Source organism: Dipodomys merriami, unplaced genomic scaffold (genome assembly GCF_024711535.1).
Source record: "Dipodomys merriami isolate MVZ:Mamm:240054 unplaced genomic scaffold, mDipMer1.0.p SCAF_114, whole genome shotgun sequence".
NCBI lineage: Eukaryota > Metazoa > Chordata > Mammalia > Rodentia > Heteromyidae > Dipodomys > Dipodomys merriami.
In genome coordinates, this window is record NW_027202427.1 from 1 (window position 1) to 142,313 (window position 142,313).

Consider the following 142,313-nt stretch of genomic DNA (forward strand, 5'->3'; position numbering starts at 1 on the left):
TCAAACTTGAGTACTACCTCCCCTGCTCCACCCCGCCCCCAAAACAAATCCTAATATTCTTTCTCCATCTCTACTTTTCACTGGGCACCAGTGGCTCTCACCTGTAATTTTAGCTACTCAGGAAGCTGAGATCCTAGGATTATGGTTCAAAGCCAGCCTTGGCAGGAAAGTCCATGGACTGTTATCTCCAGTTAGCCACCAAAAAGTAGAACTGTTACTTAGGTGGTGTAGGCCATTAGCCTTGACCACAAAAGCTCAGGGACGGCACCCTGGCCCTGAATTTAAGCCCTACAACCAACAGAGAAAAAAGAAAAGAAATAAAGGATTAGGGTAAATATATTGATTTTAGAATGTATTGCAGATGCTTGTATCTGTAGTGTATCCTAGTTTAAGTATTGTTGCTTTGAAAGGAAATTTTGGTTATTTGTGGTTTCTGGCTAGAGTTTAGTGAATTTTATAGAATGTAGAAAAACTTCATACCAAAAACCTTATATATAAGAAAAAAATACTAAAACTAAGAAAGAAAATGGATGTAGGATACAAGGGTTCTAGAGAGGATTATTAAAATTGTGGTGATCTTTTCAAGTTAAATTCTAAGTTATGGCTGTTAAGATGGAAATAATGATTGATGCTCAGATGAGGTCTCAATACTATAGTAATATTATTGCTGCGAGAAAAATGGTCATTGTAAATAACCTTTTGAGGTGAGACTACTTAATCTTCCTAAGCAAGAATATGTAATAGATTTTTCTCATTTTTTTTTCTATTGCATGGCATAGTTTCAGGAATACAAAATATACCTTTCACCTTGAATTAATGTGTTTGTCTTTACTGTGATATCTCATAATTGAGTGCTAAATTTCATGCAGTTTCTTCAGAGAAACCACTACCTCCCAAAAGCTTTACTGACAGTGAGGAAAATGAGTACTAATTTAAAATACAAAGACCTTAACTTTGTGGTACAGACTAATACAAGCACTTGGGAAGCTGAAGCAGGCAGATCTCCAGTTTAAGGCCAGCATAGCAAGACCTTATCTCAAATTAAGAAAAGCGGGGGGGGGGGGGGGGGGGGAGATGTGAATGTATATGTAGATACATATTCACTTAGGTTTCATTAGAGACCAAAATTGAAGATTTGACATTGTGGTAGTTTATAGAGAGTTGATCAGAGATTGTGTCTTGGCTGAGTTGCTGTCTGCTTAGGCTGTTAACAATTGTTTTTCTGGCAGCAGATCTTGTTCATCAGGATTGCATCATTTCTGGGAGAAGTGCCAAGGTCCACAGCCTCAGTACAAAGACTGTGTGAAGCATATGAAGCCTGTTCTCTTTCTGAAGCGGCACTCCTCTTCCTGCCAGTCCTCTTCACAGGATTACTGAAGCAGACTTGTTCTGAAATTCTTTTCTGGGATTGGCCATTTACTAGACTGTTATCTCCCACCTGCTTCCGGCTCACCTATCTGATGCAACTTCTGAAATCTCAGTTGGAGTTGTTCTTAAAACACTCTTCTGGGCTGGGAAGGTAGCTCAGCGGTAGAGTGCATGCCTTGCAAGCATGAGGCCCTGGGTTCGATTCCTCAGCACCACATAAACAGAAAAAAGAAAAGCCGGAAGTGGCGCTGTGGCTCCAGTGGTAGAGCTAGCCTTGAGCTGAAGAGCTGAGGGACAGCGCCCAGGCCCAGAGTTCAGGCCCCATGACTGGCAAAAAAAAAAAACAACACTCTCTTCTTAGAGTGACTAGATGGACTATATATAGTTTCAGGCTTTCAACAACTCACATAGAAAAGATACTGTCATAATGATAAGAGATTCATGGACTGGGAAGATGGCTCAGTGGTAGAGCGCTTGCCCTGCATACATGAGGCACTGGGTTCGATTCCTCAGCACCACATAAGCAAAAAGAAAAAAGCCAGAAGTGGCGCTGTGGCTCAAGTGGTAGGGTGCTAGCCTTGAGCTGAAGAGCTGAGGGACAGCGCCCAGGCCCAGAGTTCAGGCCCCACAACCAGACCCAAAAAAAGAAATGATAAGAGATTCTTGGGCTGGGAATGTGGCTTAGTGGTTCAGTTCCTCAGTACCACATAAGCAGAAAAGACCAGAAGTGGTGCTGTGGCTCAAGTGGTAGAGTGCTAAGTCTTGAACAGAAGAAGCAGCTCAGGCCCTGAGTTCAAGTGCCCATGCCTTGAGTTCAAGCCCCAGGACTGGCCAAAAAAAAAAAAATGATAGAGATTCTTGACCATTCCCAAGTCCAATTAAAAAGAAAAGACATATACCATTTGATACACTTTCCCCTAGAAACTAAAAAAAAAAAAAATTTAAGTACTCACTTTTAGGCTGATTCTTGTTTATGAATCTAGGAATTATTAATATCCTCTTGATCATTAAAAAGAAAATGAAATTCTGGTGCTTTCATTTTCCCCCTACTATATAAACTCATACTTCTTTTTTCTTCCAGTCCTTTCTCTTTATTTACTGTTCCTAAAGGATTCTGCTATTGCTTCCTTTATTTCTTTCCTTTACTGTGACCTTTATACCTTAAAAAAGTAAAACTTGTGGCTGGGAAGGTGGCTCAGTGGTAGAGTACATGCATTGCATGCATGAGGCCCTAGGTTTGATTTCTCAGCACCACATAAGCAGAAAAGGCCAGAAGTGCTGCTATGGCTTAAGTGGTAGAGCACTAGTTTTGAGCTGAAATGCTGAGGGACAGCGCCCAGGCCCAAAGTTCAGTACCCACGACCAACATACATACATACACACATACATACATACATACATACATACATACATACATACATACATACATACATATGTAAAACTTTGGATATAATTTTTCTAAGACTACCTTATTTTGGACTCTTTTTTCTTCCTTTCTTCCTTCTGTTCGTGTGTGTGTGTGTGTGTGTGTGTGTGTGTGTGTGTGTGTGTGTGTGTGTGTGTGTGTGGTGTGTATGTGTGGTGTGTGTGTGTGTGTCGGTCATAGGACTTGAACTCTGGGCTTGGGCTTGGGTGTTGTCCCTGAGCTCTTCAGCTCAAGGTGAGTGGTCTACCATTTGAGCCACAGCCCCACTTTTCAGAAGGTGGTTAATTGGAGATAAGAGACTCACAGACTTTCCTGCCAGTGCTAGCTTTGACCCGTGATCCTTTAGATCTCAGCCTCCTAAGAAGCTAGGGTTACAGGCATGAGCCACCAGCGCCTAGCTCGTTTTGCACTTTTTAAGAAATTCCATAAAACATCAAAATGAATGTTAATGTCCATTTATGTTTGCTAACTTGAGTTCCATTCCCAACTTTCATAACACAATGATATTTGAAGCATTAATATATCATTCTGTCTGATGTTAGACTTGACATTTTGGAGAAAACACTAAAAACTTAAGGCATGCTAATCATTTTCCTCCAAGAATAGTTCTTGATTACCTATTTTCATTTTTAGAGAATACAAAATTAATTAAAGCTCCCTTTTCAGTTATACATGTTGGGTTAAGACCTTGTCTGCTTAAAAACAAAATTTGATGTTTGCTTCATTTAAAAAAAAAGTACTCACACCTGTAATTCTAGCTACTCAGGAAGCTGAGATCTGAGGATCATGCTTCGAAGCAAACCTAAGCAGGAAAGTCGGAGAGACCCTTATCTCCAGTTAACTACTAAAAAGCCAGGCGTGGTACTGTAGCTCAAAGTGGTAGAGCATTAGCCTTGAGCAAATTGAGGTCCTGGACAGCCCCTTAGCCTTGAGTTCAAACCCCAGGACTGGCACCAAAAAAAATTCTGAAGAGATTCAGTAAAGAAGACCTTCCTAGAAGATAAAGGGGGAAAAACAACCCAGTACCCTTCCCCCCCCCAAAAAAAAGGAATAAACAAAGGAAACAAAAGGACCCCTTGAGAAATGGGAGGTTATTTTTATTTAAAAAGAGAGGCATTAGCCAATATGAGTATTTACCCTTCTTAAAAGTAATTTTCCTCCTCACCCTTTATAGAAAATGGAACTTGTAAAGCTATATTAAGGATTAAAATTGTAGAATTAAGTGGAGAATAAAGTAGTCAACCAAACAATGTAATAAATATAATTCAGAAATAAGATAAAGTATCATTCCATTATATGTTATTTCTTACTGTACTAATTTATGTCTCAACTTTTTCTAGGTCTTCAGAGCTACTGACATAACTTTGGGGCACTTCATATTCAGAGGTCTATGTAAAGGTGACTGACCCAAATCCTTTTAACATATTTTATTTTTTACATTTTAATGAATGCTGAAATCATATGGCTATAATTGTGATCACAATTCTCTTAGCAGTTCTTTCTTATACCATCTTTTAATTTTTAAGAAGTTTGGTACTGGCTACTGGAACTACAGAAGAGAATAAAACAGAAAAATAGCCCTGTCCCCATAGTGTTTATATTCTGGTAGTTTGAGATAGATAACAAATGTATCTTGAAATTACATTCTTTTCCAGAACACATCTCTAAAACTATGACTCAAGTGATAACTGCTATAAATCCTGACTTTGATAAACTGTAGTAGGTATTGTCCTGTTTTGTAAAATAGAACATTAAAATATTGCATATAGTTTATTTGTTAAAAGTTGTTCAGTTAATGTTGGAATGGCTATATTTTGCACAATTATTTGGGAAAGCACCTATTCTCAATTATGTATGAAAAGTTTGAATTTGTTATCAGAATTAAGAAACCTGGGCTAATGCCTATAATCCTAGCCGCTCTGGGGTCTAGTATCTGAGGATCATACTTTGAAGCCAGCCCTGACAGGAAAATCCATGAGACTCTTATCTCTAATTAACCATAAAAAGCCAGAAGTGGAGCTGTGGCTTAAGAGGGATATAGCCCTAGCCTGAGTACAGAAGCTCAGAGACAATATCTAGACCCAGAGTTCAAGCCCAGGACCAGCAAACAAAACAAAACAAAACAAAAGACAAAAGAAACCCTGTCATTATAAAAGCATTATTAAGAATAGTATGACTGAATTGACTTATCAGAAGAGTGGCAGGATTATCCAAAACTAGATAAAAATGGATATGAAAGAATTTATCAAACAGAAATTCTTAACTTTTTTATGTGTTTGTTTGAGTTAGGCAATAGAATGGAGGCTTTAGATTGCTGTGTTGGCAAATTGAGAATGCAGAATGCTGTTGCCTCTACTCTATCTCATGAGTTTTTCCTAATGTTTCTTTAAGATTATTTATGAACTTGTGCAAAACAGCTAGGTTTGTATATCTCTTCATTCCTGAGACTGGATTTCATTATGTAGTTCAGTTGGTCTCAAGCAGAGATCCTCCTGCCTCAGTATTTTAAGTACTGGGATTATAGGCAATGTGGCATTATGCCTAGCCCTTGAGTTTGAATTTTAAGAAATACAGAAATAATTTGCTTGTTTTTTTAAAAAGTTACTGTCGGAGAAATAAATTAGCTATCAAATTATATTTAAGCTTCTACATTTAAAAATGTAGATAGGAGCCAGGCCGCCAGTGGCTCACACCTGTAATCGTAGCTACTCAGTAGGGAGAGATCTGAGGATTGCAATTCAAAACCAGCCCAGGTCATACTTTGAAGCTAGCCCTGGCAGGAAAGCCCATGAGACTCTTAATCTCCAGTGAACCACCAGAAAAACCAAAAGTGACACTGTGGCTCAAGTGGTACAGTGCTTGTCTTGAGCTGAAGAGCTCAGGGACAGTGCCCAGGCCCAGCGTTGAAGCTCCATGACCAACAACAACAACAAATGTTGATGGCTTTGCATTTTAGTCCTCAGTCTAGCCTATGTTACCTCCAGATGGGTAGGAACAGGTATGAGAATCCTACATTCGTTGATACAGCTCATTCAAAGTGTGGGCACCATAGACACTAAGTTGTTTATAGATATTCAGCAAGCTAATGATTCATAAATATTAACTTTGTGTGATCTTAAAAATCTTTTAGTTTGCCATTCATAATTAGTTTTCTTATTCATATTAAACTTTATGTATCAAAGGCACACTTGAACATCTCAAAACAGCAGCTGTTTAAAATTTTCATTAATCCTTCAATCAGTATGATACACTTTTCATTCCATTAAGTTTTTTAGTACTAAAAATTGTTTGACTTTTCTACTCTTATCATAATTCAGAATATATCATAGATTAGGCTCATTGGCTCATGCCTATAATCCTAGATGCACAGTATGTGTAAATAAAAGAACAGTTGTCCAGGACAGCCTTGGAAAAATAACTAAGAGTGTGATTCAAGCAGTAGAGCACCTGCCTAACAAGCACAAATCCCTGAATTCAAACTGATGCCCCCTCAAAAGTTTGTCAGTTATGATTTTTTTTAAAGTCTCTTTTTGGAAAAAAAAAATAATTGTAAACCTGAATTTTTGACATTCACACTTCTTCCCTCTTACATAAAATACTTTTTATTTCACTCTTTTTTAAAAAGATGTACAATTATTAAGCATGTAAGTTTTCTTTTTAGTGCCTCCAAATCTCTTAATTTACTTCTGCTTTTTAATTCTTCAGCAGTTTTTGGGTCTCTTTTCCAAATTAGCAGTTTTGAGTATGTTTTTTTCCAAAATCACCTAGTGTAAGATCACCAAGTCAAGGTGTCAAGGTGTACTTAATTGCCTTTTTTCACAAAATTCTTTATAATATACTTCATCATGAAGTTATCCACATAGTTTAGTTCCGGTATTGTGTCTTATATACAGAAAGAGGCTCATACACACTAGTTTTAAAAGCAGTTTTAAGTTTTTGGCAGAAGTGAACAGACAGAGATTTCCATATTCTGTGCATACAAATTCATAGTCTCTGAAGGTATATGTTTTTATTTACATCTGACAGTATATATTAGTACACATACACAGTTGTTAAGATCATTGCAGCTTTGCTCAGAAATAAAGTTTTTAAAAGATTGCTTGAAAGAAAAAGTGATAAACGCTAATAAGAAATAATTATAAGCAGTCTAATACAAGTAGCAAGTTAATTGCTTCTACCAGATTTAATTTGGGAGAAATAACATTTATGACTGCTGGTAGGACTTGGTTTATCTGTGGCCTTGGCCAAAGAATTGTTGAGAAGTTTAGAGTATTTCTAATCCTCAGTCTTTAAATTTATTGGATAGGCCTAGATTAATAGGGGTTTTAGTGAGCTGGCAAGTCATTACTTTCCTTTTGACTGAAAGCAAGAATAATGTATAGCTATTGTATTTTGTGGAAAATTAATGATAGTGTATAGTGATCATAGAATTTATTATTTAGAAGAATTCAAAAGTACAGAAAACTACTCTCAGATTTCAAATAAATTTCAAGTATTATCTTGTTGCTAGCTGTTTTCCTTGTTTGTGACAGGATTCCTCATGTCCATATCATGTTGGCTGAGGCTGTACAGCTCACCCCCACTCTCAGAGTGGTCAGTCTCCATTAATTGGACCCCGTGATTTCCATTCTTGCTGTGTTGGACGTCATGAGCATTGCAGTCCCTCTGGGAGTAACTACACCAGATACATCCTATTCAGATATGGCTGCTGGATCAGAGTAAGTGGTAATTCCTAGGTACATTACCAATTTTGTGTGAAAAGTTTTCTTGTAGGTAGTAATAAGCTATAATTTTCTTGACCAAAGCCCACCCCATTATAAATGACATTAGACTTTGCCCTTTTTCTCCCAAAGAATATGGAGAGGAAAGAGAATTTTAAGTGGGGGGAAGAAGCTTTTAGGGAAGGATTTCTGGGTAAATTAGTAATAGAATCAAAGTTACAAAGTAGTGATTACGTTTTTCTTTTGTTTTCATGAATGGGAAAATTGAAATTAAGTAGGTGTCACTGCCTGCTTCTATAGAGTTAATGGTTATTCTGATAGAGGGAGATAAGGAGATTTTCTTTCCAACTGATTTTCTTCGAAGGCCTCTTCCTAAGTACTTCTTATTCTAAAATAAGGGGGCTAAAACTTTATGTGGGCAGATTGCTTAGTCTGACTTTTGGGATAGAAAACATTAAAGAGCAGTGCCAAACTGTTTTTTGTTATAATATTCATTGCCTAGAAAGAGGACCTTCAAAATCAGTGGTACCAAACTTGTTTTTCAGCTAAGAGCAGCATTAGGAGTTCAGTTTGTCAAAAAGCCCAATCCCTAAAATAGACTCTTCAGTTCTTGAAGAATGTAAATACCAAATGACAATGAAGGTAGGCCTTCATTATACAACTTTATATATTAATCAGTTTTTAAAATTTAGCCTTTTGTATCCCTTCTTTTTTAAGTTGTCCAAGATTCCCCCTGCTCACAGATTCCCCCTCTTGTCCTTTTACCTCCCTTGTACCCAATCTTCCTTGCTTACAGAAAGGAAGTGGAAGCCCCCTACCTTTCAAGACGAAGTGGCACTACACCAGGATGTGAAAGTCCAGCGAAAGAGACCCAAGGGGCCTAGGGGGCAGCACACCCCCAGAAGCCAAGTCTATTCCAGGCAGTACCAGGGATTAGGGTCTGGGCTGGAAAAATCCTGGTGTTTTGAATATGTTCAGGTCCAGTTCAGACTCTTGATCCCACAGCCACTTCTTGAGTGAGGTGGGTGTTGCTCTAATTCCCCTGTTTCTCTTGCCATTTTCATAGTCCCTGGGGGTTCTTCCCCTTCAGCAAAGCAAAGCAACTGTACCAGAATTCTGGGTTGAACGGCATCCTTTATTAATAGGGCTTCTTTCTTAAAACTGAGACTATGATTAAAGAGCATGTGTATTTCTTCATAAGGCCACCTATTTATCATTACTTGTTTATTGGGTTCCTTGAACAAGACTTAAAGCTACCCTAGGAAATAATATATAATATTCTGGGGTAGTATGAAACTGAGAATAGTTTTCAAGCTTATCCCATATTGAAATGAAGAGGGAGGGTGGGAAAATGGGAAAGGAAGAGTGACTTTCTATTTCGTTTAAGGCTATTTATTTTCTTTTATTATTAGTTTGCATGACAAAGATTCAGTTAAACCATTAGCTGAGATTTCCAAATATATAAATATTTCCCCAAATAGATCACTTAAAAATTTTCCTGCATTATTATATATCCCAGTTGTATAGTGTTTAGGTATTTATAAAATCAGCTATTTACCTGCTATGATCTGATAACAGGAAGACATTTTAACATTTGTAAGAAATTTCAGTAGAGATTAAACCAATAAATTTTAAATTGCTAAGAACAAGATCCAAATCAATTATTCTGAAAATTATTATCTTTCCCAATTAGTATAGTGATAATTGACTACAATTGTTGCTAGGGAATCTAGTAATGGCTACAGAAGTAAAAATACTTCTGGTATGCAAATTTGATTACATTGCCACATCTCAAAAGTTCCTGAACATTTTCTTCCATTATTTTCATAAGTTTATGATGCTGTAGTCATAACTAATTTCACAGTTATTCTTTTATTAGTTGTATAAAAGAAGAGACTATCAGTCATTGGCTTATATATTTCTACTTTTCAATGTTTCATCATGCCTATTCCCCTATTCTTAGTACATTTAAAATTAAACTGCTCTTAAAGAGCAACATATTGGACCAAGTGGAGACCTAAACCATACCTCATAATATTTTAAATCTGATAACAACAATATACAGTCTGCATTTTTTTGATACTTATACAAAAACTTATAATAAAAGAAACATGTTTCCGGACTTAAAACTCTGCCCTAAGAGTTTTGGTCATTTTAAGAGGTGGCATTATAGCAGATTATATACTGTACAAAATTGATGGAGTTTATCCGTTGTAAACCTGGTTTTTACTGTATGTGCCCAACTCACACAACTCATAGAAAAAAGGATACAATTATATGTATAAATTGATTGTCTAATAAAGACATGTAATCTTAGTACTCCTTTTGTTGTTTTGTTTTTGTAGTGCTGGGGATCCAACAAACACAGATCCTCATACCTGCTTAGGCAAACACTCAACTGTATCCCCAGTTTCTATTTTAACATACAGCTAAGAATTGATGTATATGTCAAGGACTGTTCTAGGGAGTCCTCTGGTTAGCTGCTAATATCTCTATCATTGGTAAACAATGAAAAAATGGTAGGGGTTATTTTTAATTAAAACATACAAACTTAAATTTTAGATTAGGCATGCATAGCAATGTATTAAATGCTGTGCTTGACTGGATAATTTTGAACAATAGGGTGGCCTGTTAACCTGCACAATATACATTTTATTTTTATTCCCTAGACTTGCACATGAAGTGCATATGTTCATATTTACCCAGTTTGGAGATGGGTAAGATATAATCAACATAGCTCCATCTCCATGGCCATCTTTTATTTCATAAAACTTTCCTTTTTCCCACTACCCCCAAGGGGTGGGGGTGGGGGGAACATTTGTAATGAACAGCTGTCATATTTCACCCCATGTGTTTAATGGTACAAAATCTCCTAAATAAAACATGTATAGCTGTTGAGAATATTTAGTAATGCACCCAGTAAATTGACTGTATAAATCCATTACTGTTTTTAGCTGTCCATCATAGAAGCTAAATTCTATCTTCATTTTAGAAGCCAAATTCTATCTTCATTTTATTAATGCTTGTCTACCTTTGATTTCATTTAGGAAACCCTGTTTCCTAAGACTCAGAGTTGATTGCCTCTCAGTGAGCCATGTTCAGATCATGTCTTTTTTCAAGAATACTGACCTGCATTCTTGATGTATCCCTTCCCCAACAGTTCCCATCATACAGACACTATCAAATAATAAATGCATGCACTTCACTAATAGAAAATACTTTCCTATGTCTAAAATTCTTCTTCACCTAGAAATTGCCTTTGCTGTTATTAATAAGATCCCTTCTCACAGTTTTGGAGCATAAAACTGGGTGAGTTGGATATGTACCTCAGAATTTTCTTTTACCCCACATTTGTCAGTTGATGTGCTACATTGACTTGCACACTTTATTCCTGCCAAGTGCTATGTGTTGTAAATTTTGAAGCAGGAAAAGTATTATTTGAAACAAACTATGTCTTATTTGATTCCCTAAAAGACCTAATGATCTTTAAGGTTGAATTATGCTAGTACTTGGAGTTTCACTGTTTTCATATAAATTAGAACTAATACATTTTTTGTTCTGCCAAGTCATACAATTAAAATTAATTATTTCTCAAAACATCCCCAAAATCAGTTGACAAAGTTAAATTTCTTTATTCATTTAAAAACACCTAAATTTTTATCTTTTCCATGTATACTTTTTTATTAGCAAGCAAAGGCTTATATTAAATGTACACATTTAAGTACATTTATATTTCTTTTATGTTAATACATTTGCCTGAATAGTTTATTTTCCACTAATAAAGATACAGAAAGATTCTATACTAAGGTTTTTATTAAATCTTGGTTAATAAAAGGTCTCAAAATAATTTTCACTAAGGGCAAAATATACTGGAAAGTATCCTGGCTTGAGAGTCAGACGTTTGAAACCTTGGCTCTGTTGATGTATCTCCTTGGGGGAAATCATGTAATCCTAACACCTCAATTTCCCCCTTTATAAAAATGGGGTACTGTTCACCATGTTTAATGGTTGCAGAAATTAAATGAATTATACATAAAGCAAATAACAGGTGATTTACACTAATAGCTGCTACTACCATTACTGTGTCGCTAAACTAAGGCAACTTCGAAGTTCAGTTTTTATTATTTGAAGTCCTGTGGTATTAACCATGCAGCTGTTAAATAATTGTATCCTTGATCTGCTTGCATGTCATTGGTAGATGAGAAATTATTACTCTAATATGTGAAGGTGTTTGGGGGTTCATCAAGATGAGAGGTGTGATAAATATAAGATGCCATTGTTTTTACCTGTACTTTCTTCAGGGTATCCTGTCTTGGTAGTGAATGGAAGAGGGCCTGGTCCCTGGGGCAGTGCAGAAGGCACTTTCATCATCTCACTCACTGCAAATGTCATGTGAGGTTTCATGGAAGTATTAAGAGATCCAATTAAGAAGAATAGTTCTGAGTCTAAACCAGCCCAGAGTGGCTTCTCTAGGGGAAACTCCCCGCTCAGCTGGTACGTTTGTGTTTGTCATTAGGGACACCTTGTATCCCAGGTGCCTGCCTTGAGACATCTGCCTGTACTGGCTTCATGTTACACACAAATCCACATCAGTAACACTCCTGTTATTTTTAGGCTTAGTTATGTTAATCAGATTGTTTCAGTGAGTTCTTACTCTAGTGGCTGGTGGTTGTGGAAAGGGATTAGATGGGAAGTGAACTGTTAAGTTTAAAGGAAAGATTAGGTGTTATGCTATCATGCATTGCTTTTCGCCTTTGTGCAGCCCTGAATCTGTGGAGGCTAGTCCAGCAGTTAATGAGAAGAGCGTGTATTCCACTCATAATTATGGGACCACTCAGAGGCTGGGGTGTCGAGGACTGCCTTATGCTGTGAGTATGCATTTGTTTCTCTCCAGAGCAGTGATCTTCTTGGAGTGTAATCCATTCTTATACATTGTGACTTTCTTGAAATGTTTATATGCAGCATGACGAAGTTGCCCCTTTTGCACTTCCCTGCCTCCAGCGGACGTCTAGCCCTGCATCATTGTTCTTGTTTTTATGTCCCAGTTGACCTTGGCATTTTGTTTTATCACTTTCCTGGTTGAAGCCAAAAAAACAAAGGGTACTACTTTCTTCTTTCTTTCCATATGTACCATACTTTAGGGGAGAGAGGGGCCAGTGTTTGGACACTGTTGATTTAAAAAATCTTATTTTCAGGATCATAATTACGGAGCCCCTCCTCCTCCGACACCTCCTGCTTCTCCCCCTGTCCAGACGATCATCCCTCGTTCTGACCTGAATGGCCTGCCGTCGCCCGTAGAGGAACGCTGTGGAGACAGCCCGAACTCTGAAGGAGAGACTGTTCCTACCTGGTGTCCTTGTGGTCTTTCTCAGGATGGCTTCCTTCTCAACTGTGACAAGTGCAGGTAAGATCCTGTTTCATCTAAATTCAAGCCTGGGTTGATGGGATTAGGGTTTCTTATTAGTAGGGAAAAGCTCAAAGTATTCTTTCTTGTGTTTGTTAATGTAGATGATTCCTTAGTGCTCCTTGGCTCGAATTCTCTGCACTAGGTGAGAATTGCTGACAACAAGGAATGAGAGATTGATGTTAAAGCTATTGAATTTGATATGAAATTTAATGTCCTGGAAACATTTGGTAGGTGGGAGGGAGGGGGTAGTATATGCAGAGATACTTCTCCCATGTGTGTTATAATGTGCTGCATGCTGTTGGAAGGACTACTTTAAGTTTATTTTCCCTCTTTAGGGGAATGAGCAGGGGGAAGGTTATTAGACTTCATCGGCGGAAGCAGGACAACATATCAGGTAAGCGTAAGATGGGTTAAGCATAGATTTTAACATGTAAATAGTTTGTGGTTGAATATTCTCTTAAGACTCCCTGTTATAAGTTCTTACGGTCTCCAGATTTTTTCATGGAGAGAGATGTCCTTTCAAGACTACTGTATAGTTCTGTCTTTGTGAGTTAAACAGATAGAAACAACATCTTAGTCCTGTAGCAAAGTGTTTTGTTTGTTTTGGGTTTTGTTTTTTTTTGTGAAATCCCTTTTCTTTGTATTATATATCTCAGATTGTTATATTTTAAGGCAGTAGAGCTTGGATACAAGGGAAGAAGTTGATGTAATGTAGAACACAGTTTATATGCTTAATCCCAATAGCAGAAGGAGTCTTGTTTTCCTAAGAAAGGTGGGTATATGTGTTGTTTCACAGTTGATAAGTTAATAGAAGTAATGATATCCTGAATATGGGATACATTTAAAAGAGTAAGCTGATGTTAGGACAGTTTGGGGACTGTTAGTCCCTAAACTATGAAATCACCCTTTTTTTAGGTGGGGATAGCAGTGCAACAGAAAGCTGGGATGAGGAGCTTTCTCCTTCCACTGTGTTGTATACAGCAACACAGCACACACCTACAAGCATCACCTTAACTGTTAGAAGAACCAAACCCAAGAAGCGGAAAAAGAGTCCAGAAAAGGGTCGTGCAGCACCAAAGACGAAGAAAATCAAGGTATGGGGAGTAAAAAATATCTAAAGTAGAAATATGTCTGAAATAGCTCAATTTTTGGAGTAAGAATGCCTTTCTCTGGAGGCATGACTCAGCAGTAGAACTCCTGTCTAGCAAGCATGAGTTCAAACCCCAGGACTGCCAAAAAGAAAGAATGAAGAGTGTGACTCAGATGTTTAAAGCTTGAAGGGTTTAGTTATAAAAATGAGTTAATGTGTTAACATTCACATAGACCTGTATCTCTTCTGCTGCACCATACCATTACCACTGGTTCTTTTAAGTGTCTTCTACTCCAACCCCCATCTCAGGTATGAAATTCCAGCCGTGTCTGGCACAATTCCATAAGTATGTGTTGTAGCCTTGACTCTAGGCTTTCTATTCTTACAGCAGCTCCCCACCACTCAGTTCAAAGCAGTATGATGATACTCTTCTAGTTACATGTCTACCTCGTTTCATTTGGGTCAGTAGTTTTTTCTTGTTTCTAAAAAGCAAAACAAAAATAAGGAAACATCTCTTGTGAATGGTCTCAGCTTCCATAGTGTCATGGTCACTTTTCTGTATTCTCAACTAAAGACTCTCCAGCAGAAACCTCTTCTTTTTGATGTTCTTTCTTCCCCATCACAGCAACTTCGTTGCTCTTAGGTGACTTGCCCACCCCTTCTAAAGGGGAGTGGTCTTTGTTTCCTTCTTCACTTCAAAACTGGTAAATCTGCAATTTAAGGTTTTAAATTACTTTTTCTCTTAATACCAGGGGTACCTGTAGCATTTCAGTTGTGCATGCTTTTCTCTGTTAGTTACCTAGCTCTATCATAGAACATATGAAGGTTAGAGTTCATTGGCCTTGATCTATCTGTATTCTTGGTAATAGTTTGGGGGAGTTCTATTGGATTTGTTATATAGAGAAAAGGGGACAGAATAGAACACTAGTTTATCACTTAGTTTTAATCTCAGATAGGTATAACTGTCATTCTTGGTACCAAGTTTTGTTTTGTTCTACTTGTTTTCCTCTTTGGGATAGGCATTTCGAGAGGGATCCCGGAAGTCCTTGCGGATGAAGGTAAGGGGTTAATCTTCCCTGATGCTGTGTTTTACTTCACTGTGATCTTGCATTTTGGTCAGCTTCTTTCCTGACATTGATGGTCTGGGAATCTTGAAGTCTGCTTCTCATTAGTTTGTGATTGTTGCCATTCAGTTTTCATAGAACTTTTTTCCAAAGTAGCTTTTCTGGACCATTTTCTGAAACGTTTTCCTTTTGTGTAATGAGACTTAATTTATTGGGTTTTTTGTTAGCTGCTTTTCGGTGAGTGGGTAAAGTGATATTTTATCACACAATGAGGTGGATGTGTTTTGTTACTGTCGTTGGGCTTAAGCTTAGGAGTGAAGGTTTTCTGGTAACAGTTCAGGATATCTTGTTCACCTCCATCCTAGCATCATGTGGGCTTTTAACAATCAGTTAAAAACTCATTTGCAGAAAGTTGTATTATTGATAAGAATTGGCCCTATTGGAATTGAACTGTTTTTTCCTGAAATAGCTTCTATTTGATGAATGCAATATTTGTATGTTTCTTCCATTATCAAATAAAAAGGCTTATGAGGCATGATTTTATAAAGAAGCTAGAGAATAGTGAAATTATGTACAGTATTTAAAAGGGACTTTATGTACTAGTTGAGAATGGTTTGCTAAAAGATTTGATTATACTGGGCTGGGAAGGCGGCTCAGTGGTAGAGCGCTTGCCTTGCATGCTCGAGGCCCTGGGTTCGATTCCTCAGCACCACATAAGCAAAAAGAAAAAAGCCGGGAGTGGCGCTGTGGCGCAAGTGATAGAGCGCTAGCCTTGAGCTGAAGAGCTGAGGGACAGCACCCAGGCCCAGAGTTCAGGCCCCACAACTGGACCCAAAAAAAAAAAAGATTTGATTATAGTATCTGATGTCTTACAGACAGAGAGAGAGAGAGAGAGAGAGAGAGAGAGAGAGAGAGAGAGAGAGAGAGAGAGAGCATACTTCACAAAGCATTACTTAAAGAGTTTTGAAGCTTTAGTTAGAATTAAGTTGTACTTTAATTCTGTAAGTACTCATGCAATAAAGGTAGGCTCTTTGCAGTTGGCAGTTATATGATATAAACATTAAAAGTCCTAAGTGTGGATTACCCTTATTAGGAGTACTTGTGTATTTATGACTGATGTAATCAAAGATTATAAATGACATTTTATCCATTCAGAAGGCTTCACCTGTGTAGATGGGAAACTTAAAGTCATAATGTATCAGAGGCCTGGGATATGTTTTAGAACACAACGTAAACATTTCTTTATTTAGACCTTGCAACTTGCAAGTATCCAAAAATGCTTTAAGCATCCCTTTCATTTTATCTAATTTGTTAAAGAGGGGCCCTTGTGTAGTTTATGGGGTAACTGTAGATTTGATCTCAGCCACAAAGCAAATACCTATAACTTACTTTCAGGAGTTTCAAAACCTTTTGAAAGCTATCACCTGTCTGTCCCAGAAAACTGTGCATAAAATTGACATTTTACTTACAGTTTGGGGACGTTGACAGACTGTTAACATTAAGATAGAATAAAAATAATCTATTATTTTATTTTTGATGCCATAATTCTAAGTTGGATTATAAATTTTGTGCTAATAAAACTTCAGCAAAGATCTAGGTAGGAGTTATAAGGGTAGGAAAGTTTGGTCATTTGCACTTCTATTTATTTATTTATTTATTTATTTATTTATTTATTTATTTATTTATTTATTTATTTATTTATTTATTTATTGTTGGTCGTGGGGCTTGAACTCTGGGCTTGGGTGCTATCCCTGCACTCTTCAGCTCAAGATGAGTGCTCTACCACTTGAGCCACAGCATCACTTCTGGTTTTCTTTTTTGTTTGTTTGTTTGTTTGTTTGGGTCCAGTCATGGGGCCTGAACTCTGGGCCTGGACACTGTCCCTCAGCTCTTCAGCTCAAGGCTAGCGCTCTACCACTTGAGCCACAGCGCCACTCCCGGCTTTTTTCTTTTTGCTTATGTGGTGCTGAGGAATTGAACTCAGGGCCTCAGGCATGCAAGGCAAGCACTCTACCACTGAGCCACCTTCCCAGCCCCCCACTTCTGGTTTTCTGATGGTTAATTGGAGATAAGAGTCCCTCAGACTTTTCTGCCCAGGCTAGCTTTGAACCGTGATCCTCAGATCTCAGCCTCCTCAGTAGCTAGGATTACCGGTGTGAGCCACTGGCACCCAGCTTCATTTGTATTTTTAATATCAAGTCAAGAGCTTTCCTACTAGAAACTTGACTCTAGTGATATGTTAGAAGAACTAATTCTGGGCTGGGAGCCTTGAGCTGAAGAGCTGAAGGACAGCGCCTAGGCCCAGAATTCAGGCCCCATGACCGGACCCCAAAAAAAAAAGAAGAAGAAGAAGAACTAATTCTATAGACTGTCCTTTGGGTCTCTGGCCATCAACTCACTAGGTATAATAAAACACACATGCACACTTGCAATTCAACTATGTCTCCAGAAGGCAAATTGACCCGTTTAGAAGCACCATTCTAAACCTAAGGAATAAGTCTCTAATGCCTATATGATGATGAAACAGCACAATATACAAAATCAGAGTAATGAACAATACCTACAACTGTATAAATGCTTCCAAAATAGAGTAGGTTTAACAAGTCTTGTGTTTAGTGATTCACACAATCCAGTGCTTAAAGCTAGAAGTACTGTTTGGGCACTCCTAATCCCCAGTCTTAAAAAGCAGTCCCTTAACTCAGGTTTTATACTATTCATTTGCTCAGCTGCTACTGAATACAGTAAGCTATTCATCATGTATTGGTTTTAGATGCTTCTTAGACTTCTTTGTTCATTGCTCGGTCTTTTTGTACTCTAATGAAAAGTGCAGGGATCATGGTGTTAACATTTTTCTGTTTCTGAGGGGAAAAATAGACAGCAGTAGATAGTGATGCAAAGGTGCTTAAAAAAAATACAAGGCAAATATTATAATAAGCCTGAGTGTTTTCTGTACTATTCATCAAAAGTATATTTCATTTTGTTATTCTTGTTTTTGGAAATTTAATGTGGACATAAATTTTCAGGGAGCTTTGGTTACTGTAATGTCTTCCTTCTATTCATCACTAGTATGTCATTCCTATCAGTGTGTTTGTTTTCTGACATGTATCGGGCTTAAGCTGTATCTCTAGCTCAAGCACAGGATGTTGTTCGTAATATTGTTACTATAGAAGACAATGGTTTTCCTATAGGGCTATAGGACCTCTCATAATTTCTACATTCCCTCTATATACTTCTTTCCTCTTATTTACCTCTTCAGATAATTTAGAAGATGGTGGAATAAATAATTAAAGATAAAATCCTGGAAGGATATAATCCCAAATAACTTTTTCTCTTGAGTAGTAAGATGATGAACAAATGTTAGTTTGTAATAAAAATAACAAGTGATACAAAAATAAAACCATTCCTGAGAAAAGTAAAACAAGCTAGACTCTCGCAAAAGTGAATGTTACTAAGTTGAAAATAAGTAAACAGATATTAAATTTTTAATATGGTAATTTGAGGTTTATGAATAGCTTTTTATGAAGATTTTCTTAGAAACCTGAATCAGTCTTTTAATTAAAAGCAAAATTTGATTTTTTTATTATGGCTATAAAATCAGTGATAGAATGAAATAATAGTCAAGGTTAAGTTTCCCTATTTAAGTTGTTCAGGTCCTCATAGTTCATTGGTGATGAAACTGTGATAGAAGCCACATCACCTAACTGCTAGCCCATTGCTCTTTTATGCTATACTAACTGCCATGTGGAAACATGTTTTCTCTGTGTCTTCCCCTCCTTGTTATACATGGATTCTACTAACCTACTTACTTTTGTTCTCTGCAGAATTCTCCCTCTGAAGCACAGAATTTAGATGAGAATACAACTGAGGGCTGGGAAAATCGAATAAGACTATGGACTGATCAGTATGAAGAAGCCTTCACTAATCAATACAGTGCAGATGTACAAAACGCCCTTGAACAACATCTGCATTCTAACAAGGAATTTGTGGGCAAACCTGCTATTTTAGACACTATTAATAAGACTGAATTGGCCTGTAATAATACAGTTATTGGTTCCCAAATGCAGGTAAGGACCAAAGGGTTAAATACTAAAACTAAGTGGTTGAGGTATATAACCTAGGAAGAGAGGGTATGGGTTTGAATTACTGTGTCTTTCAAATACATAGTATCTGAAAATAACAAATTTAGCAACTATTGATTATCTTCAGCCAAAAACAGGTTATAGTCACTTGAGAATGTTTAGATATGTATATTTTTAAACTGTGCTTTTATTAATCAAAAGTAGATGAATTACCTTGGAACGTAGCCTAGATAGGAATTATGAAAGATTTGTAGAAAGCTAAACTCATTCTTAGTTTTGTAGAGCTACAGAAATTTTTACAATGTGTTTTTATTTGATCTTTTCTTGTCTTTTCTGGGGTGGCAGGTTCAGTAGATGGAGTTCCTACAAAAATTGAGCTTCTATCAATTTCAAAATTTTCTGGTCGTCAAGCTAAATAACATAACTTATAAAAACCCGCAAATGTTGGTGCATTTTTGACAATTATGAAATATTTTAAATGTCTACTAAGCTGCTGTTGGTATCTAATGTTAACATGTTGGTTTATTCAGTTACAGCTGGGAAGAGTCACTCGTGTTCAAAAGCATCGCAAAATCCTGAGGGCTGCAAGAGATTTGGCTTTGGATACTCTTATAATAGAGTATCGTGGGAAAGTCATGTTACGGCAACAATTTGAGGTCAATGGGCATTTCTTCAAAAAGTAAGAGCATCATTCATTGAACACTGAGAGCTACTGAAGTTCTGAATAGTATTGCTGTAAATATCCTGGTTGATAAACTACTCTTGGAAAAAAGCTTATGTGTCTTCTCTATTTGTACAAAAATGCAAATAAATCTGCTAATTGTTCAGTGTATAAAGTAGTGATAACTCCTTTCCAAACACAACAGTCTTTGCTTTGTACACATTCTTTAATCAAAAGCAGAATAGCATGTGATGTTTTTCAAGTTAAAGCATTGCAAAAGATTGCTGCTGCTTCTGTCAGCATTTGCATCATATTTAGAGACATGGGGTGACCATTTTGTTTATCAAGATTTACAGGAATTTTAATTGTATCCCTAGACCATATCCCTTTGTGCTCTTCTACTCAAAATTCAATGGTGTAGAGATGTGTGTGGATGCCCGTACTTTCGGTAATGATGCTCGGTTCATCAGAAGATCATGTACACCAAATGCAGAGGTAAGATATCTGTAGTAACTTTTCTTTTAATGGAACCACCCAAGGACAAGTTTATGAAGAAACAATCTGAGAATTGTACTCAGATGAAGGTCTGTAGTTGATAGATGTGTTTCAATGCAAGAGATAGAACGCAAGGAATGAAATTTCTCTAGAGAAGGCAAAAATGGGAAAAAGCAGGAAAACATTTGCTGAGAAGTCAGAGCTAGACTCATTAAGAAGTCATGTGCAGGCTTTAGGGAAAAGTATTATAAGAGACATTCTCGACATTTCTAGAGTTTATTATTCAGTGCCATCACAACAAATGCTTTATCAAGAGCTTTATTTACAGGCTAGTGATTTTCAGTTCTCTTACAGAGCTAAAAATACTTCTAAGATGTAAAGCAAGGAGACTGAGATCTGAGGATCGTGGTTCAAAGCCAGCCTAGGCAAGAAAGTCTGTGAGACTCTTATCTCCAGTTAACCACAAAAAGCTGAAGTGGAGCTGTAGCTCAAATGGTAAAATACTAGCCTTGAACACAAAAGTTCAGGGACAGAGCCCAGCTCCTGTGTTCAAACCCTAGGACTATCCCAAAAAAAAGATGTAAAGCAGTGATTTTGCCCTGACTTCAAATATCTCAAAAGTTATTACAAGAAGTCTTATAAATTTAGAAGCTCTTGCTCTCATAATGTAATAATTTCACATGAAGAATAAAGTTAAAGAGTAGTGTATTGTAACTCTGAATCAGGAAAAAATTACTTGGATAAAGGAGTTCTTTTCCTTTTCATGGAAAATTGCCTTGTTTATACAGGTGAGACACATGATTGCAGATGGGATGATTCACCTGTGTATCTATGCTGTATCTGCCATCACCAAGGATGCTGAGGTCACCATTGCATTTGATTATGAGTATAGTAACTGGTAAGACTTCATAAATCTTTCCTAACATGAATACATTAAGCTTTCGACACTCCTTAAGATCTATGCCCATTCGTTATTATTCTTTTTTTTTCTCTGCTCAATCTTTTTATGCATGAGTGATTTTTTTTCCTCTAAGGATTGTGAAGGAGGAAAAAAAGACTTTTTTTAAAGAAGCTTAAGCGCATCAAGTCTCCTAATAAAGATATTGACTTATTATTCTTAATTATAAAAGATGTGTAAGAGACATACTCAGGTGTAACAATTCTTATGCACAGAGCATTTGTACTAGAATCTAAAAGGAATGAGATTTGTAATGATTTACACCATCTACTCAAACCACTAAATCATACAGTATGTGATAATACAGAAGAATAGAGGTAACAAGTCATAGGTAGTATGTAGTGGGATTTATAAAGTAGAAGCTTTTTCTCCCTTTGTGGTTTGGGAGAAAATAAAAGTCATGCAGTAAAATGAATTTATACTGCCTGGCTTACTGCCTACTCAATCAACATCATAAGAATAAATTGGAGAATTTAATTGTTTGGTCTGGCTTTATTTTTTATTATTTGGAGGCATAGACTTAGGGATATACAAAAAATATATACTATCAAAAAAAGTGCTCAAGCCGGGCGCTGGTGGCTCACGCCTGTAATCCTAGCTACTCAGGAGGCTGAGATCTGAGGATCTCGGTTCAAAGCCAGCCCGGGCAGGAGAGACCATGAGACTCCTATCTCCAATAAACCACCAGAAAACCGGAAGTGTCGCTGTAGCTCAAGTGGTAGAGGGCTCGCCTTGAGCTGAAGAGCTGAGGGACAGCGCCCAGGCCCAGAGTTCAAGCCCCACGACCGCCAAAAAAAAAAAAAAGTGCTCATAAGTACTCTATCATGCTTTGTTTAACTTATTCAAAGATAATATTGAAGGAAATTATGCTGATGTTTCATTTGGGTGAATGGTTAATATACCAGATTTTCAGTGATATTGAAACAGGCCTTGTGGTTGTTTCTTTGGAGCAGTAATTATAAAGTGGACTGTGCATGTCACAAGGGGAACCGGAATTGCCCTATTCAGAAAAGGAATCCTAATGCTGCCGAATTGCCACTCCCACCCCCTCCAACCCTACCCATCATTGGAGCAGAGACCAGACGTAGAAAAGCACGACGGAAAGAACTAGAGATGGAGCAGCAGAATGAAGCTCCAGAAGAAAATAATGACCAGCAACCACAAGAAGTTCCAGAAAAAGTAAATGTATCCAGTGATCATGAGGTAATCTTTCCTAGACATCAAAATGTTATGGTCTCAGTCCTCTCCAAATGAAGTAACTGCCAACTTTCCACATGTTTTAGGGAATCTGTAATAATACTTAGTGGTATTTATATCAATGAAACTGAGCGTTAATTTTCTTCATGTAATGCCAAGAACATCTTTCAATATCTCAGTATACATTGCTTGCCTAGTAGCATGACAAAGTACTGGGTTTTTCATTCATAGCATAGAAAAAAAAATTTTTTTAAATCAGGTAACTTGGGCTGGGAAGGTGGCTCAGTGGTAAAGCGCTTGCCTTGCAATGCATGAGGCCCTGGGTTCAATTCCTCAGCACCACATAAGCAAAAAGAAAAAAGCTGGAAGTGGCGCTGTGGCTCAAGTGGTAGAGCACTAGCCTTGAGCTGAAGAGCTGAGGGACAGCGCCCAGGCCCAGAGTTCAGTCCCCACAACCGGACCAAAAAAAAAAAAAAAATCAGGTAACTTTTCAGGATTCAGGCCAGTGAATGAAGTATCTGTGTTTACCTTGTAACCTTACATGAGTAACACTTCTAAGTACTGAAAGCAGTTTCTAGGAAGCCATAAGCTACCAGAATTAAGCAGATTGCTTTATCTCAGATTTTAAATGCACCATAATATTCTATCTATCTTAAAGGAAGTAGACAATCCAGAAGAAAAACCGGAAGAAGAGAAAGAAGAAGTTATTGATGACCAGGAGAACCCAGCTCATAGCAGGAGGGTGAGTGTCATCCAACATCCCTTTGCTTCTTTTGATTCCTTCTACCTACATTATGTGAACCCTTCTCTTTTAACTTTCCATCATCTCTTTGATCTAATTTGGAGGTCACAGTTAAGGCTTATTCCCTAAGCTAGATTTTATTAATTTCCTTGATTTGAGTTTTAAAAAATAAAAGTCAGCTTTACATTGCTCTGAAAAAATACCTAAGAAAACAACTTAAATACAAAGGTTTACTATGGCTCACTAGTTGAGAAGTTTGAATCCATGGTGTACAGGCTCAAACTCAATGGAACAGAGACAAAACCCTGTTTTAGATATAATCTTCAAACTCAAGCCTACAACTTACTGCCTCCAAGCAGGTCCTCCTTCCTATTGAAATCCTCCAGCTCCCAATACTGCTTCCATTGGGGGGGGGGGGGGTGGCGGCGGGGGGAGGGTAATTTCAAGCTTTCACCGCTTGAGTGAACCTTTAGAGTATATTGCAGATCCTAATCAAAGCACCCTCCCAGTTATTTCGATTAAAAAATTAGTTTTAACCAAGCACATACCTGTAATCCTAGCTGTGGAGACCAAGAACTGAAATCACAATTTGAAGCCAGCACAGGCTATAAAGTCCATGAAACTCTGTATCTCCAATAATAACCAAAAATCCACAAGTGGAGCTATGGCTCAAGTGGTAGAGCACTAGCCTTGATCAAAAATCCTCAGGGACAGTTCCCAGGCCCTGAGTTCAAGCCCCAGAACTGGCTTTTTTAAAAAGCTTATTTTTATGCCCAATACCAGTGTTACTTATTTGTGCTCATGAAAAGTTCAAAATTTTTACTTAAGGAGCTGGTAAGGTGGCTCAGTGGTAGAGCGCTTGCCTTGCATGCATGAGGCCCTGGGTTCAATTCCTCAGCACCACATAAGCAAAAAGAAAAAAGCTGGAAGTGGCGCTATGGCTCAAGTGGTAGAGCCGCTAGCCTTGAGCTGAAGAGCTGAGGGCCAGTGTCCAGGCCCAGAGTTCAGGCCCCACAACCGACCCAAAAAAAAAAAAAAAAAGTTTGTTTTTTTTTTTTACTTAAGTTACTAAACTGAAATACAAAAGGAAATTGATTTTGTTGTCTACCTAAAGTTTTTTAAATAGCTGGCCTAACTTTTAAAAGCTCAAGTTTGACCTTTGTTTTACAACTGTTTTCAGTATTTAAAATATTTATTTTTTAATCTTTCTTTCTCAACAATGTATATATCATTTTACTTGTAGTTAGATGAGTTTCTATGAATGTCCATCAATAATACTTCTGAAATGACAGCTTCTGCTTTTTTTCTAGACCCGGGAGGATAGAAAGGTTGAAGCCATCATGCATGCTTTCGAAAATTTAGAAAAAAGAAAGAAACGGCGGGATCAGCCCTTGGAGCAGAGCAGTTCTGACATCGAGATTACTACTACCACCTCAGAGACTCCTACTGGAGAAGAGACAAAAACTGAGGCCCCAGAATCTGAAATTAGCAACCCTGCTTCAAACATTGCCATCCCTAGCACCCCACAAACTATTGGTGTGAACACCCGGAGGTCTTCTCAAGCAGGGGTAAGAAATAAAAAGATTCTAGAATCTAGGCATCCTTGTCTTTGATAATGTCATTTACTTACCTTTTGAAATCAGGGAAATGTTGTCTTTGCTCTGTTGAAAAGAAAAGAAACCTTAAAGACATTTAAGGTTTTTATCAACTAATTTGTGGGGTTCAGGGAGACAAGTTGTCATATTTGAATGATAGGCGCTTCAGACTAGAATAGAACTTTAGTATTGTTTCTGCCTAATAAACTATTGGTGGAATTATAGAAATCATTTACTTTTTGACTTTGTGGAGTAACTCATGGGTTCAGTCCATACCACCAACAAACAAAATAAATATCTTTTTCCCTCACATTGGTCTTTGTATAACCCTGTTATGTACTTTACCTTTATTAGGATAGGCCATCTTTTTCCTCCCTACCCAGACCATGAATCTAAGCCTTAAGCTAAAATAACTCACTGTCTAGAAAAGAAACACAGAGAATTTTGTTCCCTGCTAATAATCCTAACATTAGGAAGCTATCTTTAGCCTATTTTGCAGATACTTACTAGAAGTAGAAATAAGGGCCGGGAAGGTGACTTCAGTGGTAGAGCGCTTGCCTTGCATGCATGAGGCCCTGGGTTCCAGCACCATATAAGCAGAAAAAAACTGAAGTGGCACTGTGGCTCAAGTGATAGAGCGCTAGCCTTGAGCTGAAGAGCTGAGGGACAGCACTCAGGCCTAGAGTTCAGGCTCCACAACCAACAAAAAAAAAAAAAAAAGTAGAAATAACCCATATATTAATCTATATCCTCATCGGCTGACTTAAATTTGTACTTTTTTCATCTTCATTCATTTTAAATGACTGGTTCTAAATTCTTACCTTTTTTACCACTAGGCATTGAGAATGCTTAATAAAGATAAGAAACTGGATTGTAAGAATTTAACCCTGGTATTGTTACAGGATATTGCAGCAGAAAAAACAGTCCCCAAACCACCTCCAGCAAAGCCTTCTAGGCCCCGACCGAAGAGTCGAATTTCTCGGTACCGGAGCAGTTCAGCCCAAAGACTAAAGCGCCAGAAGCAGGCCAGTGCACAACAGGCAGAATTGTCACAAGCTGCCTTGGAAGAAGGAGGAAATAATAGCTCAGTAACTCCTACTGAAGCTGGAAGTATAGAGAGTTCAGGAGAAAACAGACAGTTACCAGGCACTGACCCAACTGTGCTATCAGTTACCGGATCCCATGTCAACCGTGCTGTAACTAAGTACCCAAAAACCAAAAAGGTAAGTCACAAATATATTTTTGTGAGTCTAGTCTGGCAAGGGTTGTTTTAGCTAAAACAAAAGGACCTCTAGAAAAAGTAATCTCTGTGTGTGTGGATTGAAAGTTTTAGATTAAAATGTACTGATTAAGGCTGAAGCCATTCTGCTACTTTTTGCCATTATTGTTAGGCAGAGCCTAAAGCACAGATAGCAAAAATTATTCATCTTAGCGGGCATGGGGAGGGGACAGGAGGATATGCTTGCGTTCTGAATGCTCAATTCATCCTCACTGCAGCTGCTTGTATCTGTCCTAGTTTCTAAATGAGGTTTGTCTTTGTGGTCTTCAGTCCTGCCTCTGGCTGTTATATCTTCAGCATTAACTAACAGTCTCTTCTTTTTTTCTTTTAACCATAGTATCTAGTTACAGAATGGTTGAATGACAAAGCAGAGAAGCAAGAGTGCCCTGTGGAATGTCCCTTACGTATCACCACAGATCCAACTGTACTGGCCACAACCCTGAACATGTTACCGGGTCTTATTCATTCCCCATTAATTTGCACCACCCCAAAACACTACATTCGCTTTGGCTCACCTTTTATGCCTGAGAGGCGTCGAAGGCCCCTTCTGCCTGATGGCACATTCAGCTCCTGTAAGAAGGTATGTCTGTGAATATGTGTGGGTATTTGGGGTATTTTTTGTTTTGTTTTGGGATGGGTTTTTTTTTTTTGTATTGTTTGTTCATTTGTTTTAACCTAGGATGCCTATAGTTGTGACATTTAACATATTCTCTAGATACCTGTGTGAGTTTATAATGAGTTAATTGCTCAACATGAACACTGGTGCATCAGTAACCAGTATGACCATGGGGATGGTAAACTGAAATTTTGGTGTTAAAATTTGTGATTACTCTGTCATCTCTTCTGAGAACCCTTGAGGTTACTGGCTAAGAGCACACAGCAGTTGATGATTGAGTAGGAAGGGATATGTTTTGTGTATGCTCTTGTGATATTGGTTAGCATGTCCATTGGTGATTATTGTGAGATTGGGCCCCTAGGTATTCTACCACTGTTGGATAGTAAACTTTATAAAATTGTGTTTTGAATTAATTCAGTCACTATTATTACTTGAAGGAGATTAGAGGAAAGACCCTACTGTAATTGACATGTTTCCTGTTTCTTGATCAGATGACAACATGTTAGACTATTTATTCCCTAGAGAATATAGAAACTACTATTTTAAAAAAATTCTGTCTCTCTCGCTCTCTCCGTCTCATTATAACCTCTTTTTAGCTATTTAGTGGTTTTGAATCCAGTGGCATTGTTTGTTGATGGTTTTTGGAATGTACTTTCTTAATTCCCAGAAGTCCTCAATATTTTCCATAAATGTCCCACAGGAGTAGATCACTTCCTTAGGTCTATAATGTCCTTTCAGTGATTTTAGAGTTTAGGACACCCTTTCATTTGGTCTTCCTTTGAGGTAGAGTTCTGTTCCCTGGAACATCCTTTTCTCTTATCCTCAGATCTGGATTCAGGCTGCCTTCCTCAGTGTCTGCCATTGCCCTCCTCCACTGGCATCACGTACATGAGGATGCTGCATGTAGATTATTTGATGTGATGAAGTCTCCAACTCCAGGCAGGTCTTCCCTGACTCCAACAAACTTAAAGCTTTTCTCTTTCCCCAAAGAACAGAAATCATTTCTTGGGGGTTTGGGAGGCATGAAAGGTGAGCCAAAGTGATATGGGCTATGGATGGGAGGAGGGCAACAGCAATATCTGTGTAAATGAAAGAAACTGCTGCTGAATTAGCAGCATACATAACAGAAAGTCTTCTCTTACCTAAGTATTTGAGTTACTTGTTGGGTTTATTTGGGAAAACTCCCATTTGTTCAGACCTTTAAAGAAAGGGTTTGCCAGGCGCCGGTGGCTCACACCTGTAATCCTAGCTACTCAGGAGGCTGAGATATGAGGATCAAGGTTCAAAGCCAGCCCGGGCAAGAAAGTCAGTGAGACTCTTATCTCCAATAAACCACTAGAAAAACGGAAGTGGCATTGTAGCTCAAGTGGTAGAGCGCTCGCCTTGAGCTGAAGAGCTGAGGGACAGCGCCCAGGCCCTGAGTTCAAGTGCCACAACCGACCAAAAAAAAAAAGGGTTTGTAGATAATGCAGAAACATGAGTTACTTTCAAGTGTTAGAATTAAAACAATGAAAACTATATTTAAAAACAAAATAGAGTCAGGCATTGGTGGCTCACTGAGATCTGAAGGTCACAGTTTGAAGCCAGCCCAGGCAGAAAAATCCTGAGACTCTTATCTCCAATTAACCACCAAAAAGCTGAAAGTGGAGTTGAGACTCATGGTAGAGCATTAGCCTTGAGCAAAAATGCTCAGGGATAGTGCTCAGGCCCTGAGTTCAAACCCCAGTAGTGGCACCAAAAAAAACAAGAAAGAAAGAAAATTTCAGCCTGGCACTAATGGTTCATGCCTATAATCCTAGCTAATCAGGAGACTGAGATATGAGGATCCTGGTTACAAGCCAGCTAGGGGAGTAAAGTCTATAAGACTCTTACAATCACAGAAAAAGCTGGAAGTGGCCCTGTGGCTCAAGTGTTAGAGTGCTAGCCTTGAGCAAAAGAACTCAAGAACAGCCCACTGGCCCAGAGTTCAAGCCCCAGGACTGGCAAAAAGAGAAAGAAAATTTCTGCAAAGCCATTTTCTTAAGGAAATTTGTTTCAGGGATGAAGGAAAATCACTTCCCTGGGAAACTATCCTGTACCAAGTCACTTAGATTAACTAGATCTGATTTTTTAAAAATAATAATCATAACTTGCTATGTAAAAAAAATTGTATTAGATTTTAAAAAAATAAGTGAGGGCTGGGATGTAGCTCAGTGGCAAAGCGCTTGCCTAGCAAGTGCAACGTCCTGGTTTCGATCCCCAGTACCAAAAAAGAAAAGACAAAAAAAATACAGTTAAAAAAAAAAAACCCAAACAAAAAAAAAAAATAAGTGAAGGTGGTATCACTAGTATAGTGGTTCACATCTATAATCCCATCACTTAGGGTTTGAAGTAAGAGGATCAAGTGTTCATAACAAACCTGAACTACCTGGTCCCTTTCTTAAAAAAAAAAAAATAATTAGAGAGCTCTTATCTCTACTATGGCATGTGAAACTGAGAATCTCTCTTCCTGCTATGTTTTTTACATTGCTCAGTCCTCATTAAGAATCAGCCAGGTGCCAGTGGTTCATGCCTGTAATCTTAAGATTGCGGTTTAAAGCCAGCCCCGCCCAGGCAGGAAAGTTCCTGAGACTCTTGTCTCCAATTAATCATCAGAAAATTGAAATGGTGCTGTGACTCAAGTGGTAGAGCACTCACCATGAGCTGAAGAGCTCAGGACAGCACCCAGGCCCAGAGTTCAAGCACACGACCAACCTAAAAAAAAAAAAAAAAAAAGAATCATCTTAAATACATGTTGAAAATTAGAAAGGACATGGAGCCTTGAGTCTAAAGGAAGAACAAGTTGAGAGATGGCAGAATGTACATGAAAGAGCTTTTTCTTTTGTGTTTGGCTGCTCATAGCCATAGATTGTGAAGGATGTTGACCACTTAAGCGTTTTATTAAGCCAGATAGTAGAATTTTAGTCTTTGAGAAAGGGTGTCAGTAATTTAGTACTGTTCTTGTTGTAACTATGAACTAACTTCTTAAAATGTTTTCTCAGTAATTCTGATGCATAGTTATGAGTTTCTTGTTCTCATCTTGCTTTTCCAACTAGTGGATATCTAGGAAAACCAAAAACATGTTTAGGATTGTCACTTCAAATTCCACACAAAATCCATTCTTTGAGCTCTTTTTACCTGGTTTTGGTTTAGGACTTAACATCTGTAGCTCTCTTTGTTACCTCCATTGGCAACAGCTAGAAATCCCATTTTTTTATCTGAACACTTTCATTAGTCTGTTTCAGTACTAGATTTTGCAAGTAGTAGGCAAGCACTTTTACTACTGAACTATATATGTATCCTATACATATCCTCAACCCTCATCCTTAGGCATAAATATTTTTATATAGTTATGGTTGGACTTAATACATTGAACTTTCTTAAGACTATATTATTTCAATTAAAATTTAATATTCTTAAGTTTAGATCTTTTTTTCTTTGTCAGTACTAGGTTTTAAATTCAGGCTCTCCTGCTTGCTAGGCAAGTGCTCTACCACTTAAGTTGTGTCCCTAGCACTTGATTTCAGTTGTTTATACTTTAATCTCTGTTTTAGTATTTGTTGAAAACGAATCCAGGATGTACTGTATAACAGTAAGCTTCATATGGGCAAAATAAATGAATTACATATTTCAGCTAGAAACTAACATCAGTTTTATCCTGGGTGGAGGTGGGGAACAGTTAATTTTAGGTTAATTTGAAAAGACTTACCTGCTTCAGTATGTAAGGATATTTCCATTACTAAATCAAACTGTAATAAAATTCTGAAAATCCCTCAGAGTATATGTTAAACAAATAAATAGAGGAGGATAAACTATTCTCCATAGGACCAAACAGTATCTATTCCTTCTACTAATAGGTCCATTAGTCTGTCTCTGATTAAAGGATATAGGCCTGCTAAATTAAAATCAGTATAAAAGCTGGGCGCTGGTGGCTCATGCCTGTAATCCTAGCTACTCAGGAGGCTGAGATCTGAGCATCACGGTTCAAACCCAGCCTGGGCAGGAAAGTCCTGAGATTCTTATCTCCAATAAACCACTAGAAAATCAGAAGTGGCGCTGTGGCTCCAGTGGTAGAGTGCTCTCCTTGAGCTGAAGAACACAGGGAGTTCAAGCCCACAACCAACCGAAAAAAAAAAAATCAATATAAGACATTTAAGTTTTGTCGCTACATTTGTTACAACAAAAGTATATGTAAACAGCCATGAAGCCTATCAGTCACGTCTTCCTGTGTTTTATATGCATAATGCATTTAGTCTCCCAGGCCCATTCCTTAGAACCACTGGGCTTTACACCAATATTTAGGTTTGTACACTGAGGGTTATTAATCTGTGAGTCTTAAAACCTACCACTGATAATTAGCTAAAAATAAATTGCAGCTTTGCTATGCTTCTAGTAAGTACTATGCTGTCAGCTTCCTTTACTATCTCCATGACAGCTTCATGCAGTTGAGATTATTGGCCATAGTTTTTAGGTTCAGGAGCTTTGTTTTAGAAAGGTTTTATAACTTGCCCAAACCACATACAACTTAGATAGTTAGGACAAGGGGGTTTCAAATTATTCTGTAGGGGTTATTGGAACTTGTTTGATGCAAAGATATTTTCATGTTACCTTTTTTAAAAAAAAAAAAAGAAATTCTGCAACCAGACAAAGAAGAAGGAATTTGATTATACTTGTTATATTTATAACCTTAAAACCAGCTGTGGCAATATCTTATTCCTCCATTGCCCCTTTTCTGGTTTTATATGTTCCTTTTTTGTAGTCATTACATCCCGAATGTAAATTCTTTTGTGGGTATATCTACTCAACAGTTTTGTGTGTGTGTGTGTGTGTGTGTGTGTGTGTGTGTGTGTGTGTGTGTGTGTGTGTGTGTGTGTGTGTGTGTGTGTGTGTGTGTGTGTGTGTGTGTGTGTGTGTGTGTGTGTGTGTGTGTGTGTGTGTGTGTGTGTGTGTGTGTGTGTGTTGTATATAATTAGTTTTTCTTGAGGAAATCTCGGCGACTTCAAATAAGTTGTCATCTGCTCTGAAGGAAAAATACTATGTCTGTTTAACATTTAACCTTTTCAACATTTTGTCTTTCTAGGCCTAATTTTTCCCATCTATGAAATTAGTGCTTTGGACAAGATGACCTCAGAGGTCTCTTCCTAGCTCTAAGGATCTGTGCTTCTGACACTTCATCTTTATATCAGTGTTCTGTATTGAAGAAAGTTTCTTCTCTATCTTGACTTTTCAGAGACTTGGTCATATACTAGAATATTATTATGATTCAAATGACCCTTGATACCTCTTTTTCTAATGTACTCATTCATTCTTACCTCTTCATGTTTGTTTGTTTTTTTTAATTTGACAGACCATAATGACATTAACATGATTTTTCTTAGTAAATTACCCTGAATTGCCTCCTAAGTTTCTAAGAGAGGAAAAAACGTCTCCTAGAATTGCTTTCTTTGGTGAAGATAATTACTTACCTGTAATACATGTTCTCTAGAGGTGTCAACTTATAATAATTCAGCTTTACTCTTCCTATTTTGGGGAGGGTTTAACTCAGAAATTGATGTTTATCAAAATTCGATCTGTCTTATGTCAGGGCAGGAGAGCCACAGAATGGTGAGCAACCTACAACTGTGTATCTTAAGAGAACACAATTACAGGTAAGAAATTTTCTCTTCCACAGGACGCATAATTTTACTATCCTAGTTTTTAAAGTAGACTTACTGATTTCTCATCAATTTAGATTTCAGTATTCACTACCAAAAATTATAACTGATTAGGAAGGTCTTTTTTTTATTTCTGCAAAGGGTCATTTCTTGTGATTAGCATTATTCATGCATAGTTTAATCAAGCTACTTCATAGGGGAGAGAAGTTCATATGATATTCCACTTGAGAGTAAATTAAAATCTTTTGGTACGTATAGTGAAGAGCTATTTTTTACTACCATCCAGTATCTTCTGTGAATCTTTTACTACTTTCAACATCCCTAGCAGAGGGCAGATCTTAAAGAGGTCTTTATCTTTCTTGTTACGGACATTTACTTACTAGTTTTGTTGTATATGACCAGTCTCTCAAATAAATGCTAAAATTTCTTCTTTATCTCTTGTTTATCTTTTCCTAACCAGTATGAAAGTTGAACAATAATCTGTTTTTTGTTTGTTTGGTTCCTGTTTTTGTTTTTTTTTTTTTAGTGTTGGTTTTTTTTAATTGAAATCTCAATATGTGTATTCCTGACTTTTTCAGGATTTTGCCTGGTAGAAGGAATTGATGAGGCAATGTTTTAGTATGTTGAAGTACAACACTTGACTGTGGCCCTGAATGAATGTGTTGGATTGAATTTCTCACTCGTTGTTGTATATTGAATTGACCTGGTTAGTGCTTTTTAAAGTAGGTGTACTAAATAGTTTGAAATGGTCGTTGATAATTCTCTGGGGTTTTTTTCCCCCATTATAGCGCTGGATAAAGCAAGCCTTGGAAGAAGGGATGACTCAAACATCATCTGTACCCCAAGAGAGTAGAACTCCGCACCTATACCAAAGTAATGAGAATAGTAATTCTTCTAGTATCTGTAAAGACAATGCAGGTATGTATCTAAACCCCTTCTAATACATGAGTAATCATTGTTTGAGGACCTCATTTTAAAAATCAGTCTTGGTACTCTTATATGAAAAAGCAATAGTATGTTCTCTAAATAGTTACTTTCCATCTGTCTTTACAGAGGAAGAGAAAGATCTCAAGTCAGGGATCAGTTTTCCCAGGACGACAAGAAGGAACTAGACAGTGTACAGATAACAACAGAAATGGTTATTTAAAAGGTTAGATATGTTTAAAATAGTAAGTTTAGGAAATCTATATTCACATTTATAAGTGGGGGTAAGAAAGTGGTGGACTATTAATGTTCAGTAAAATATTAAGATTTCTAAGTGGTTTTTTAGGGTGGCTCCTGATCACAGGGACTGAAAATAAATAAATGATAAATCATAACTAATTGGTTGTTTTCTAGATAGACTTGTCCCAGCTTTCACTCTAATTTAAAATCCTCACTTGTGGCTCACACCTATAATTTTAGCTAATCAGAAGGCTGAGATAGAATGATCACAATTCAAAGCCAGTCAAGGAAGAAAAGTCTGAAAGATCTTACCTCCAAAATCACCTGTAAAAAGCTGGTATGGAGACATGACACAGGTGATAAAGTACTAGCCAGATATGTGCCAGCTCTGCAAATGTAAGGTCCTCAGTTTAAGCCCAAGATTCAGCCAAAAAAAAAAAACCCTTTAAGGTCCTCATGAATTTTTAAACCAGATGGCTATGAAAAATCTTGTGATCTATTCACTTTCACAATGACTCGAAGGGCTTCTAATTGTTGCCATCTCTTTGAGAACATGGGTCTCTAGTCAAGGTTTGCCTGGATCATGATACTTCTGCCTCAGCCTCTTGAATGCTGGGATTTGCAAATGTGCTCTACCACACTTCTGATACCATCTTAATTTATTTGGGGAAAGTATTTTTTTTTACCAAAGTTTTCCTTTTCAATATTAGCTTAAAAAATCACTTGCTTTTTAGCCTCTCTGATGGTCCTTAGTTCACTCCCTAACACCAGAGTAAGTTTGGGAGGCCGGTCCTCTCTGATTTCTATATGTTTATCTCTAAATCAGTTTTCTGAATACTAAAACAAAACACCAAAATTAAAATAAGATGCTACAGTTCATATATGAGTACAGTTACCATGCCAGTATCTCGGATTTTCATAAAAACCACTTCATGGGGCTGGGAAGGTGGCTCAGTGGTAGAGCACTTGCCTTGCATGCATGAGGCCCTGGGTTCAATTCCTCAGCACCAAATAAGCAGAAAAGGCTGGTAGTGGTGCTGTGGCTCCAGTGGTAGAGCGCTAGCCTTGAGCTGAGGGACAGCGCCCAGGCCCAGAGTTCAGGCCCCATGACTGGCAAAAGAAAAAAAACCACTTCATTTTTTTCTGTTAACTTGCTGAGTAATTATTGTAAACTTTAGGAAGCTTTACTAGTAACATCTGCTTTATATGAAGATTCTGCTTTTGTTGATTTTTCTTCTCTTTTTTGAAGATTTTATTTGGTAAAATAGTATGCTACCATTTTTTATTTTATTTTATTTTTTTGGGTCCGTTCGTGGGGCCTAAACTCTGGGCCTGAGCACTGTCTCTCAGCTCTTCAGCTCAAAGCTAGCGCTCTACCACTTGAGCCACAGCGCCACTTCAGGCTTTTTTCTTTTTTGCTTATGTGGTGCTGAGGAATTGAACCCAGGGCCTCATGCATGCAAGGCAAGTGCTCTATCACTGAGCCACCTTCCCAGCCCACCACTTTTTAAATTATTAACTTAGTTTCTTTTTCTAGATTGGATTATATTCTATAAGTTAATGAATCTACACTCCCAGTTCAATAAATCCAGTGATACCATTTGTTTAAAATATTCTGTTCATCAAAAGTAAGGGAGATATAGTCAGTCAAGATTAACATAGGCCATGGCTCACGCCTGTAATCCTAGGGTACACAGGAAGCTGAGATCTGAGGTTTATGTTTCACAGTCAGCACAGGCAGGAAAGTCCATGACACTCTTATCTCCAGTTAATCACCAGGAGTCCAGAAGTGGTCCTGTGGCTCAAAGTATTAGAGTGCAAGCCTTGAGTGAAAAGAGCTCAGGGACAACTCCCAGGCCCTGAGTTCAAGCCCCATGACTGACAAAATTGAGCTTCTGCTCTAGTCTGTCAAGCAGTGAGAAACACAGGATACACCTTGCCCTTAAGTATCAACATAAATAAGCAGTAATAGATGAGTGATTTATATTGGTGAAAGGTAGTGGTCCTGAGGAAATATTTTTGATAATTTTCTGTTACTGTTTTTTTTTCTTCAAGAATACCAAGGAGATAATAATGTCCAACAGTTGCTACACTACAAAAAAAAAAAATCAAAGCAGCCTTAATTGGTATACCAACTACCATTTACCAGCTATATGACATTACTGAATGTCTGAATTTCATTCATAAAATGAGTTATATTTGCTTTATTATTCAAATAAGACTGAACAATGTGTATAGAGTGCTTAATAAAATGTCAGACCCATAATAGAGTATCCTGTCATGTATGACTACTAAGTTGGTCATAACTACACAGAAGCTGAAATCTGAGGAAAATGATTCTAAGCCAACCTGAGCAGGCAAATCCAATTATCTCCAATTAACCAGCAAAAAGATGGACATGGAGGTGTGATTCAAGTGATAGAGTGCTAGCCTTGAATAAAAATCTAAGGGACAACATGTAGGCCCTGAGTTTAAGCCCTACCTGCACACATACAAAAAAAAAAGTATGAGTATTATCTATATTAAAGAGTAAATTTATAGCCAGGGATAGTGCAACATACATCTATAGATTCATTTTCATTATGTGTAAATTATGCTGACCTATCCCTAGGAGCCCCTAAATAAAAAACTGGTGGGGCTGGGAAGGTGGCTCAGTGGTAGAGCACTTGCCTTGCATGCCTGAGGTCCTGGGTTCGATTCCTCAGCACCACATAAGCAAAAAGAAAAAAGCTGGAAGTGGCGCTATGGCTCAAGTTGTAAAGCGCTAGCCTTGAGCTGAGGAGCTGAGGGACAGCGCCCAGGCCCAGAGTTCAGGCCCCATGACTGGACCCCCAAAAAATAAATAAAAAACTGGTGTACTTAGAATTATTATTAACAATAGTTAAATGACATCACTAGATGGCAGGTGAATTATACAAAATTATGTCCTAAGAAAGTGAATGAAGGTCGCAGTATCAGCTCCCGAGCCTGTGCTGCGGCCCTGGCTGATCAGTGTAGGAACCTTCTCAATAAAATTGCTCCTTTATTAACCAAAAAAAAAAAAGTGAATGAAGCAGAAATTTTTTATTTCAAAACGTAACAAAATAAATAACCAACTTAATTGGATGTATGAAGCAAACTTACTGAGAGTTTTGTTTGGAGCTTTTGTTTCTTTACTTGTTTTGCATTGCTGTGTTTTGAACTTGAGGCCTTGTACTTGCTAGGCAACTACTCTACTACTTTAGACATTCCCCTAACCCCTTTTGCTTTGTTATTGTACAGTCTTGCTTTTTACCCAGGCAAGCCTGGGCCACAATCTAATTTACACTTCTCACATAGGAAGTAGAATAGACACATGCTACCATGCTCAGTTTTTAATTTGTTGAATTGAGATCTTAGGAGTATTTTGCCTGGGCTGGCATTGAGCCATAGTCTTCCCCAATCTTAGCTTCCCAAATACTAGTATTATAGGTTGGAGCCATTGCCTAGCTTAAGGAAAAGTATTTTTAAAATCTAAACAAAAATGGAAGGTTGATCATCCAATTCAGAGCAAGTAATTCTTGCACATTGGTATAAGAATGAATTATAAATAAGAAACAGAATAGCTAGAAATGTGTAAACATTTGGTAAGTCTTCAAGAGTTTTCACTTGGGAAATTGAAAAGGATTTAGATCCTTGCTCGTTGGTGATGGTTCATGTTGTGATCCCGCCTTCTCAAGAGGCTGAAATAGGATCCAGATTCAAAGCCAGGAAATCTATGAGACTTTTATGTCCATTAACCATCAGAAAACCGGAAGTGGCTCTGTGGCTCATAGTGGTAGAGTGCTAACCTTAAGCAAAAAAGCTCAGAGACAGCGCCCAGGCCTTGTCCGACCTGTCAAGCCCCATGATGAACCAAAAGAAAAAACAGATTTGAAGCTAGCCTAGGCAGAAAGGTCCAAGAGACTATATCTCCAATTTATTACCCAAAAAAAAAAAAAGGAAAGACTGAATTAAATTCTTTGCCAAAGCAAATTGTAGGTCTATTGAATTTATTTGTCTACTTCATTTTTTTTTTTCAGTTATGGGAATTAAATTCAGTGCCTCAAGCAAGTACGCTGGCTTATGACTATAATACTATCTACTCAGACAATTGAGATCTGTTTCTCAGTTCAAAGTCAGCCTGGGAAGGAAAGTCTACGAGACTCTTATATCTCCAGGTAACCACCAGAAAACCATAAGTGAATGTGTAGCTCAAGTGGTAGAGCACTAACTTTGAACAAAAAAATCTCAGGGACAGTGCCCAGGTGCTGAGTTGAAGCCACAGACCAGTACCAAAAAAGTTTATCTGATTCAATTTTTTTGTTGGTGGTGGTAGTGGTGGTGGTCGTGGTCGTAGGGCTTGAATTCTGGGCGTAGGTGCTGTCCCTCAGCTCTTCAGCTCAAGGTGAGCACTCTACTACTTGAGCCACAGCATCATTTCTGGTTTTCTGGTGGTTAATTAGAGATAAGAGTCTCATGGACTTTCCTGCCCAAACTGGCTCTGAACCCCAATCCTCAGATCTCAGCCTACTGAGTAGCTAGGATTGCAGGTGTGAGCCACCAGCGCCCAGCTTCAGATTTTTTTTTTGGAGGGGGGGTCCAGTCGTGGGGCCTGAACTCTGGGGCCTGGGCGCTGTCCCTCAGCTCTTCAGCTCAAGGCTAGCGCTCTACCACTTGAGCCACAATGCCATTTCTAGCTTTTTTCTTTTTGCTTATGTGGTGCTGAGGAATTGAACCCAGAGCCTCAGGCATGCAAGACAAGCGCTCTACTACTGAGCCACCTTCCCAGCCCCAGATTTCTTTTTTTAATGTACAGGTTTAAAAAAAAAATCCCTGAATCATTCAGAATGTCAATGAGTGATAAAATTTGTAACTTAAGCCACAATGTCCACATATTTTTTTATAAATATAATTTTATTGTTACTAAGGTATTGTACAGAGAGGTTACAATTTCTTAAGCATTGAATTTTTTTTTTTTTGTCAGTCATGGGACTTGAACTAAGGGCCTACATGCTGTCCCTGAGCTCTTTTGTACAAGGCTAGCACTGTACCACTTTGAGCCACAGCTCTACTTATGGTTCTTAGGTAGTTCATTGGAGATAAGAGACTCAAGCACTTTCCTGCCCAGGCTTGCTTTGAACTGCTATTCTCAGATCTTAGCCTCCTTCATAGCTAGGGTTACAGGTGTGAGCCACTACCTCCCAGCGAGTACCTTTCTTTTTTTTCGAGTGTTGCCCCTCCCTTCACTTTTTCTCAGTTTTCCCCTCCTATTTCTGCCCACTATGTAACCATAGTGCATTTTCCACATAGTGTATCTGAATAGCATGATAGCATCACCCTTCCTCCCTCCTTTTCTATGCCTCTTTTCCCTCCCCAACCCCTCCAAGAAAAATTCAGTAACAACAAAAAGACATGTCTCCATTTCCTGGAATTCATTGAAATGAATGAAAGGAACCTTTGCGTTCCTTCCCTGAGAGTAGCCTCCTTTGGTTGACTGTGCAAATGCCTAGAGTGTGTGTAAGTATGTCCAGATATATTTACAGACTGTCTGTCTGTCTGTCTAAACTGGCTTACCTCTCTTAGCATGGTTTGTTCTAGGTCCATCCATTTCCCAGCAAATGACATAATCTTATTCTTTCTAATGGATATGTAAAATTCCATTTTAAAATAGCACATTTTATTGATCCACTCATCTGTTATAGGGCATCTGGGCTGTTTCCATAACCTCACTATTGTGAATGAACATGGCTCTGCAAGTGTCTTTATGGCTTCCTGGCTTGTAACATTCTAGGTAACACCCAAGAGTGCTGTGACTGGTTCATAGGGAAGTTCTGTGTTTATTTTTTTGAGACCCTTCTAGACCACCTGCCAGAGTGGTTATACTAGTTTACATCCCCACCAACAGTGCAGTATTACTCCTTTTTCCCCACATTCCTACCAACATTTGTTGTTGGTCAAATTCCTGAAATTAAGCTAATCCAGCTGGAGTGATATGGAATCTCAAAGTTGTTTTGAGCATTTCCACTGTGTCTATCTGCCATTCTTTTTCTGAATAGTCTCTCTTTGGCTCCTTTGCTCATTTGTTGATTAGTTTCTTAGTTTGGGTGGAGATGGGAGTTAACTTTTTGAGCTCCTTGTTTGGGTATTAGGTCTATTGGCTGTCTTTCTAGTTTAGTAGCTATTCCTTTTGCTATCCAGAAACTTTTTGTTTTGATCTAATCCCATTTATCAAGTCTCTGCCCCATTTGCTGTGTCCCTGGAACTCTTCAAAAAGTTCCTACCTATGCCTGTAAGTTCTAATGTTGAAAGGGAAAAGGGTCTCTTTTTTTTTTTTTTTTTTTTGCAGTGGGGGGGAGGGGGCGGTGTTCTATCACAGGGCTTGAACTCAGGGTCTGGACCCTGTCCCTGAGATTTTTTACTCAAAGGCTAGTGCTTTACCACTTAGAGCCACAGCTCTACTTCCAGTTTTCTGGTGGCTAATTAAAGATACCTTTCACAGACTTTCCTACCCAGGCTGTCTGGCTTCAAACCAGTAATCCTCAGATTTCAACATCCTAAGTGGCTAGAATTACAGGAATGAGCCACTGGTGCCCAGTTGAAAGGGTCTTCTTTAAAACATGTTTTGACACTGCTGGAAATTGAAATTCATAATAGATGCTTGCTTTGCAAGTCCTTATATTTGTCAACTTTTCAGGTAGGTGTCCTGCCTTTGCCCTGAAGGCCTCAGATTAAGATTCTCCTATTTCTGCCTCCAGAGTAGATGGGATTACAGATACACACCACCATACCTGGTCCTGTAAAAGATGGCCTGCTCTAAACATTTTTATACTGCCCTGGTGTTTTGTATACGTTACACAATTTGAGCAGTGTGTTATCATCATCTTAAAAGTGGAAAAAAAAAAAAAAAGGTACAGTGGATGTTAGAAGAATCCATGTGAAAGGCTGATGTAAACGGCAGGGGCAGCCAGCCGCCATGCACCCAGGCCTCTGGAAACACCATTCAGAGATGCTTGGCATGGGTTGCAGCCTGTCTGCCTCCTCACAACCATCTGACCTTTGTCCCAATAGGTCTTTTTCATTCTCTGTGGCCTTATCTGTGAGTCAGTCCCTGACACGTCTTTAGATAAAAGTAGGTTAAAATGGAGCCATCCAGCTGATCTTTTGGAACCTGAGATGCCTGTTCCATAAGACAGAGCTACTCAGTCTTCCTGATTCCCCCCCCGTATTGGGCTGGGAAATGAGTGAAGCCGTTGGAGACAAATGCCTGCAGACTCATAATGTCATTTGCATTTCCTGGGCTGGGAAGGTGGCTCAGTGGTAGAGTGCTTGCCTTGCATGCTCGAGGCCCTGGGTTCGATTCCTCAGCACCACATAAGAAAAAAGCTGGAAGTGGTGCTGTGGCTCAAGTAGTAGAGCACTAGCCTTGAGCTGAAGAGCTAAGGGACAGTGCCCAGGCCCAGAGTTCAGGCCCCACGACCGGACCCCCCCAAAAAAAAATGTCATTTGCATTTCCTGAACCTTTACAGCCCTGTGCTCCTAGCAGATGGTCATCATGCCTTATAGATGCTCATCATGCAAAGAAGAAAGCTTTGAGATGATAGCTTTGCCAAAAAAGAAAAAATCTAGGGAAGCAAATTCATTTTCATTTGTAGAAACTTTCTGATTTCTTCCTCTATTTCTTCATTGACCCACCTGTTATTCAACAGTGTGTTGTTTAGTCTCCATGTGTTTGAGTGTTTTCTATAGAATTTTTTGCTATTGAGAGCTAATTGAATTCTGTTGTTTTCAGATAGGATGTGGGGAGTTATCTCAGTCCTTTTTTATTTGCTCAGACTTGTTGGATGTCCTAGGATATGATCTGTTTTAGAGAAGATTCCCATGAGCTGCTGAGAAGAATGTGCATTGTGTGGTTGCTGAGTGTCTGTTAAATCCATTTGGTTGGTTATAGTGTCATTTAATGCAGATGCATCTTTGCTGATCCTTTGTTGGGTGAACCTGTCCTTTGGTGAGAGTGGGATGTTAGTCTCCCACTGTTGTGTTGGGGTCTGTCAGTTTTTGTAAATCTTAAGAGTGTTTACTTAATGTCTTTTTTTTTGGGGGGGGGGGTCCGGTCATGGGGCCTGAACTCTGGGCCTGGGCGCTGTCCCTCAGCTCTTCAGCTCAAGGCTAGCACTCTATCACTTGAGCCACAGCGCCACTTCTGGCTTTTTTCTTTTTGTTTATGTGGTGCTGAGGAATCAAACCCAGGGCCTCAGGCATGCAAGGCAAGCACTCTACCACTGAGCCACCTTCCCAGCCCTTTATTTAATGTCTTAATGAGGTACTACATGTTTGGTTTATTTATATTGACCACTGTAATTTCTTCTTTGTGTATCATTTTATTAATATGTAGTGACTTTTGTCTCTTCTTAAACTGCTTTAAATGAGAAGTCTATTTTGTCAGGTAACAGTGTAGCTACTCCTACCTTTTTGCAGAGTATATGTGCACAGATCTTTTTCCATCCCTGAACTCAGAATTTGTGCTTATCTTTGACTGTGAGAAGTGTTCTTGGTTTTTGATCAAGTCTGTTGTCTGTTGATATTGAGCCCACTATTGTTTAACATTACTATGGAGAAATACTTTGTGTTGGCTGCCATTGCATTGTTATCCTGTAGTTTGCTGCTTCCTCCTTCTTCTTGTGTTGCTAGTCTTCTAGTGATTTTTATTCATTACTGTGCTTCTTTGACTTTTTTTTGTGGGGGGGGGGGGAGGTCCAGTCGTGGGGCCTGAACTCTGGGCCTGGGTGCTGTCCCTCAGCTCTTCAGCTCAAGGCTAGCGCTCTACCACTGGAGCCACAGTGCCACTTCCAGCTTTTTTCTTTTTGCTTATGTGGTGCTGAGGAATCGAACCCAGGGCCTCAGGCATGCAAGGCAAGCACTCTACCACTGAGCCACCTTCCCAGCCCCTTACAGTACTTTTTTAAAGTTCATGAACACGGGGCTAGGAAGGTGGCTCAGTGGTAGAGCACTTGCCTTGCATGCTCGAGGCCCTGGGTTCAATTCCTCAGCACCACATAAGAAAAAAGCCGGAAGTGGCGCTGTGGCTCAAGTGGTAGAGCGCTAGCCTTAAGCTGAAGAGCTGAGGGACAGCGCCCAGGCCCAGAGTTCAGGCCCCACGACCGGACCCAAAAAAAAAAAAAAAAAAAAAGTTCATGAACGCTAATGTTTGTTTCTCGACCGATTGTGAATGATGGTTTTGCTGAATACAATAGTTTGGGTTAGCAATTGTAGTTCAAAGCTTGAATTACACTACCACAGGCCTTGCTTGCATTCATAGTTTTTGAAGAAATCTGCAGGTATTCTAATCTTTCCATTGCAATAAATTCCCTGTTTGATTTTGCTGCCTTAATATTAGTTGTTTTTTTTAAGCCCGGAAATTCCATAGTAATATGTCCAGAAGTATTTTCTAGTTCTGTCTATGAGGAGTTCTATATACCTCTGTCAGATAGATCTTCTCTTTCTTGAAGTTGGGAAGTGTTCTGTTACTATTTTGGTGAATAGGGCACTTGATGCCTTTAGTTTTTAATTCTTCTCCTTCATCTACCCCAAGTATGCATAAATCTGATCTTTTGGCCAAATCTGCTAATTCTTGAATGTCCCTTTGCTATTTCTTAGTATTTTTTTCCATGCCTTTGACTTTTCTCTGCTGTATCTTCTGTTTCTGATGCCCTTTCAACTTTTGTGCTATTGTCTATGCTTTCAGCTGTGCTTTGTAATAGGGACATAGAGCTTTTGTACGTCCAAGCTTTTGTTGTTTTTTCTTGTGTCCTTTGTTGAAGTTTTTATGGTGTCGATCTCCTTGTCAGTGTCAACTTTCATCTCCTTTTGAAATAGTCTCTATCCTGTTAACATGGTCTTGGATGGTCCTCATTTTCTTCATCACTTCTCTGTGTAGTCCAGTTGTTCTTAGATCTGCTCTTTCATTTCATTGACCAATTTTCTCATTGCTTTAATTATTTTGTTTTTCCTCTCTTCTATTTCTCTCCTGACTTGTTAGTTTTTGAGAGGCATCGCAATTGTTCATGAATGTCCTGACCTTTCCTGGTGATTTAATGCATCTGCGTTCAGGGTTTGTAGAAGCCATTCTGTTTAGATACTAAGTTTAATCATGATGGGATGCAGTTTACTGGGTAACTGCTGAGCACCATACCCACTGGTATCTCATGGAACTAGGTATGGGGAGCTTATTAAGTCCCTGATGGTCACAGTGTCCCATCAAGTCCCGTGCAAGAAGAAGGGGGGCAGTATATTGATTCCCTGCCAGGTGCTATGCCCATTGGTGTCCTGTGTAGTGATGCACAAGAGGTTTACTGGGTTGCTGCCATTTGCTGTGCCCACCAGTGTCTTACACAGAGGGGCATAGACATTTTGATGAGTCCCTGCCATTCTCTATGACTGGCAGTATCCTACCCAGAGAGACACAGACAGTTCAGTGGGTCCCTACTAGGTGTTGCAGCTGTAGCAAGCTCAAGAGGAGTTTCAGACCAGACACTCTCCACTCCCAGCATTACAAATCCTGTAGCAACCTTGTAGTGATGCTTTGTTTCTGGCTATGGAAGTCATCCCATGTGGCTGTGGCAGAGGGTAAGGGGTTTCAAGCTAAACACTCACTGCTACCCGTCATTGTGAGTCCTGCCCAGTCCTTTCCAGGCTGGTCGTGTAGCAACCACTTCTCCCCCACTTTTTTTTTTTTTTTTTTTTTTTTTTGTCGGTCATGGGGCTTGAACTCTGGGCCTGGGCGCTGTCCCTCAGCTCTTCAGCTCAAGGCGAGCGCTCTACCACTTGAGCTACAGCGCCACTTCCGGTTTTCTGGTGGTTTATTGGAGATAGGAGTCTCACGGTCTCTCCTGCCCGGGCTGGCTTTGAACCGCGATGCTCAGATCTCAGCCTCCTGAGTAGCTAGGATTACAGGCGTGAGCCACCAGCGCCCGGCCCTCCCCCACATTTTGATAGAATAGTGTATAGTATTTTTATTCTTTGGGGATTTAGCTGAAGCATGCCTAGTATTCATGAAGCCCTGGGTTCATTTTCCATCATCACAAAACAGTAAATTATTGATTATTTTATCAAATTGGTTTAAGCCTCTTAGAACATTGTAGCACAAAGATGACTAATTCTCTTAGAAATGTCTAAATAATGTTAATGTTGGAAAATGAATTAATGTAATTTCTTAGCATGTCAAATGAGGAAGAGAATGTAATAGCTTGATGACTATTGAAAATTTAATAGAATAGCATATTTTGAACATTAAAATTGTTCAAAAAAAAGTAGCAGTTACCTTCCTTGTAAAATTCACTAACCCTTAAAATAGATTATTAAGTAAATCTACTGTTGATATCATTAGTTATTTTAACTTGTTAGCCAAAGGAACTTTCCCCCCATCTCTTTCCCCACCACCACAAAAGTATAAATACTAATATAAAGGGTTATGTAAAGCTAAGCATGGTGGTTACACACCTGTATTTCCAGCACTCAGGAGAAAGGTAGGAGGACCATGAGTTCTGCACAATCCTGAGCTACACAGAGAAACTCGTGTGTGTGTGTGTGTGTGTGTGTGTGTGTGTGTGTGTGTGTGTGTGTGTGTGTGTGTGTGTGTGTGTGTGTGTGTGTGTGTGATATACAACTAATTTGATCCTTCTAGAAAAGACAAGAGAAATAACTACAAAACCAATGAAGACCTATAGTGTGGTTGTTACACAAAATAAAACATTTTCTCAAGTTAATAACATCAGTAGAGAACTGTGTCCTGTTATCAGCAGAGAGAGACAGGGAGAGTGAGAGGTTAGAAAGACTAAAATAGGGGCTGGGAAGGTGGCTCAGTGGTAGAGCACTTGCCTTGCATGCCTGAGGACCTGGGTTCGATTTCTCAGCACCACATAAGCAAAAAAGAAAAAAACTGGGAGTGGCGCTGTGGCTCAAGTGGTATAGCGCTAGCCTTGAGCTGAAGAGCTAAGGGACAGCGCCCAGGCCCAGAGTTCAGGCCCCACAACTGGACCAAAAGCAAAAAAAAAAAAAAAAGAATATGAAAAAGTTCAGGGACAGCCGGGCGCTGGTGGCTCACGCCTGTAATCCTAGCTACTCAGGAGGCTGAGATCTGAGGATCGCGGTTCAAAGCCAGCCCGGGCAGGAAAGACCATGAGACTCCTATCTCCAATAAACCACCAGAAAACTAGAAGTGGCGCTGTAGCTCAAGTGGTAGAGTGCTCACCTTGAGCTGAAGAGCTGAGGGACAGCGCCCAGGCCCAGAGTTCAAGCCCCACAGCCGACAAAAAAAAAAAAAAAAAAAAAGTTCAGGGACAGTGCCTAGGCTCTGAGTTCAAGTCCCAGGACTAGCCAAAAAAAAAAAAAAAGAAAGACTAAAATAGTGAAAAGTAAATCTAATTAGCAGTATAGCATATTTCAGTAAAGAAAGATGTAAGCCGGGCGCTGGTGGCTCACGCCTGTAATCCTAGCTACTCAGGAGGCTGAGATCTGAGGATAGTGGTTCAAAGCCAGCCCGGAAAGGAGAGACCGTGAGACTCCTATCTCCAATAAACCATCAGAAAAACCGGAAGTGGCGCTGTAGCTCAAGTGGTAGAGCGTTTGCCTTGAGCTGAAGAGCTGAGGGACAGCACCCAGGCCCAGAGTTCAAGCCCCACGACCGACAAAAAAAAAAAAAAAAGAAAGAAAGATGTAAATCAAGGCTTGTAATGAGATAAGGCCAACTTTCTAATCCCCAGATTACTGGGCACTGTCCCTCAGCTCTTCAGCTCAAGGCGAGTGCTTTACCCCTTGAGCCACAGTGCCACTTCGGTTTTCTGAATGGTTTGTTAGAGATAAGAGTCTCACAGAGTTTCCTGTCCTGGCTGGCTTTGAACCACGATCCTCAGAGCTCAGCCTCCTGAGTAGTTAAGATTACAGGCATGAGCCACCGAGGCCCAGCTTGAATTTCTTAAAACATCAAAATCACAAGGGTTTTGTTGGTGTGCACATAACTAATGGTTACTACACTTCATCAACATGAAAGTATATATTTAGAATCACCAAAATATTTTGGAGCAATTAATATAACTAACTAGAAGAGCCCTAACAATTTCATAAAATGTGTCGATACTGCCTGGCATTTTGGTACCTCCCTATTACCTAGCCTTAAGCTACACAGTGAGAACCCTTTCTCAAACTTAAAATATGTCCTTATTGATACCATATTTTATGGTAAGCTGACAGGCCAATATTCACACATAAATCCAATATATTTAAGAATCTAATAAAATAACTGAAATTTTAAATAATTAGTGATAGGATAATCTTATAACAACTAAAGATTTGCAAAGAAGGTACTAGTTATTTGGCATGTGAATAGCAAAAAATAATCATTTTCATATGCTTAAAATGTCAATACTTCAAACTTTGGGGCTAGATATTGTGACAAACACCTATAATCCCAGCTACTCCATAGATGGAAGATGGAGGGTCGTGCTTCAAGGCCAGTTTAAAGAAAAACACAAAATACTTGTGCAAAAGGACTGGGATAGAGGCAGAAAGTACCAGGCCCTAAGTTCACTCCCCTGTACTATGTTCCTAGAAAGAACTACATGTTAACTTTTGAGTTAAAATCTAAATTAGTGTTAGTAGTTAGTGGTAGGGTGAGTAGAGCAGAGCAGAGTGAATTAGAGTGCTTGCTCTGGTTTTAAGGTAAGGTGTAAGTCCCCTGGTTTCAATCCCTAGCACTCTAAAAATAAAAATTATAAATAATATTTAAGGTGAAAATTTAAACACCTACTAGAATAAGAATAGGCTGGTATTTTTGTAGTCTTTTGTAAAGTGGTTCAGTTAAATATAAAATTTAAAGGCAAAGAGCAAATTGGGGAAGTTTATTTGCAATTTTTTTACCTTGGGCGGGGGGGGGGGGGGGGTTGGTTGTGGTGTTTGTTTTAATGCCAGGCCTGTAGCTTGAGCTAAGGGTGTGGGTATTGTCCCTGAGCTTATCACTTGAGCCATAGCTCAGCTTCTGGCTTTTTGGTGGTTAACTGAAGAGTCTCACAGACTGCTGACATGGCTTGGAACCACAATCAAATCTCAGCCTCCTGGGTAGTTAAGATTACAGAAATGAGTCACTGGCACCCAGCATATTTGTAATATTGTGTGTTCGTGATAGATTGGGGCTTGAACTCTGGTGCTTTTGTACTCTAGCTCTGCTTACTGCTGTCACTCTGCTTCAAGCCAACCTCCTCTTCCCCCACCCCCTTTTTTTTTTAATCCTGGGCCTTGAACTCAGGGCCTCATGCTCTTGCTTAGCTTTTTTAAATCAAAGCTAGCATTCTACCACTGGAGCCACACCTCCACTTTCAGTTTTTTGCTGGTTAATTGAGATCAAAGTCATGGAGATTTTTCTGCCCAGGCTAGCTTAGAATGTATAGCCTCAGATTTCAGGTTCCTGAATCGCTGTGGTTACAAGCCTAAGCCACTGCACCTGCCTAATGTTTGCTTGCTAATTGTATTATAGTTTTGCAAGCCAGGTGCTAGTGGCTCACAACTGTAATCCTAGCTATTCAGGAGGCTGAGATCTCAGTATCAGGGCTCAAGCCAGCCTGCGCAGAAAAGTCCCCATGAAAGTCTCCATTTAACCACCCAAAAAATGAAAGTGGGGCTATGGCTCAAAGTGGTAGAGTAGAGTACTAGCCCTAAGCAAAAGAGCTCAGGGACATCACATTACCCTGGCCCTGAGTTCAAGCCCCACAATCAACAACAACAAAAAAAAGTCTTACAGTTCTATCTGGGTTGATTCCAAACCAAAGATCCTCATATCTCAGCCTACTGATCAGCTAGGATTATAGGCATGAACCACCTGGGCCAGGCTGTTGTTAACATTGTTTAGCAACACTTAAGAGGTATCATTATTTAGATACTCCTTATAAATGAATAAAAAGATTAACATATTGGTAGAATGTACTCTTATGAACATAAGCAGACAGTTCACACAAGAATCAGTACATAGCTGGGTGCTGGCAGCGTGCTCCTGTAATCCTGTCAGGAGGCTGAGATCTAAGTATCAAAGGCTGCCCAGACAGAAGAGTCCATGAGATTTATCTCCAATTAATTTTTTACTGAAAAAGTTGGAAGCAGAGGTAAAACCAAGTAAGAGCATTAGACTCTTGAAGTTGAACCTCACTACCAGCATGTGCACACGCACACACACAAAGAGAATACATTTATAGTAAGTAGGTAAGCATTGTTTTTGTTAAAATTATCTATGTGTAGCCATTTGTCCTAAAGCAAGTACAGAAATATGTAGGAGCAACGTTTTTGGTCATCAGAATACATGTGTAATAGGAAAAGATTTGAACACTTATGCTGGTTAAACTTTGGTAATATTAATTCCATGCTTCCACTTAAAAAGTAAATGGTAAGTCAGGTGTTGTGGGATATACACTCAGGCAGCTAAGACAGGATTCCAAATTTGAAGCCAGCTTCTATATTGCTAGCTCAGGGTTATCTAAGGCTACCAAAGCAAGTCACTCCTTAAAAACCAGAACACACACACACACAAATATAGTGAATCATAGGCAATTGTGTGTGTGTGTGTGTGTGTGCATGTGCGCGTGCGCGCGTGTGCGCATGTATGTGCGCATGTGCCTGTCCTTAATTTGAAATCGGGGGGCCTTGTCATTGTCCCTGGGATTTCTGTTTTGTTTTGTTTGTATGGGTTTGTTTTATTTTGTTTTAGTTTTTTTGTTTTTTTTTTGGGGGGGGGGGTGGTCCTGGAGCCTGAACTCTGGGCCTGGGTGCTGTCCCTCAGCTCTTCAGCTCAAGGCTAGCATACTACTACTTAAGCCAGTGCCACTTCCAGATTTTTCTGATGAGAAATCGAATCCAGGGCCTCATGCATGCCACCTTCCCAGCCCCTGTCCCTAGGATTTCTTGCTCAAAACTGCCCCGGCTCCACTTCCAGGTTTTTGGTGGTTAATTGGAGATAAGAGTCTCATACCAGGACTGGATTTGAACCACAATCCTCAGATATCAGTCTCCAGAGTAATTAGGATTACAGGTGTGAGTCACCAATTCCCAGTTGTCAGCTATTCTTACAGGTATTTCTGAGAGAATGTTACTGAGCACTATAGATAAGACTAAGAGTCAATGAGATCAATGTAATGTTCCAGAAAGAAGTCTACATAAAAATACACCAAGATATGAAAATAGAATGAAATCCATTAAATCTGTTTTAAAAGGAGAGAAATGCAAGTATTATAAACAAGGTGAATTCAATCAAAATCCATGAAATATACAGAAGAAAAACTTGCTGACCCATAGAACTCTTATCAAGTTGAATAGATTATTATAAGAAGTCCTCAGCAGCCTCTGGTGCCAGTGGCTCATGCCTGTAATCCTAACTGTTCAGGAGGCTGAGATCTGAGGATCAAGGTTTAGAGTCAACCCAGGCAGGAAAGTAAAAGTCCTCAGCAAATCTGTGTGAAATATTGTCCACATACATTGCTTTGTAGGTCACGGTTTTCACTATGCTCTAGTGATGATGAGATTTATTATTTAATTGATGTTTTAAACTTAATAGCACAAAAGTACACTGGAGCTAGAGTACTTAAACTTTTTCTTTACACACTATAGATTGCTCTCTTTTAACATAGAAATGATGATAATTTGTTCAAATTAAATCGTATTAGTACAGTGTTTTTCTCTGAAAGTGTCATGGATATCTGCCCAGGCTGGTTTCCAATCTTAATCACCACATCTCAGCCTTCTGGGTAGCTAGGATTATAAGCATGAACCAGCAGTGCCTTGCTCAAAATTTATTTTTGGCTCTTGGATAGATTATATCTTCTCAGGCATTAGTTATTAGGACTGACAGATTCATTTGGAGTTTCTCTTAGACATAATGCTTTGAGAATTATTTTCAGTGTATTTCTTCAGTCTTTTAGTCTTATTTGAAGAGATAATGGTTTTAATGAAGCCTCCCATTAAGCTGTGATTCAACTCTCACTGAACATTTGTATTTCCCAGATTTGTTGAGCCCATTAAAGAAATGGAAGTCTCGCTATTTAATGGAGCAGAATGTCACCAAGTTACTTCGGCCTTTGTCTCCAGTCACACCACCTCCTCCCAGTTCAGGCTCTAAGAGCCCCCAACTGACTACCCCTGGCCAAACTCACCCAGGAGAAGAAGAGTGTCGAAATGGATACAGCCTCATGTTCTCGCCAATCACGTCTCTTACTACTGCTAGTCGCTGCAACACTCCTCTGCAGTTTGAGGTGATTTGGGTTTTGTTGTTGGGAGTGCCAGATATGAAAGTTATCATTTGTACCTCATTTCAAATACAATGCCATTTCAAATGTCTCTTTACTGTCTTCCTTTCCCATCTCACCACAAGAGTGGGAAACTCCAGAGTCAGTGTGGCCTCTTTACCTAGTAGCCTCTCATCTTGGCACCCCTGTACTTCCCAGATTAGGAAGTGTTAACAGCTCTCACTCATCTGTCTTTGGCATGCAGTCAGTCCCTACATGTCCTTAGCTTTGGGTAGTAAACATGCTGAATCTTTATCTTTACTGAATATCTTGGTCAAAGAGGCTTCTAGGTACCTGTAGGTACCCATTAGTGACACCAACCTGAGAGCTCAGAGTATACTTAAGATTATCTTTTCTGTGTCTAGGCCTTTAAATGAGTGCAGTATCTTTCCCAGGTTGTTTTGTATTTTTATTGTGGCCTCAGGGAGCAAAGATTTAGTGATTATTCAGGTACTTAGGATGAATGTGGGAGGGGGGTGTTTGCTTGTTTGTTTGTTTTCCCCACTGTATTAGGAATGAGAAATAGACAAGACTAGAAAGGCAAACTTACTATCATTGTTTGGATTGTTAGAAATTGTCACTATTAATGTTTTAATAGAATTCAATGTGTATTAATAAATCCATCCATTCAGATGCAGTTGCAGCTATAATCCAAGCTATTTTTGAGGTAGAAATTGCAATTCAAGTCCAGCGTAGGCCAAAATAACCAGGACTGTACAAAGTGTCCTGCACCTGTATCTCAGCAGTGCAACAAAGCTTAAATTGGAGGATCACAGTGCAGGCTGGCCCAAGCATAAAGCAAGACACTATCTTAGAGGGAAAAAAGCTAACAAGAAAAGGGCTAGTGGAGTAGCTGAAATGTTTAGGGCCACTTGCCTATCTAACCTAAGACTCATAAGTTCAGACCCATATATTGCCAAAAGAAAAACCTACTACAAGTTGCTTTTAAGTTGTAATTAATTAAATAGACAATCCTTCTCAGTAGAGTTTGTTCTGACCACTTAAAACACCCAGCATTTAGCTAGGTATGGATGGCTTATGCTTGTAATCCTACCTACTGAGGAGGCTGATACCCAGAGGATCATAACTTGAAGCCAGGCCTGGCTGAAAATTCAGTCTTTGAGTCGCTATCTCCATTATAATCAACAAAAACCAGGCTGAAGGTAAGGCTCAAGTGGTAGGGCCCCAGTCAAGAAAATATAAGGCACTGAGTTCAAATTCCAGTTCTAACATTAAAAATACCTTGATTTCTATCTAAGTAATAAAGAAGAAACTAGAAACAACACTGAGAGAGCTATATGTTTCGTATATATCACTAGACATATAAACTTGATTTGGAGACAGACTTCTCTCTATGTGGAAAAACAACCTTATGGTTACCTAGGGAAATAACTTTTGTCAAGTTCTTTATGGTATTCTTTTTTAAAGAACAACTTTATTGTTATTATAAAGATGTTATACAGAGAGGTTGCCAGCTTATAAGTCAGGTAATGAGTACATTTCTTTTTGGTCAGTGTCACCCCTTCCTTCACTTTCCCCATTTTCTCCTCCCATCCCTGTCTCCTGTGGTATTCTTTTTAGCCAAATATTATACCAACTAATTCAGACCTTTCTATCTTTGGCTTTTCAGTTATTAGTTAGAATATGGTAGTTTTTTGATTTTTTTTTTTTTTTTTTTTTTTGGGTCCGGTTGTGGGGCCTGAACTCTGGGCCTGGGCGCTGTCCCTCAGCTCTTCAGCTCAAGGCTAGCGCTCTACCACTTGAGCCACAGCGCCACTTCCGGCTTTTTTTCTTTTTGCTTATATGGTGCTGAGGAATCGAACCCAGGGCCTCAAGCTTGCAAGGCAAGCGCTCTACCACTGAGCCACCTTCCCAGCCCAGTTTTTTGATTTTTGTCAGTCATGGGGCTTGAACTCAGGACCTGGGCACTGTCCCATTCTTTTGCTCAAGGCTCAGCTCTACCGCTTTGGGCCACAGCTCCACTTCTGTTCTTTGCGTTGTTAATCAGAGATAAGAATCTCTCAGAGACGTTCCTATCCAGGCTAGCTTCAAACCATGATCCTCAGTTCTCAGCCTCTTGAATAGCTAGAATTACAGGTGTGAGCCATCAGCACCTTGCAGCAATTTGAGTTTTATATAAAGTAAGAAATCGTAAGACTAAATTTTCCCTAGAAATCAATCAAATTATAAGAATAGAATTACATACTTAATTAAAACAAGTTTTATTTTTGTAAAATTACTGAAACTAGTAGCTAAATCTTGTTCCAAAACAAGCAAGGTTAGGACTTGGCACATTTCCTGTTAGCTATAGCATTCAGATTAACTGTGAAACTACTATGCATGGTTTAAAAAAGAAAGAAAGAAAACTGTGATTGTAATGAAGCATTGTTCAAACACTTTAATAGAAGACAAATGGGGAAGATATGTATTATTCATTATTGTAAATTTGTGATTTAAGGAAATGTGGCCTTTTTCATCTAATAAACAACCTCACCTCATCACTGTTCTAATAGCAACACTTTTTGCTATAGTGCAGTGCAGAAAAGTAGATAGCAAGACTTTTTTCTATCAAATTCATGACTCAGAGAAATGTCCAAAGGATGTCAGAAGTAAATACCAGCTTTGTTTTGGGAAGAATATTTTTTTAATCAAAAAATATTTAGAGGGCTGGGAAGGTGGCTCAGTAGTAGAGCTCTTGCCTTGCATTCCTGAGGCCCTGGGTTCGATTCCTCAGCACCACATAAGCAAAAAGAAAAAAAGCCAGAAGTGGCGCTGTGACTCAAGTGGTAGAGCACTAGCCTTGAGCTGAAGAGCTGAGGGAGAGCACCCAGGCCCAGAGTTCAGGCCCCACGACCGGACCCAAAAAAAAAAAAAAAAAATATATATATATATATATATATATATATATATATATATATATATAATATTTAGAATATTGAGACATCTTCAGTGTTAAGGTAAGGAGATACACAAAGGAAAGCAAAACCTGCAGGGGAAAGTCTTTAGAAGAGGAGGTACAACATTAGTCAAGCAGATTCAGTTAATCTCCCCTTTTCACCAGCCTAACTCTTCCCTTCTCTTCCCGCCCTCAGTTCCATACTCACCTTTGTCTGACATATACAAAGCATGAAGCAAGCACCTTTCTCTTGCTTTGCTGAAGCAGCCCATTAATCCTACCACAGCATGGTCTGCCACCAGGCAACAGCTGCATGTTCTACACATTTGGAATCCTTCCCTTACCTTAGCCCTTTTCGCTTTGTTTGTCATTCCTATCTCCTCATTAAGAGCTTGCTATCCAGTCACTATTTGTTTGGGAAATGTTGCCTCAGATTAAAAATCTACTGTCTATAGGTCTGAAGGACTCTCAAATATACATACACATGCTTCCTTTTCCTCCTGTGTTCCCAAAAGTACAGTGTATGTTAATCAAAAGAACCATAATAGAAGTGCTCAGGTCTAATTACATTGTGCCAAAAATTACATCCAGCTTGTGAATATGGATTCTCTCATTCGCACTTTCTATAACTGATTCAAGAAGGTTCTGACCATCTCCTCTACTTTGTCAAGACAGTCACCCAGCATGCTGAGTAATCTTCCAGAATAACAGTAATGGGCTGAAGCATGTAAGAGTGAAACATGCTGACCAATAGAAGGGATGTGAGGTGAAGGAACAGGGTTCTTATGAAGAGGACTAAGGGGCAGAATAGCTGTCAATAATAAAGATTGTGGGGCAGGGAAGGTGGCTTAGTGGTAGAGCGCTTGCCTTGCATGCATAAGGCCCTGGGTTCAATTCCTCAGCACCACATAAGCAGAAAAAGCCGGAAGTGGTGCTGTGGCTCAAGTGGTAGAATGCTCGTCTTGAGCTGAAGAGCTCAGGGACAGCACCCAGGCCCAGAGTTCAAGCCCCCACGACCAAAAAAAAAAAGTAAAGATTGTAGGTTGCTAAATTTTTATCTAAAAATACAAGGAAATACGACACTTAAGTTTTTATCTAATTTTCCCTAGTTTATGCTTGAAATGTTTACTTACAGCATGAAATATTATAACCAGTTTAACCTAAAATGCTTTCAAGATAATCAGGAAGCATTTTAACAAGTCATTCTGTCCACTGAGATGAGTTCTGAAGTTAAACATTTCCCCTACGCATTCTTAATCCCACCCACCAACAAAAGTTGTGGCTAACATCTATGCTTGCTCTTATTTTTTGTTTGTTTTGTTTTGCTTCTTTTCTTGGAGTAGATGAATAACAAGATGCTTTTCCCTCCTCCAGAGCATATCCTCCCCTGAGAGTTCCCCTGCGCATAGGCCCGAGTCCCTGTCACCCGAGGTAGTTATCACACCATCTCAGTCACACTTGGAGGCTGAGTGTGCGTGAATGTGTGCATGAGTGTGTTCCTGAGTGTGTGGGAGGGTTGGGATTCTGAGTGAGTCGGGTAATGGGCTGGAGGGCGGCCAATTAGTCACTGAAAGTTGAACGAATCTTCCTGTGTAACACTGGAATTATGGACGTAGACAGAGGCGATAAGTAGCTGTGTGTATGTGATGGGGCTTGTTCTGTTGTTAACTGGGGAAGGGGTGGCTGAAGAGTTTTATGAAAGAAGGAATGGAATCTAGAAGTCAAGTTTAAAGGCTATTAATGTGTGACAGTCTTTAACAATTAAGGAAAGTTCAGTGTTTGGTAAGCATTATCTACTAGTATTAATTGGGCAGCTTACATTGGAAGAGTTGGACAGGGACTCATGCCTTGTTTCAGGGTTAATGTGACAACTCTGTAACAGATGTTTTGACTTTGGTTGATAGATTGACCAGCTTCTTCTTGAAAGCAAATCATTGTGCCTCACAGCTTTCCTGTATTTCCACTTCTTCATAGGTCTGACATACAGGGAAATTAAACCAGTTCATGGCTTTTGTGTCACACTTCTCTGTTCTGCCGTGACTTGGTTATTTATAGTTGTAAAATGAACGATACCTCTTAGAACATCAACTGAGAACTACTGCTATGGAAATGCTAAATTCACACTTTAGCCCTATGATTTGGGTGAATGTAGTAATTATTAACTCTTAGTCTACATGGAATTTTTTCCTCTTGCAGAGAATGTTTTAGTCTCCTTACCCTTCAAAAATTAACTCAACTTTAACCCCATCATTTTTAATTTAAATATATATATGTGTGTGTGTGTGTGTGTATGCATATTTTTATTTATTTGACTAAACTTCATGAGAATCAGATTCTCTGTCAGTAGGATTTTATAAACCATTGTGACATGAACTTTTAAGGGGTGAGTGCTATTCCTTCTAGTAGCTTACTAGAGATTTTCCAATCTTACTAGGAAAGTTCAGCTCATTTTCTTCTCAGCATCAGTTGATTGACATGGTGTGGTATTTGGGTTTCTGGTACCAGTTTTGTAGTCTGGCTACAGTTGACCTAGTGATGGAAAAAGCTCAAGTTATCTTGTAATGTTAACCAAATTGTAGGTGGAGTTCTAGTTTTGCAACATTTCACATGCTCTTCAGTGATGGGCATAGTAGTCTTGTGATATGTTGGTATATATGAGAGAATAAAGAGAATTGAATGGCCAGAAAGTTGTATGAGAAACACACCTATTTCACAGTGGAAGTGAGTGAAGAACTGGTTGGTTGGTGTCTTTAATACCATTTTCCTTTACTGAACCAGTAACTTAAGTACTTGCCTTTTCATCTACTTTCTGTTTTGTTTTTTTTTCCACCCTTTTTCTCTCCCACTTTCCATCAGTATTAATCTGAGAATGAATAATTTCAGAAGTCAGTTATCTTTTGACCCCTGTGTATAGTATGCATGGTGCTCAGGTAAATCCCTGATTATACCACCAGCCCCCTTAGTGTAGGTACAAAGTGACTGAGTAGCCTGGTGAAAGGCCAGGCAGGCAAAATAGGCACCTAATTCTGACTCCCCAATATTCTCATCCAAAAAGACTTCAAAGCATTTTGGGAAATCGGCCGGGATTCTTTAGTAAGCTGGCCTTATATACACTGTTGCTGCATGGGACTTCCACATATGTTAATGACTTTCTCTCCTCTGCCTCCATCCCTTTTACCTTTCCTTGTTTACCTTTGCCCCTCTTGCTCTTCCCTTTTTTCCTTCTGACTTTCCTTTCTCCCCTGCCCCTTGTCTCCATTGATTTTTTTTTTTTCTTCAGCTTTGTCACCGAAAAGACCTGGATTTAACAAAAGTAGGATATCATGACTCCAACACTAACAGCTGTGCTGACAGACCTTCCATGCTTAACTCAAGTCATTCTGACCTGGCTCCTCATCCCTCTCTTGGGCCCACCTCAGAGACTGGCTTCCCAAGTAGGAGTGGAGATGGACCTCAAAGTCTTGTGAGAAACTCGGACCAGGCATTTCGGACAGAGTTCAACTTGATGTATGCCTACTCCCCTTTGAACGCTATGCCTCGAGCAGATGGATTATATAGAGGGTCTCCCCTAGTAGGGGATAGGAAGCCTTTGCATTTGGACGGGGGATATTGTTCCCCTGCAGAAGGGTTTTCCAGCAGATATGAACATGGATTCATGAAAGACCTCTCTCGTGGATCCATGTCACCTGGTGGTGATCGCGCCTGTGACGGAGTTCCATCTGCCCCCCAGAACCCACCACAGAGGAAAAAGGTAAGTGTTTTATGTAACATGGACTCCCTCTTGAAGAACATTAACCAAACAAAAGTTCCAAATGTGTGCTCAACACTATTCTCAGATCAGACCTTTAGTCTCTGCCATGCGCAGTGAGAATCAGACTGTTTTAATGGCCATTAAGTCAGTCAGCTGCACTGGCCACTGATGAAAATGAACTTAGCAACTCAAGAGCAGCGATGGGAAGGAGGGAATGCGAGAACAGCTTACACTAAGCAAAAAGCAGGAAATGTACATATCACCCAATGTGGGAGAAATAGTTGTATTCTTAAAGCTCATAGAATTCACAGTCAAGCCGGGCGCTGGTGGCTCACGCCTGTAATCCTAGCTACTCAGGAGGCTGAGATCTGAGGATCGCGGTTCAAAGCCAGCCCGGGCAGGAAAGACCGTGAGACTCCTATCTCCAATAAAACCACCAGAAAACCGGAAGTGGCGCTGTAGCTCAAGTGGTAGAGCGCTCGCCTTGAGCTGAAGAGCTGAGGGACAGCGCCCAGGCCCAGAGTTCAAGCCCCACGACCGACCAAAAAAAAAAAAAAAAAGAATTCACAGTCATAGGCCATGATAATGACAATTTGCCTTGTGAAGGTTAAAATGTGTTTGTGACTTTAAGTATCACTATCCTACAATACTGTGAAATTTATGTAATCACTTAATCTCGATAAATACATTATTTTAAAAAAATAACCATCAGAGCAAAGATGTGTCTTGGTGTTAGACCTCTTATATAGCCTGCTTAAAGCATTCGGTTCAAGTCCTAGCATTGCAAAAAGAAAGAAAATGAGGGCTGGGAACGTGGCTCAGTGGTAGAGCGCTTGCCTTGCATGCCTGAGGCCCTGGGTTCAATTTCCCAGCACCACATAAGCAGGAAAAAAAAAAAGCCGGAAGTGGCGCTGTGGCTCAAGTGACAGAGTGCTAGCCTTGAGCTGAAGAGCTGAGGGACAGTGCCCAGGCCCAGAGTTCAGGCCCCACAACTGGACCAAAAGAAAGAAAGAAAGAAAGAAAGAAAATGAACACCTGTAATTCCAGCATTCAGGTGTTGAGGCAGGAAGATTACAAGACAAGCCTGAGCCATGTAGTTTAACTGTATCTTTTAAAAAATGGGGCAGAGGGGGCTGGGAAGGTGGCTCAGTGGTAGAGCGCTTGCCTTGCATGCTCGAGGCCCTGGGTTCGATTCCTCAGCACCACATAAGCAAAAAGAAAAAAGCCGGAAGTGGCACTGTGGCTCATAGTGGTAGAGCGTTAGCCTTGAGCTGAAGAGCTGAGGGACAGCGCCCAGGCCCAGAGTTCAGGCCCCACGACCGGACAAAAAAAAAAAAAAAAATGGGGCAGACAGGCCGGGCAGGAAAGTATGTGGTACTCTTATCTCCAGTGAACCACTAGAAAACTGGAAGTAGAGCTGTGGCTCAAGTGATAGACCACTCACCTTGAGCTGAAGAGCGCAGGGACAGTGCCCAAGCCCAGAGTTCAAGGCCCACAACTGACTAAAAAAAAAAAGGTGGGGCAGAGGTGGGCACCAGTGGCTCATGCATCTGAGGATCATGGTTTGAAGCCAACCTAAGCAGAAAAGTCCCCATGGGACTCAACTTCAATTAACTACTCAAAAAACTATAAGTAGAGCTGTGGCTCCAAGTGGTAGAGCGCTAGACTTAGCAAAAGAGCTTAGGGGCAGCATCCAGGCCCAGAGTTCAAGTACCAAAACCAACCCAAAAAAAAAAAAAATTGGGGGCAGCAGGGCACTGATGACTCAGGCCTGTAATCCTAACTTAGTTTCTCAGGAGGTTGAGATCTGAGGAACATGGTTTGAAACCAGCCCAGGCAGGAAAGTCCATGAAGTTCTCCAATTAGCCACCAAATTATCTCCCATTAGCCACCAAAAAGCCAGAAGCAGAGCTGTGGCTCAAGTGGTAGAGCACTAGTCTTCAGCACAAAAGCTCAGGGACAGCCTCAGGCCTTGAGTTAAAGGCTCAGGACTAGCATCCCAAAAAAATTGGGGGACAAGAAGGAAGCATTGTCTCCCCACAATCCTGTAATATAGGGAAGTAAGTCATTAATTATAGTGATAATGGATGCTCTGGAGGAGTAGTTTACACGTGCTAAGAACCTCTTAGCAGAGGATCCTGACCAGGAGAAGTCTAGCAGCCAGCAAATGAGGATGAGTATGTTATAATAGAGAATAAATCTGGGACACTTGAGTAATGATGCAGTGTGGTATGAACAGTTGGATATAATTATTGTGCCAGGCAAAAAGAGAGGGAGATACAGGAAGAAAGTACATTTTGAGATGGGCAGAGTCAGGCCATAGAGAGCTTGCTAACTGACAGGGTTCTAAGTTTGCCTGTCCTAGAAATCACAAAGTCCCAAACTGTGGGGTGAAGGTATGTTGGGGAGGGTTGTTGCAGTGGTGGTGGTTGTTTGAAACATATCTGTAGGGATTCCCAAATAGGAAGAAGAACCCGGGAGGGTCTACATGATGGTCTATACCTTTAATCCCAGCATCTGGGAGGCAGAGAAGAAAACCTTGATTTTGAGTCCAAACAAAGGGCTTCCTAAAAAAGAGCTTCTCTTCTTTCCCCATTACTAGGGACCCTCTGATGCTATCCAACTGGAGTACTGTTTCTTTTCCTTTCTAGGTATCCCTGCTGGAGTACCGAAAACGGAAACAAGAAGCCAAGGAGAATTCTGGTGGGGGCAGCGACTCAGCACAGAGCAAAAGCAAGTCTGCAGGAGCTGGGCAGGGCAGCAGTAACTCTGTTTCTGACACTGGTGCCCATGGTGTTCAGGGATCTTCAACTCGAGTCCCATCCTCCCCTCACAGAAAGTTCTCCCCATCTCATTCCTCTATGTCACATTCGGAGGCAGTAAGCCCATCAGATTCCAGGGGCACTTCTTCATCTCACTGCAGACCTCAAGAGAATATCAGCAGTAGATGGTACGTTTATATATTAAGTTCAAGAAGGAAATACATACCTAAGATGGTGCACCACTTCATCTGTGATGTATTAGAACTAGCCTGAGAGAGCTAGGCACCAGTGTAGGCTGTCCTCAACTGATTTAATAGCATCAGCCACATCCTCCAACCTTATAGAAGCAGAGGATTACCAGCAAGCTTGCAGTTCAGACAACATAGTTGTAGCTGCTCAAGGGCTATTACATTTGGTGGACACTGAACATGCCTCTCTGGGCTAGAGGCATGGCTCAGTGGTAGAGTGCCTGCCTAAAACTACCTCATCAGAAGCCTAACCAAGTTTTATTTGAATTAGCAACATTAACTCGCTGTTCCATGCAGCAAGCATAAACAGAGTTAAGACAATATTAAAGGATTTGCTCTGATTTAGGAGAGGCCGTAAATAATAGTGGCAAGTTCTGAATATCAAATGAGTAAAACACAGAAAGAATCAGAAGTACAGTGATCTTGAACTAAAACCAAGTCTTGGAAAGAATGAACTTGGCTCAAATTATATTCACTAATCTAGGAAACATTTATCAAGCTGCTGCTTAGGTATCAGGCACATTATTTCACAGACAAGATTTAGCATTTCAACATGGAAAGTAAAGTTAGCCTTGAGCAAAAAAGGTAATCATAGCACGTGATCCTGAGATCAAGCCCCAGTACTAGCACACACACACACACACACACACACACACACACACACAAAATTAACTTTGGGGCTGGGAAGGTGGCTCAGTGGTAGAGCGCTTGCCTTGCATGCCTGCGGCCCTGGGTTCGATTCCTCAGCACCACATAAGCAAAAAGAAAAAAGCTGGAAGTGGTGCTGTGGCTCAAGTGGTAGAGCGCTAGCCTTGAGCTGAAGAGCTGAGGGACAGCGCCCATGCCCAGAGTTCAGGCCCCACAACCGGACCCCCCAAAAAAAAATTAACTTTGAAGAAGGAAGGACTGGAGTTTTTACTCAGGATGAGGAGCTAGGCAGGCACCCTCACACTTAAGCTAGCTACATTTCTAGCCCAAAACTAACATCTTTTTGTGTGGGTGCCAGTTTAGGGCTTGAAATCAAAGTTTGGGTACTTGTCCCTGAGCTTTTGTGCTTAAGGCTAGCATTCTACCACCTGTGCCACAACCACACTTCCAGTTTTCTTTGCAGTTAATTGGGGATAAGAACCTCAGATTTTTCTGTCTGGGCGGCCTTTCAACCATGATCCTCAAGTCTCAGCCTCCTGAATAGCTAAGGTTGCAATGTGAGCACCAGGGCTTGGCAACAATGCCTTGCTCTAAAGGTCCTGAAGAAAATAATATTTGAGGGTGTCTTAAGAGAATATACTGTATAATCTTTGTCAAGTCCACCTTTGTTTCAGACTCTTGGCTCGTCAGTCCTGTGGTTTCAACTTGTAACCTGGTACCTTTGCAGGATGGTTCCCACATCAGTAGAACGACTCCGAGAAGGAGGAAGTATCCCTAAGGTCCTCCGAAGCAGTGTGAGAGTGGCCCAGAAGGGAGAGCCTTCTCCCACGTGGGAGAGTAACGTCACAGAGAAAGATTCAGGTGAGCCCATGGCCTTCTGACAAGCAGGTTTGGGTCACATGAGCTAGGGTCTACATAACTCGCATCAAATGCTGAGATAAGGTGAGTCCATTTCGGATGCACTTGAGCTTTGCTGTATGCTGGTTCCAGCTCAGTGTTGTTCTGTGAGGCCACAAAACAAGATACAGCAATGCTTGCTCTCTGTCTGCTCTTTTTTCCCAAGGGATACCTTTCTATAGCACTCGTCTGTCCAAAGTCCTGGAGCTCCACCTCGATGAAGGATGAAGAGAAAGAAGGAAAGGAAAATGAGATCAGGCATTTAAAACATAGTGCATTTTTAACCACTCCTTTTACCCTCGTGGCATGCTGCATTCGCTCAGTTTGTCACAGAGAGCAGCATGGGTTGGTGATGGCATTGGTCATTGGAATGAACAAGGGCTGTTTCTTGTTCTGAGAAACCAGATTGATTTTATAATACCTTCTAGACCCTGCAGATGGAGAAGGCTCAGAAACATTGAGCTCAGCGCTCTCAAAAGGAGCCACCGTTTACAGCCCTTCCAGATACAGCTACCAGGTGAGTCGAGGAGGCTTTTAGCCATAGGAATTTATCCTAAGTTCTAATGTTTGGTCATCCTACTCATCATGTGCATTTGAGATGCTGGCATTACCCATAGTTTGAGAAGACTTGGAATTAAGTCTTCAGCTGGTTGCTCTAAGATATATCATACTAGAAAAATAAATCACGGGGCTGGGAAGGTGGCTCAATGGTAGAGCGCTTGCCTTGCATGCATGAGGCCCTGGGTTCCATTCCTCAGCACCACATAAGCAAAAAATAAAAAAAGTGGAAGTGGCGCTGTGGCTCAAGTGGTAGAGTGCTCGCCTTGAGCTGAGGACCTGAGGGACAGCGCCCAGGCCCAGAGTTCAGGCCCCATGACCGTACCCAAAAAAGAAAGAAAGAAAGAAAGAAAGAAAAATAAAAGTAAATCACGAATAACCATTTCACTGCCCCAGTATTCCTTTAAAAAGAAAAGAAAATACAGAAGAAAGAAAATGGGATATTATAAAGACTTACAAGCTGTTAAAGAGACCTATTCATCTCCTTATGCTTTCCTCCCAACTCTTTCTAGCTCCTGCAGTGTGATAGTCCACGGACAGAATCACAAAGCCTCCTTCAACAGAGTTCCTCCCCCTTTAGAGGACATCCCACCCAATCTCCAGGATACAGTTATCGAACTACTGCACTGAGACCTGGGAATCCCCCCTCACAAGGCTCTTCAGAATCATCCCTCTCTTCCACCTCTTACCCCAGCCCAGCCCACCCTGTGTCTACAGACTCGATGGCTCCCCTTCCGGGGACACCAGGGTATTATAGCAGCCAGCCACATTCTGGAAACAGCACTGGCAGCAATCTTCCAAGGAGGAGCTGTCCTTCTAGTGCTGCTAGCCCTGCCCTACAGGGCCCCTCAGACTCACCAACCTCAGACTCAGTTTCTCAGTCCAGCACAGGAACTCTGAGTTCCACCTCCTTTCCTCAGAACTCTAGGTCGTCATTGCCATCTGACTTACGGACTATCAGTCTGCCCAGCGCTGGGCAGTCAGCTGCCTACCAGGCCTCCAGGGTATCTGCGGTTTCCAATTCACAGCACTACCCACACCGTGGGAGTGGGAGTGGGAGTGTGCACCAGTACCGACTCCAGCCACTGCAAGGGTCAGGAGTCAAGACTCAGACAGGACTTTCCTAGGGCTTCTGGATATGGGCAAACAGAACTGAACAAGCCCATAGCTGCTTCCTTCCAGCTGCCTCTGGAACCTAGGCCGAGCATATTGCTGGTGAAGGGGGTTGCAAGATGCCAGAGGATTGGGTCTGGTCTGCAAGAAACAAGACTTGTGGTCGCGGCTGGCCTCTGGCCTTGGGGAACGATGTAAATCTTGTCTGAAGCAGAGACTATAAAGAAGTTTCTCCCTGCTGTTAAGGGTACATTGTTGACAAGCAAATGGTGTTCCGGTTAGTAACGGTTCTAAGTGCAATGAGTTGTGTTGAGCCTCTGTCTCCCATCCTTGCCTGTAGCCCGTAGTCACTTGTGCAGTGAGGACATCTTTTTAAATAAATAATAAGAAAAAAAAGTTTTCCTTTCAAAAGAAAAAAAAATTGAAAAGAGCCAATCTCAAAGCCCCAAGCCATTTGAGTAGTGTTAGGGTTTTATGCACTTGAGAGAAAAAAAGGTAGGTATACAAATGTCACCGTAAGACGACCATTCCAGAAGCAAATGCGAGTCCAAGGTGTGTCCGGCAAGAGCACTCCCTACCTTTGTCATTAAATCACCAGGGAAGAGGCATGGAAAGTAAAGCTTGGAGCTTGCTCTGATAGAGGGGTGCTTGGCTCTCGGAAGATCTCATGGTCAGTTCTTGATTATCTGGGAGCAGATTGTCTGAGTAGATTGAGGCCCAGCTGTTACCATCCAAGTCCTTCTCAAGCCATTTCAGAGCTTAATAACCCAGGAAGTAAGAAGAGAAAAGTGAAATGAGAAACAAGGTGGGCCCATTGTGTTCATTGGGTTCCTACTTAGCAGCTTGGGAGAGAAGATTGAATTAGAGAGGTCGGAGTGGTCTGGGAATACTTTGAAGTTTTATTTTTTTACTCCCAACTAATCAGGACTGGACGATCTCATGAGTAGGACTGCCTCCCTGATCGGGAGCGTGCACTCGTGGCTGCAGGGTAAGAGTGGGAATATAGGTTTATAGAGTGGCACCGACAGGACTGTGATTGTGTGTGGGCCTGCCCCACGTTTCTTTGGGGGGATGCTTATGTGCGAGTGGGCCGGTGAGAGGTACCCAGCCCCACCCATACCCCCAACACTGCTCTGGATGAGAGATGAGAACAGACTGGCTTCTCCCCATCAGTGCATTGTGCCTGTTGTACACCCCTGGAGGAGCCCTGGAGCCAGCCCAGGTGGGGTACACAATCTTTTTAAATTCCATATGGTTGCCAGCTTCTTTCTTTCCCTTGTTTACTGTAATATCCGGCGTGTTTTTATTTATCTAATTTTGTATTCAGTTATAACCATGGTAGGGTAGTGAATATATGACAGGTGTAATCCCTGGTGCTGCAGTGGACCTTACTTCTTTTCTTTTGGACAAGATAATACTGTGAGTCTCCCTTCTACTTTCTCATTTGTGTTCTCCTTTTGCCCCACGCCTCTTGCATCCCCTTTTCTATGCTGTCCTACAAAGATCATATGCACAGCCTTCTCTCTTTGTGTGTGACTGTTACAAAATTTCACTTTTCAAAATTGAAATCAGGTGTTTGCTCAAATGAGGGGAGATTTTTATTATTTTATGCTGAGACCTCAGCAGAGTACCTTTCTTTTTGTTTCCCCCACAAACCCATCAGTCTGGGAGAGCGTTGGGAGTGGAAATCATGTTGCCTGGGATGCCGGTTTCTTTGTATATTATATAAAACGTATGTAAATGTCTCTCCATTTGGGCTGGGGTTTGCATTCTCCTCTTGGCTGTTGGCCAAGGGGAGAGGCCAGCGGGCAGGCGGCCCTCACCCTGCCTGGCACGTGCAGAGACCCCAGCCACTCTGTGTGGGCAGGGTGCTGTCAAGACCAGACCTCTGGGGGGGGTGGGGGCGGGGGGAAGGGGAACTCTTGGAAGGAAAGAAGTATCACTTCTTTCTCAAGTGGAGTGTTTACACCTTGCTGTAACATTTGAACTTTCACAAGAGATGTAATAATTTTGATAATAAAATTCTTAACCATAATAATCATAAAGTTGAGAACTTCTTTGTTCACTTTGTGGCCTTAACCTTGTTTGATTTTCCTAATACTATCCTTACCTGACCAATGGTAAGGTAGACCTACCTTCAAGAGAATATACATAATGAGATCACCAATACGGATCAGTCCTCCTTCGCCCTCACCTTTTGATTAAGTCACCCAAGTCCAACATTTGAAATCATTTGACCTTTGAAAACTGGCCTGAACTCCAGTAGTGATGTTCCTGACTAGCCTCATTCATTCAGCAACTCGTAATTGTACTTTTTCATTCAAAAAACATCAGACCAGATTGCCTGTAATCTTAGCTACTTGGAAGGCTGAGATAGAGGGGATCATGGCTCAGGACCACCCTGGGCAGAAGAGTTCTTAAGACCCATTTCTTAGTAGAAGAAATGACACCTGTCACCCCAGCTCCAACAGCAAGCCCAAAATCGGTTGCTGGCAGTCAAGGCATGCACTTCAGCAGGACATAGCAAGTCGTTTTTGCTCTCCCAAAAGTCGTCGTCGGAAGAGGCGCCTCAGCCAAAGAGAACCTGTCCTACCAAGCACAAGGACCTGAGTTCAAAACCCCAGTACCTCCAAAGCAAAGAAACATCAGGCATTATTTTGTGCATCGATTTAAAAGGTGTTAGGGGAGACAAAAGTCATGGAGCTTATGGTCTAGTCAAGGAGAGAACTAAGCTTGTGCATAATTTCAATAGTCAATAGCATGTTAATTTGGTCTCTTAAAAGAATGGCCTAGAAAGCCAACCAAGAAGTTTCTGCCCCTGCTGAAGCAAATGCTTTGAAGGCCAAGTAGTGCTAAGAGGCATCCACAGAAGAAAAAATATATGTGTGTGTGTGTGTGTGTGTGTGTGTGTGTATGTGTGTGTGTGTATGTGTGTGTGTGTATATGTGTGTGTGTATGTGTGTGTGTATGTGTGTGTGTATGTGTGTGTGTGTGTGTATATATGTGTGTGTGTATATGTGTGTGTGTATATGTGTGTGTGTGTATATGTGTGTGTGTGTATATGTGTGTGTGTGTATATATGTGTGTCTTTATGTCGCCTACTTTCCAGCAGCCCAGTGGCTCCAGAGGTGCCCCAAATATGCCACTATTCCATCAGGTACTCCCTGGGTTCAAGCTCTGGAATGGGGGAGGCGTGTTACTGTGAAAGGGCCGCGCAAGAGTGATTGGTCAGGAAGAAGCTTTGAGGCTTGAGACCTCAGTAGAACAGTCACAGTATGGCAGTTACTTCAAGAATAGACTGAAGCAGGAAGAGCTCACTTGAAACTTAGCTAGTAAAGGGGTGAGTGATCCAGTAAGCCAAGAGATCTAGGGGTCAGGTCAGAGAGAGGAGTTAAACTCAAGAAACCAGGTAGTAAATAGGCTTGGCATTCCATGTGATCTCTTTTAGAACTACTTAACTCTTCCATTGCAATGCAAAAGGCAGCATGTGACTGTTGGCTGCAGGCTGTCATTTGCTAGTCCTTAATATTAGAGCTGTGTCATAAAGAATACACACTGTGAGCTAGGAATGTGGCTTAGTGGTAGAGTGCTTACCTAGCATGCATGGAGCCCTGGGTTTAATTCCTCAGTACCACATAAACAGAAAAAGCTGGAAGTGCACATGACTACTGTGGCTCATGTGGTCGAGTGCTACCCTTAAGCAAAAGCAGCCCAGGGACAGTGCCTAGGGCCCTGAGTTCAATCCTCAGGACTGCCCCCCCCCCCAAAAAAAGAGAAAACAATACACGTGGTAAATAGTCTGGAATCCTCAGTATTCAGAAAAGTGATGTCTAATTTATGGTTAGTTGGTGCAGTTATTTTGTAATTTTTTTATTGTTCCTATTAGAAAGATTCTAGAAGCTGGGCAGTAGTTTGGGAAGTATAGCAGTTCTGGCAAGCAACAATACAGTGATGGTTTCAAAGATAACAATGGGATGAGTAGGAAGTAGATTCCTACAGCATTTTGGAGAGAATGCCCTAAGAATACCTAGATAACCTACCAGCAGCCACACCAAATTCTATCTAGAATAGGAAATGTGTATGGTTATCTTATTAAAGTATCTTTGTAAGCCCGGTGCCATTGGTTTACACCTGTAATCCTAGCAACTCAAAGCTGAGATCTGATGACCACAGAAGCCAGTCTGGGTAGAAAAATTCCCAAGATTTATCTCCAGTTAACCAGCAGCAAGCTGGAAATGGAGGTGTGGCTCACGCCAGAATGCCAGCCTTGAGCAAAAAGTAGCTTTGGATTCATTGTCGTATTTTGTCCAAATTCTATGGGGGAAAAAAAATCAAGCCAGATGCTAGAAGCTAAAAATGAGAATTGAAACAGTGCAGAGTTCATGTACTCAATAGTTTCTGATAATGAATAAACCTCTGTTTTCTGCCAGATTGGGGAGGATTTTTCTATAAACTTAATGGGATACCTCCTGCGAGGTAGGCCATATTCAGTGCCTTGGGAATACAGAGATAAGATACCAACTCCCTATTAGAAATTCTTGTGAAGTACCTGCACTGCTGAGTACTTTGCTTTTGGTGTAGCTTAAACTCAGGGCCTGGGCATTGTCCCTGAGCATCTTTGGCTCAAAGCTAACACTATACCACTTGAGCCACAGTGCCAGTTCTGGCTTGTTCTGTGTATGTGGTACTGAGGAATCAGACCCAGGGCTTCATGTATGGTAGGCAAACATGCTGCCACTAAGCCACATTCCCAGCCTGCATAGTCTAAATCTTTAACTTAAGGGCAAGCTACTATAAATGTGACACCTTATAGATTACTTCACAATTCCTGGGCACGCTCATTTGTGTCATCAGTTATCCTTTTCATATGCAACAGTATGTGAAGTAGGTTCTCTCTCTTTGTAAATTTTTCTACTGAACTAGATTTATTAGGGTCCTAATTTCCTTGTAAAGAACATAAACATGGATTTGTATACATTGTCTTGTGCATCTTATGTTTATAATCTTCAGTCAGCTGGACCTTTGGTTCTACTTCTCAGTAATTTATAGTTAGCTCAGTGAAAAAATGGCATACAGAATGTACATGAGCCTACTTGATACTCTTTCTTATAACCGTATCACAGCTCTCACTTAGGAAAAACCTTTAGTTTCAGAACAGGGCATTTAATTGGCATCACTGAGAAAAATTAAGATGATTTTGTGATTTCACATTTCAGCAAAGAATGGACAATTTTATGGCCAAAAGGTATACCCTAAGAATTGGAATCAATTATCTTTATGAACCCATTGAGCTTTGTTAAGCTGTGTTAATCTAATGTTGGACAGGGACAGTCACAGGCACAAATGTCCCTGCTCATGTCCCTGCCCATTTTGATGTTCAGTTCTCTGACTTACAAACATCTTCGTCATCAATGCTCGGCATATCTGTGCAGTCAGGACCGCTCACTACAGTGCCAACAGAAGACAGGCTGGTAATGGAGACATGCCCTCTGCATAAGTGTGCCAGTGATAAAGTAAGATAGCTTGTGATACTTCGGCTCCTCACTGCACTGGTCCACTTCAGTGGCTCTGTCCTGGTGCTTCTTGGAAGGCCTGTTGAAGATGATCATGATAAGAGGTGCCACCGCCAATGAGCTATAGATACCGCATGTGCTAGCGATCATCTTCCCACCCAAGGTGATAGAGTGTATCTCCATAGCCCACAAGACCAGCAGATAGGGAGGCTGAGATCTGAGAATCGCCGCTGATCAAAGCCAGCCTAGTCAGGAAAATCCATGAGACTCTTAACTCCAATTAGCCATCAGAAAACTGGAAGTAGAGCTGTGGCTCAAAGTGCTAGTCTTGGGCAAGAGCTCAGCGATAGCAGCACCCAGGCCCTGAGTTAAAGCCCCACAACTAACAACAAAAGGAGGAAGAGGAAGAGGAGGAGGAGGAAGAGGAAGAAGAAAAGAAAGGAATTGAAGAATAACTTTCATAATTAGTTTTGTCTGGCTAGAAAACCAGAACTTCACGACTTCCAGGTGAATCAAGATAAAAATGTATTGGAGTCTTGGGACCAGCTGGTCTCCCCTTATAGGACTTGTCCCATCAATAAAACAAATGAAGTACACAGGAAAAATAAACATCTTCAGATCTTTAACAGTGAATAAAAGTCACTATACTGTTGGTGGAAATATAAACTAGTAAAACCACTATGGAAAATCAGAATAGGATCCCCCAATATATTTTATGATCTTGCATGCCACTATTGAGCATACAACCAAAGGAATGTAAGTAAATATACAAGAAGGATACTTGCATATTCATGTTTATTGCCATGCTGTTTACAATAACCAAATGAATCAACCAAGGTGCCCAACAGCAGATGAATGGATGAAGATGATATGGTATATACGCACCATGGAAGGTTACACAGCCATAAAGAAAAATGAAGTCATTTGCAGGAAAATGGACGGAACTGGAGTCATCATGTTGAGTAAGATAAGCCAAAGTCAGAAAGTTAAATGTAGAATTGTTTGGTTAATATGCCAAAACTAAATGTAAAATATACACATATTCATAGGCATATACACATATATGCTTAATATACATAAGTATTATATCTATACACATACGTAAACATGGAACATGATTCTATGGGACACAGAGGGTAAGAGGAAGGTACAGGGGATAGATGGAGGTTGCTGGCTAACAGTGGCTCACACCTATATTCCTACTCAGATCTGAGGATCTCAGTTCAAAGCCAATTAACCACCCAAAACCAGAAGAGGTATGGATCAGGTGGTTGAGTGCCAGCCTTGAACAAAAAAGATAGATGGAGGGCTGGGAATGTGGCTTAGTGGTAGAGTGCTTGCCTAGCATGCCTGAAGCCCTGGGTTTAAGACCACATAAACAGGAAAAGCCGAAGTGCTAGCCTTCAGCAAAAGAAGTTCAAGGACAGTGCCCAGGCCCTGAGTTCAAGCCCAGACTGGCACACACACACACACACACACACACACACACACAAAAATAGATGGAGGGTAATTTTGAAATACATTTCAACCAATAGGGAAGAGGAGAGGAAAGAGAAAAAGCAAAGGAGTTATCCTGAGTTAAATGCATGCACATCTGAATTAATAGTGGTGAAACTCCCTGGGACAATGAATACATGCTAAAAAATACAATGTCAAGAAAGTGAAATAGGCTCTGTTAGGAAGCTGAGTGTGAGCAGGAAGGTCAAAGAGGGTGAATAGGGTCCAAGTAACTCCTTTACATGGATGAAAATAGAATGAGACCTGATGAAATTGCCCTAAGAGGGGAGAAGGGAAAGGGAGGGAGATGATTCAGGGGGTGAGGTTGATTGGGACACATATGGAAATGTCCCAATTACCTCCCCTCCATTGTGCAACTATGTATGCTAAGGATTGTGGTTCAAAGCCAATTCAGGCAAGAAAGGTAGTGAGATTTTCATCTCCAATAAATGACCTGGGGCTGGGGGTGGGGGGAGGTGGGAGCCAGAAGTGAAGCTGTGGCTCAAGTGGTAAAGTGCTAACCTTGAGCAAAAGAAGTTCAGGGACAGCACCCAAGTTCATGAGTTCAAGCCCCAGGACCAGCACAAACAGAAAGAGAGAGAGAGAGAGAGAGAGAGAGAGAGAGAAGAGAGAGAGAGAGAGAGAGAGAGAGAGAGAGAGAGAGAGGAAGAAAGAAAGAAAGAAAGAAAAAGAAAGAAAGAAAGAAAGAAAGAAAGAAAGAAAGAAAGAAAGAAAGAAAGAAAGAAAGAAAGAAAGAAAGAAAGAAAGAAAGAAAGAAAGAGGGCTGGGAAGGTGGCTCAGTGGTAGAGCACTTGCCTTGCATGCCTGAGGCCCTGGGTTCGATTCCTCAGCACCACATAAGCAGGAAAAAAAAAAAAGCTGGAAATAGTGCTGTAGCTCAAGTGGTAGAGCACTAGCCTTGAGCTGAAGAGCTGAGGGACAGCACCCAGGCCCAGAGTCCAGGCCCACGACCAGACCCAAAAAGAAAGAGAGAGAGAGAAAGGAAGAAAGGGGTTAGTGTGTGGAAGAAGTGGAGAAAGGGAATGAGGGAGGGAGGGAGGGAGGGAAAGAAAAGTTTGGGGAATTTTATTTTTAAATTTTTTTGCTGGCCCTGGGGCTTGAACTCAGGGCCTGGGCACTGTCCCTGAGCTTCTTTGTGCTCAAAGCTAGCACTCTACCACTTGAGTTACAACGTTACTTTTGGCTTTTTCTGAGTAGTTTATTGGAGATAAGAGTCTCATGGAAGCTGGGTGTCAGTGGCTCATGTCTGTAACCCTAGCTACTCAGGAGGCTGAGATCTGAGGATCACAGTTCAAAGCCAGTCTGGGCAGGAAAAGTCCATGAGACTCTTATCTCCAATAAACCACCAGAAAACCGGAAGTGGCACTGTGGCTCAAGAGGTAGAGAGCTCCCCTTGAACTGAAGAGTGCAGAGACAGCGCCCAGGCCCAGAGTTCAAGCCCCACGACCGACCAAAAAAAAAAAAAATCTCATGGATTTTACTGCCCAAACTGGCTTCAAATCATGATCCTCAGATCTCATCCACCTGAGTAGCTAAGATTACAGGCATGAGCCACCAATGTCTGGCTTGAGAATTTTGTTTTTAAGATCATTTAAGACGGGGCTGGGAAAGTGGCTCAGTGGTAGAGTGCTTGCCTTGCATGCATGAGGCCCTGGGTTCGATTCCTCAGTACCACATACACAGAAAAAGCTGGAAGTGGGTGCTATGGCTCAAGTGGTAAAATGCTAGCCTTGAGCTGAAGAGCTCAGAACAGTGCCCAGGCCCAGAGTTCAAGCTCCATGACCAGCAAAAAAAAAAAAAAAAAAAAGATCATTTAAGACTCTATTTGGTTTAGCTTCAGGTAAGCAGTCTTGAGAGACATCGAGGCAAGTAGTATAATTATATCTAGTTTCTTAAGGTAAAACACATTGAGCCAGGCACTGGTGGCTCACGCCTGTAATCCTAGGTACTCAGGAGGCTGAGATCTGAGGATGGAGGTTCAAAGCCAGTCCAGGCAGGAAAGTCCATGAGACAAACCACTAGAAAACCAGAAGTGGTACTGTGGCTCAAGCGGTAGAGCCTTACCTTGAGCTGAAGAACACAAGGACAGTGCCCAAGCCCAGAGTTCAAGCCCCATGACTGACCAAAAAAATAAATTGAGGAACATAAGACAATATAGCATAAGATGGTTTATAGGGCCGGGCACCAGTGGCTCATGCCTGTAATCCTAGCTACTCAGGAGGCTGAGATCTGAGAATCGCGGTTCAAAGCCAGCCCGGGCAGGAAAGATCGTGAGACTCCTATCTCCAATAAACCACTAGAAAACCGGAAGTGGCGCTGTAGCTCAAGTGGTAGAGTGCTCGCCTTGAGCTGAAGAGCTGAGGGACAGCGCCCAGGCCCAGAGTTCAAGCCCCCTGACCGACAAAAAAAAAAAAAAAAAAAGATGGTTTATAGGGCTGGGAAGATGGCTCAGTGGCGGAGTACTTGCCTTGCATTCATGAGGTCCTGGGTTCGATTCCTCAGCACCACATAAGCAGAAAAAGCCGGAAGAGGCGCTGTAGCTCAAATGGTAGAGCGTTAGCCTTGAGCTGAAGAGCTGAGGGACAGCGCCCAGGCCCAGAGTTCAGGCCCCACAGCTGACAAAATAATAATAATAATAGTAATACAAAGCAGAGGTAGTTTTACTAATTGTGCCAGTGGTGGCACATCTGTGGGCTTCAATGTGGGATGAAACTCATGAAGAGTCCTTGGGACTTTCAGTGCTGGGGAAAGGGAGATTGGAATGGTCACATAGAAAAGATTTAGCCAAAGCCCTGTGTCAATATTAACTCCTGGGTTATTCGATGATTGACAAGAGATCCCTTATCTGTCTGTAGTGTGTGGCTTAGTACTTTTGGAGGGTGTTAGGAAAACAACTTTCTGTTTGTAAAGTAGTAAGTGAGGGGAAACCTTTCAACATTCATCTTGCCTTTCCTATATAAATAGAGGCCACCAGATAACTCTGGCAAATATTTTTCCCTTTATTGAAGAAATAGATGGAGAATGATAGAATGGGAGCATCACTCTCTTCCAGCCTCTAATGAGTTAAACATCTAAGTACCTATCATCATCAGTTACTGGCAACACAAAAACAGAATTTATGTGTCTCTTGAACAACCAAAAGCTGTGAAGCAGTCATTGAAATGCGATTGTACAGTACACCAACTTGAATCTGATTAATCAACCAGATCCAATCATTGATTTGCTTGAAACACAGACCCAAGAAGTTTATTCAGCTATGCTATAACAGGGAAGTCAGCACGGCTCTGCACTGTGCAGCGCTACTTGAATTCCCAAGAACAGGATGCAAACAGAGAAAGTGGGGTAAGACGGTTTCTAAATGTCACATAAATAGTTGAGAAGTAATTACCATAATCATCAATATAGTGGAATTCTTAGGAATTAATGCACGTCATTGGCAGCCCTTGAAGGACATCTGGAGTGGCAGGCAAGGTTCTCCTTTACAATGTAAGGAAGGTCATTTACAATTAAGTGAGGGCTGGGAATGTGGCTTAGTGGTACAGTGCTTGCCTCAAATGCATGAGGCCCTGGATTTGATTCCTCAGTACCACATAAACAGAAAAAGCCAGAAGTGGCTCTTTGGCTCAAGTGGTAGTGTGTGAGCTTTGAACTGTGATTTTCAGGTCTCAGTCTCCAGAGTAGCTAAGATTACAGCCGTGTGCCACTAGCACCTGGCAACCCTGAGCTTTTTAGCTCAAGACTATTGCTCTACCACTTGAACCACAGATCCACTTGTAGCTTTTTGGTGGTTAATTGGAGATAAGGGTCTCACAGTACTTGCTGCTGGGGCTGGCTTCTAAGTGTGCTCCTCAGATCTCTGCCTCCTGAGTAGCAAGGGTGATAGGTGTGCGCCACCAGCATCTAGCTGTGCATTTGTTTTGTACTGTTCTCTATATTTGTGTTATATTTAAACAACAGCAAGATGAAAAATCTGCCTGGGTACTAGATCTAGGCCTGAGATGATTTATGATGTGCATGTGTGGTTTGTTTTTTGGTTTTGGTTTTGTTTTTTTTGTCAGTCATGAGGCCTGAACTCTGAGCCTGGGCACTGGCCCTCAGCTCTTCAGCTCAAGGCTAGCGCTCTACCACTTGAGTCACAGAACCACTTCTGGCTTTTTCTGCTTATGTGGTGCTAAGGAATCGAACCCAGGGCCTCATGCATGCAAGGCAAACACTCTGCCACTGAGCCACCTTCCCAGCCCGTGTGTGGCTTATTTTTGTACTCCTAGAGCCTTAGCAGTACCTGACCAGAGTGGACATTCAGTAAATGCTTTGTTGAGCGATTCAACGGCCTTTACGTCCAGCCCACCTGGCGGAACCCCCGGCTCTTCTGCTTCAGCACCTAGTGAGTGTCCCAGCCCTCCTGGGTGGAGGTGTACAGGCACCCACGGCCAGAAAGATGTCCCTCTGCTCTACCTAAGGAAACAAAGTGGAAGAGAGGTTCAAACCAGAGCCCCCGTGAAACAAACTTGGAGTCTGGTGAGTTCCATGAGCTTCCTGCTCCAGTCTGTCTCAACTCCTAAAATGAATGTTCTGCATCCTGGAGCCTGCCAGCACCCTAGCTTCATCTCACTGTCCCCCCTGCCCCGCCCCGTTCCCCACCCCACAGCTCTCTTCAACTCTGCCATGCTGCCTAGACACCACTCCTTGCTGGCCTTCCTGGAATACACCTCTCTTCTCCCCTCGGGCCCCCGCCTGTGCTGCATGCCATGTCACTGGCTGCTGAGTCTCTCATGTCCCATTCCATAGTGATGCTCCACAGAGACTCCCCATTGTACCTTGTTCCTCAGGTTACACCAATACCCACAACCTCCTGTTACTGCATCCTCAAGACCTGTCATGGAGGCTGGCCTCAGACTCTAACCCTCTTCTAATTTTGCCTCCCAAGTAGCTGGGATTACAGGGATCATCGCACCCATCTTATTATTTTTTGGGAGGGGGGTCCGGTCATGAGGCCTGAACTCTGGGCCTGGGCGCTGTCCCTCAGCTCTTCAGCTCAAGGCTAGCGCTCTACCACTTGAGCCACAGCGCCACCTCCGGCTTTTTTCTTTTTGCTTATGTGGTGCTGAGGAATGGAACCCAGGGCCTCAGGCATGCAAGGCAAGCGCTCTACCACTGAGCCACCTTCCCAGCCCCCCATCTTATTTTTGACATAAGGTCTTGCAGCTCTTTGTCTAGGTTGGTCTCAAACTTTGTTCCTCCTATCTCCGCCTGTTGAGGAGCTGGGACTATATGGATGTACCATTGCACCTGGCTAGAACATCTATTTTATTTTTACTTCCAACCTCTGTGCCCTGAGCTGGCTGACTCCTACCTCCTGCAGAACTTGTTCTTTAGTCATCTCTTCTGTTACTCTTGCTGGCCATAGCCTGTTAACATTTGGAACACTCCCACCTTTTTTCCTTGGTGATCAACTTTACTCTATTGAGAGACTCCTAGGAGATTAGTAAAGTATACCTCTGCTTTGTCTTTTCAGATGGCCGCTCCCGTGGCTGAGGGAGGAGGGCTGTGGAGCGTCTCGGTGCCGCATGCTCTTGCTGGGTCGCTGTGTTCTCTCAGTCCTTCCTGAAGGTGTTCCTGACCTTCGGGTCCTCAGTCACTCCCTGCTCTTTCCCTGAGCAGTCCTCCATCTGCTGACCCCACACACCTGGCCACGCACCACACAGGAGGTTCCTGTTCTAGCCCTATGGCTGTTGTCTCTGGCCTCAAACTTGAGATCCTCCTGCCTCAGCCTCCCAAGTACGGGGATCACAGGTGTGTACCATCACGCCCAGTTTTGTTTGTTTGTTGTTGTTGTTTTAACACCGTAGTAAAATAAACTTTCATTAGGACGCAGTAGTAGGGCCTTAAGATGCAGCTGAACTGACAGAAGTGCCCTTGGGTCCTAGGGCGAGACTCAGGCAGCAGCCAGCACGCGTGATACAAAGTGTTTCTTTATTTGAATGTCATTCCACCTGCACTGAAGCTCAAATCCAGCAGCAGCAGAAAGGGTCGGGACCAAAATAAATGATTCCAAATTGAACAGTGAACAGCAAGGACACATTCGGACTTACTAATGGGTACAGACAACACCAACTACCCTAACATCACAGCTCAGGCCCTCAGAGGTCTGTGGCTCGGAGCCCTGGGAAGTCCAGTCCCACCCAAAGCTAGCCCTGAGCCTGGCCGGGAAGACCCCACCTTTCCCCAACCACGGTTCCCTGCCTGTCATCCTCACTCCAGGCTCTGACCTTGTCCTGACCTCACCCCCTCGGGAAAGGGGCCCCCCAAGGCACCGGGGCGGTGCCAGGCCAGGGCAGCTCCCTCCCCACCCAGGGCAGGGCGGGGGCAGGGGGGGGAAGCGGGCAGCGCGGGGCTGCGGCCTCGGGAGGACTTCCCCTCGGGAGGACTTCCGGGGTAGAGCGAGCCGGCCTCCACGGCCACGGGTGAAGGCCCGGCCCGGCCCGGTCCCCCGGAGTTCGGGCCGCGCCAGGCCTCCCAGGGCCCGGCATCTGTCCCCTCTCTACCCCCTCAGCACAGGCTCCCCCTCCTCGCTCCCCCTCCTCTCTCCCCCTCCTCTCTCCCCCTCCTCGCTCCCCCTCCTCTCTCCCCCTCCTCGCTGCCCCTCCTCTCTCCCCCTCCTCTCTCCCCCTCCTCGCTCCCCCTCCTCTCTCCCCCTCCTCTCTCCCCCTCCTCGGCCCCCCTCCTCAGCCCCCTCCTCTCTTCCCCTCCTCGCTCCCCCTCCTCTCTCCCCCTCCTCTCTCCCCCTCCTCGGCCCCCCTCCTCAGCCCCCTCCTCTCTTCCCCTCCTCGCTCCCCCTCCTCTCTCCCCCTCCTCGCTCCCCCTCCTCTCTCCCCCTCCTCGCTCCCCCTCCTCTCTCCCCCTCCTCGCTCCCCCTCCTCTCTCCCCCTCCTCTCTCCCCCTCCTCTCTCCCCCTCCTCGCTCCCCCTCCTCAGCCCCCTCCTCTCTCCCCCTCCTCGCTCCCCCTCCTCTCTCCCCCTCCTCTCTCCCCCTCCTCTCTTCCCCTCCTCAGCCCCCTCCTCTCTCCCCCTCCTCTCTCCCCCTCCTCTCTCCCCCTCCTCGCTCCCCCTCCTCTCTCCCCCTCCTCGCTCCCCCTCCTCTCTCCCCCTCCTCGCTCCCCCTCCTCTCTCCCCCTCCTCTCTCCCCCTCCTCGCTCCCCCTCCTCGGCCCCCCTCCTCAGCCCCCTCCTCTCTCCCCCTCCTCGCTCCCCCTCCTCTCTCCCCCTCCTCTCTCCCCCTCCTCTCTTCCCCTCCTCAGCCCCCTCCTCTCTCCCCCTCCTCTCTCCCCCTCCTCGCTCCCCCTCCTCTCTCCCCCTCCTCGCTCCCCCTCCTCTCTCCCCCTCCTCTCTCCCCCTCCTCGGCCCCCCTCCTCGGCCCCCCTCCTCAGCCCCCTCCTCTCTCCCCCTCCTCTCTCCCCCTCCTCTCTCCCCCTCCTCGCTCCCCCTCCTCGCTCCCCCTCCTCGGCCCCCCTTCCTTGCGCCGCTCCCCCTCCTCGGCCCCCCTTCCTTGCGCCGCTCCCCCCTCCGCCATCTGCCTCCTACAGCCCCTCGGTCCCCACGGCTTCCTCGTCTCCCCGCAGCTCTCTGCTGCCCCCCCTCCTGCCCCCCTCCAGCCCTCCCCCTGCCCTCCCCCTGCAGCGCGCGGCTCCCTGCCCGTCCGCGGAGGCCGGGCGGGAGGTGAGGGAGAGGCGGCGGGCACTCCCCGGGCGCAGTCCCGTTTCCGTCCGGCCCGGTGGGAGGGCAAGGAGTGGCCGCCGCTGTCCCGCGGGCGGAGGCGGGCGGGGGGCACAAGCGCGGCCCGCCCCGAGCACCGCGGGCACCGGGCCTCCGCGGTGGCCTCCTCCGGGGCGAGGCGGGGCGGGGCGGGGCCTGCGGGGCGGGGCAGGGCCTGCGGGGCGGGGCGGGGCCTGCGGGGCGGGGCCTTGCCGGGAGGGGCGGGGCGGGGCGGGGCCTGGCAGGGCGGGGCCTGGCGGGGCGGGGCGGGGCCTGGCGGGGCGGGGCGGGGCCTGGCGGGCCGGGGCGGGGCCTGGCGGGCCGGGGCGGGGCCGGGGCGGGGAAATGAGGAAACCCGCTCCTGCCCCTCCAGGGCCTGACTCCGCAGGGGGGGAAGAGGCCGGGGTTTTCACCTCCCCTCCCCAGCACACACGCACGCGCACACACACACCTGTGCACACGCACACGCACGCACACACATACACACGTGCCTCAGCTCCAAGCACTGCTCATTGGGCTGCAGCCCTGGGCACACGGCAAGTGAGAGGCGGACGGGGGGCGGGGGGGGGGGGGACGAGGCGCGGGGCCGGGACAGGGTACCCTGTTCAGAGGCGACCTGCAAGTTCAAGTTATGCAGAAAAGTATCAAAGAGGCAAGACCGGCTCTGCCGCGGCAGAGGCCCGGGGGCGGGGAGCAGGGAGGGGCGGAGGCAGCCCCCATGGCCCCTTCTCCAGCCCCCAACCCCGGCCGCAGGACCGGGAAGTCTGTGCTGTACAAAACAGGCCAAGGCCGAGGGCGCAGTCACTGGCGATCGTCCGCCCGTCGGCAGAGGAAGCCGGGCTGGTCCCGAACCCGCCGCTCCGCTCTCGGCTGCCCGGCGGCCTCTTCTCTCAGACTCTGGCCGACCGGGGCCCAGTCCGCAGTCCGGGGGAAGAGCCCAGACTCTCCCCTCAGCCTCAGCCCAGCTCAGATTCCTTTGGAAAGGTCAAGAAAAGGCTGGAACGGGGCAGAAGAGGCCGGGGGCTCTGTGGCAGATGGGTGAACCCCATCGTCAGCAAAACCAAAGAAACAACAACCAAAACCAGTAGGAAAGAGTCTGGCCCACCCAGGGCCGTGTCTTGAGGAAGTTTCTGTGGGAGATGGGGTTGGGGGGGGCGGAGGGGCTCAGGGACACAGCAGGCCACAGCCCCCCCCATCCTGGGGGCCCCTGCAAAGGGGCCTCCAACCGGTCTAGACAGGATAGGAGGGACCCAAGGAATGGAGGGGACCTGGGCCCCCTTAGGTCAAACTGAGGCAGGATTAGCTCAGGCCTCCCGGGGTCTGGGGCCTTTCCCCTCCCCCCCAGGCTGCAGATGGCCCTGTGTTCTCTTGAAAGCCTGCAGGTCCTGGCCAGCCTTCCACAAGCGGTCAGTCAGAGATCAGGGTCCTCCCTCAAACCTGAGTGTGGGGACGAGAGGGCAGCAGACAGGACACACTGTGGTCAGGCCAATTCCTGGGCTGCGATCCTGGCTTCAGGGTCCCTGGGAGTGAGTGACAGGGCAGGGCAGGACTCCCCAGCCAGCGACGTCTGCTCCTGGTCGCAGCACAGAGCTTACTGTAGTGCCCACAAAATCTAATAGAGAGAGAGAGAGAGAGCTGGAGAGTCAGAGACAACCAGGGCACTGGCGCCCCTCAGTCCATCACCAGAGGAGAAGAGGGCTGGAAGTGAAGCCGGGTGAAAATGGGTGATTCCACAGGTCACCAGAGGTCATGCAGCTAGACTGACAGGAGAGCTGAAAATGGGTGGCATCGATTTCTTCTTTATTTTTAACTCTGGCTCAGAAGTGAGCTGCAAGGCTTATTTATCTTGAACTCTCAGTGAGGGATGGAGAGCCCAGATGCTGAAGTTTTAACATAGGGTCATGAGGGGGACCTTCCTTCCTTTCCCCTCCCTCCCTCCCTCCCTCCCTCCCTTCCTCCCTCTCCCTCCCTGTCTCTGTCTCTGTCTGTCTCTGTCTGTCTGTCTGTCTGTCTCTCTCTTTCTTTTTGCGGGGGGGGGGGGGGTCCGGTCGTGGGGCCTGAATTCTGGTCCCTCAGCTCTTCAGCTCAAGGCTAGCGCTCTACCACTTGAGCCACAATCCCACTTCCGGCTTTTTTCTGCTTATGTGGTGCTGAGGAATCGAACCCAGGGCCTCATGCATGCAAGGCAAACACTGAGCCACCTTCCCAGCCCCTTTCTCTCTCTTTCTCTTTTTCTTTCTTTCTTTCTCTCTCTCTCTCTTTCTTCCTTTCTTTCTTACCTTCCTTCCTCCTTTCTTCCTTCCTTCCCTCCTTCCTTCCTTCCTTCCTTCCTTCCTTCCTTCCTTCCTTCCTTCCTTCCTTTCTTCCGTCCTTCCTTCCTTGTGGCACTGGGGTGTGAAATTAGGGCCTTAATCTAGCTACACTGCTGTTCTACCACTTGAACCCATTTTGCTTTTGTCATTTTTCAAATAGTCTCACTTTTTGCCTAGGTCATATTCCTACTATTTATGCTTTTCACACAGGGGGATCACAGGTGTGCACCACCATGCCCAGATCTTTATTGGTCAAGATGGAGTCTTCATGACTTTTTGCTCTTGCAGAATTGAACCCACCTCCATAGTAGCTAGGATTACAGACATGAGCCACCACCCAGCGGGTCCATATGTCATAGTCTTGCACTTCTGGGAGCTACCACCAGAGGGCAGACCCCGACCTCCCACCAGGACCATAGAAAACCAGCAAGTTTGAGGGTCTCTTCCCAGAAGGAATCTCTATAGACAAGTTAGCAGACCAGCATCTAAGAAAGATCCTAAAAAGGGGACTCAAATTTTTTAGCCTCGCTGGGCTGAGGCAACTAGTGAGGACATTTGGGGCTGTGTCCAAATCCTTAGGTAAGCTTGGGCAAGTTACTGGGCTTCGCTGACCCTAGGATTTCATGCTCATTTCTAAAGCAGTGTCTATGATACAGAACATTCTCCACAAGCCAACCCGTGGCTGGCATTGTGCTCACATGACAGCCCCAAAATGTGGCGTTATTCTCATCACCCACACTTGATGAAGTGCAGAGAATTAAACACAAGGTTAAGTAATGTTTAAACTCAACCTGCTATCTGGGCACGAGTGGCTCACACCTGTAATCTTAGCTACTCACAAGGCTGAGATCTGAGGATCATGGTTTGAAGCTAGTCGGGGCAGGAAAGTCCATGAGACTCTTGTTTTTGTTTTTGTTTTTTTGTCAGTCATGGGCCTTGAACTCTGGGCTTGGGCGCTGTCCCTGTGCTCTTCAGCTCAAGGCGAGCACTCTACTGCTTGAGCCACAGCACCACTTCCGGTTTTCTAGTGGTTTATTGGAGATAAGAGTCTCAGAGTCTCACGGACTTTTCTGCCCGGGCTGGCTTTGAACCACAATCATCAGAGCCCAACCTCCTGAGTAGCTACGATTACAGGCATGAGCCACCGGCGCCAGGCTGGAAGGTATGATTTTGAAAGTCACTATTCCCATTCTCAGGAAAGAGGACACACTCCGACAGCCAGGGCCTGGACTGGAGTGTCTCCTGGCTCAGGGAAGGCTGGGCCTTGGGGTGAGCAGGCCTCGCTTGGAATCACCCCTTCCGCCAGCTACCTGGCTCAACTGGTACTGTTTTTAGCCTGTAATTCCAAGAAAACTTGGAGGGAATGGCACACACTGCATGTGTGAGTGTGTGTGACAGAGTGTGTGTGTGTGAGAGAGAGAAGGCAGAAGAAAGATGTCAGCAGCAGCAATGTCAGGAGTAGTAAAGACTTGGAAGGAGAAGAGATAAACTCATCCCTTCATCTTACATGCGAGTATGTGCACACGTGCAAGGAAAGTTCTGGTAGCAGCCGCTAGCCCAACACTCTGAAGTCATGCAGCAATTGGGTTTTGTTTTTGTATTGAGACAAGGTCTCATTATGTGGTTCAGACTAGCTTCAAATCCAAGATCCTCCTGCTTCAGCCTCCTGACTGCTGGGATTACACAGGGGTGCCACCACATCTGGCCTCAAATTGTTTATTGTATTTTACTAATACTAAACATATCCAAAGTTGAAACGGAAACACTGAGGACGGGCATACCATACTAAACACCTGTGAATGGTATCATGCCAGAACTATAACTCAACTGGACATAGGGGTACTCACCTATAATCCCAGCACTTGGGAGGCTAAAAGCAGGAGAAAGCTTTGATCCAGGGCCAGCCCGAGCTGCTTAGCAAGACCCATTCTCTTACCCTCTGCATTTCTATTCATTTCTTTGTTCTTAAAATCGAGTTTGCGATTGCATCGCTCAGGTTCACCTGGCCTTTAGCTTAGCAGAGATGATGGTGAGTGTCGCTTGAGTGGCAGAGGGACCAAAGGTTAAACTTCAGTACAAAAAAGAAAGGAAAGCCGGGCGCTGGTGGCTCACGTCTGTCATCCTAGCTACTCAGGAGGCTGAGATCTGAGGATCGAGGTTCAAAGCCAACCTGAGCAGGAAAGTCCATGAGACTCTTATCTTCAATAAACCACTAGAAAACCGGAAGTGGCGCTGTGGATCAAGTGGTAGAGCGCTGGCCTTGAACTGAAGAGCCCAGGGACAGCGCCCAGGTCCAGAGTTCAAGCCCCACGGCCGACCAAAAAAAAAAAAGAAGAAGAAAGAAAGAAAAAGAAAGGAAGAAAGGTGCAAAGTGTATTGAAGTGGAGCCCAGCTTGCGCGGCGGAGCCCCATGCGAGGCCTGGCACTCCACCGCCCCGTCCCCCACAGGCAAGAGGGGCTGGGAGAGACGGCGGCCCAGAGGAGCTCCATGTTTTGCTCTCAGTGTTGTTTCACAGACTCATGCACGCATGTGCACAACCGTGGAGAGGAATGGTGGGACCCCAGCATGGCCCCCGGGTTGTGATGCCCCAGCCCCCCAGACTCCTGGACACTGCTCAGGGGCTGTCATGTCTCTCCCTTACTAGCATGCAGATATCGGGGAGATAGTTCCCCACTGCTGTAAGCTTTCGGGTGTTTGCATCACTTGGGGCCTGAAGCTGCCCCCACCGGGGTCCCCCCAGCCCCGCCCCCCACTTGCCTTTGTTCTCCGGCTTGAGCTCCTCCTGCAGCAGGTCCGTTTGCCGGTTGCCCAGCACGAAGGCAAGGAAGGAGAGGATGAGCGCGTTGAGGATGCCGATGATGGCCAGGATGTACGCCCAGCGCACCGAACAGTCCCCCAGGGAGTACTTCCCTGTTTTGGCCCCGCACATGTCCCGGATCGTCTCGGCGTCCCAGCCGTCAGGGAAGATCATGCAGCCCAGAACAAGGCACAGAGCTGGGCAGAGTAGCGGGGCCACCACCGCAGTCAGGAAGGAAGAGAAGGGATCGTTACTCCAGGGGCCTGGGCACCCTGGAGCGGCCTGCCTCCTCCCCAGGTCCCAGCCCCTCCCACCTCCAGCCGTGTGGCCCCCACACCAGTCCTCCCCCGTGGCCCAGTGCCAGTCCTCCCTGTGGTCCAGCACCAGTCCTCCCCGTGGCCCAGCACCAGTCCTCCCTGTGGTCCAGCGCCAGTCCTCCCCTGTGGCCCAGTGCCAGTCCTCCCTGTGGTCCAGCACCAGTCCTCCCCGTGGTCCAGCGCCAGTCCTCCCCCGTGGTCCAGCGCCAGTCCTCCCCCATGGTCTAGTGCCAGTCCTCCCTGTGGTCCAGCACCAGTCCTCCCCCGTGGTCCAGCATCAGTCCTCCCCCATGGTCTAGTGCCAGTCCTCCCTGTGGTCCAGCATCAGTCCTCCCTGTGGTCCAGCGCCAGTCCTCCCCCATGGTCTAGTGCCAGTCCTCCCCCGTGGCCCAGTGCCAGTCCTCCCTGTGGTCCAGTGCCAGTCCTCCCTGTGGTCCAGTGCCAGTCCTCCCCCGTGGTCCAGCGCCAGTCCTCCCCGTGGTCCAGCGCCAGTCCTCCCCTGTGGCCCAGAGCTAGTCCTCCCTGTGGTCCAGCGCCAGTCCTCCCCCATGGTCTAGTGCCAGTCCTCCCCCGTGGCCCAGTGCCAGTCCTCCCTGTGGTCCAGCACCAGTCCTCCCCGTGGCCCAGCATCAGTCCTCCCCCGTGGTCCAGCGCCAGTCCTCCCCCGTGGCCCAGCATCAGTCCTCCCCCGTGGCCCAGCATCAGTCCTCCCCGTGGTCCAGCGCCAGTCCTCCCCCGTGGCCCAGCGCCAGTCCTCCCCCGTGGTCCAGCGCCAGTCCTCCCCTGTGGCCCAGAGCTAGTCCTCCCCCGTGGTCCAGTGCCAGCTCCTGCTCCTGATGCTGGACCCCCATGGCGCCATGACCTGGCCCATGTTCTGGTGTGGCTTCTTCCCCCCTCCAGTGCGCGCCTCTGCCAAGATAATTCTCTACTTTCGTGGGGCTCACCACCCCTGAGGATTGAGACATAGAGCTCCTGGGAAAGGGAACGGCAAGTGCAAAGCTCCGAGCGAAGGCCAGCCAGGTGAGCTACACTCCAAAGTCTGAGGATGCTTGCTGGACATCCAAATAGAGAGGCAAGTACAACGCTCAGCGGACAAGCAGGCTGCAGGTGCAAATTGGAAACTGCAGGCACCTATGGGTATTTAAATTCCTCTTTGCCCTGGAGAAGTCCAGGAGTAAGTCCTGTGCACTGTGCGCTGTCAATAAGAAAAGAGGAGGAGCCTGCAGAAAAATCTGGACCATCTGTGTCCCCACCAACCCCTGCAGACCCTCCAGTACCCAAGCAGAGAGGGTATAAGGGTCAATGGTGGGGGAAGGGAGGGGATCAAGCAGGCTCTGCCCCCTCCTCTAGCACCCCCAGGACCTTTCTGAAGAGCTTCCAATCTCCAGGGAGTGGCAGGGTAGTGGCTGGGTAGGGGACACACACACTGTCCCTCCCCCTCCTCTCCCTCTTTCTCTCCTGGGTGTCAGAGTGGCTGGCCCTGCTGTAATTTGTCTTCACTCATGCCTGGAGCATCCCTGTCTCCATGGAAACCACTCCTGTATCCCTGCGCTCCCAACCTCAAGGCTCTGCTACTGCAGGCGGTTTTCTCTGCAATCCCAGCACTGAGATCTCAATGAGCCCGGTTCCCTAGGCTCTGCGGCTTGTCTCTTCCTCACTGCCCCTTCCCCCTCCCTCTGGCCCTCCCCTCCCTCTCCCTGTCCTCTCCTCGCCTTCCTCTCCCTCAGTCCTTCCTCTCCCTCAGTCGGCTACACCATGCTCAGCTTAGACCCTCCAGTTTCCCATTTCCCTTTTCTGTTGGAATCTCTCAACAATTAGCATTCATTTTTGCAGGCCTCTTCTCCATGGCTTTTTTCTTCAATCTCCATGTCTATCCCTCCCCCCCCACCCCTGCTCTCTTCTCTCTCCTCTCTGCCTTTTCATTGGTACATTTCACAAGTGAACTTCTGAGGTCCTTTTATGTGCCCTGCATGGGGCAGTGTGCCACGTACACAGGCAAGCGTAGTGTCTGTCCTCGGGAGGAATAAAGTAGAGTGAACACACAAACACAATCAAATACACATGTCACCGTGTGTCCCAAGGGAGCAGACAAGGAGATGAGACCAGTGGGGACAGAGACCATGGAGACACTACTCTGCCTCTTTTGCAGGGCTCAGATGGTGGCACTGGGGCCCTACAGGCCACTCCGAAATCAAACAAATGCAGAAAAGCCAACCAGAGTTGCCTTTCCTAGGGTCAGGGGGAAGAGAAGAGATGATCAGAGATGCAATGCTCCGGACAAAGCAAGCTTCAGCTTTCCCATGTGCTGCATGAGGAGCCTGAGGCTGAGGGCTTTGCAGTCCTGCTCCAAGGTGTTCTGGAAATTCTAAATTGGACGAGGAAACAGATGACACTAGGCACACACGGGTGCTGCAAAGCGTAGCATACAACAAAGCTTCTCAGCCAAAGTGGGAGGGGCTGGGAGAGGGGCAACCTGAATATTCTGGGATGGTTAGCACCCTGGAAGACCTCCCCTCAACAAAAAAAACATGGGCCTCTGGGCACCAGTGGCTCACACCTGTCCCTTAGCCTCAGGAGGCTGAGATCTGAGGATCATGATTCAAAGCCAGCCCAGACAGGAAAGTTCATGAGACTCATATTCAGTTAACCACCAGAAAACTGGAAGTGGCACTGTGGCTCAAGTGGTAGAGCGCTTGCCTTGAGCTGAAGAGCTGAGGGACAGCGCCCAGGCCCAGAGTTTAAGCCCCATGACCAACAAAAACAAAAACAAAAAACAAAAAACATGGCCAGTCACTGGCAGGTGTCACCATCCTGGCTGAGAACCACGGGTGTAAGGGCTTCTCCGCCTGACACCTTCCCACTGTACTGACCGACCCTGTACCCAGCAGTGGAGATGCTGTGCAACAAAATTCAGATGAATTGTTTTAGCAGTGGCAGAGCACTTGCCAGCTGTGGACTGGGTTCCACCCCCAGTGCTGCACTGACCGTAATAAAACTGTGAGAAAGTTTGTATGTATATGTGTGTGTGTGTGTGTGTGTGTGTGTGTGTGTGTGTGTGTGTGTGTTAATAGCATTGAACCAGCATAGTCACACATGTCCCAGCACTAAAGAGGTTGAAACAGGAGGATCAAGAGGGAGGCCAGGCAGCGGTGGCTCACACCTGTCATCCTAGCTACTCAGGAGACTGACATCTGAAGATCACAGTTGAAAGCCAGCCTGGGCAGGAAAGTCTGTGAGATTCTTATCTCCAATGAACCACCAGAAAACCGGAAGTGGTGCTGTGGCTCAAGTGGTAGGGCACTCGCCTTGAGCTGAAAAGCTGAGGGACAGTGCCCACGCCCAGAGTTCAAGCCCCACAACTGACAAAAAAAAAAAAAAAGAGTGAGGCCTGGGTGGGAAGGAAAGATAGGAGGGGAAAAACTGGGAGAGAATGAGGGACTCGATGACTCTGTTCAAAAGGAAATGTACTCATTGCCCAATCTAATTAACTGTGACCCCTCTGTACATCAACTTTACAATTAAAAAAAAAAAAAAAAGCAAGTTTAAGGCCAGCATGGACTACACAGCAAAAATAGCAGTGAGTATTTTGTATTAGCAGCCAGCAACTGACATTGCTCATCTCACTTACTCCTATTGAAAATCTGTGAGACTGAACAGTGTCATTCCAGGTGAGGACACGGGCCTCAGGGATTTATCCTGTGCCTTGCCCAGTATCACACAGATGGTAAGTGCTGCATCTATATCCAAGCCACATAGATATTTATTTAATATTTAGGATCTCAACTATTAGAGTGCCTGCCTAGCAAGGGTGGGGCTCTGAATTCAAACCCCATTTTGGAAAAACCCACTTTGAAGGGAAAAAAAAGCAAAAGCAGATTCAAATCACTGTCAAAGAAAAGCAAAAAAAAAAAAAAAGAAAAAAAGAAAAAAAAGAAAAGCAAAAACAAGGATCATATGCCTTCAATAGTAAGACACCCCAAATGTAATTACAATAAAATTAAAACAATGTTCTTAGATTCCAGTGAAGATTCTTCACCTGCCAAGTGCGGGAGCCTACGGGCTATTTGAAAGATGCATGAGTAAGTGTGCAGAGCTGAGACCCGTGAGCACCAAGCTGACACTCTTCCCTGAAGTTATGAAGAAAATGGAAAGGGAGCTCACCGGCGGCTGCCTGATGCCTTCCTGCCTGGGTACCACCTTTGGGAAACATCTCACCGTGTCTGCCTCCACAGAGGCAAAGCCAGTTCACCTCTCCTGGCCTCAAGGCTAGTTGTTCTACCTCTTGAGCCACAGCTTCATTTTCACCTTTAATTGGTGGCTAATTGGAGATAAGAGTTTCAGGGACTTTCTTGCCCCAGGTTGGCTTTGAACCATGACCCTCATATCTCAGCTGCCGGAGTAGCTAGGATTTCAGGTGCAAGCCACCTGTGCCTAGCCTTTATTTTGTTTTTGAAACAGGGTCTCATTGACTTTGCCTGGGCTAACCTTAAACTCAAGATTGTTCTACCCTTACTCCAAAGTAACAAGGTGTGCACCACCATGTCTGGCTTCAAAATCCAACTTTCAAGGCCTTCCATAAGCCAAACCTAGTTAGTTTTCTAGGTTATCCCCAACTTTTCCCACTTCTCAGCCTTTCCTTTCTGTTCACCCAGACCATCAGAATTTGGAGCCAAAAACATTTGCTTCAGTTCATATAACAATGGTTAACATTTATTCAGAGAATTCTTAATGGCAGAGCACACACATATATTCACAAGCAGCCTTTAGCAGTCCCTGACATTGTTACTTATTTGCTATGGTTTGACAGTGCCCCACAAAGTTCATGAGTTGGAAACTTGATCCCCAATTTGGAAGTGTTAGGAGATGAGACCTTGTAGAGGTGTTTAGGTTACAACGGCTCTGCCTTCAGGAAAGGATTGGTGCTGTTATTGCATGAACATGCTCCTTTATTATTTTTGCAGGGCTAAAAACTAAATCCAGGACCTTATTCATGCTAGGCAAGCACTCTAACATTAAGCTACATCCTCACTGCAAGCAGGGTTCCTCATAAAGAAACTTTAAAGCCGGCATTGGGGGCTCATGCAGGAAAGTCCATGAGACTCTTATCTCCAATTAACCTCCAGAAAACCAGAAGTGGAGCTATGGCTCAAGTGGTAGAGTGCTGGACTTGACCTAAAGAGCTGAAGGACAGTGCCCAGGTCCAGAATTCAAGCCCCATGACAGACAGACAGACAAGACACACAAACACACACACACACACACACACACACACACACACACACACACACACACACACACACACACACACATTAGGCCAGATGCTGGTGGCTCATCCCTGTCATCCTAGCTAGTCAGCAAGTTTAAACCCAGAGGACTGTGGTTTGAAGCCAACCTCGGCAGAAAAGTTTGCCAGCAAAAGACTAAGCTAGAAGCATGGCTCAAGTCATAGAGCACCAGCAAAGCAAGCAAGCCAAGTGAGCTACAGACCCTAATTCAGATTCTAGCACCTCCAAAAAAATTTTAAAATGATAAACTGGGAATAGTATTTATAACTCCTGTCACAAAGGGCTCGATTTCTTAGTAGATAAAGAGACCTTACACATCAATGAGGAAAAATTACCATTGACAATATTCTTGAAATGACACTCTATAGAAAATTCTATATAAAAGCCACTCAACCTCATTCACAAGAAGAAAAGTTAAGTTACTAATATAGGACTGAGAGCTGAGCCTTCACCCATTAGATTGGGGGAAAAAAACCAAAATATTTGATAACACAATTGGCAGGGATGTGGAGAAAGGGGAACTATCACACTTGCTGGAGAGAAAGTAACTTTATATCATCTCCATGGGGGGCACTGATTACATATCTGTCCATTATACCATTTCATCCAAGCAATTCCATTATGGGGTTTTGTTCTAGCCTATACTTATATATGTACCAAATTAGATATGTTATTCACCAAATCCTTATAGCAACATATTATAAATAAAATTTATTTTTTCTTTTTTTAAATTTTTATTTTATTGTAAAGGTGATGTACAGAGGGGTTACAGTTACATATAAATAAATATTAACTAAGCTGTTATGCATTCATATAAAAGCTTATATATCTGTTAAGAAACAGGTAAAACTGAACAATCTCCAAGATATATTACTGAATAAAAGAACAAGAGACAGAAACAAGTGGCTAGGATGTTATCACTCACGGTAGCTTGAAAGTACACCCACAAATTCTTTGATACTGGATCCCAGTTGGATGTGGGCAGAATTTAATCACTCACTTTTCTGCGTATATGATAGTACTGGGGCTTGAACTCTGGGCCTCACACATTCACTTAATTTTTATTTTTGCAAGTCCTGGGGCTTGAACTCAGGGCCCAGGCACTGTCCCTGAGCTTCTTTTGCTCAAGGCTAGCGTTCTACCTCTTGAGCCACAGCACCACTTCCTGCTTTTGCATTTTATGTGGTACTGAGGATTCCAACCCAGGGCTTCATGCATGCTAGGCAAGTACTCTACCACTAAGCCACATTCCCAGCCCTATCACTTAATTTTGATGCTCAAGATTGGTGCTATACCACTTGAGCTATACCTCCACTTTGTCTTTTTGCTGATTAATTGGAGATGAGTCTCTCAGATTTATCTGCTCCAGCTGACTTCACACAAAGATCCTCAGATCTCAACCTGCTAAGTAGCTAGGGTCACAGGCTTGACCAAATTATGAATACCCTGGTTTAGGAATGCATATCTGATAACAGTGTGGCAAAAGTGGTGGTGAGTGGTGTCCCAGGGCCTGTGACAGCATTAGGGTTGATAGACAACAGAGTGGGAGGACTCACACTCCCAGACTTAAGAACTACTTGCAGTCTAACAATAACCAGGACAGTCTGGTACTGCCTGCCACAAATCCATATCACCGAAATAGAATGGAGTCCAGAAATGGATCCAGGTAACTAAATTCAACTGATTAAAAAATAATTGGGCTGGGAAGGTGGCTCAGAGGTAGAGCGCTTGCCTTGCATGCCTGAGGCTCTGGGTTCGATTCCTCAGTACCACATAAGTAAAAAGAAAAAGGCCGGCAGTGGTGCTGTAGCTCAAGTGGTAGAGCGCTAGCCTTGAGTTGAAGAGCTGAGGGACAGCACCCAGGCCCAGAATTCAGGCGCCTCCCCAAAAAATTGTCAGTCATGGGGCTAGAACTTTGGGCCTTGAGCTCTTCAGCTCAAGGCTTGTGCTCTACCACTTGAGCTACAGCACCACTTCTAGTTTTCTGGTGGTTAATTGGAGATGAGAGTCTTACAGACTTTCCTGTCCCAGATGGCTTTGAATCATGATCCTCAGATCTCAGCCTCCTGAATAGCTAGGACTACAAGCGTGAACCACCAACGCCCGGCTCAACTGATTTTTGACAAGGACAAACAATGATGTTTTCGATACATGGTGATTGGAGTCAGGCGTGATCATCATGCCTATAAATCCCAGTATTGAACTGTTGAGGTAGGAGGATCAAAAGTTCAAGGCTAGCCTAGACTACATTGCCAGATCCTGTCTCCAAGAAGCCAAAAGCAAAAACAAAAAACAAGTGGTGCTTAGACAAGTGGATAGTCACATGCGGAACAATAGCACATACTGCATTCAAAATTTAACTCAAGGGGCTGAAATGCCCCTTAGTGGTAGAGCAAATGTCTAGCATGTACTCCTTCCTTCCCAAAGAATTGACTCCAAGTGGACCAAAGACTTAGTTAAATATAGGACCCCAAATTACAAAAGCCTTAGAAGAAAACATACAAGTAAATCTTAGTGCTTTTGGATTTGGCAGTGGATTCTTAGGCCACACAAGGTATAGGCAACAAAGAAAAGAATAGGTAAACTGGACTTTGCATAAAGTTAAAAATTGGCCGGGCGCTGGTGGCTCACGCCTGTAATCCTAGCTACTCAGGAGGCTGAGATCTGAGGATCGCGGTTCAAAGCCAGCCCGGGCAGGAGAGACCGTGAGACTCCTATCTCCAATAAAACCACCAGAAAACCGGAAGTGGCGCTGTAGCTCAAGTGGTAGAGCGCTCGCCTTGAGCTGAAGAGCTGAGGGACAACGCCCAAGCCCAGAGTTCAAGCCCCACGACCGACAAAAAAAAAAAAAGAAAAAAGAAAAAAAAGAAAACCCAAAACCAAACCAAAAACAAACAAACAAACAAAAAAACATAAAGTTAAAAATTGTGCTTCAAGGACACTATCAAGAAAATTAAAAGACTTCATTGGATACAACGGTATTATTTGCAACCATATATTTGGCAAGCCAGAATATATTTTAAAAAATAAACACTTACAATAAGACAATCACAATGAATTCTCCCCCCCCCACTTTACAATTAGTGTTTGATCATTTTTTAAAAACCACATCTATTTGCCCCCCTAGAAAGTCTAAACTCCTTTCCATGTCTTAGAAGGTCGCATGGCCCAACTCCTACACAACCTCCTAGTCCCAGCTTCTGCCCTTCCTAGACTAGTTACTTATCATTCCCCACACACAGGGTACTTCACTTCTATGCCTTTTACCTTCATGGCCTTGACCTGGCTTGCATTTCTCTTTTCTACTCATCCTCTAAGAGTCAGCTCAAATGTTGTTGCTCTTTGTGGAAGACTTCCCCGGCTGTCTTTAGCTGTGTGTGAAGTTCACTTCACGCCTCAGAACACCCTGTGGGTAATTCAGTCATCTCGTGTGTCATACGGTAAAGATCTGGTTTCCTTCCTGACTCTTGTCAGACTGAGCACAGACTTAGGATTACCCGAGGCTAGCACAGGAGACCTTCTGTAAAGGATCACCACAAGAATGAAATGAAGGAAGCACATGGAGAAAGAGGGAGGAAAAAGTGGGGGAAGATGAAAAGGAGGGAAGGAGAAAGGGAGGGAAGAAAGGAGAGAGGGAGGGGGAAAAGGAAAGAAGGAAGGAAAGAAGGGAGGGAGGGAAAGGAGAAAGAAAAGCAACCAAGCAAGCAAGCTGGGTGTGGTGGTACCTGCCTGTCATCCTAGCTTTGTGGGACGCTGAGATTGGGAGGATTGTGATTTGAGGCCAGGCAGAAAAGTCTTCAAGAGTCCATCTCAACAGAAGAAGTTGGTCATGGTGGTACATATTTTAGCTACAGTGGGAAGCCCAAAATAGGTGGATCACAGTCCAAGTGCATCAGGTAATGAAAATCTATCTCTAGAATATTAATCAAGCCGGGAGGGTGGCTCAAGTGGTAGAGTGCCTGCCCAGAATGCAGGAAGCCCAGAGTTCCAACTTCAGTCCAAAAACAAAAATACCTTCAAGCCAGGTGCCAGTGCAGTAATCCTAACTACCCAGGAGGCTGAGATCTGAAGATTGCAGTTGAATTCAGTCCAGGCAGACAAATCTGAGAGACTCTTAACCAGTTAACCAGTAAAAAAACAGAAACGAGTTAATAGAGCACCAGCTGTGAGCAAAGCCAAGTGAGATCTCGAGACCCTGAGTTCAAGCCCCAGTACCAGCATAAGACAAAAATAATAATCAGCACAAAAAGTGTCTAGAGGTATGGCTCAGCAGTAGAGCACCTTCTAGTCCAAAACTGTTCTTCAGCTTACTTCTCTGCTGCTGTCAGGAACCTGTTCAAGGCAAATCTCACCCAGCCCACCAGTAACAGCTGGTACTTGGAGCTTTCAGCTCTCACTTGTCATCTGTGTTATTTACTTCTGGGGCTCTGCTTCAGAGATCCAGTTGGACTTTGAGTTTCAGCTTGATGTGTGACCTTGAGCAAGTCGGGTGAACAGATGAAAGTTAGGAGACAACGAGCGCGAGGACATCAAGAAGCCAGTGCACGGCACATTCTCGGGAACATGGGAGGACAGTGAAGCAGAGACATCCTGAGAAGCCCTCGAATGCGGCGCCCTCGCTCCGTGCAGCCCTCCCCGCAGCTCTCCAACATCCTGCCACATCCTCAACGTCCCCCCTCCTGATGGGCTTGGAGTCACAGGACCGAGTTACGACCCTGGCTCCACCACTTACACCTCTGTGACCTTGTACAAAGGATGTTTTCCTCTTCAAGACTCAGGTTTCTGGTCTCTATATTAAGAATAATGTTACTGGGGCCACAAGACCATTGTGAGGATTGAATTATAGGATACATCGATTAAAGCTCAGAATGTTAGCCATTTTTCTTGTGGAGTAGTACCAGAATAACTTTAAAGTTCGACTTCCTTGATGTGGCCCAAGACATACAGGGTTCCCCCTGAATCTCTTCTCCTGGCTCTATATGGATGTCACATTCGAATCAGACATGGCTTCACCTCTGCGTTTCCACCCATGATGCTCCTCTCCATTCAGAATGCTCTCCCTGCCCACCCAGCCTCCCACCTGTCACAGCCAACCACCTCTGTGCCTCTGGGTGTTCACAACACTAACAACCCAGCATGCATCGCTGCTCAGCCTGCCCAGGGGGAGGAGGTTTCCACCTGCAGGCAGCTCCCCCACAGCTCCCCTCTAACAGTCATCGTGCATGATCTGCTCTGCAGGATTTGACCTTTCTCCATGCTGAATTCACGTGCTGTTCCAGGGATGAGCACATGGCGCATGCAATAAAGTTCTCATGATTCATTAAGATGTGGACACTTGGCAAAAGCAGGGTCAGTAAAAATCAGTCCTAGAGAACTTTGGTTACAATCATACTTTTCCCCACAGCTGAAGTGATGTTAATTCAGGGCTGCCAGTGCCCTGATGTATCATCTTCAAGAAGGAAGTGGACTTAAAATGAGCCAGTAAAGAGGAACCAAGAAGTAGATAGCGAGTGTCTGTGGCTCACGCCTCTAATCCCAGCTACTCAGAAGACAGATCTGAGCATTGTGGTTGGAAGCCAGTCTGCACAGACAAATCTGAGAGACTCTTATCTCTAATCAACCAGTAAAAAGCCTGAAGGAGAGTTGTGGCTCAAATGGTATAATGCCAACCTTGAGTGAAAAAGCTGAGTGAGAATGAAAGGCCCTGAGTTCTAGCTCCAGTACTGGCACATACCCCCCCCCACACACACACACAAAGAAATAAGAGGTTTCAGGCATGGCTCAGGTGGTAGAGCATCAGCCAATGACCAAAAGCATCACATACTGTTTGAGTTCCAGTCTCAGACCAAAAAAAGGAAAGGAAAAGAACCATATTCTTCATAATATTATTGGAGCATCCGAATCCATCCATGACTGAAGCCAGACACTCCTGACTTGCAAATTATTATGAGCCAAGAAACCCTATGCTATGGAAGTGGCGCTGTGGCTCAAGTGGTAGAGCGCTAGCCTTGAGCTGAAGAGCTGAGGGACAGCGCCCAGGCCCAGAGTTCAAGCCCCACGACCGAGAAAGAAAAGAAAAGAAAAGAAAAGAGACCTTAGGCTCTTTATTTTAATATATTTAAGCTAGTGTGAGTTGAGTTTCTGTCACTTATCTCTGCAAAGACTGCTGACAAATATAGTGACCCAACTGGACAGCAAGCTTTGTCAGAATCCCACTTCATGCATGCCAGGCCCTCAGCATGTCTTAGGCAGCTCAATACTGTAACACCTAACATAGGGATGATCCAAGAGCAGGTAAGAAATAAAGACATATATAGGCTGGGAAGGTGGCTTAGTGGTAGAGTGCTTGCCTTGCATGCATGAAGCCCTAGGTTTGATTCCTCAGTACCACATACACAGAAAAAGCAGGAAGTGGTACTGTGGCTCAAGTGGTGCTAGCCTTGAGCAAAAGAAGTTCAGGGACAGTGCCCAGGCTCTGAGTTCAAGCTCCAGTACTGGCAAGAGGGCGTGGGGAAGACATATAAATATCTCTGTATTTTCCTAATGGTGCAATGTTCCTTAGAATCAAAGTTCACAAGAACAAGAATCATATGACAGGCCCCTTGGATTTCTGTATGAAACAAACAAAGCTCTTAGCTGCTCTGCAGTTCCTCTGGAGATGACTGATGGCTCACTTTTGGAATGAAACTATCTAGGGTCCCCACAGGGATGAAAGAGATATTTTGAGTCAAGTAATCTAACTGTTCTAGCATTCCCAGAGGAGGAAACAGATCTAACCCAAAAGGTCTTATTGAACACAGTGGAGAGACAAAGATAGAGTCAGGCAAGAACTTCCCACCCAGAACTCTGGCCTCTGGCATTCCATTTCCCAGAGAGCTCAAATATCTCTGAGCAAAATGCAGTAAACTTCTCAACTCTGCCAACTTCCCCCTGAGCCTCGGGGGTGAGGCAGGAACACCGGGGAGGGTGGATTCCGGAGTCAGGGGTGGCGGAACCTGGCATTAAACCTGATCACAGTGTGACTGAGTACACTCAGGGCCCCTCTTTCTAAGACATAGGGAGAGAAGTTGGAAGGTGAAGGAGTCATTGCTAAGATCCCTGAATTTTGCTGATTACATGGAGGTTACCGGACAGTTAATCAAATCCCAAGATTAAATAAACCCACAGGGATTACAGAGAATTTAAAGGCTAAGAGATCAGGATCCCATCTGCAGACATCAAATTACAGTTGATGAATTGGGGGTGAGGGTATCTAGCTAAGCATATATTCTTTCCAGCTTGCCTTTAGGAGAAAAAAAAACAATAGACTGGAAACACACAATATCATTTCTTTGGGTACAACTGAAAATGAGAGTAGTAACTCATATCCCACAGATCTCCTTCTGCGCTATCTTCAAAGATTCTACAAGACCCACATCTAAGTTGAGTGGAGGGTGAGATGGATTTGGAACAAGACATTATTATTATTTTTGCTTGGTTGTGGGGCTTAAACTCTAGGCCTGAACTCGGAGCTGTCCCTCACCTCTTCAGCTCAGGTGAGCGCTCTACCACTTGAGCCACAGCTCGACTTCCAGTTTTCTGAGTGGTTTATTGGAGATAAGAGGCTCTCAGGGGCTGGGAAGGTGGCTTACTGGTAGAGTGCTTGCCTTGCATGCACAGGCCCTGGGTTTGATTCCTCAGCACCACACAAGCAGGAAAAGCCAGAAGTGGCATTGTGGCTCAAGTGGTAGAGCGCTGGCCTTGAGCTGAAGAGCTGAGGCACAGTGCCCAGGCCCGGAGTTCAATTCCCACAACAGACAAAAAAAGAAAAAAAGAGTCTCATAGGCTTTCCTGCCAAAGCTGGCTTTGAACCACGATCCTCAGATCTCAGCCTCCTAGTATCTAGGATTATAGCCATGAGCCACCAGTGCCAGGCTGAAACAAGACAGGAGAATGCTCACATCTGGAGATATATTTCCTTCCTTAAAGTAATTCTCCTAGAATTTTGGAGAGTTCTTCCAGTAGGGCAGTAAATCTTCCCGTGTTTGTAAAGGCCCTCTGAGGCAGATCAGTCCTGTGACCTTGTCCTCCTCCTTGGCTTTCATCCCAAGTGGCAATTCCCAATATGATCACTTCTCATGTTCTCAACACGTGACCCTGAGCAATGTCAAGCCATTTCCAAAAATCACATTCCTCCTTGAAAAGATGGAGGCTTTCCCATCAGTGATGTTCAAATTCCCTGCAGTGCTCAAGTAGTGGAATCGCCAGGAAGTGATATAACACCTCCCTCTCTTTGGGAGGGTTAAACACTTGTTGAGTATTTGGAGGTGCTTAACATGAAAAGAAAAAACACTCTGATGCATGATCATCAGATATTGTCTCCTCTTCTCATCCCCGGAGAGCTCCACTGTTTCTTGGCCTCTACCAGTCTCCCTCCCACCTGGCCTCACTTCCCCCAGGCCTGCAATTAGGCAAATACCCAGGTTGCTGAGTCTTCAAAATCATTCTTCAATCGAAAAATGGGCGGGGGCAGGGGACTCTAATGGATCCTGGTAAACTGTCTCAGCATTTCTCATTCCCAAAAGGTCCTTCTCTGAATCTGAGGAAGAGATGACTAAGTCTGAGACAAATATTCCAGAGGATCTCAGAGACTCACTCCCATTGGGCCCGGCATGAGACCTTCCCTGCATGGACCAGGGCGTCCTTGGTCAGGTGGAGACCTCCCCTTCCTAGCCCCCCACAGCCTGGTACTGCCAGCCATGCACTGGATGGACACCAATACACAGCTTCCTCCACCCTTTCTAGGAGACTCAGCACAGATACTTTCCTCTGTCCTGTTGAGGTCATCCCTGATGGTTTACAGATGAGGAACTCAAGCTTCAAGAAAGTAATGTGAACACCCAACTCGATTATATTGGAGGTCCAAGCCAGACCTCTAGATTCTCCATCTCACAGTGAGCTCTGTGTGTGTGTGTGTGTGTGTGTGTGTGTGTGTGTGTGTGTGTTTCAGTATAACAGAAATTGATTATACCTAAGAACATCTATTACATTCAGAACAACGTCTCCACAAAGATGGCCAAGGGAGACCCTCAGGGACGCTGACAGAATGCTAACCCACCAACAAATGCGCACGGGCCCACGTGTCCAGGTCCCAGGCTCCCACCCTAAGGTGTCTCTCTGTCACTGAGTCTCAACGACAGCTTCCCCCAAGCGCTGCCCGGGGCTGGCCAAGGAGTGAGGCGACGCGGGGGAGCAGCGTCTTCCTCCGACTCCTCCAGGGAGTCTCCCCCGCTCCAGCGCCTTTCTCTGGGGGCTGCGCGCGCACCTTCCCTACCTGCCAGGAGCTGCATCCAGGCGCAGATCTTGTAGACCGTGGCGGTGTTGCAGAAGAAGAAGAGCGCGAAGCAGGTGATGCAGCCGAGGGTCAGGACCATGGACAGCAGCACGAAGAAGGCGGCCGCCTTGAAGGCGCCGGACGGGATGGTGCTGAAGTCGGTGAAGGAGCCCCGGCAGGTGAGCTCGCGGCCCGCCAGCCCGGTGCCCACGCAGTAGTGGAAGAGGCCGAAGTAGCCAGGCTTGGGGGTGCTCACGCTGTCGCCCACCCAGTAGGGCTGGATGAAGACCACCACGTTGATGATGGCGAAGCAGATGGTGAAGATGGCCCACAGCACGCCGATGGCTCGCGAGTTCCGCATGTAGTGCTCGTGGTAGAGCTTGGAGGCCTCCTGCGAGGGCAGCATGGTGCCCGGGGGCGGGGCGGGCGGCTGGCAGCGGGGGGGGGTCCGGCCCGGGACCCACCGACCACCGGGACCACCGACACCGACCTGGGGCCGCCGGGAGCTGGGGACGCACGCGAGAGGCCGCCCTGAGTCCCGGCACCGGCGAGGGCGGGGCCTGGGGCGGAGCTGGGGCGGGAGGGGGGCTGGCAGGGGGGCGCCCCCAGGGGGTCGTGAGTGTCCGGGCGGCGTCGGGAGGGGCACCGGCCACGACCTCCTGTTGGGGGGAGGGGCAAGGCAAGGGCCACGAGGGAGTTGGGGGCCAGGGGTGAGGATATGGGGGGGGTGTAGAAAGTGCTCCCGGGGAGTTGGAGGGGGCCGGCGCCCGGGCGCGGGCCGGGGTCCGGGCGGAGGCCGCGGGGCGCGGCGCGGGAGCCCGCGGGGCGGCGGGACGCCGGTGTTAGGGGTAGGGTCTGGAGGGGGCGGCGGCGGGCGGCGCGGGCACGGCGGGACCCGGCCGGGCTGCGCGGACCGAGGGCAAGGTGGCCGGGTTAGGGCGACGCCAGGCTGGGGTTGCAGGGTCCGGACCCGGGGCGGGGTGCGGGCGTCCCGCGCACCCTGGCCGGGTGCGGGCCGGGGAGGGGCCTTCCTGGGCCCGGGAGACACGCGGGGAGCGGGGCGGCCGGGGCCTCGGGCCGAGGTGGACAGAGGCGCCCCGGGGCGCCGGGAGCGGCCGGGGCCGGGTGGGGGTGCCCGCCCTGCGCCCAGGCCGGTGCGCGCGGAGGCTGCGGCCGGAGGGGCCCGGCACGGGGAGACAGACCCACCTGGGCCCGGTCCGGGGCAGCAGGTCCGGGGGCTGGCACGGCCTAGGCGCCGGGGCTCGGCGCTCCGAGCTGCGGCTGCCTGGGCCCAGGCGGCGGCGGCGGCCTCCGCGAGGCCTCCATCTTGCTCGGGTTCTCCCGGCGCGCGCTCCCGGGCCCAGGCGCGCGCTCGTGTCCGGCGCGCGCTCGTGCTCCGCGCGCTCCCGCGGGCCGGCAGGCACAGCCGGGCAGACCTGGGAAGGGGCGCCAGGGCCCTGCAGCCGGAGGGGGGCAGGGGGAGGGCTTCGTCCCCGGGACCCTCCCCAGCAGGACCCCTGGTTCCTGGGACTCACCCCTTCCGGCCCATGGGGATGGAGGGGGACCCGACCTGACGTCTGGACGGAACACCTGGTACAGCGCCTGAAGTCGGGCCATCACGCTTCTGGTCGGTTGGGTCATGGAGATGTTGAAGGTTCCCTGAGTCTCCCAGGAAACTGCCATATACCCCTGGGAGAGGGAACCCCCATTCCCACCGCCCCCCCCCCGAAACCGTTAGCAGCCAGCTTCCTGATCCTGGGAATCAGGAGCCAGGTGAGTACCAAGGGACCCGGAGACCAGGGGCTGAAGCTGTGGCTCCCCCTCTCCCCATGGTCCCCAGCATCCGCCCTGAGCCCGGCATGCAGTGGGCAACAGAGCAGCCGAGGGACGCTCCAGGGAAGCACTTGGAGTGCCTGCGTGGTGGCTGAGGATCTGTCAGGATGAGCTGTGACGACTGCCATCTCTGTGACCCTGCACTCGTGCTTTCTGAATCTGTTTCCTCGACATCTGCCATGTGAACAAGTGAAGCCCCTCACTTCACATGTGTGTGTGTAAAATAATCTGTTAGTGAGTCCCAAACCCTGGATGCACACAGGGGCAGGTCTGCCAAAATAGAGTCATGTAAGGTTGTCTAATTCTTTTTCTGAGATTATGACATTACTGGGGAAATCCACTTCTTTTAGGAAATAGTGGTGACAAGCCAGGCGCTGGTGGCTCACACCTGTAAGCCTAGTTACTCAGGAGGCTGAGATCTGAGGATCAAGATTTGAAGCCAGCCCTGGCAGGAAAAGTCCATGAGACTCTTATCTCCAATCAGCTACTCAAGAAAAATAACAAAAGTGGTACTGTGGCTCAAGTGGTGGAGCACTAGCTTTGAGCACAGAGAGTTCCTGAGTTCAAGACCCATGACTGGGAAAGAAGGAAAGAAAGAAGGAAAGAAAGAAGGAAAGAAAGAAAGAAAGAAAGAAAGAAAGAAAGAAAGAAAGAAAGGAAGGAAGGAAGGAAGGAAGGAAGGAAGGAAGGAAGGGAAGGAAAGGTGGTGATAGCTGATGGGAGCCATTTGTTTTAATGTCCTTAAAAGAATCAAGCACCTTAGTTTCAATCCTCTGTGGGGGAGGGGGAGGGAAAGGGGGGTTGTGAGGCTTGAACTCAGGGCCTGGGTGCTATCCCTGAGCCTCTGTGCTCAAGGCTAGTGCTCTACCATTGAGCCACAACACCACTTCTGTTTTTTTTTCTGAGTAGTTTATTGGAGATAAGGGTCTCATGGACTTTCCTGCCAGGGCTGACTTCAAAGTGTGATCTTCAGATCTCAGCCTCCTGAGTGGCTAGGGTTACAGATGTGAGCCCCCAGCATCCAGCTTCAATCCCAGTTTTCAAGAAAAGAAATTAGGGGTCCATGAAATTCCACATGTGGAGAACTCAAAGTCACATGAATTCAATTACATGGGGCCTGAGCGCAGGGTACTCAGCGGGTCTGGCTTTCAGATCCACTGTCTTTGGAGATCGTGTTCTGGTGTCTTCTGAAAGCTATGCCAGGATGCTGAGCTGGAAGCCCAGGAATGTCTTCTTCTACATTCTCTCCTACTTTACAGATGGGGAACAGGAGCCCGAGAAGAAAATGGACCAATCACAGTTCGAAGCCAGCACAGGCAGGAAAGTCTGTGAGGCTCTTTTCTTCAAAAATCTGGAAGTAGCGCTATAGCTCAAGTAGTAGAGCGCTATCCTTTCATTTCTTTTTCGTTTTTCTTTTCTTGTTGCTGTGAGACTGAGAGTCGAACTCAGTACCTGACACGTTGCTCACTGGCTGGTGCGCTACTAACTGAGCCAAGCCTCCAACCTCAAGAGCACTAATCTTGAGCAAAAAAGCTCAGGGACAGGCACTCAGGTTCTGAGTTCAAGTCCTTAGGACTGGCACAAAAAATAAATTAGGGCTGGGAATGTGGCTTAGTGGTAGAGTATTTGCCTACCATGCATGAAGCCCTGGGTTTGATTCCTCAGTACCACATACACAGAAAAAGCCAGAAGTGGCACTGTGGCTCACGTGGTAGAGTGCTTGCCTGGAGCAAAAGAAGCTCATTCAAGGCTAGCATTCTGCCACTCAAGCTACAGCTCCACTTCCAGCTCTTTTGGTGGTTAATTGGAGATGTGAGTCTTACGGATTTTCCTGCCTCGGCTGACTTCGAACCATAATCCTCAGCTTCTTGAGTAGTTAGGATGAGAGGTGTGAGCCACTGGCTCAGAGCATTGATTTCTAACATAGATTACTGGTGGTAAGCCGAAGTGCCTGAATTTTATTCCTATCATTTGTGTCTACCCTTGCATTTTAAAAACATGCATAATTAACAGAAGAGCTGAAATACATGGAGATCTCTACTCCTGCCCAGAAATGGATCTGAATACAATACTCTTCCATTTTCATTATCATCGTTGACTATTTTCAGTTGCAACTTCTATTTAAAGCCCCTTAATGTGTAATGTTTTAGTCAGGTTTATTGAGGTATAATTTAGCTACAGTAAAATACACCCTATTCAGCACTGAGCAACATACATGGTTGTGTAACCACTGTAATTAAGTTCGGAACAATTCCATCATCCCCAAATTCCCCACCGTCACTGCATTCCACTCGGGCCCTGGGCCACTATTTATTTCCTACCGTTTATATAATGTCACCTAAGTGGCATACATTAATATGCACCCTTTTGAGTCACTTGACTAATATGTTTGGAGTTCAGCCATGTTGTATTACTGGTTGGTCCCATTTTTTTTTAAGTGGTACTGGGGTTTGAACTCAGTATCTCTTCTCCTCCTCCTCCTCCTCCTCCTCCTCCTCCTCCTCCTCCTCCTCCTCCTCCTCCTCCTCTTCTTCTTCTTCTTCTTCTTCTTCTTCTTCTTCGTCTGGGGGGGTCCGGTCATGGGGCCTGAACTCTGGGCCTGGGCGCTGTCCCTCAGCTCTTCAGCTCAAGGCTAGCGCTCTACCACTTGAGCCACAGTGCCACTTCCGGTTTTTTTCTTTTTGCTTATGTGGTGCTGAGGAATCAAACCCAGGGCCTCAGGCATGCAAGGCAAGCGCTCTACCACTGAGCCACCTTCCCAGCCCCTCATTTATTCTTCTTGTTAAGTCATGCCTCCAGTCCTGTTCTTCACTGGTTATTTTTTTGTGTGTATGACAATCCTGGGGCTTGAACTCAGGGCCTGGCAGCTGTCCCTTATTTTTTTTGCTCAAGGCTGGTGCTCTACCACTTGAACTATAGCTCTACTTTGGCTTTTTTTTTTGGTGCTTAATTGGAGAAAAGCATCTTATGGACTTTTCTGAGTTACAAGCATAAGTCACTGAGGCCCAGCCTGGCTTATTTGTTGAGATGAGGTCTTGATAACTGTTTGCCCATTCTGGCCTGAAACGTCAATCTTCCCAAGCTCCACTTCCTAAATAACTGGGATTATAAGCATGAGCCACTGAGTCTGGCCTATTCCAACCATTGTAATAAGTCTTTTAGACTCTACCTCTAGCAAAAGCCAATTTCCTTTGTAAGTCTTTATTTTGTAATTATTTTATGCCACAAGAAAAGAACAAAGGAAGCTAAGCGGACATCTATAATCCTAGCTATTCAGGAGGTGGAGAGCAAGAGTATCACAGTCTCAGTGGGACAAAAAGTTCACAAGATCTCATCTCAGCCAAAAAAAAACATTGGGTCTGGGGGTACACACCTGTCATACCAGCTATGTGGGAATAGAAGATGTCAGGCCAGCCTAGGCAGACATGGAACATTTGAAACATAACTAAAGCAAAGACTGGAGGCATGGATCAAGTGGTAGAACGACTGCCTAGCTAGCCCAAGACCCAAGGAAACCTTAGTACTACTGGGAAGGAAGGAAGGAGGGAAAGAAGGAAGGAATAAGGAGGGAAAGAAGGAAGGAAGGAAGGGAGGGAGGGAGGGAAAAGGGGGAAGGAAGGAAGGAAGGAAGTAGGGAGGGAGGGAAGGAAGGAAGGAAGGAAAGAAGGAAGGAAAGGAGGGAGAGAGGAAGGGAGGGAGGGAAGAAAGGAAAACATTTGTTTTTGCCTGCCTTGCATTGGATCCTTAAACTACATTATTGCCACTGGACACTTGTGGCTCACACCTAGATACTCAGTCCTAGATACTCAGTAAGCTGAAATCTGAGGTTCATGGTTCAAAGCAAGCTCAGTCAAGAAAGTTCATGAGATTCATTTCCAATTAAACACCAAAAAGCCAAAAGTGAAGCTATGACTCTATTGGTGGAGTACTAGCCATGAACAAAAAATGATCAGGGACAGTGCCAGGCCTTGAGTTTAAGCCCCAGGGCCAGCATTAAAAAAAAAAAAAGTGCCAGGCACTGGTGGTTCATGCCTCTAATTCTAGCTACTCAGGAGGCTGAGATCTGAGGATCACAGTTCAAAGCCATCCTGGGCAGGAAAGTCCCCAGGGAACTTTTATATCCAATAAACCACTAAAAAAACCCAAGTGGAGCTGGGAAGGTGGCTCAGTGGTAGAGTGCTTGCCTTGCATGCATGAGGCCCTGGGTTCGATTCCTCAGCACCACATAAGCAGAAAAAGCTGGAAGTGGCGCTGTGGCTCAAGTTGTAGGGCGCTAGCCTTGAGCTGAAGAGCTGAGGGTGCTCAGGCCCAGGGTTCAGGCCCCATGACTGACAAAAAAAAACAAAAAGAACCCAAGTGGCACTGTGGCTCAAGTGGTAGAGTGCTAGCCTTGAGCTGAAGAGCTGAGGGATGGCACCAGGCCAGACCAGGAAAAAAAAAAAAGCCAACCATTACAGCCTTTAATCCCTTCAATGACACAGTGACACTAGATGCCAGCACCCCACTGAGGCTCAGCAAACAGAACTGTGGTCACAGCCACACAGCCTAGAAGCAAGCCCTGCTAGGTCTGTATGAGCCTGGGGTTTGGGCGCTTTGTAGGAGGCCATTCTGCTTCTCTTCTCTGCATCTCAGGGGTTTGGTAAGAATCACACTTAAGGATCAGGAAAGTCATCTGAACTGGGCCGGAAACCTGGTTAAGTAATCCAAAGGTAAGTCCTTGATTCGCAGCGATATGAGTGGAATCCCACTAGGCTGCCTTGGCTGTTGTTTGGCAATATGAAATTGAGGACACACATCAGGCTGGCCAGAGTTAGTTCCCACTTGGGTTGAGGCAAGTGTCCTGGGGGAAGATATCCTCTGGAGAGCTTGGCCTCCTGGCTTAGACTTTCTAGATGGGATTCCAGAAGAGTCACACATTGCCCCAGGACCTAGACTTCTCTTCCCCAGCCCTTCACCCCCTGGATGGGTTGTTCACCCTCTGCCTTCCCTTCAAAGCTCAAGGATCTTTCCAGCCTTGGCCAACACTGGCTTCCTGTCCCTGTGCCTGCCCAAAGAGGAACATTCCAACATGCTTGATTAATTAGTCGATGATTGATTTATTAACTGTTGACATGCCGGCATCCCCTTGCCGGAAAATTAAGTCTAGTTATGTGGGTTTGAGGGATTTAAAGTCTCCAACACTCAAGTTATACTAGTGAAGAAATACATTCATTTTTTTGTTATATATACATTAGGTGTTGTTTTGTTCTTTTGGTGGGAAGGCAATACTGGAGCCTGAGCTCAGAGGCTTGCATTCTTTTTATTTTTATAATTTTTAATTGAAATTAAGTGATTACATAAATTTAACAAATTTCACAATATTGTGGAATAGTGATACTTAAAGTCACAGACACATTTTAACCTTCATGAGGCAAATTGTCATCATTATGATCTATAAAATTTGTGAATTCTGGGCTGGGAAGGTGGCTCAGTGGTAGAGCACTTGCCTTGCATGCATGAGGCCCTGGGTTCGATTCCTCAGCACCACATAAGCAAAAAGAAAAAAGCCAGAAGTGGTGCTGTGGCTCAAGTGGTAGAGCGCTAGTCTTGAGCTGAAGAGCTGAGGGACAGCGCCCAGGCCCAGAGTTCAGGCCCCACGACCGAACCAAAAAAAAAAAAAAATTGTGAATTCTTGGAGCTCTGACAATACAACGATTTCTTCCAAATCGGGTGATATGTACATTCCTTTCCTTTTGCTTAGTGTGAGCTATTCCCTCTTTTCCTCTCATTTCCTCTCTCCCATCGCTTTCTTGAGTTGCTTAGTTCACTTTCATCAATGTCCAGTGCAGCTGATGGCCCTTCTGTTGTATGTTTTCCCCTGTTTCCCTTTGATTCTGTGTCCTCCGCCTAGCTTCCCTCAGATGTGAGGCTTGCATTCTTGCTAGGTCCTTTTGCTCAAGGCTGGTGCTCTAACCACTCGAGCCATACCTCTACACCCATATCTAATTAACTGGCAAAAAAAGCAGAGCTGGAAGTGTGACTCAAGTGGTAGAGTGCCAGCTGTGAGCAAGCAAGTCAAGTGAGCGAAAGGATCTGAATTTAAGCCTGGTACCAAGAGAAAACAAAGAACAACTAAAGAAAATGTGGCATGAGGAGAATTAAGGACCTAAAATGATTTTTCAGGAACCATCTGAGTGAAGAGCAGGGCTAGGAGGCAGAAAGCTGAACCCGAGTCCCTGGGCACAGTCCCTGGGGTGGCTACGTGTCCCAATTTGCTGTGGGTTAGATAAAGGTCCTCCAAGGGTCATAATTAAAGGTTTGGTCCTTAGTCCTTGGTCCTTAGTGGAAGGTCATGGAACCTTTAAGAGGTGGGGCCTATGGAAGGTTATAGGTCATTGTGAAGATTGTCGCATTCTGGTCTACTCTACCTTTTTTTCTTTTCTTTTTCTTTCTTTTTTTTTTTCTTCTTGACAGGAGGAATGTGCTTCTTCTGGAAAGTGCTCCCACCATGATGTGCTGTTTCTCAGCAGACCCACACATTATGAACCAACCAATCAAGGGCTAAAATTGCCAAAATTGTGAGCCAAGATGGACCTTTCCTCTTTTTAAGTTGATTATTTCAAGGTTGTCTTGTTGTTTTGCAATAATGGAGAACAGAGTTTAATACTGTAGGAGCTAAAATGATTGAGTTCATTTGGGAATGCCCACTAATCTCACCTTCCCTTCTTACTACCCCACTAGTATATTTAGCCCACCATTTATTTATTTATTTATGTCAGTCTATGAACTCAGGCCTGGGCACTGTCCCTCAGCTTCATTTTTCTCAAGGTTAGCACTCTACCACTTGAGCCACAGTACCTCTTCAGGCTTTTTCTGTTTATGTGGTATTGAGGAATAGAACCCAGGGCTTCATCCATGCTAGGCAAGCACTCTACCCCTAAGCCACATTCCCAGACCCTCACCAAATTTTATTTATTTATTTATTTATTTATTTATTTATTTATTTATTTATCTATTTATTATATATTTTTTGGGTCCAGTCATGGGGCCTGAACCCTGGGCTTGGGCGCTGTTCCTCAGCTCTTCAGCTCAAGGCTAGCGCTCTACCACTTGAACCACAGCGCCACTTCTGGCTTTTTTTCTTTTTTGCTTATGTGGTGCTGAGGAATCAAACCCAGGGCCTCATGCATTCAAGGCAAGCACTCTACCACTGAGCCACCTTCCCAGCCCCCCTTACCAAATTTTAATGAGTGAGTTTCTCTCTAGTGTGCATGTGCTTAAGCCATGTATCAAAATCCCCTGGGGAGCCCCATGAATGTGCAGGATCCTGACCTGAGGTGGGGATCAAGAATCTATCCTTGGGGGCATTGGTGGATCACCCCTGTAATCCTAGCTACTTAGGATGCTGAGATCTGAGGATCACGATTTAAAGCCAGCCCATGCAGGAAAGTCCATGAGACTCTTATCTCTAATTAACTACTAGAAAACCAGAAGTGGTGCTGTGGCTCAAGTGGTAGAGCACTGGCCTTGAGCTGAAGAGCTGAGGGACAGCGCCCAGGCCCAGAGTTCACGCCCCATGACAGACCCCCCCCCCAAAAATCTATCCTTGTAATTGGGTGCTATTGGCTCATGTAATCTTAGCTACTCAGAAGACTGAGGTGTGAGGATCACAGTTTAAAGTCAGCCCAGGCAGACAAATCCAAGACTCTTATCTGCAATTAACCAGAAAAAAAAAAAAAAGCTGGAAGTAGGGCTGTGGCTCAAATGGTAGGGTTAGACTTGAATGAAAAAATTAAGGGACAGCATCCAGGCTGAGTTCAAGCCCCAGTAAGTTAGCACGCACACACACACACACACACACACACACACACACACACACACACATACGCACAACACATACAAAATCTGTCCTTTAAACAAAGCTTGTATCAGATTGGGTGCTGGAACTCATGTCTGTAATTTTAGCTACTCAGGAGGCTGAGATCTGAGGATTGCAGTTCAAAGCCAGCCCAGGCAGGAAAAGCCATGAAACTCTTATCTCCAATAAATCACCAGAAAAAACTGGAAGCGGCGCTGTGGCTCAAGTGGTAGAGCCCTAGCTTTGAGCTGAAGAGCTAAGGAACAGCACTCAGGCCAAGTTAAAGCCCCATGACCCACAAAAAAGAAAAAAAAAGAAAAGAAAAGAAAAAAGAAGTCAGCTAGGACAGAAATGTCTCTGAGATTCTTATCTCCAATTAACCACTAACAAGCTGGAAGTGGAGGTGTGACTCAAGTGGCAGAGTATTATTAGCTTTGACTAAAAAAGACATATAAGGGCACAAAGCCCTGAGTTCAAGCCCCTGTACTGGCACACACACACACACACACACACACACACACACACACACACACACACACAAGCTTCTTTTTGTATCCATCATGCTGGATTTTTCCCATAATCAGGGTACTGAGAGGAGGGAGAGAGAGGAGGGCTCCAACCAAGATCCCCACCCACTTAGCACCTACACCATGGCAGTGTGGCATTGGAGAAGGAACATGGCTTCAGGCCTCAGCCTGCTTGGTGGCGGAGACTGCCCAGCTCCTGCCTGCCCTGTTCCTTCCTCCACCCCACTCCTTGCCTGATGTCCCTAAATGCAAACTAGAGTCGTTCAACTAAGGAGAAAATGAGTTTCCTTATGATCATGCTCCACAAGGTGCCTGGCGTCCGAGGACATTCTAGACACGTATGAGCAGTTAATATTGAGTCTTTCGTGGATAGTTTCACCAGTTGCCCATTACATTGCAAGCTAATTGATTTGCTGACATCACCGCCTCCACCACATGCCAGCCCTGGGAGGCCGGGATTATTGTCCTGCTCAGCAGGGACGAGGCAGACTCTGGAGACACAAATTGCCCATCATCCGATATTGATGAAGCCAAATAAGTGCCTCCGGGACTGTGTGTGGTAGCAGCAATTTTCAACCTGGAGTCTCAGAAATGCAGCCTCGGGCGCCCCCACCCCATCGGAATCAGAAACTCAGAGGGGAGGCCCAGCGTCGTCCATTTTAATCAGCCCTGTAGGTGTCTGAGTGAGATCTGATTCAAACCAGAAGATTAAGAAGCTGGGTGAATAGAGAAACAACAAGCTCCTCTTGCCCTCTTTCCACAATCCCGATCAACACGGAAGACTGCTCTGACCTCCAGTGAGGGGTGAGGAGGGAGGGGCTCCCTGCAGGCCTAGCAAGGACACGCACCAGCGGACTGACTTTCTGAGGCTATCTGGAGATCATGTCAGACTTCCCCCAAGTGGAGATTCAGTTCCTCAAAACTATACCCACCCCCGACCCCCACCCCCACCCCCGCCCATTTTCAAAGCTAATCACAAGGCCCTGGGGTGTTCCCTTGTGTTTAGGATCCAATGACTATGAGCCAAGAATCCCCTCCCTCAAAGAGTTGTAATGGGGCTGGGAAGGTGGCTCAGTGCTAGAGTGGTTGCCTCACATGCATGAGGCTCAACAGCACTTAAGCAGAAAAAGCCAGAAGTGGCGCTGTGGCTCTAGTGGTAGAGCACTCGCCTTGAGCTGAAGAGCTGAGGGGCAGCGCCCAGGCCCAGAGTTCAGACCCCATGATCGACAAGAAAAAAAAAAAAAAGAGGTGTAATCAAATCAATTCACAAGTACCATTTGTTGCCAAGGATACCGTGATGCGGGGGTGCCCAATGGGCCTGCCCTTGTTCAGGAAGCTTCTCCTCAGAAGCCTGTCCTTTGAGGGTTTTATGCAGGTATCATTTCATAGGCATGATGGATTAAGCTGTTAGCCATTGGTGACCAACTTATCCTTAACCTCTTCCCTCCCTGGAGGTTGGGAGATAAAGCTGCAAGGCCCAAACTTCTCATCCTGCTCCGATCTTCCTGGTAACCAGCCCCAGTCCTGAAGCTGCTACTTAAGAGCTGCACACCACAAGTCAGCTCATCAGTATACAAAGAGAGCATTAGGGTTTTAGCAATTTCAGGAATTTTAGTAGCTATGTGCCAGGAAACTGGGGCAAAGACCAAATATATATTTCACCATCTCTCTAGCCCTGGGTTGGAAGACTGGAGCAGTTCCAGTCAAAACTAATAATCTGTACTTCTAGAAAGATTGTCAGTCTCTGAATACAGTGTGTGTGTGTGTGTGTGAGGGGGGAGCAAATGAAATAAAAGAAGCCAGGTGTGGTGGCTCATGCCTGTAATCCTGGCAACTCAATAGAATCGTAGTAAGTATGACACTAGTTTGGACAAAGACAAGAGAAAAAATAATGAAAGCAAATGGGACTGGTGGTGTGATTCTTGTCACAGAATGCTTGGCTAGCACAAGGCTGAAATGCTAGAACTGCAAAAAAGAAGAGAAAAAGAAAATTCAACAAATGAACCTCACAGTGTATCAAGTTGGAGAATTATTCAAATAGACAACTTTTTTCCCCTAGAGAGTGTTACTATATAACCCAGGCTGGCCTCAAATCCAAGATCCTCCTACCTCAGTCTCCTGAGTATTGTGATTACAGGTTTCTATTACCATTCCTGGATGAATGAGACACTCAGTGGAATATACCTTAAGAAAGAAATACAAAGCAAACGAAAATGAATTTAACAATCATATTACTGATTAATAATATCTTTTTTTCTGTTTTGGTCCTGAGGCTTGAACTCAGGGCCTTGGCACTGTCCCTGAGCTCTTTTGCTCAAGGCTAGTGATCTACCACTTTGAACCACAGCACCACTTCTAGTTTTCTGGTGATTAGAGATGAGTCTCATTGACTTTCCTGCCTGGGCTGGCTATGAACTATGATCCTCAGATCTCAGCCTCCTGAGTAGCTAGGAGTACAGGTATAAGCCATTATGCCCAGCAATAATATGTTAATCTGGTAGCCATAGTATTATTACTCCAGAACTAATCTATATAATAAGATACACCAAGTAGGTAATTAGGTAATTATTTTAATGATATTAGGATATGAGATTTTCAGGATAAAATAAATGCGTATAAAATCATAGCTTACTGAAAATGTATTCTTGGAATATTGATGTTATGCTGTCAAAGGAAAGAAATTAGAGTAATTCAGTTAAAGATCTTGATTGACACACTCTCTCTCTCTCTCTCTCTCTCTCTCTTTCTCCTCTCTTTCTCTTCCTCCTTTGTGCCAATATGGAGCTTGAATTCAGGGCCTGGGCACTGTCCCTTAGCTTTTCTACCCAAGGCTGGTACTCTACCACTTGAGCCACACCACCACTTCCAGCTTTTTGCTAACTAGAAATGAGAGTCTCATAGACTTTCCTGGGCAGGCAGCCTTCAAACTTAAGATTCTTGGATCTCAGCCTACTCAGTAGCTAGGATTCCAGGCGTGAGCCGCCCACAAGCACCTGCCACAGGATCCCTGTGATGTCCAAGTATCACTTCTGAATGTGCTCTGTCCTTTAGCGGGAAGGATGCTGTCAGAACTCCACAGGGGATAGAGAAACAAGAGCAACACCATCAGAAGCAAAAGCCATGCAAAAAAGTAGAAATTCTACACAAAAATGATTCCGTTTTTTTTTTTTCTTCAGCAACAACAAAAGAGGGTGAAAAAAAATAGAGCCGGGCACTAGTGGCTCATACCTGTAATCCTAGCTACTCAGGAGGCTGAGAACTGTAGGACTGAGGTTGGGAAACAGCCCAGACAGAAAACCCCATGAGATTCTATCCACAGTTAACCAGCAAAAATGCAAGAAGTGGGAGGTGTGACTCAAGTGGTAGAGCGGCAGCCGTGAGTATAGGAGAAACAAAGCGAGAGTAGAAAGCCTTGAGTTTAAACTCCAGTTCTGGCACACACACACACACACACACACACACACACACACACACACACACACACAGAATAAGGAAAAATGTAAAGAAAAAGAAAAAACGGTGAGTGAATTGTGTTACATTAAAAGCAACTACTTTTCAAACAACAACAAATAAAACCTACTACTGTTTACCAAAAGGCACATGAGGAGACACTGTGTGAAGGTGCCAGGCACAGTGGAGGGGCTCATGCCTATTTTCCCAGCTACTCAGAAGGCAAAGCTCGGGAGGATTGTGAGTCCAGGCCAGCCCTGGAAAAATGTTTGCAAGACTCCATCTCAACCAATATCTGGGCATAGAGGAACATTCTTGCCACACCAGCTGCAGCAGGAAGTGAAATCAGGTGTTGATCCTGCCAGCCCAGACAAAAAGGGAGAGCCACCTCAGAAGAGCAAAAAGGGTTCAAGGACAAATGCAGCAGTGGTCTCACTAGACACTACAAGGAAATTGAAGCATACAATGTGTGGGTGAGGACAGGAGGGAAAAACTGGGGGACAGCAAGGGCAGGGGTGACATTGTCCAAAAAGAAATGTACTCACTACCTGGCTTATGTAATGTAACCCCTCTGTACATCACCTTTATTTTATTTTTTATTTTTTGGGTCCAGTAGTGGGGCCTGAACTCTGGGCCTGGGCGCTGTCCCTCAGCTCTTCAGCTCAAGGCTAACGCTCTACCACTTGAGCCACAGCGCCACTTCCGGCTTTTTTCTTTTTATTTATGTGGTGCTGAGGAATCGAACCCAGGGCCTCCGGCTTGCAAAGCAAGCGCTCTACCACTCAGCCACCTTCCCAGCCCTGTACATCACCTTTATAATAACAATAAAAATATTTAACAGGTTCAAATAAGCCAGGTGCCAGTGGCTCATGCCTGTAATCCCAGCTACTCAGGAGGCTGAGATCTAAGGATCACGATTTGAAGCCAGCCCAGGCAGGAAGAAAAGTCTATGAGACTCTTATTTCCAATAAACTACTCAGAAAAAGCTGGAAGTGGTGCTATGTCTCAAGTAGTAGAGTGCTAGCCTTGAGCACAAAGAGGCTCAGGGACAGCGCCCAGGCCCTGAGTTCAAGCACCAGGACTGTCAAACAAAATAATAATAATAGTGCCTGCCTGGAGTATGTACATCCTAAGTTCAAACCCCAATACCATCCCCACCTCCAAAAAAGGGTGAGAAGGCAGCCACAGAATGATTGGACAATTTTTTTTTGGGGGGGGGGGTCCGGTCGTGGGGCCTGAACTCTGGGCCTGGGCACTGTCCCTCAGCTCTTCAGCTCAAGGCTAGCGCTCTACCACTTGAGCCACAGTGCCACTTCCGGCTTTCTTTTTGCTCATGTGGGGCTGAGGAATGGAACCCAGGGCCTCATGCATGCAAGGCAAGCGCTCTACCACTGGGCCACCTTCCCAGCCCCGCTCTTTGCAATTTATGTATTTCAATTTGTATCTAGAATATCCAAATGTCTTCTACAAATCAGTAAAAAAGAAAAAAAACAACAAAAACTAACAAGTCAGTAGAAAAGTGGGCAAAAGGCATTCACATGAAAAGTTATATTCAAACTAGCAATAAATGTAGCAAAAGGTGATTAACTTCATTAATCAGGGATATGCAAATTAAAACCAAAATTAACTCTGCTGAACAAGCCAGATGCAGAAAGTACACATTGTATGATTCCGTTTATAGACATGTCTAGTGACAGAAAGCAAATCACTGGTTGCTGGGGACAGGGATGCGTGGTGTTGGCCGAGAGGAGACTTCAGGGAACATCCTGAGAGGGGTTGATACAAATGTTTGAAATCGTGATTATGGAGGTGATTTTATAATTTGGCTTCACTCGTCACATGGACCAAGTGAGTGCATTTTATTGCATGTACTCTATATAAACAAAACTGCTTTTGGCTGGGTGCAGTGGTACATGCCTGTAGTCCCAGCTACTTGGGAGGTTGAGGCAGGAGATTGTATAGTCTAGAAGTTCAAGGCCAGTCAAGGTAACAGTAAAAATATAAAAAAGAACAAAAGTTTAAAAGAGTAAAATTGGGGCTGGGAAAGTGACTCAGTGGTAGAGCGCTTACCTTGCATGCCTGAGGCCCTGGGTTCGATTCCTCACACCACATAAGCAAAAAGAAAAAAAGCCAGAAGTGGCGCTGTGGCGCAAGTGGTAGAGCGCTAGTCTTGAGCTGAAGAGCTGAGGGACAGTGCCCAGGCCCAGAGTTCAGGCCCCAGGACTGGACCCAAAAAAAAAAAGAGTAAAATTGATCAATAGCTTGGTTGATTGAGTGTGTGTGTGTGTGTGTGTGTGTGTGTGTGTGTGTGTGTGTGTGTGTGTGTGTGTGTGTGTGTGTGTGTGCTAGTCCTGGGACTTGAACTCAGGGCTTGAGCTCTCTCCCTGAGCTTTTAAACTCAAGGCTAGCATTTTGCCTACCATTTGAGCCACAGCTCCACTTCTAACTTTTGGGTGGATAATTGGAGATAAGGTTTTCAAGAACTTTGTTGCCCAGGTTGGCTTTGAACTGCGATCCTCAGATCTCAGTTTCCTGAGTAGCCAGGATGACACTTATAAGCTGCTGGCATGCTACTAAAATTGATTTTTAAAGCACACCACAGGGGATGGGAAGATGGCTTAGTGGTAGAGTGCTTGCCTAGCATGCACGAAGCCCTGGGTTCCATTCCTCAGTACCACATACACAGAAAGAGCTGGAAGTGACACTGGCTCAAGTAGTAGAGTGCTGCTCTTGAGCAAAAGTAGCTCAGGAACAGTGCCCAGGCCTTGAGTTCAAGCCCCAGAATTGGCAAAAAAAAAAAAAAAAGAGCACCATAAGGTATCATTACATTCCCACAGAGCTGCTTTAACTAAAACTTCCCACAATAGAAAGGACATAGAGCCCCTGGAATGCTCATAGTTGCAGAAAAATTATTTATTTATTAATTTGGCCAGTCATGGGGCTTGAACTCAGGTCTGGGTGCTGTCCCTGAGCTCTTTCGCTCAAGATTAGCCCTCTACCACTTGAGCCACAGTGCCATTTCAGATTTTTTCTGAGTAGCTAATTGAAGATAAGAGTCTCACAGCCAGAGTGGGTGGCTCTTGCTAGTAATCCTAGCTACTCTGGAGGCTGAGATCTGAGGATCATAGCTTGCAGCCAGCCTGGGCAGAAAAGTCTCTGTGAGACTCTTATCTACAATTAACCTCTCAAAAACTGGAAGTGATGCTGTGGCTCAAGTGGTAGAGCACAAGCCTTGAGCACAAAGAGGCTCAGGGACAAGCCCTGAGTTCAAACCTAACAACCACCACCACCAACAACGAAAGTCTCATGGATTTTCCTGCCCAGGCTACAAGTGTAAGCCACCAGTGCCTAGGCTGTAAAATTATATTTATATTGATCCTGTCAATTCTACCTAGATATATGCATATATGCCTGAGAAATGTCTGTATAGACTTGCCAAAAAATCTACTAAATAATTCAAAGTTGCACTATTTTAATAGCATAAAATGGAAATATATATACAATATATTTATTTCTGTATATATTATGGATATATATATATGATTTATTCAATGGAACAGCAACAAGAATGAAGAACTACTATTCAACTATGCAGAAACAGACAGTATAAGTTGAGAGGAAATGGCCAAACACAATAAAGCACATATTGTCATTCCATTTGACTGGAGTTTAAAACCAGGCAGAAGCTGGGGTCAGTGGCTCACTCCTGTAATCCTAGCTACTCAGGAGTCTGAGATCTGAGGATCATGATTCAAAGCCAGCCTGGGCAGGAAACTCTGTGAGACTCTTATCTCCAATAAACCACTCAGAAAACCAGAAGTGGCACTGTGGCTCTAGTAGTAGAGCGCTTGCCTTGAGCTGAAGAGCTGAGGGATAGAGCCAAGGCCCAGAGTTCAAGCCCCACAACTAAATAAATAAATAAATAAAATACCAGGCAGAGCTAACCTCTAGAGTTAAAAGTCAAGAGAGTACTCTCCTGGTTAGGAGGTGGTTAGTGACAGAATTGGCAGGTGTTTCCATTTGTATATTTTGGCCTCTTGTGAATCTTGTAAGAAAATGAGGTCTTGGGGTTAGGAAGGTGGCTCAGTGGTAGAGCGCTTGCCTTGCATGCCTGAGGCCCTGGGTTCGATTCCTCAGCACCACATGAAGCAAAATGAAAAAAGCCGGAAGTGGCGCTGTGGCTCAAGTGGTAGAGTGCTAGCCTTGAGCTGAAGAGCTGAGGGACAGCGCCCAGGCCCAGAGTTCAGGACCCACGACCGGACCCCCCCCCAAAAAAAAAAAGAAAAAAAAGAAAATGAGGTCTTAGTTTGGGTTTGTTGTTGTTTGGGTGTGCATTTTGTGTTGCTTCCTTAAAGATAGGGTTGCAGTGTGAAGCCCAGGCTGGCCTCAAACTCTCCATCTTCCTGTCTCATCCTCTGTGGTGTGAGATTATAGATGTGTAGATGTGTTACTATGCCTGCCAGTAGATGAGTATTTTAATTAGGATCAAAATGACTATGATTTGACAACACTACACTTTGAGCTTTACATTTCCTGTAACTTAGCCAACTGGTTGGCTGATAGTCATGATGTTTTTTGTTTGAGACCATGGTCTCACTACGTAGCCTAGCCTGGCCTCAGATTCCATATTCTCCTGCCTCTCAAATGCTAAGATTACAGGTATGAACACCATACCACTTTATTTATTTATGTTTGTCTTTTTCTATGCTAGTGGGATTTGAAGTTAGGGCCTGTGTGATGTCTCTTAGCTTTTTCTGCTTAAGGCTGGTTCTCTACCTCCACTTCCATATTTTCTTGGCTAATAAGAGTCTCAGGGACTTTTTTGCTTGGCCTGGCTTTGCACTGAAATCCTCAGATCTCAGTCTCTCTTTTTTTTGGGGGGGGGTCCAGTTGTGGGGCCTGAACTCTGGGCCTGGGCGCTGTCCCTCAGCTCTTCAGCTCAAGGCTAGCGCTCTACCACTTGAGCCACAGTGCCACTTCTGGCTTTTTTCTTTTTGCGTATGTGGTGCTGAGGAATCGAACCCAGGGCCTCAGGCATGCAAGGCAAGCACTCTACCACTGAGCCACCTTCCCAGCCCCTAGATCTCAGTCTCTTGAGTAGTTAGGATCACAGGTGTGAGCCATCAGCACCAGCCCATAGTGACCTCTGACAACCAACTGATAGCTAAATGGACCATGGCACCTCCTAGATCTTCATCTCCACAAACTAACATTTTTGAGACAGTACGCCTCATTGTACTGCAAATCCCAATGATGTCAGACTGCCAATGGAAACATCTCAACTCTGCAAGTAATATTTAGGAAAAGGCATTCAAGCACTCTTATGGTGTGGCCCCACCCCCTTCAGCAATGTTCAGGTTTTAGAGAAGTGATAGGATCTTCAGGGCTCTGACGGCCGTATCAATGGATGTACCAGTGATGGGTTCATCATTTGATGGGCATTTGGGAGGTGATGGTCTAGTTGAATGGAGTGGGTAATTTGGGACATTTCCCTTGGGAGCTATGTCTTGTCCTCTCCCTGGCTTCCATGAACAGTTTTGCTCTGCCACGAGTCCCTTATCATGATGTTCTGCCTCACCAACACCCCAAAACCACAGAGCCCAGTGACCATGGCCTGAAACCCTGCAACTGTGGGTCAGGATAAACATGTCCTCCTTTGACCTGACTTTCCCACAGCAATTAAAAGGTAACACAGACACCAGATGCCCTGCCCTAGTGAGGCAAAGCCATTAATGCATTGCTCTCAACTGATGACAACCCAGACCTTGAAGAGACAGGTGTCTGGACCCTTTGAGCAATTTCTTCTGCACACATAGTCTTTGGTTCTTCATTAGTACTGTTGGCTCAAGTAATTTTCTTTTGTCTGTCATGCAAGAAACAGGTTCATTCCAGAACTATCTTTGTCTCGTGGTTTATAATTTGATTAAAGAACTGGTATTGGGGAACTGAAACATTCTGGCTGGTCCAGTGTAACCAGCATGTGCTGGTTACAAGGGTGCTGATATATATATATATATATATATATATATATATATATATATATATATAATATAATATATATATATAGTACCTCAATAAAATGTTCATCAAAAGTACAAAGTAATTTCAACTGTCTGAGAAAAATGCAACACAGATTGGTTATGAGGATCATATGTGATGGACTGTCTCTTGCTTTATTCCCCTAGGTCAAGCAAAGCACCAGGTGCTTGCTCACCTGCTTGCCCTCAGACAAGCCATTTGGACATGGGCTCAGCTGAAATTCCCCTCACTCCAGGTGGAGCATTCCACTGTAGGCTTGGCCAAGGACACTGCCCTGAGCCCCCAAGAGACCATAGCCCATATTTTCTGCTTCCTTGTTAAGCCCTATATAGCCCACCCCAAAATCTATTCCCTTTCACAACCTCCACACCGCAGGAAGCTCTATGCCCCTCCCTGGCAATGAACAATCCTAGCCGTTGCTAAAGGGGTCTGGCCTATACCTTTTCTGTTCTCCTCCATTTTCCTAACACCATTAAGGAACAGTATCAATCTTGCTGTTAGGGTTGTTAAATGGCCTTGTGAACATGTACTCCCCTCCACCCCCCCGTTTTTCCTTTTCGCCCTGGTCCTGGAATTTGAACTCAGGACCTTGCCCTCTTACTTGTTTTTTTCTTCAAGGCTGGCACTCCACTATTTAAGGAACATTGAATATTTTGCTGGTTAACTGGAAAGAAGAGTGTCATAGGCATCTTCTACTCTTCTGGCTGTGAACCAGGATCTTCAGACCTCAGCCTCCTCAGTAGCTAGGATTAGAGGTGTGAGCCATCAGGCGCCTGGCTTTTTAAAATTTTTTATTTATTATTAGCTAATCTGTTAGAGGCAAATACTTAAGCATTCACAGATGATATAATGTGGCGGATGGGGTTTGATTTAAAATAATTCCTGGGCTGGGCAGGCTCGATTAAACAGGAGCGATGGGCCTGTGTTGCTTGAGCCCGTAAGTACATACACGAGGGACCATTAAACTATCATCTCCACTTCTGTAGATGTTTAACATAGTCTGCCAAAATGGAAAGCGAGTAAGGCTATTAAAAAGAAAAGGAGAGCAGAGTTGGTGGGGTGATGCGCTGCGTGGTCGGGAGCCCTGGAAAAGAGCTTTACGCAATGCTGTCTTAATATTATTTATTACGGTTAATTTGGCTGCTAGCCCTGTTGGTTCCCTCCTCTCTCCGTAATGGTTTATCCCACTCTCCCGGGTTCTTCGCCACGGTTCCGTTCCTACTAGCTCCCAGGCTGCCCTCTCCCGCCGGCAGCCCCACTGGAGCAGCCCGGCTTCCCCAGGGGAAACCCCGAAGGGCGGAGCGCGGGCCTCTGCCAGGGGCGGCGTTCCCCTCCGCGAGTCCACTCGGAACGCTCCGCGTCAGGGGAGGGCCGGTCTTCGTGGGCAGGGCGCGATTCCTGGGCTCTGATTGGCTACATCCGAAGTAAACATCCGGCGAGTTGGGGCGGGGCCGGAAGTGGGAGAAGAAGGCGGCGGCTGGGGCGGTTTTGGGAGCTTCCCGAGTCGGAGTCGGTGCCGCCGTGTGCCATGGGCTGGGCTGAGGCGCCTTGAGGGGCCGCGGGGGCTGGGCCATGGCCGGCGCTAGGGCCGCCGCCGCCGCCTCGGCGGGGACCTCTGCCTCCTCGGGCAGCCCGCCGCCGCCGGAGCCGGGGCTGGGGGAGCTGCTGGAGGAGTTCTCCCGGACGCCGTACCGGGCTAAGGACGGCGGCGGGACGAGCGGCTCCAAGGTGAGTCCCGAAGGGGGACCGCGGGCACCCCCGCCCGGCCGGGGTCCGGAGCACGGGAGCTGGCGGGAGCGCCCTGCGGAGGACGAGCGCGCAGGGGCTTTCTCCCGGGTCGGGGCCCCCAGAGGACGCGTGGGGCTCCGGACCCGTGCAAGGAGGCCGAGGGCCCGGGGCCCAGGAGGGAATTGCCCCTGGGGTTTGCCAGCAGGGTCCGAGCCGAGGGCTGAGGTGCCAAGGCCGGGGAGGAGAGCGGGAGGGAGATAGTATCCCGCCCAGCGTGCCGAGAGGTGGTGTCTGGACAAAACACCCCAAATCTTAAGTGAGAATAGGCTGGGGGTGCCCCCAGGTTAGAGGTCAGGTTGAGGGGGCCAAGGGTAGCGGGGCAGTTCGGAGTCGGACGAACCCGAGCGTGTCGCCTCCTTATAAGGGCCCAGCATGACTTCGGCCCAGCCCTCCCCTTCCTCCACCCCGCGGGAAGACAGTACCCACACGCGCGCGCGCACACACACACACAGTACACACACACACAGAGTACACACACAGTACACACACAGTACACACACACACACAGTACACACACGACAGTACACACACACACACAGTACACACACGACAGTACACACACACAGTACACACACACACAGAGTACACACACACAGTACACACACAGTACACACACGCGCGCACACACACACAGTACACACACACACGACAGTACACACACGACAGTACACACACACACGACAGTACACACACGACAGTACACACACACGACAGTACACACACAGTACACACACGCACGCACACACACACAGTACACACACAGAGTACACACACACGACAGTACACACACACACAGAGTACACACACACAGAGTACACACACACGACAGTACACACACACACACACACACACACACACGGCCTCCACGTTGCTTCATCCGAGGTTCTCAGTTCCTCTTTTCCCTTCCACTCCCTTGGGGTTTCCACGGGGCATCTATAATCACCAGACCTGGCCGGCTTCCGGCCTAAGAAAACCCACCTAAGCGCCGGCTGGTGGTGAAATGGGAATCTCACTGATCCTTTCACCTCTCCTTCCCACGTGGGTTTGGCAACTTCCATCAGATCAGCTTTCCCGTGCGACTCTCTTCCATCCTCCACCTCAAAGCGCTCGATTTGACTGGGACATACTGTAGGTGGCATCTGCAAGTCTTTGAAGTAACTCAGGGAAGTAACTCAGTAAGAAAGGGGCTCTTTCCAAATAACCAAGTGTTTTTCAGAGCATCAGCTGGGTTACTTGTTAAGAGTAACCTAGAATTGGCGCTTTTTTGGACTGTACTCTGGGATTTATTCTGAGGTTTTTAGTTTGCTAAGCAAGTACTCTTGCCTTATACTCCAGTCCTTTTGGCTTTAATATTTTTTATCTAGAAGGTAGTTGGGATTACAGACAGGTATGTACCAACTTGACTAGCTTTAGAATTTGCATTTTTCTTTAGCAGGCTTGATAATTACGTACCCTGAGGAAGGCATTATGAATTATTTCCTTCATGAGGGTTTTTTGTGGACCCCTTTTGCATCTTACCCCTGAAAATTACAGTTGTCATGTTATACTTGACAGTAACCCCAAGCTAGCCTAAGTGTCTCTTTGGGATTCTTGAGCTCATTCAAAGTTGTTTTTTGTTTGTTTGTCAGATATGGGGCTTGAACGCAGGGCCTGGCTGCTGTCCCTGAGTTCTTTTGCTCAAGGCTAGTGCTCTACCACTTTGAGCCACAGCTCCATTTCCAGTTTTCTGGTGGTTTATTGGAGAGAATAATCTCACTGTCTTTGAACCTCCATCCTCAGATTTCAGCCTCTTGAGTAGCTAGGATTACAATTCACCTGGCTGTTTTTTTCTTTTATTGGCAATAGTGGGGTTTTAGGGTCTCAAGCTTGCTAGACTGTGGTGATGCTGTGGAACCAGACCTCCAGCCCTGTTTTGACTGGTTATTTCCAGGATAGAGGTCTTGCCTCACACCTGGACCCATTCTGAGTTGCAGTCTGACTAACATTCCTATCATTGGTGGAACCACAGGCATGCCCCACTACATTCGCTGATAGGTTGAGATGGGGTTGTGCTGACTTCTATCTGGGCTGACCTTGAACCATAATCTTACCATCCTCAACCTAGCCAAGTAACTAGAGTTACATGTGTGAGCCATTGATACCCACTAGGTGGTTTGGTTTTGAGACAACAAGGTCTGTGCCCTGATGCCATAACTGATATCCTGATTCCAAGTTGATCTTGAACATGGGGTCCTTCTGCCTCAGCCTCCTGTACTGGGATTATAGGGGTATACCACCACTCCCGGCTTTCTTACAAAGTTCTTTTGATGTTAAGCAGATGCTGTGTAAGGAGGCAGTTTTTACTGATGACACTGACAAGAGTCTCAAGGTACTAGAGAGGTTCAGGGGGAGGTAAGGAAAGCCTGCTGTCCAAGGAACATGATGGATTATTGCCAGTTATACTAGCTTAGAGTAAGAGTAAGGGTTTGTTTTTGGTTTTGTTTTGAGACAGTGTCTCACTGATTAGCTCTGGCTGTCCTCAAACTCATGATGATCCTCCTGCCTCAGCCTCCCAAGTGCTGGGAGGACAGCAAGATTTCTTACATTTTATGGGTCATCCACTCATTTGAAGTTAATGAAAGCTGTACTCCAGCTGGGTGCCAGTGGGTCACACCTGTAATCCTTGCTACTTAGGAGGCTGAGATCTGAGTGTCACAGCAGACAAATCCAAGAGATTTTTTAAAAAAAATCTCCAATTAACCAGCAAAAAGCTGGAAGTGTAGGTGAGACTTGAGTGGTAGAGTGACAGCCTTGAGTGAAAATGCCCTGAGATGAAGCCAAAAAAAAAACAACAACAAACTGAACACAGCATGACATACAATATGGAGGCAATTCAGGATCCTTACTGAAGCATTTCACATGTGGTGTAATTAACACGAGGGGCCTGTGACCCAGATTCATGTCTCTTCACAGCATTGAGTAATAATAGTCAATCCCAGTGACCTCACTAGATCCGGGGCTGCTTAATTCTCAAATTCAGAACTCAGGAATCTTCCTGTTGTTGGTTGTGGAGCCTGAACTCTGTCCCCCATCTCTAGCTCAAGGCTAGCACTCCTACCACTGGAGCCACAGCGCCACTTCTGGCTTTTTCTGCTTATGTGGTGCTGAGGAATCAAACCTAGGGCCTCATGCACGCAAGGCAAGCACTCTACCACTGAGCCACCATCCCAGTCCTGAACTCAGGAATCTTTATATTCACTTCTCCTCTTTACAGGTTGAGCGCATTGAGAAAAGATGTCTAGAACTGTTTGGCCAAGACTACTGTTTCAGCGTGATTCCAAATGTGAATGGGGATATCTGCGGCCACTACCCCCGGCACATCGTATTCCTGGAGTACGAATGTTCTGAGAAGGAGAAAGACACGTGAGCATCATGTGACTGGGGCCTAGGCGCTCACCTGCAGCTGGGCAGGGTAGACTCACTTTCCCCGGGTGCTAACAGGGTTTGATGAGTTGGGATGGCAAGGTGGCATGACATAGAATGAGGGTTAGGAAGTCACAGCCTGGGATTATTTTACCCCTACTCTTCAGTTCATTGTTGTAAGCACCTTTCACCTCTCTGTACAGCCTCAGTGGCTTTTGGGTTTGTTTGTTTGTTTGTTTGTTTTGTGAATGTATGTGTCAAGACAGACAAGAGCATTTATCATATAGCCCTTAGCCCCCTAACCTCTAAAATTTGAGTTTACTTCCTGGCTGTCCCATTTTCTGGCTGAGCAAGTTATTTAACCTCTTTGTCCTCAGTTTTCTCATCTATAATTCCCTGCCTCATCTTAATTAATGCCTATAATGACTAGTTAAAACTCTAGAAAAGGGGGCTCTTTCAGTCCCTACTGATAAATGGTGCTAATACATGCTGACATGTTTGTTGTAAGAATTAGAAATAAGAGCTACCTTTTTATGCCTAGGTGACCTGAGTGTTTTATGTAGGTAACAGTTCTTACCAGAGCAGACACTTAAGTGCCTGATGCACGAGGTAGCCCGTAAGTAGTAAACGGACAACTGATCAAACACTGAGGCTCCAGAGTTGTTGTTGTTTTTTTTTCCTAGTGTATGTGTGTATTTGTTTTTGAGACAAGATCTTGGCTATGTAACCACCAGGCTAGCCTCAAAATATCTCAGCCTCTCTAGGAGGCTGGGATTTCAGGGTTGCATCAAGACATTTAGCAACAAGACCCCATCTCAAAACTTGGCAGTTCAAGCAATGTAGCAACAAGACTATCTCAAAAAGAAAAAGAGAAAAAGGAGAGGGGGATTAGAGGGAGAGGAAGGGAGAGGGAGGGGGAGAAAGAGGGAGAGAGAGAGAGAAAGGAAAGGAAGAAACAGCAAAAAGAGAAGAGAAGCTGGGTGTGGTGGTGTTGCATGCCTGTAATTCCAGCACTTAGGAGGTGGAAGCAGGATTGGAAGTTCCAGGCCAGTCTTGGCTACAGAGTGATTATAGACAAGTACCACCTCAATTTAGAGTACGGTCAGGATCATCAAGCCAAGTACTTGAGGATTGTGCGTGGGAGTTACTGGTTTTGAGCACTCATTAGGGTTATAGATTCTCTGGTATTTCTCCTGGGTCTTCAGAACCAGAATTTCCAGAATCTAATTTCTTAGATCTCCCTAGCTCGTCTAAGCAGCTGCATGTCACTGGGATCCAGAGAAGACTTATGACCAGAGGAACAACCTAACTCACTCAGAAGGATTAGAGGGAAAAGCCTTAGTTTCCTCATCTGAAGGGTGGACATGTCTGTAAAAATGCCTTGTGAGCTGGGCACCAGTGACTTACTCCTGTAAACTTAGCTACTGAAGAGGCTGAGATCCGAGGATCATGATTCAAAGCCAGTCTGGGCAGAAAAGTCCCCGTGAGACTCTTACCTCCAATTAACCACTCAAAAACCAAAAGTAGAGCTGTGGCTCAACGTGGTAGAGTTCTAGCCTTGAGCAAAAGAGCTCTCAGGGACCATGTGTAGGCCCTGAGTTCAAGCCCCATGACTAACTAAATAAAAATTCCTTGTGAGGTCATGCTGGGGTTCCCTAAAAAATGGATGAATTAAAGATTCTGTGGAGGGAGTGGAGGCACAGATTAGTTAATAGAGCACTAGCCAGTGAGCAAAATCGTCAGGTACCAAGTTCAAGCCCCTGTCTTGGTCCACCCAACTTAAAACAGATTCTATGAAGATCCTAGAAATTGTATCATATCCTGGGGGTTTCTAAGCTTCTCCTGCTAGAGTTTGGTAAATTTGCTTTCTCTAATCCTGTGACCTACAGGGCTTTGAGCAAGATTTGCTTTTGTTCCCCTTTTGCATTCTCATCAGTGCTGGCCAAGGGGTGGCTGGTGGTTTCATCTGTGTCCAGATGGCATTCTCAACTTTGTGATTGAATCATTGGGGGGAATCTCTTCTGCATGGTGTAGCTCAGTGTCTCTGAAGTAGGGCCGAATTGTTGTCTAACAAGCTCCCAGCTAATGCCAGACTACCTTTTAGTAGTACATGGAAAGTGAAGATTGGGCCTCAGCAAATCTTTTCCTGAAAGGAAACATTTTCATCGCTAATCAGGTCTAGCCATTAAAGAGAAGGAAACTAATGTTTACTGGCTGGCAAGTGTTAGCATTTTGCACACCAGCCTAAGTTGTGTAACCAGCCCCGCAGTGAAGAAGACAAAATTACCCCATCCTATGGAGAATGAAGTTGAAGCCCAGAGAAGCAACTTGCCTCTGTTAAGGTCACCAGATTTGGGGCAGTGGTGTTAAAAGCCAAGTTTCCTGATTCTTTAACTGGCTCCCACTCTCCCCCTCCCAACCTTGTCCAGCAGGGCTTCACTGTCCAGGCTAGGACCACTGTAATACCTCACTCTAGGGAGTTATTGGAGGGTTGTGTTTTTTGCTTTTGTTGGTTTGGTTTTTGCAAGCTGAGGAATGAAACCAGGGCCTTTGGCATGTAGGCAAATGCTCCACCATTGAGCTATATCCTTGCTTTTTTATTATTTCTTTTTGCTGTGCCCAGGTTGGCCTGGAACTCTGAGTCCTCCATCTCCTGAGTGCTAATTACAGCCAGCTTTTTGGGGGGAAAGGGGGACAATAAGGTCTCATTGCTAAGTTGCTAGTGTCTTGTACTTAGTCCTTCCTCAGCCTCCCAAAAAACTTGACATCTGGGCCTGGCTCTGGAACTTGTTTTTAACCTTTCATGTCTTTCAGGGCCTTGAAGTGGTACAGAACTGATTTCGCATAGGCCATGCCCATTTGTTTTAGGAAAAGAGAGCTTGTTTCCTCCTTCCCTCTTCCTCTTCCCCTCCTGTTCCTCCTCTTCTGTCCCTCCCCTCCCCTCCTTTCTTTCCAAAGGTCTGAGACTGGGACTCGTACCTGACACTTTTCACTTATTGGCTAGTGCCATGCCTCCAACCCCAGAAAGGAGAATTTGGATACACTTGAATGAGAACGAAATCAGTTGTTGGCTTCTTTATATATTTGGCTCTGGTTTTACTATGTCACTAACCAGACGTGGTTAAAAACGATAGAACTAAATTCAGGAAGTGCTTTGGGCTAGTTAACAAACCTCCTTAGTTAAGCCTTTCATGTCTAGGATTAGAAGCCTAGACTGATTGCCCTCAACAGCTGAGATACATTAGTCACCAAGGTTTCACTGAGCTGCTGCTGTGTCATGTCAGGAATAAGTGAGAAGTCGTGTAGATGAAGTCCTCAGCCTTAAAAGTCTGCTGGGTGACAGAGACCAGTAAATAAGCAACTAATAGTCCAAAAAGAACTAGAGTTAGGCAAGTAGCGGTGAGGTGTTTGGGGGATGTTGGCTAAAGCCGTGGGCTTATTGGCTGTTCACAAGTTTAGAAGCTCCACTGGCTGCTGACTTTTTTTTTTTTTTTTTGTCGGTCGTGGGGCTTGAACTCTGGGCCTGGGCGCTGTCCCTCAGCTCTTCAGCTCAAGGCGAGCGCTCTACCACTTGAGCTACAGCGCCACTTCCGGTTTTCTGGTGGTTTATTGGAGATAGGAGTCTCACGGTCTCTCCTTGCCTGGGCTGGCTTTGAACCGCGATCCTCAGATCTCAGCCTCCTGAGTAGCTAGGATTACAGGCGTGAGCCACCAGCGCCCAGCTGGCTGCTGACTTTTTTGTGTGTGTGACTTTGAGCTAACATTCCTAACTTGGTTTGTCTATAATAAGAGGCTGATGTGGATATAAGCCTTGCTTTGTGTCTCAGACCTTTTTTTTTTTTTTTTTAAATTTAAAATTGGGTCTTGCTCTGCTGCTCAAACTGGCCCCAGTATGCTGCCTCAAACTATCTTCCTGCTTTAGTCTTCCTAGTAGCTGGGAGTAAAGGAATATACCCACCACTATGCCCGAACCCCTCATATCTGTTAAATAATAATAACAGCAGTATTTATCTCAGCAAGTTTTGAGGAGCAAGCAGCCTCGCTGGTCTTAGAAGCTTCCTGATAGAAGTTACGTTACAATATGTTCTTCATTATTTAAAAATAATTTTTGTTTGTTTATAAATGCTGCCCATGAAAAATAAAATTCAGTTAGTTGATTTAATAAAATACATGATGGGGCTGAGAAGGTGGCTCAGTGGTAGAGTGCTTGCCTTGCACCACATAAGCAGAAAAAAGCCAGAAGTGGTGCTGTGGCTCAAGTGCTGGAGCACTAGCCTTGAGCTGAAAAGATGAGGGGCAGCGCCCAGGCCCAGAGTTCTGGCACCATGACTGACAAAAAAATAAAATACATGTCAAAAAAAATTTTGCTACCTGAAAACATCTTGGTATAAATTTTAGTGTCTATTTGCAGACATAAATATATAAGCCTACATTCAAAAATGAGTCTCACGTGCCAGACTCACAGCTCTCTGCTTAGCTCTGCAATAAAAAATTCTAAGGACAAATGGTAATAAAAATTAAAAATAAAAATAAAAGCCGGGCGCTGGTGGCTCACGCCTGTAATCCTAGCTACTCAGGAGGCTGAGATCTGAGGATCGCGGTTCAAAGCCAGCCCGGGCAGGAGAGACCGTGAGACTCCTATCTCCAATAAACCACCAGAAAACCGGAAGTGGCGCTGTAGCTCAAGTGGTAGAGCGCTCGCCTTGAGCTGAAGAGCTGAGGGACAGCGCCCAGGCCCAGAGTTCAAGCCCCACGACCAACAAAAAAAAAAAAATAAATAAATAAATAAATAAAAATAAAAATAGGAACTAGTTAGAAAACAGAGGTAGAAGTTGTTGGGATTTTTTTTTTTTTGTGGGGAGGGGCAGTTCTAAGGCTTCAACTCAGGGCCTGGGCATTGTCACTGAACTCTTGTGCTCAAGGCTAGCACTCAACCACTTGAGCCACAGCTCTATTTTCGGCTTTTTGGTGGTTAATTAGAGATAAGAGTCTTGTCGACTTTTTCTGCCTGGTGTGTCTTCAAATGGAGATCCTCAGATCTCATCCCCTGAGTAGCTGGGATTACAGGTAAAGAGCCATCATGCCCAGCCTGAAACTCAGCTCTATTAAGGAGAGAACATTAGTGTCTTGCTCCACTCTTAATGACTAGTTACTTGCAACACTGGGAAAATTTTCCACTCAAACTTTTCTGCTTCTTGTTTCTCTTACTGCCAGTAGCTCTAACTGGCAGGGTGAGGCTTTTGCTAAGGGCTGGTTGGTGAATTTCTGAGTATGACCTTTCTTTTAGGGAAATGTGATTTGGTGTGGGTGGGGATTGCTGGAGCTCATTTCTAACCTAACTCTAGGAGTTCCCCTTTCGAACCCAGTGTACCCACTTCTGCACCACTCAGAGTCACTGATAGCTTCTGTTTCTTCTCCTTGACCCCAGTTCCCTGCCCTGTGACTGTTTGGACTGTTAAAGGTTAGGGTTAGGATGTCTTAGAACCATGTGTACCATGACCATGTCATCACATTCCACATTCCCTAAAGAAATCCCAGAAGTTGCCCTGTGGTTTCCAGACGGTTCAGGGGACACCAGATCTTACTCTGAAAATAAAATATTGAACACTGTCAACATAACCAATGTTCAACCTCCTGTGTGTAGTTCTGCTTCTTATTTACCAGTTTCTTTATTTGAGTTCATTTTTTAAAAATCACAAATACCATAAATATTCTGAAGACAGAATTCTGTTTTAAGTGTGTGCGTGTGTGCACACGCTTGAACACAGATAGTGGGACTTGAACTCAGGGCCTCCTGCTCTTGCTCAGCTTTTTTAGTCATGACTGGTACTCTTAACACTTGAGCCACAACTTAGATTTTAATACTTAACATATTTTTCTTTTCTTGAAAAATTTAATGTACCAGTGATCTGAAATTTAGGAATTAATAGTATTCATTAAATTTCCAGTAAATTTTTTTTGTTACTGTTTGTTTTATAACAATAGTGGTACTTGAATTCAGGGTCTCGAGCTCTTGTTTGTTTTTATTGCTCAAGGCTTATGTGCTCTATCACTTGAGTCACACCTCCACTTCTTCCCAGTGAGTATTCTTTTTTTTTTTTTTTTTTTTTTTTTTTTTTTTTTTGTCGGTCATGGGGCTTGAACTCTGGGCTTGGGCGCTGTCCCTCAGCTCTTCAGCTCAAGGCGAGCGCTCTACCACTTGAGCTACAGCACCACTTCCGGTTTTCTAGTGGTTTATTGGAGATAGGAGTCTCACGGTCTTTCCTGCCCGGGCTGGCTTTGAACCGCGATTCTCAGATCTCAGCCTCCTGAGTAGCTAGGATTACAGGCGTGAGCCACCGGCGCCCGGCCAGTGAGTATTCTTTTTGTTAATGTTGTTGTTGTTGTTGTAGTTGTAGTTGTTATTGGTTGTAGAGCTTGAACTTATGGCCTGGGTGCTGACCTTGAGCTCTTTTGCTCAAGGCCTAGTGTTCTACCACTTTGAGACACAGCGTTACTTCTGGTTTTCTGGTGTTAATTGGAGATAATAGTCTCATGGGGACTTTTCTGCCCAGGCTGGCTTCGAACTGCAATTCTCAGATCTCAGCTTCCTGAGTAGCTAGGATGACAAGCGTGAATCACTAGCACTCAGCCCAATGGATATTCTTATATATGTTTTCAGACCTTGCTTGAATCTGTGGACAAACACACATAAATAGGTGGAGTTCCCACTGGAAAGCCATACTAACCTGCTCTTACCTGTGTGTTAGGTTTCAGAGTACCGTGCAGGTGAGCAAGCTGCAAGACCTCATCCACCGCAGCAAGATGGCCAGATGCAGAGGACGGTTTGTTTGCCCAGTGATCCTGTTCAAAGGCAAGGTAAGGGCCTCCCTGTTGCCTCAAGCTCCAAGTCCTGTTATGCTTTCATGCACAATAGAGTCTTTTAGTTCTCTACTAGCCAAAGATCAGTGGCTGGTTCCTGGGTTTCTAGTGTGGTGGGAAACAGACCATAGAAAACAGACTTGAAGATGGTTTCAGGGCAGTAGGGGCGATTCATACCAGGGTACCCCATTGCTAGTTCAGATCCTAGTTCTAGTTACTTCCTGCTTGAGCATGGCCTCAGTTCACTGAAGAATAAAGTGGAAGAAGTGTATCTGTATCAAAGCTTACAAAATCAAATATTTTTTCATTCCTTTTTTTTTGTCATGGGGCTTGAACTCTGGGCCTGGGTGGTGTCCCTGAGCTCTTCAACCACCATCCCAGCCCCTATTTTTCATTCTTTTCATCATTAAGTATTTACTAAACATACATTATATTCTAAGCTGTTTTAGACCTCGAGAAATAGTAGCATCTGAGGCAGACAAAAGGCCTTCCTCGGGCTGGGAATGTGGCTTAGTGGTAGAGGGCTTGCCTAACATGCGTGAAGCTCTGGGTTTGATTCTTCAGCACCACACAAACAGAAAAAGCTAGAAGTGGTGCTGTGGCTCAGGTGGTAGAGCACTAGCCTTGAGCATAGGAAGCTCAGGGACAGCACCCAAGCCCTGAGTTCAAGCCCCAGGACTGGGAAAAAAAAAATCCTTCCCCTAGTAAAGCTTATTATTTTAGTATAATTACTGTAGAGTTAATTCCCCAATATGACTTACTTTATCCATCTTGTCATCTTTTGATATAAGTGATATTGCTTTAACGACAAAGGAAACATAGGTTCAGGGTAGCTGAATAACTTGCCTAAGCTTACTTAACACAGCAAAACAGAGCTTGGATTTGAGCTAAGTGTGGTGTTCTGTAATCCCAGCACTTGGGAAACTGAAGTAGGAGTATTGTGAATTCTAGGTTAGCCTGGGCTATGTAGCAAGACCCTTCTCAAAAAAAAAAAAAAAAAAAAGCTGATATATGAAGCTCTCTAACACCATGTTGCAGTCCACAGGAGGCAGCAGTGTGGACTGATGTCCTAACTAATCATTTGCAGAAAGCTGGACATGGCTTGAGAGTAACTGGAGAGCAAGCATGATGCGGATGGACAGTACAGGAGAAAACCAGAAGTGTAAGGGAGAGGTACCAGGAGGCCTCTACAGACAGTGAGGTTGGTGCATGTCATTGCAGACCATGGAGGATGCTAAATGCTTCCAGGGTGTTGGATTTGCCATGAAAACCCTTGTGATTTTTGAGTAGTGAAGTCCAGGAGGGAGATCAGCAGTAAGGTAGCCTGCTGAGCAGGTGTCCAAGTACTCTGCAGCCTACAGTTGCAGTCACCCAGCATGGGTGGTGAAGGACTGAGGAGAAGAGAGGCTGAATATTGGCTTAGTCCCTGGTGTGTCTTTGTAAAGGAGAAGGACAATCAGGAAAGACAAGGTGGGAAAGGAGACTGTTGAAGGCTTTTTTCGGTAGATACTTTTTGGCAAAATATGTTGAGATATGAAACCAGATTAAAAATATATACAGATAAAGTATACACATATCCAAGTGCTTGGCCTAGAGATAGTTTGTTTGCTCATGGATCTTTATTTTACAGGAACCAAAGCTGAGTTGGAAAGAGATAGAATACCTTGCCTTCAAAATTATATAGCTAGAGATGGAAAGGAGTTCACACAAGTGTGTCTGTTCCACTTCACTCTCACAACCTTTCTGCTAAACTAAGCTATACAAACTCTTTTGACTAGAAGTGTTAATAAACGGAGTATGTACTCATTGAGACAAAAAAAAAAAATATATGTTGAAATGCTAGGTCCCAAATCCTTCCTCTTCTAAATGTGAAGTTTTCCAGTTAACAATTTACAGAGTGCTGCTCTGGTAGAGCACAGTGCTTGTCTTTAGAAATCACACGAGAAATACTACAGTGTTTTCCCCAGGGTGGTTCACAGATCAGCACTTCAAGGATGGACTTGTGGAAAATACTCCCTATCAAATAGGAACAAGAAATTACATTTTATTTATTTATATATGTATGTACGTATTTGTCAGCCATGGGGCTTGAACTCTGGGCCTGAGCTCTGTCCTTCAGCTCTTCAGCACAAGGCTAGCGCTCTACCACTTGAGCCACAGCACCACTTCTGGTTTTCTGGTGGTTTATTGGAGAGAAGAGTCTCATGGACTTTCCTGTCCAGGCTGGTTTTTGAACCTTGATCCTCAGATCTCAGTAGCTAGGATTACAGGTGTGAGCCACCAATGCCCAGCTTAAGAAATTACATTTTAAACTTAACCTTCCATCCAGATTCACAAAACTGTATCAATGTGTGTATGTTGACAAGGATCAGACTCTGAGGAGTCCTGTAGCAGTCCTTTGTCTGGAGACTGTGAGTAAGGAACTTCGTGACTACATTTGGGAAATATCACATTAAGTAACTCCAGATTCTTGGGTCCAGAAGAGAAGCTTAGACAGGCCCGTGAAGAAAGAACCCAGGGCCAACAAACTGCAAGGGATGGCTTTGAGGTTCTTCAAGGGAACTTGCTGTGGTGCATTGGCTTCACTATGAATTCTGCCGCCTTCTCCGAATCAGTGTCCACACATGGAACACTTGTCTGTTCCTTTTGATGTAATTGCTGTGGGGACAGAGGACTTGCTTATGACCATCCTCCTGGTGAGCAGACTGGGCAGCATGAGAGTTCCTGCTCCATGGGAAGACACTGCTCTGGAGTAAGCCGTAGGAATCCCTAGTCTAGGTGGAGATCCACAAGACTGTCATTGGAATTTGAGTAGTGAGTATGGCATTCAGAGGGAGTTTGGAGAGGACACACTGCACTCCATTGAAAAGATTTATGCTGTGAACTGGTGACCAGGTTCTTAGATGTGTGGCTCACAGCACAGGGTGCTGTGTTCCTACCCACACTATTTCAGTGCTGCTTTCTTCTAGACTAGAGAAGGGAGGAAATTTTGCTCAGAAATGCATGTGTCAGCCTAGCGCTAACTCAGGAGGCTGAGATCTGAGGATCGCGGTTCAAAGCCAGCCCTGGCAGGAAAGTCTGTGAGACTCTTCTCTCCAATAAACCACCAGAAAACCAGAAGTGGCACTGTGGCTCAAGTGGTAGAGCGCTCTCCTTGAGCTGAAGAGCTGAGGGACAGCGTCCAAGCCCAGAGTTCAAGCCCCACGACCGACAAAAAAAAAAAAAAAAAAGAAATGCCTGTGTCCTGTACCTTCCCAAACTCACTTCAGTATGGGTAATGAAATAGGAAGTAAGTGTCTGAATTTATCTCATTTCAGTTAAAGCTGTGACAAAGTTGTTGTTTTTTTTGGATCCGGTCATGGGGCCTGAACTCTGGGCCTGGGTACTGTCCCTCAGCTCTTCAGCTCAAGGCTAGCACTCTACCACTTGAGCCATAGCGCCACTTCCGGCTTTTATCTTTTTGCTTATGTGGTGCTGAGGAATCGAACCCAGGGCCTCATGCATGCAAGGCAAGCGCTCTACAACTGAGCCACCTTCCCAGCCCCCAGTCAAAGTTTTATATTAAAAAAATGTTAAAAAACAATTTACTTTGTGATAAGAATATCTTTTTCTTTTCTTGTCCTGGGGCTTGAACTCAGGGCCTGGGTACTGTCCCTGAGCTACTCTATACTCAAGGTTAGTATTCAACCACATGAGCCACAGTGCCACTTCCAGCTTTTTCAGTTTATGTGGTACTGAGGAATTGAGACCAGGGTTTTGTGCATGCTATGTAAGCACTCTATCACTAAGCCACATTCCCAGCCCTACATCTCCTTTTATACAAAGAAAATTTAGCATCCTACTTGATATATGCTAAAATACATGTCAAACCAGGTACAGGGTGCACACCTGTTATTCTACTCAGTAATTAGGCAGGAAGATCAAAAGTTTCAGGCCAGTCTGAGCTATATACTAAGACCATGTAAAAAAAAAAGGGGGGTGGGGGGAGGGGAAAGCCAGGCACCTGTGGCTCATGACTGTAATCCTAGCTGCTTATTAGCAGGCTGTGATATGAAGGATTGTGATTCAAAAACCAGACCAGGCAGAGAAGTTTCTGAAACACTGTCTCTTAAAATAAACCCAGCAAAAAAGGACTAGAAGCATGGCTCAAGATGTAGGACACCAGTCAAGGAAGCAAGGTGACCACTGTGAGCCCCTAAGTTCAAAAACAAAAACAAGAGGAAAGGCTGGTGATGTGGCTCAAGCTGTAGAACCCTTCTTTAGCAAAGGGAAGACATTATTTCAGTCCCTGGTACCACCAAACTCCTTATCTTCCCCCAATTCTTTCTGCCTGTTGTCTCACATAGACAAGTAAAATACATACCAGGTTTTGAAGACTATAATAGACACATGCACATGCACACAAACACAGTTGGTTTCTTGGAGGATTGGGGACATAGTTGAGACTATGTAGCCCAGGCCTGCCAAGAACTTTGTAGCTTAGGATGCCCTTGAATTAATTATTCTCCTGCTTCAGTCTTCCAAGTCCTGGGATCACAGGTGTGTTCCACCACACCCATTTAAATACTGATTTTTAAAGTAATTACATATTGGTCATATTTTGAATGTTGAGTAAAATTTTGAGTGTTGGAATTAGGTAAAATATTTCATTAAAAAACTGAGGCACCAATAGCTCATGCCTATAATCTTAGCTACTCAGGATCTAAGGATCACATTTAGAGCTAACCCAGGTAGAAAAATCCATAAGAGTCCTTCTCTATTTAACCAGATAGGAGGTGAGAGGAGGTGTGGCTCAAGTGATAGAAGCAAGCTAAGGTGAGAAGCCCTGAGTTCAAGCCTTAGCTTCAGCAAAAAAAATGAGTAATAAATCAGTTAAAATGTATAGTACTAAAGGGTAAAATATACTCCTATACCATTTCTCTTAGTGTTTCTTTGTAGCCTTTGGTGTCACATAGACACTAGAAAGTATACTGAGGTTTGAACTCAGGGCCTATACTCACTAGGCTTATGCTCAGCCATGCCCTCAACCCTGTATGTGTCTTTTAAACAGTTGAAATATGGGACAGTTCATCTTTATTTCCTCCTTTAAGAGATAGGAATCAGATCAGTCACTTCTGTTTACTTATTGTCCTCCTCCTTTAGTGAGTTCTAGGTATTGGACTCTGGGCTTTGCACCTACTAAACATGTGCTTTCCCACTGAGCTACACCCCCCCCCCCCAGTCCACTTGTATTCTTTGTGCCAAGTTGGCTACTAGATTGGCAGATATTGCCAAGTGCTGTTCCACATGTGCAATTTAAACCTTTCAGAATAAGCTAACAGGAGACCATAGAAGCAATGAATTATACTGTGGAGCCCCAAGGCTGAAGAATAGGTGTTGAGAGTTACCGTAGGTGATGGGGTGAGCTCTTTTGCCAGGCCTTGTCTGGGATCTTCTTGAAAAGTTTTGTCTTCTACTTGGGAACTTGGTCACTCATTCTTGTTTATTCAGCTATAATTTTTTTTCTAGTTTGTCAAGATTCTGGGTTTAATCCCCAGCAGTGAAAACAATCCCACAGCAATACCGACTATATTTCCTTGATAATATCTTTTTTTTAAAGAGTAGTACTTTGGTTTGAACTTAGGACTTCATGCTTTCCATGCAGGTGCTCTATCCCTGAGCCATACCACCAATCCTTTATTGCATTGTTTTGAGATTTTTGGTTTTGGTGCAGTACTGGGACTTAAGCTCAGGGCCTTGTGCTTTTGCTTAAAATTTTCACTCACAGCTGGTATTCTGTCATTTGAGCCACACCTCCAGCCCAGCTTTTTTGCTGGTTTATTAGAGATAGAGACTTGTGAACTTTTTAATTTTTTTTTTGCCAGTCCTGGGTTTTTTTTTTTTTATTGTTATTTTTATTTTTATTTTGGGTCCGGTCATGGGCCTGAACTCTGAGCCTGGGCGCTGCCTCAGCTCTTCAGCTCAAGGCTAGCGCTCTACCACTTGAGCCACAGTGCCACTTTGGCTTTTTTTTTTTTTTTTTTTTTTTTTTGCTTATGGGTGCTAAGGAATTGAACCCAGGGCCTCAAGCATGCAAGACAAGTGCTTTACCACTGAGCCACCTTCCCAGCCCCCAGTCCTGGGGTTTGAACTCAGGGCATTGTCCCTGAGCTGCTTTTTGCTCAAGGCTAGAACTCTACCACAAGCCACAGCATCACTTGTGGTTTTTTCTGTTTTTTGTGGTACTGAGGAATCAAACCCAGGGCTTCATGCATGCTAGGCAGGCACTCTACTGCGTTCTGCCTTTCTTGTGGACTTTTACACCAGGCTGGCTTCAAACTGAAATCTTCAGATCTCATTCTCCAGAGTAGCTAGAATTGTAGGTGTTAGCCACTGGGTGTCCACAAAGTGTCACTGGTTATTTTTGAGACAAGCTCTTGCTTTCTGCCTGGTCCCGCACCTGGGCTGCAACCCTTCTATTTATACTTGGTGCAGCAGAGTACACATTGCCACATCCCACTTCTTCTGTTGGAGTGCAGCCTGAAAGCTTTTTTGCCTAGGCTGGCCTGGAACCATGATTCTCCTAATCTCAACATTCTGTGTGACAGGCATGACCACTATGCCTAGCTAATGGTTGGGGAGAACATCATAAACTTTTTGCCCAGGCTTGCCTTAAACTTGCTTCTCCTGCTCTCAGCTTCCCAAGTTGCTAGCATTATAGTCATAAGCTACTGTGCCTAGCTGATCATTCCTTTTTTTAAAAAAAATCCAAAATACAGCCAGAAACTGTGGCTCACACCTAAAATCCTAACTACTCAGGAGGCTGATCTAAGGATCATGAATCCAGCCCAGCCCTGGCAGGAAAGTTCATGAGACTCTTATCTCCAATTAATCACTAAAAATGCTGCAAATGGAGCTGTGGCTCAAGTGGTAGAGTGCTAGCCTTGAGCAAGAAAACTCAGGGACAGCACCTAGACCCTGAGTTCAAGCCCCAGGACTGGCACCAAAAAAATAAATGGCTCCCTTAATTGTTCCCTTTACCAGGCACTAGTCACTCATGCTTAAAACCTAACTACTCAGGAGGCCGAGATACAAGAATTGTGGTTTTAGCCAGGCGCCAGTGGCTCACGCCTGTAATCCTAGCTACACAAGAGGCTGAGATCTGAGGATCATGGTTCAAAGCCAGGCCAGGCAGAAAAGTCCGTGAGACTCTTATCTCCAATAAACCACTAGAAAACCGTAAGTGGTGCTATGGCTCAAGTGGTAGAGCTCTGTCCTTGAGCTGAAGCGCGCAGGGACAGTGCTCAAGCCCAGAATTCAAGCCTCACCACCGACAAAAAAAAAAAAAAAAAAAAAGAATTGTGGCTTGAAAGGAGGAGGTAACAATGCTCGATAGGAAATGTACTCATTACCTTACTCATGTAACTATAATCCCTCTGTACAGTATTTCTACAATAAAAAAAATAAATAAATAAAAAAGAATTGTGGTTTGAAGCCAGTTCAGGCTAAAAAGTCTGTGAGACTTACCTCTAGTTAATCAGCAAAAATACCAGAAGTGGAGGTGTGACTCAGGTATTAAGAGTGCCAGCCTTGAGCCAGAAAGCTGAGTGAGAGCACAAGGCAAGCCCCAGTACCAGCAACACCCCCCAACCCCCAGCAAAAAAAAGTGCCTCCTTCTAAGCTAAAAAGTTGCCACATGGGCTTTGTAGCAAATTCCAGCTTCTTGACTGTTTTCATCTCCTTCATGTCTCTGGGCTAGTTTCCCTTTTCTCCATCTGTCAGCTGGCAGTGATGCCCCACCGTCCTCATGCCTTGTGAGGTTGTGGTGCTGTTTTGTCAGTACCATGCCCAACATGTGGTACCCGTGTGCCACCACAAGTTTTGTCCATTACTTTTAGTAACAAATGCTTCAGATTTGGGGGAGAGACTCTGGATCAAGGTGGATTAAGGTTTAGACATCCATTAGACTGGGCTGTGGTAGCATCTATCTATGCCAATAAGACTTGGAAGGGCACTGAGACCAAAGCTTCAGGAGTGCCAGGTGTTCTTTAGCTCTGCATGCTTCAGAAAACTGCCTGACGCTGAAAACACTGTTTGTCTTCCAGCATATTTGCAGGTCGGCCACGCTGGCTGGATGGGGGGAGCTGTATGGACGCTCTGGCTACAACTATTTTTTCTCAGGTGAATATTGAGCAGCTTTCTCTGGGACTTAGAATGAGAACCTGGTCATGGAGTAAAGCCCGCAGCCACGGTGGCATAGGTGGAGGGTGCAGGCAGCCTGTGTGGGATCAGGGCATTCCTTTCAACAGGAACCAGGAGACAACAAGGATTCCCTCAAGAGGGAACTCAAGAGGACTGCAGTACTTATGGCCTATAATCCTGAAGGATACATGAGGCGTGTCCCTGGGAATGGTTGCTGGGATGGTGGCCCTGGTGGAATCTTCTAGTGGAATCTCCTGGTGGCTGCCCTCAGTGCTGATAGACTGGTTTCTTTGGCAGGGGGTGTAGATGATGCCTGGGCTGATGTGGAGGACGTCACTGAGGAGGACTACACTCTCCGGTCAGTGCTGGGCTGCTGTGGGCAAGGGTTGGGTTGGGGATGGTATGTGCCAATAGCAGCTTAATGCATCCTGGTAGTATGCTGTCATCACAGTGCAGGTGAGTGGATTGGCTCTTTATACCTATCTCCCAAGTCTATCCCCAGGGAATAGTGTGCAGAATAGTGGCCTCATCCCAACACTGATTTTGAATACCTGAGCAGTCTGCAGGCAGAAGGAAAGCACAGCAGGACCTCAAGATCCTAAAGGTCCAAGACCGTTCCCTAATGGCTGCATTCACTTTTTTTTTTTTTTTTGGGTGGGGGGAGTCCGGTCTAGTTGTGGGGCCTAAACTCCGGGCCTGGGCGCTGTCCCTCAGCTCTTCAGCTCAAGGCTAGCGCTCTACCACTTAAGCCACAGCGCCACTTCCAGCGTTTTTTCTTTTTGCTTATGTGGTGCTGAGGAATCAATCCCAGGGCCTCAGGCATGCAAGGCAAGCACTCTACCACTGAGCCACCTTCCTAGCCCCTGCATTCACTTTAAAGTGTCTGTTGGGATGTTAATTACCAGCCAGGTGTTTCAAAATACCTGAGACAGGTATAGAGTGAGAGCCTGGAAGACTCATCTTTCTCATCTGCATGGTTAATACCACAGAAAGAACTTGATATAGCCAGATGCCAGTGGCTCACGCCTGTAATCCTAACTACTAAGGAGGCTAAGACCTGAGGATTGTGATTGAAAGTCAATCTGGGCAGGAAAGTCTGTGAGGTTCTTTTTTTTTTTTTTTTTTTTTTTGTTCAGTCGTGGGGCCTGAACTCTGAGCCTGGGTGCTGTCCCTCAGCTCTTCAGCTGAAGGCTAGCACTCTACCACTTGAGCCACAGCACCATTTCTGGCTTTTTCTGCCTATGTGGTGCTGAGGAATCAAACCCAAGGCCTCATGCATGTAAGGCAAGCACTCTACCACTGAGCCACCATCCCAGCTCCGTCTGTGAGATTCTTTTTTTGTTGTTGTTGGTTGTGGGGCTTGACCTCTGGTCTTGGGTGCTGTCCCTGAGCTCTTCAGCTCAAGGCAAGCGCTCTACCCCTTGAGCCACAGCGCCACTTCCAGTTTTCTAGTGGTTTATTGGAGATAAGAGTCTCACGTAGGGGCTGAGGTGGCGGCTCAGTGGTAGAACGCTTGCCTTGCATGCATGAGGCCCTGGGTTCGATTCCTCGGCACCACATGAGCAAAAAAAGAAAAAAGCCAGTAGTAGCACCATGGCTCAAGTAGTAGAGCGCTAGCCTTGAGCTGAAGAGCTCAGGGACAGCACCCAAGACCAGAGTTCAGGCCCCATGACTGGACCCCCCCCAAAAAAAAGAGGGGCTGGGAAGGTGGCTTAGTGGTAGAGAGCTTGCCTAGCATGCATGAAGCCCTGGGTTCGATTCCTCAGCACCACATACACAGAAAAAGCCAGAAGTGGCACTGTGGCTCAAGTGGTAGAGTGCTAGCCTTGAGCAAAAGAAGCTCAGGGACAGTGCCCAGGCCCTGAGTTCAAGCCCCAGGACTGGCAAAAAAAAAAAAGAGTCTCACATAGACTTTCCTGCCCAGGCTGGCCTTTGAACTGTGATCCTCAGATCTCAGCCTCCTGAGTAGCTAAGATTACAGGTGTGAGTCACTGGCACCCAGCCTATCTGTGAGATTCTTATCCCCACTGAAGTACAAAAAACAAAAAAAAAAGGCTGGAAGTGGAACTGTGGCTCAAGTACTAGAGCACTAGCCTTGATCAAAAGCAGCTCAGAGTCAGCACCCAGGCCCTACATTCAAGCCCAGGACTGGCACCAAAAAGAAAAAAGGAAAAAAAAGAGCTTGGTACAAAACAGTGTTAATGAACCCCTCTAACACTTTCATCATCACACCTATGCTGGAGATTGAACCCAGGGTTCTATACATGCTAAGCAAGCACTGTACTACTGATCCATACCCCCAGCCCAATTTTGAACCCCCCCCCTTTTTTTTTGGTCGGTCGTGGGGCTTGAACTCTGGGCTTGAGCGCTGTCCTTGCATTCTTCAGCTCAAGGCGAGCACTCTACCGCTTGAGCCACAGTGCCACTTCCAGTTTTCTAGTGGTTTATTGGGGATAAGAGTCTCATGGACTTTCCTGCCCAGGCTGGCTTTGAACTGCAATCCTCAGATCTCAGACTCCTAAGTAGGATTACAGGCGTGAATCACCAGCGCCCAGCTTGAGCCCCTTTAAAGGAAGGAAATGGGCTGGTTTGCATTTCTATATCCTTCCCAAATGGTTCCAAAACCAATACTACAGGGTATTTTTCGAAACTCCTTTGTGTGGTTGGTGTCGCATGGAAAATCTTTAACCAGAGTTGGGCATCTCTGGAATGCACCCTAGTAAGATCAGCTGCCCAAATCGTGGCTCAGAGCATGACAGAATGTCTTGCTGTGCTTGGGTTCTGCTATTTGCTCTCAAAGCAGTGGTGCTGGCTTGTGCTCAAGAATTTTTGGCTCTTCCAAGGTCAGGTGACCACTGCCTCAGCCAGGGTACCTTTCTGCAGTATACGCTGTTCTTCTTGGAGACTGCTGGAAATGTCAAAGCATAGATGTTTTCTTTTGCCAGTCCTGAGGCTTGAACTCAGTGCCTGGGCACTGTCCCTGCTTTTGCTCAAGGCTAGCACTCTACCACTTAAGCAACACAGTACAACTTCTGTTTTTTTCTGTGTACGTGGTACTAAGGAATTGAACCCAGGGCTTCACACATGCTAGGCAAGCACTCTACCACTAAACTACATTCCCACCCCCAAACATGGACATTTAAAGAAAAAGAAAAATTACTTGGGTGCTGGTGGCTCATGCCTGTAATCCTAGCTACTCTAGAAGCTGAGATCTGAGGATCACAGTTCAAAGCCACCCCATGTAGAAAAGTCCCTGTGAGACTCTTACCTCCAGTTAACCACTCAAAAACTGGATGTGGTAGAGCACTAGCTTTGAGCAGAAGAGTTCAGGGACAGCACTTGAGTTTAAGCCCCATAACTGACAAAAGAAAAAAAATAATTGGACAGCTTGCTCTTTCTACTTCTACCCAAATCTGCATGGCTGATTAAAGGTAGCCTGGGATTCAGAAAACTTTATATCTTGATCCAGGTGCTGGGGCTCACACCTGTAATGCTAGCTATTCAGGTTACTAAGATCTGAGAATTGAAGTTCAAAGCCAGACCAGGCAGGAAAGCTTGTGAGACTTGCCTCTAATTAACCACCAGAAAACTGGAAGTGGCACTGTGGCTCAAAGTTGTAGTGTTTCAGTGTTGAGCAAGAAGAATTCAGGGATAGCACTCAGTCTCCAAATTCAAGCTCCATGACCAAAGACAACAACAAAAGAAAACTTTTATATTCCTCCTTGCCTCATAGATCTACTAAGCAGAGGGAATTCATAGAACTCAAGTCTAAGAATTTCAGTCTGTTATAAGTGATGCATGTGGCTAAAAATGGCCCTAAACTGGGAGGGAGGGGAGACGGAGTGGAGAACAACTTTAATGGAATCT

At 44.5% G+C, this 142,313-nt stretch overlaps 3 protein-coding genes across 21 annotated transcripts in view; 2 read left to right on the top strand and 1 right to left on the bottom strand.

The window, feature by feature from the left end:
* Nucleotides 1-4,114: 4,114 nt before the first annotated feature.
* On the top strand, nt 4,115-65,628 carry LOC138822676 (histone-lysine N-methyltransferase SETD5). Of its 15 annotated transcripts, XM_070015460.1 has the most exons (26): nt 7,458-7,512; nt 8,061-8,157; nt 8,312-8,536; nt 11,817-12,009; nt 12,278-12,383; nt 12,711-12,919; nt 13,258-13,316; nt 13,838-14,016; nt 15,032-15,070; nt 18,898-19,140; nt 19,686-19,834; nt 20,194-20,311; nt 21,100-21,209; nt 22,220-22,472; nt 23,125-23,208; nt 24,519-24,776; nt 25,706-26,026; nt 26,420-26,662; nt 33,159-33,288; nt 50,569-50,816; nt 55,120-55,176; nt 57,026-57,496; nt 60,148-60,446; nt 61,882-62,015; nt 62,480-62,568; nt 63,122-65,628. In XM_070015460.1, the coding sequence occupies exons 4-26, from the start codon at nt 11,918-11,920 to the stop codon at nt 63,734-63,736; spliced, it is 4,506 nt and encodes a 1,501-aa protein (XP_069871561.1). In that variant the 5' UTR covers nt 7,458-7,512; nt 8,061-8,157; nt 8,312-8,536; nt 11,817-11,917; the 3' UTR covers nt 63,737-65,628. The 15 variants fall into 15 exon arrangements, with proteins under 15 accessions (XP_069871565.1, XP_069871571.1, XP_069871573.1 ...); XM_070015459.1 differs by lacking the exon at nt 8,061-8,157 and having other exon boundaries at nt 7,424-7,512; XM_070015463.1 differs by lacking the exon at nt 8,061-8,157 and having other exon boundaries at nt 7,424-7,512; nt 22,223-22,472.
* Nucleotides 65,629-78,789: 13,161 nt separating this feature from the next.
* LOC138822666 (LHFPL tetraspan subfamily member 4 protein) lies at nt 78,790-99,858 on the bottom strand. Its single transcript, XM_070015447.1, has 4 exons — nt 99,735-99,858; nt 98,529-99,034; nt 83,574-83,810; nt 78,790-80,115 (listed from the first exon to the last, which is right to left on the bottom strand). Exons 2-4 carry the CDS (start codon nt 98,932-98,934, stop codon nt 80,015-80,017), a joined length of 744 nt encoding a protein of 247 aa, XP_069871548.1. The 5' UTR covers nt 98,935-99,034; nt 99,735-99,858; the 3' UTR covers nt 78,790-80,014.
* Nucleotides 99,859-119,671: 19,813 nt separating this feature from the next.
* Nucleotides 119,672-142,313, top strand: part of LOC138822677 (phosphatidylinositol-3,5-bisphosphate 3-phosphatase MTMR14) — a 49,450-nt gene continuing 26,808 nt past the window's right edge. For all 5 annotated transcript variants that reach the window (XM_070015478.1, XM_070015480.1, XM_070015479.1 and 2 more), the window contains exons 1-5: nt 119,672-119,942; nt 123,256-123,404; nt 130,154-130,262; nt 138,350-138,425; nt 138,744-138,804. In XM_070015478.1, the coding sequence (XP_069871579.1) occupies nt 119,787-119,942; nt 123,256-123,404; nt 130,154-130,262; nt 138,350-138,425; nt 138,744-138,804 (551 nt within the window). In that variant the 5' untranslated portion in view covers nt 119,672-119,786. The remainder of the gene's footprint in view (nt 119,943-123,255; nt 123,405-130,153; nt 130,263-138,349; nt 138,426-138,743; nt 138,805-142,313) is intronic.

What these genes read in the sequence shown, in the direction of transcription:
- LOC138822666 (XM_070015447.1), bottom strand. Translation starts at nt 98,934, where the DNA reads ATGCTGCCCTCGCAGGAGGCCTCCAAGCTCTACCACGAGCACTACATG. An exon ending in CTGGATGCAGCTCCTGGCAG is followed by an intron (nt 83,811 to 98,528) that starts GTAGGGAAGGTG and finishes TACTCTGCCCAG; the next exon opens with CTCTGTGCCTTGTTCTGGGC. An exon ending in GCTCAAGCCGGAGAACAAAG is followed by an intron (nt 80,116 to 83,573) that starts GCAAGTGGGGGG and finishes TCTCTCTATTAG; the next exon opens with ATTTTGTGGGCACTACAGTA.
- LOC138822676 (XM_070015459.1), top strand. Translation starts at nt 11,918, where the DNA reads ATGGAAGTATTAAGAGATCCAATTAAGAAGAATAGTTCTGAGTCTAAA. An exon ending in CATGTACACCAAATGCAGAG is followed by an intron (nt 20,312 to 21,099) that starts GTAAGATATCTG and finishes TTGTTTATACAG; the next exon opens with GTGAGACACATGATTGCAGA. An exon ending in ACCCAGCTCATAGCAGGAGG is followed by an intron (nt 23,209 to 24,518) that starts GTGAGTGTCATC and finishes CTTTTTTTCTAG; the next exon opens with ACCCGGGAGGATAGAAAGGT.